Here is a 144,179-nt window from a genome sequence, read left to right as displayed (position 1 = left end):
AAGAGTCCGGGTGCTGAATTGGCCTGCCTGAATTCCAGATCTTTCTCCTATAGAGAACATTTGGCGCATCATTAATCGAAAAATATGTCAAAAACGACCACAAACTCTTCAGCAGCTGGAAACCTATACTAGGCAAGAATGGGTCCAAATTTCAACACCAAAACTCCAGAAACTCATAACCTCGATGCCCAGACGTCTTCAAACTGTTTTGAAAAGAAGAGGAGATGCTACACCATGATAAACATGCCTCCGTCCCAACTATTTGGAGACCTGTAGCAGGCATCAAATTTGAAATGAGCTCATTTTGTGCATAAAATTGTAAAAATTTCTCAGTTTAAACATGTTATCTATGTTCTGTTGTGAATAAAAATATTGGCTCATGTGATTTGAAATTCTTTTAGTTTTCATTTTATTCAAATTTTAAAAAACGTCCCAACATTTCCGGAATTCGGGTTGTACATCTAACACCAACAAATATGTGTTTATGTACAAGTAATATATTATTGTAAATATATGTCATGTGCATTTATATCCATCCTAAAACCCATCAATAAATGATGATATTATATAAATAAATTCAAAAGATAGACATTTAAAAATTACTACAAAAGCATACATAAACATACAGATTATATATATATATATATATATATATATATATATATATATATATATATATATATATATATTTAGCATTTCACTGCTGGTTAAACTCTGTATAATTGTGTATGTGACATACAAATCTTGAATCTAGCTTTAATTAAGTTGCATATATAAATAACATATATATTTATTGACATGTACGGTTGCTACATATAATATCATAGAAAAATCATCATATAGATATTATTAACACATAAACATATTCATGTGTAAATTTTACTTTAATCTCCATCCACCTGGAGAATGTCAAGTCAAGTCACCTTTATTTCTATAGCACTTTGTACAGTCCAGATTGTGTCAAAACCGCTTTACAGCTTTACAGAGAAATTGTCATGTGTGCTCTGTGTCTGTCCTTGGACTTTTATGTTGAAGTGCTTCTCTGCCCCGGTGTTCCTGTCTTCACTTCCTGAGTTTAGTTCCTGTTTCCTTAGTCTGCTTGTTTGTTTCTATAATTATCCTTGTGTGTTCCTATGACAATTGCCCACGCCCCCTTGTTATCTCATTTAGCTTGTCTGTCTGTGTGTATTTAAACAGCTTAGTTTTCACTTGAGTTTGCTGGTCGTTGTTTCATGCTTCCCTGTATTGTTCCCTGGATGTTCCTGGCTCTCTCTGTGAGAATTATGAGTTTTTCTGAGTTTTTGCCTTTTCTTAATTAAAGCTGTGCGTGGAAGTGGATTCTCTCTCTGCCTCATCCCAACGTTACAGAACAACCAGCCAACTATGAATCTAGCAGCACAAATTATATGTCTCCGTCAAGGAGATCAGCCCATCAAGGACTACGTGGCGGATATTTTGTGACTACATGATATTTTTTCGTGGTGGCCTATCTGAGCCACTCAGTTCACTCATCCCTTTGCATGATCCTCACTGGACTCTGGAGTTTTAATTTGATCTGGCACTCAAACTGAGCGGCTCAGTTCGCAGAGGAGGAAAGAGATACTCCTGTGGTAACCTCCATCCCAGAGTTTTGACACGATGTGGCCCCTGTTCCAGAGTCTCGTTCCATCATGGACGCCATTCCAGAGCCTGCTCGCATCAAGCCTGCCAATCCAGAACCTTGTCACGTCTCAGCTGATCTTCCTGAGTAAAGTCTCTCTGTGAGGATTTTATGAGTTTCTCTGAGTTTTTGTCTTTTCTTATAGTTGTGCGTGCAAGAGGATTCTCTCTCTGCCTCATCCCTAAATTACAAAAATTTTGCGTCAATAATGCAAACAAATTTCAGCTCTGCTGTAAAGCAGCTCTAAAAAAAAGTACAATAGCAAACAGTCAATATTTCAGTTGAAGTCAGTTCATTGTTGATGCAGTGATGTCGTCATCCAGCTCAGTTTAGTTCAAATAGTATCTGTGCAATCAATTTGACAACCAGAAATTAAGAAGTAATTAAGAATGTAAATGTGTGAAAATTATATATGCCAATATCACTCTTGATTGGTATTTTGGTTGTGCACAGCTTTTTGCATTTCTTTGATATTAATAAATAATTCCATTAAGTCATTATATCTAATACTCCAATACCCAATCACATACACATCACATACTCCACTGCATATTTCAGTTTGGACAAATGCTGATTCATAATTGTGTAACTACCAATCTTTTGGATGACCCTTCTGGTTCCAGCCTAGATCTTCAAGTTATCTTCAGCCTCAACACTACCCAGACTGTTCATTTCACAGATCAGCCTTTCATGAACGATGACTGTTATTGTCTTTCCACACAGAAACAAACACAACCAGGAGCATAATAGATGAACTGAATCCAAAGCATCGCTTCCACACATCATTCAGGAGATCCGTGTGCTAAACATTAGTTCACACTGAACTGAAACATTTACACAGATTCAGATGTTATGAATGTTTAGTCATGCTGCTCAATCAAATGCTTTTCAGGTGATCGTCTCATCCGCAGGTTAAGTCCTTTACACTCTAATCCTTCACTGTAAAATAAAAAATCAGTAAAATTTACGGTAAAAAAAATGGCCATTAAAAACATTAAATGCCGTAATTCATTAACTGATACAGAATAATGTTAATATACCAACCTATTTAAATACTGGAATCTGTTTTGTTCCGCACGTCTCACGTCTCGTTGACCCCGTAACAGTACCTTTGTAATACACTGATAACCACTAAAAGCAGGTGTTGACGAGAGTCACATGATGAACCAAAGCCTATCCCAAGCAGCTTTTATATATTAACATCTATAGAAGGTGCACAGTGTCATTCACACAAACACTAAACACCATCATGGTAACACACATGAAACTGAAATAATGCAATAAACATCTATTTAACAGCATTAGACGTAACATACAACCCTAATGTACAAAACTGATAAGAAAAAACTAAGAAGAAACTGTTATTTCAACAATAAAAAAATTGAAATGTAACACAGGGATTTCTGGGAATGTCAATTTATGGTTATTCACTGTAAATTATACATTCTTTTTCACTTCCAAAACGGTATATTACCGTAAAATTACATGTAATGTCCAATAGTTTTTTACCGTATATAGTAGGGGAACTGTTTTTTTTTTTCCTTTATATGTTTATTATTGAAATGTTGTTGTATGCATTTGTCAATTTTATATTTATGTATTTGTATTTTCTTAAATGGGTGTGTATAGAGTATTTACAGAGTGTTAACTTTTAGTTTTAGTTACTTTTTCTTATTTGTAAATCGCTTTGGATAAAAGCGTCTGCTAAATGACTAAAAGTAAAAGTAAAGTAACTTACTGTTAAACATTTAACAGGTTTTTACTGTAGCATTTTAACAGTCTTTTACCTTTAAATTCACGGTAATTTTTTACAGCGTTGAGTTACTTACTAATACAACCAAAATCTTCTCCCTTCACTTTAGAGTAGTCTAGTAGGCCTGTCTGTGGTGATTTTATGAAAGTAGTTTCTCGTTCAGAAGTTTTCACATTGTTTTAACTAAAGTTGTTGCATACAAACACAATGAAGCTCTGTATGTGTTGGACTAAACAGACAGCGGCCAAACGTATAGCAGTTAAAGTTCCTCCTGGCCTGAAGATAAATCCTGGATCTCTTTACTGTAGATCCTTTAGGACATGCAGACAGCCTGTGGGACATCTGGAAACATATTCAGCGTGATTGATTGCCAGCTCTCTCAATCGTGGGTCTATTAGTCGCGCTTATCTGTGTTCTCGTGAAGGTAGATTTGTTTTCCCAGTGGGTACAGAGATGAACGACTGCTGAAACACTGGTGCAGACCAGATTGATTGGGAACAAGGGACACATCTCACAGGCAAAGCTTGAAAAACCACAGCACAACAGCTGAGTATGAAGCAGAAACTCACATTTCTTCAAGTACAAAGGCAGCTTATTCACAGTCGACTCCACAGAGAAGAACGGACCTTTTGAAGAGAGTCAACATCTCCTCATCACACCCTGTTCAGATGACAGCTGTGCTACCACATGACTCAGCTGAGTTATCTTACGATCCACAGTGGAAATCTAGAAGATGAAATCCTGAATACGTGCACACCTTATTTATTAACGCATCAATAGCTGCTCATCACCACTAGCCCTAAAATCAACCCTCAAGCAATTCATGCAATTAAACTCTTTTGTTGTGCCTTATAATCAAAAATATTGTATTGTTGTAAAAATATAATTTATTGTAAATTATATTAATAAGCAATGATGTTTCTACTTTGAAATATGTTTTGTAGCAACATTTTGAGGTCAAATGTTATGGTGTTGAAGATCGGTGAAATATGACTTGTTTAGTAGCAAATATCATGTCACCATGTATCAGAGATACTCTTACACTTCAAACATCTGTCATTTTTTCCCCCTTATTGCATCAAAATATTGAGGTTGAAGAGGTCAAGTGTAAACATGGTGTAACATATGTAAACATATGAAATAATGTTAAATACTGTAAGCGAAATGTATATTAAATAATCCGTTGTGTATCTGTGACTTCTTTTCTGCCAATTATATTATGATAAAATGACCAGATTTCTTCAGTGGTGAAAATATCATTGAAATCTATTAATTAAAACACACACACACACACACACACATGCATATACACAACTTTATTTCATTTATTTTGGCCTTGCTCTTATGTTCAAATTTTTTTTTTTTAAAGATTTGACTAGATTTATAATTGATAACATTGACCCCACTTTTTCTTTGTGCTTAGAACATGTTTTATTTGGATTTGCTAATATCCCTTTAAATAAAAGGAAAGAGTACTACATTATACATTTAATTTTAATTTTTGCTAAATTTATATTCATAAGTACAGTAAAACCAATTGTTTATTTTTGGTTCTTGAAAAAGAAATTCAAATTTATGTCAAGACGATTTTTTTAATTTACACAATAAGAAATCAATTACAGTTTTTTACAATCACTTTGCTACTATTTTCAGAACCTTGATTTTCAATGTGGGATCCATAAGTTTGCCGACTATTGCACGCATACTGAAAAGGCACCAGGTATCTATAAAACAACTATACCGTGTGCCTTTCAAAAGAAATGCAGACAGAGAGAAGCAAATGAGGACTGAATATGTTCAGGTAAGTTCAGTTTCAAGATGGCTGTTGTAAAAACATTCCCAAAAATTCTACATTGTACAGTAATCTCTTTCCAGAATGTATTTTTAGAGGGTGATGGAGCTGGATGCTGATGACGACATCACAAATTCATATATTTGGATGAGGCAGGTTTTAATCAGGCCAAGACAAGGAGGAGAGGTCGGAATTTCATTGGCCAGCGGGCAATAGAGGGTGACACGGGAGGGAATTTTCAAACCTCTCCCGTCCCACTCCCACAAAAAAATCCCATCCCATCCCAATCCCATAAAAAAACTGGGGGTTAATCCCATCCTGTCCCAATCCCAGAAGAATGACGCCCATTCCCTCCCACTCCCGTGTTGTTGTTTTTTTTTTTGGCTGGAATCTGTCAGTTACAGTAAAAAATAAAACAGTACAGATCACAGCATGCCCAGCTTAGTTGAATAAAAATCCAAAATGTAATTTATTTTATTGAACTGAAAGTCATCTTAACAATGCACAGTGTGTTTCATGTTGAATTTTATGCAAATCATCCATCCATCCATACACACACACACACACATTATATAACACACATTATAATTTTCACTGAGTTTCTGTTACGATGGAGTCCCACTGTTGCTATGCAAGAACAAGAGAGTGTCCACACATTCTGGACTGAGACTTGTGCGCCTCTCTTCAATTAATCTTCCAGCAACACTGAAGCTCCTCTCTGACGGGGTACTTGTTGATGGGATTGCCAGCAACTTCCTGGCAACTGGCACCAGCCCACCTGACATCTCCTGCCAGAAGTTGAGGAGGGACTGACCGGTCATCTTTGTAGGCTCGTTCATATATTTCAGCACCAACTCACGGCTCCATGACTCGTTAGTGTTACCACGGTCCTCCCTCTCCTCCTCCTGCACACAGCTTGAGAAGAAACTGTGCACCTCTGTGCCTGTGGCCACTAGGTGCGGTGGATCTTCTGAGAAAAAAGAAAGATTGTTATGGTACAATCGAGGCTGCGATATAGGCATAATGCTTTATATAGTGCTAAATACGAGTCTTTTATTGATGGAGGTAATGAGTGTGTGTGTGTGTGTGTGCGCACACTGTGTGGCTTTCCATAAATGAGAGAGAACATTTTGTAGTTATTTTAGAAATTTCCTTAGAGTGCACTGTCTATTCTTAGTACTACACTATGAGTTACCCTGTTGGACACTGGTTCTCTCCTCTATCCCTACTCTTTCTGTGATTCCTGCCAGAGCGTTGATAACCTCTTCATATTCCTCAGCATTGAGAGTTTTTCTCAAGAAACACCTCAGGCTAGGAGAGAGTGCTGTGGCTATCTTGTGGTAGAGGTGGATTTTGAATTTCAGTTCCACTGCCTGGCCTAATACCCTTTTCAGCTAGGAGGAGGAAAAATAAAATTACATTTACACAACTTTGTTATTGGATAATGGCCATCTTCTGTTAGTTACCAGAATGACCAACAAAACAATTAAAATGAGGACTGTATTATATTACCTCTTTAACAATAACACTGTCTCCATCCTGATGCAACAAACCCCTTAGCAGGGTTGCCTTGGTTGGGAGGACCAGATGAAGAGTAGGTGTCTGATCAGTGGAGAGGTGCCTGGTAGCCTCATCAAAAGGTTCCAGAAGGCGGATTATGTCTTCAAGAAGGTCTGGGTCTATGCCGTTGACATAACGGAGTTCATTTCGGTGAAGCAGGACCTCATGCAGCTTACCAGACAGCCGAGCATCCCTTACAGATTGCAGCATTGCAAGTCTGGTATTCCACCGCGTTTCCACAGCTTGCTTAAGTGATCTGTCTAGTGCTTTTTGTAATCTGAAATTCAAGAAAGAGACAGTGTACATGAAGTAAGGTGATAATCTCAGGTCAGTTTGCTGACAGATTAAAATATTTTAGTTTAAAATTGTTTGTTAAAGTTTAACAGCAGAACAGTTGAGTCAAAATAGTTTGCTGAACAAGAAAATGTATTACAGCAGTTGTTTAATGTTGATTTTATGCCAACACTTTACAATTAGGTGTCATTTGTTAACATTAGTATCAGTAATGTATTAACTAACATGAGCAAACAATGAACAATACATTTATTGCACTATTTATTCATCTTTGTTAACATTAATAAAATACAGTCGCTCATTGTTAGTTCATGTTATTTCACAGTGCATTAATGTTAAACAACTTTTGGTTTTAATAATGCATCAGTAAATGTTAAAATTAACATTAAGATTAATAAATGCTGTAGAAGTATTGTTCAGTCTTAGTTCATGTTAACTAAAGTACTTAACTAATGAACCTTATTGTAAAGTGTTACAGATTTTATTTACTACAATTTACAATAAACTGCATAAACTTGTATATAAATACCTGCAAACTACACCAAACAGGCATGACGAGGCTATAAAATATCTTACCCTGCTCTTTTGAAGTGTGTTACCAGAGTCTTCACATCCCGAAACAGGTGGATGACTGGGCGGTGCTGTGGGTTCTCCACGTCCAAATGATCAAATGTGTATTTAAGAATCAGGTTAATGTTATGGCCTGCACAGGACAGTCTAGTGTAATCCTTGAAAGCTGCGACCACATTTGAACCATTGTCGGTCACTACAACAATATCCTTGCTCAAGATGCCAAACTCCTATATGTCAGGATAGAAAAATAAAAATAAAAAACATAAAACATAAAAAAATTAATCCAAACACAAATAAATTGAACATAATGATTACTTTGCAAGTAAATTATTGTTAAAACTTGAACTAGTCAGAACAGTTAACAAGAAATATCAGAGACACTGAATAGAATAGTACCATATTACTTGGACAAGCCAATAAATACAGTATAACGCCATTAAGCATATGTACTACACATATATGTAACACAGGAAGAGACTGGGGTTAAAAGACAGATACCTGAAGGATGGACTCCACAGTCCTTCTGATATTTTCATGGGTTTTGACACCCATAATCTCCCTTGTAGCCAGGACCCGGTTCACCAATTTCCATTCAAGAACATAATGAACTGTAACCGTTATGTAGTCCGTGTTTGTTCTTTCTTCTGCTTTTTTTATGGAATAAATCAAATGTCAATCTTACAGACTTTTAATATAATGTGGTCATCATGGATTCTGATTGATACTAATTGTCTAGTTGCTGGGTTCATCCATCTTCACTTGCATGCGATTGCTGCCAACAACTCTGGCTGGATGTCAACTTAATACAACATTCAGATCACTTTCATAAGCTGGTATAAATCATAATAGAAAGGCAAATAAATTGGGCTTATCCGTAGGCCTGTTCATGGTGTTCACGTATGAATGTCTTACTAAAATGTGCTTACCTAACTGGAGAAATAGTAAAATAAGTAAACAAATATGTAACATCCTAATTCTTTTATCTGTAATGAAAACCACATTTAGTACATACAATTATTATCTTCATAGATTATTTTTATTAAGTTGCAGTAGCAAAAACACACGTAATGAATCATACTGCACAAGTCAAATTTTCAATATGTTCTGTTTATTTACTTAAAACTTGTTTCTGTCGTGATGACACCCTTTCAAAATATTACATACATCTTAAAGGTTTATTAAAACATAAACCAACATGGTAAAAAAAAAAGAATCACTTCTAATGAAAATTGTTAAGTGTAATTGCATTGATTGGTTAGTATTAGAAATAACGAGTCACACTGGTGTTGGGTATGGTCCCATGTCCCTTTGGATATATAAAAACAACACTTATTACATTGAACCTTTACTCACTTTCGTTACTCATTGTGCTCAATTTCATACAACAATAACGGCATTTCTATAGCTTCCAGTTCGTCTGCAATAAAGCAAGCAAACGCCACGTGATCTGCCATGACTGAGGTAGATGCAGCAAACTACGAGAGCCCCGAAGTGTCCGACTTGACGACTCCGTTTTCAACTCCGCCCCTGACTGCAAGCGGCTACTCTCGTTGACCACCGCCTGTAGCCGTGCTTCAAGTCGAACGCACCTATTAATAGTGATTTTGTTTCCCATCCCGTGGGATTCCCGCGGGATTCCTGAAAAAATGTCAGCCTCTAGCGGGCAACCATCCAAGTAACTGGACAACGTGGGGCCAACATTACCATGTGTGCGGCTATATCAGAAGATGGTGTGGTGGGACGCAGACCTCATACTGGACCATATAATGCAGCTCTCCTTGTCACCTTTCTTGATGAGCTCGATCAGGTTTGTAGAGCTGAAGGTGTGACCTATGTCATTGTGTGGGACAATGTCAGGTTCCATCATGCTCATGTGGTGCAAGCATGGTTTCAGGCCCATGCACAATTTACCACCCTGTATTTACCCCCATACTCTCCCTTCCTTAACCCGATTGAGGGATTGTTCTCCGCATGGAGATGGAAGGTTCATGATAGACACCCTCATGAACAAGTCACTCTTCTCCAGGCCATGGATGACGCCTGCAATGACATCACAGCAGACCAGTGTCAGGCCTGGATTGGCCATGCCCGAAGGTTTTTTCCCAGATGTTTGGCTAATGAAAACATCCATTGTGATGTAGATGAGAACCTGTGGCCAAATCCACAACACAGAGTTGATGACAATGTAGAAGTACAGTAATCACTCCTGGTTTGTTTCTTACAGTACAAGCAAGTTGAGGAACACTGCATTTGATGTTTTACAGTACTGTCTTTTCTTTTCTATTTCATAGCTAATTACTGTATTTTTGCTTTGATTCAAATAAACCTGTTGTGATTGTACTGTAGTGTTTTGCATCAATATATTACAAACTTTGTTCAATGATTCCACTGTGTCTGTAGTATTCTCTCTACTGCTGCAGTACTTGTACAGAGATGTATTTACTGTACATGTAGTACCATAATGAAACCTGTATCACCTATTCTGTTCTACTATATTTAATGATTGTATGAACAATGACACAGTGAAACTATCGGTTGCTTGTGTGTGGGTGATCTATAGTTATGTTTCAATGGTATTTCACAGTAAATTTGTTTTTTGAACCAATGATTGTGCAAGATTTCTTTAAATATGTGATGCACAATGCAATGTTTTGAACATTAGACCGTCTGTGTTACAAGAGATAACCGTTTTGTGTCTAGAGTTGTTAAAAATGACATCAAGGTTCTGAAAATAGTAGCAAAGTGATTGTAAAAAAACTGTAAGACTATTTCCATTTGTAAGTCATTTTATATTTGTGTCCCTGCAGCACAAAAGCAGTCATGAGTAACACAGGTATATTTGCAGCAATAGACAACAATACATTGTATGGATCACAATTATACATTTCTCTTTTATGACAAAAATCATTAGGATTCATGTTCCATGAAGATATTTAGTAAATTTCCTACCATAAATATATCAAAATTTAATTTTTGATTAGTAATATGCATTGCTAAGAACTTCATTTGAACAACTTTAAAGGAGATTTTCTCAATATTTAGATTTTTTTGCTCCCTCAGATTCCAGATTTTCAAATAGTTGTATCTCAGACAAATATTGTCCTATCATAACAACCCATACATCAATGGAAATATTATTTATTCAACTCTCAGATGATGCATAAATCTCAATTTAAAAACATTGACGCTTATGCCTGGTTTTGTGCTCCAGGGTCACATTTACACAATGTTTAGCCCAACCCCTGGCTGTATTATTTTTTTGGTTGTGCTTTATGTTTTCATGTGTATTATTGTGGTCCTAACTGTACTTTGACTGTTTATTGAAGTTTAATAAGGAATAAATCGTAAAGCCGCAGCAGTGGTGTGTAGCGCCCCCAGCGGCAGCGCCGGAGAACTGCAGCAGTTTAACTCTTCCTCGCCTGACGCCTGCTGCTTGTGTTCTATCGGCGGAAGATGGCGACCAGAGTCCTTCAGAGCTCCTGCTCAGGCCTTTATCAGGCCAAACACGGACACTTCACCGCTGTTATCAGGTTTGATCAGCCGCTTTCATCTCGATCACGCGTTATAAATGTGCTTTAGCGAAACTATATCTGCACGAGAGTTTCTCCACGCAGTAGATAAAGAGCAGACTAGCACTGCTAGCAGATATATGCAGACACTTTATTAATGTGTTGATTGTGAAGAGACTGCGTCAGCAGCTCCGCTGTTAATGTTTGCTGCGGGAACCAAAGGCGTCCGCACGCGCTGCTCAAGGTCATAACTCATAACTCAGGCGATGGTAAGGACAGTATGGAGTGTTTAGCTTCCGTGCACTGATTAATCAAAGGCTGTAAGAGTTATCGATGTGATTGAATGATGCATGCAGAATATCAGAAACACATGATCAGCTGACATATACAACCTCAGTTACTGACTGTACGGTTCTCTGTGAGTGTGTGTGTGTGTGTGTGTGTGTGAGTGTGAGAGAGAGAGAGAGAGAGAGAGAGAGAGTGTGTGTGTGTGTGTGTGTGTGTGTGTGAGAGAGAGAGAGAGAGAGAGTGTGTGTGTGTGTGTGTGTGAGAGAGAGAGAGAGAGAGAGAGAGAGAGAGAGTGAGTGTGTGTGTGTGTGTGTGTGAGAGAGAGAGTGTGTGTGTGTGTGTGTGTGTGTGTGTGTGAGAGAGAGAGAGAGAGTGTGTGTGTGTGTGTGTGTGTGTGTGAGAGAGAGAGAGAGAGAGAGAGAGTGTGTAGCATATGTGACCCTGGACCACAAAACCAGTCATAAGGGTCAGATTTACCTCATCTGGAAGCTGAATAAATAATATTTCCATTGATGTATGGTTTGTTATGATAGGACAATATTTGTCTGAGATACAACTATCTGAAAATCTGGAATCTGAGGGAGCAAAAAAATCTAAATATTGAGAAAATCTCCTTTAAAGTTGTTCAAATGAAGTTCTTAGCAATGCATATTACTAATCAGAAATGAAGTTCTGATATATTTACAGTAGAAAATGTCTAATTCTAATGATTTTTGTCATAAAAGAGAAATGTATAATTGTGATCCATACAGTGTATTGTTGTCTATTGCTACAGATATACCTGTGTTACTGATGACTGCTTTAGTGCTGCAGGGACAGATATGTGTACTGTATCAGTATAAAAACACAGAGCTGGTGCTGTTTCAGGGGTCTGTCGGCGTCTAATAACCGGAATCGAGAGGACAGCTGGTTCAAATCACTGTTTGTGCGGAAGGTGGACCCGAGGAAAGACGCTCACTCCCATCTGCTAGCCAAGAAAGAGGACAACAACTTATATAAAATCCAGTGTAGGTTCTGGCCTCTGCTGTGAGACGTCTCGGCGCTCGTGTGATGTGTTCATTAACTCTGGTTTATTGCTTGTGTTGCAGTTCACAACGTGAAGCCCGAGTGTCTGGAGGCCTACAACAAACTCTGGTAAGCCCGACTCGAGCCCTGCATGATAGAACCGGCCCGCTTGGTGTTAATTACAGAACCAGCTGGTTTGAACGTCTTCAGAGTCCCTTGAGAGCGAGCTGATGTAATACTGGGGTTCAAAGCAAATGTCCTGCTTTCTATTCCTGTCAGTGATTGGCAGCAGCAGTAGAGCCCTGATGAATCTGGGTCTCGTTCAGTGCTTGTGTGCTTGTGTCCGCAGTGATGAGGTGCTGCCGTCCATCCACAGAGACGGGCATTACCCGTGTGAGCTGGTGGGCACCTGGAACACCTGGTACGGAGAGCAGGACCAAGCTGGTAGGACAGCCTCGCAGAACAAGAGCGTTTCATAGCAGCTGAAATATAAAAGGATATTGCGATATCTTTAATATCTGACCCTGGAGCACAAAACCATTCATAAGGGTCAATTTTTTTAAATTGATATTTCCACATCATCTGAAGCTGAATAAATAATCTCTCCATTGATGTATGGTTTGTTATGATAGGATAATATTTGTCTGAGATACAACTATTAGAAAATCTGGAATCTGAGGGAGCAAAAAAATCTAAATATTGAGAAAATCTCCTTTAAAGTTGTTCAAATGAAGTTCTTAGCAATGCATATTACTAATCAACAATGAAGTTTTGATATATTTACAGTAGGAAATTTACTAAATATCTTCATGGAACATGATCTTAATATCCTAATGATTTTTGTCATAAAAGAGAAATGTATAATTTTGATCCATACGATGTATTGTTGTCTATTGCTACAGATATACCTGTGTTACTCATGACTGCTGCTGTGCTGCAGGGACAGATATGTCTTGAGTTACAACTATACTAGGGCTGGACAATAATTCAATATCAATATATATCACAATATGTTTTTCAGTAACGGTGATTTGATTTTTAAACACATTTCCAATATTTAGATATTCATTAGCATGCATTGATTATTTGTGTCATTTGCCTTCATTGGATAAACATGAGCACTGCATGTTTCAAAATCAAAACACGGCGCCGGGGATTTATATGAATGCATCTCTGAAGGGAACCGACTATTATTAATTATTAGTAGTATTAATTATAATAATGATAATAGTAAAAAAGGTTTTTTTAGCAGCAAATCAGAATATTATAATGATTGGTAGTTTTTTTTTATATATATTCATATCAATATCAGAATTATATTGTATCGTCCAAACTTTAAGAAATAAATCGTGATATAAATTTTGGCCATATCGTCCAGCCCTAAGCTAACTTTGGGAGGGGTAAAATCTCAAAAAGTGCTTTTTCCCATTTTTGAACTGCCACCATGATCATATAATGCAATTAACACCGATTGCTGAAGTCATCAGATTTTACTGACCGAGCTCTCTGTGTAATATTAACATCAGGATGCTGCCATCTTTCGGAAATAATTTTGAACCCCCTGTAATTTGGCAAAAAATCATTTACTTGACCTCATGTCGTTCCAAACTTTTGTCTGTCTAAATTATTTTTAATATTTTAATATATATATGTGTGTGTACATATGTAAGTATATATATATATGTGTATGTATGTATGTATGTATGTACAGTGGTGGCCAAAATTGTTAGAACTCGTGGCATATTTAAGAGGTTTCAGTTGTTTTTGTTGAATTGGCCATTACAATACCCATAAAACCAACTATTGCCAGAACTACTGGTGATGGAAGGAATCTGCTGGAACGTTAATGAATGATGGACTGGTTCCTCAAAGTCCAGACCTCAAGCCCATCCTGCAAATTTGAGGCGAGTTGTAAAATAAACTGGACAGATCTGTTGTACATTGGCTTGAGCTGCAGAAGGCATGGGATAACATTAGTGCTGAAGTCCTCAGGAAATATACTGACACTAGACCAGAGATGTGCTGCTGTGATCACTGCAAAAAGATGGACATCCCAAATATTAACATTAAAAGTGGATAAAAACAGTTTGACTCACTTCATCTGATATGTGTTGTGCTCAGAGCAACCATCTACATGTTTCATGAACATTATGAAATTAAACCATGTTTTGGAGGCAAAAACATGTGAATATTTTCAGATCTGTCAGGTGTTTGAACAGTTTTGGCCACCACTGCGTATTAATGAGATTGTTTATGTTTGATATGAGAATGAGTTGTTTATGTGAGCGCTGATACGCTATAACATGTGCCTCTGGTTCACTATAGTGCACTTGTGGCGATACAGAGGAGGATATCCAGCTCTGACTGAAGTCATGAGCAAACTGAAGAATAACAAGGTCAGTATTACACAGCATATTATGGGTTTATGTTATGAATATACACCAAACATTTCAGTACACTCATATTTACTGTAGTCTGCATGCGAGTATAGCATCTCATAACATCTTGGGATGAAAAAACATGATGAAATAGTTGATTAAGCAGCATTAACAGTGTGATTAATGAAGAATATCAGCCTACAGTCGGTGGGTTTGGAGTAATTAGTGAACAGTATTGGATTACAAAGATTTCTGTTCAGAAAAGTACATAAAATCATTCAGTAAATAAATGAATCACGTTTGTGCCGAACTCTTACAAAGCAAAAACCAAAATTCTCCTTCAATCCATGAACGTTTCTCTTAGTTAATGTACTCTGAAGCGTCTGTCATAGCAAGTCACTGTTACACACTGCGTATCGAGCAGGAGTTCCTGGAGTACCGGCAGGAGAGGGGGAAGATGCTGCTGTCTCGCAGGAACCAGCTGCTGCTGGAGTTCAGCTTCTGGAACGAGCCGGTGCCCCGAGACGGACCCAACATCTACGAGCTGCGCTCCTACCAGCTGAGAGTGAGTCTAAACCACAGCAGTTTGGGAACTTACCGATCTCTCTTAATAATGACACACTCTTCAGATCAGCAGTTTTCTCATGTTGCTTGTCCTTATATTGCCAGCAGAATCAAACTGAATAGGCCATACTGGTCCTACAGGCTTGCTGAAGCTTTTTGAACTGAGTTCAGATTTACAGTTGTTGTTTGTCTTGTTTCTTGCAGCCCGGGACCATGATTGAATGGGGCAACTATTGGTAAGAGCACAAACAATACATAACACAGCTGATTAAACTTGGACATTTGAATTAAATGTATGTTTACTGCTCAAAGCACAGTTGAAACCATTGAAATGAAGTGTTTTACATGCATGCACTGCTGTAATGTGCTGTATTTCATGTTTTCACGCTCATTATTGAATGCAAGACAAGTGTTGTGCCAGAGTTAATTTGCATCTGCAGTCCCTGTGTTATGAACTTTAGGTCCTCATGGGAAATTCCTGAGTGTTCGTGATTTCAGAAGTCATTATAAAGGGATCATGTTTTGTCATGCTTCTGCTGAGAATTATGGGAAATGCAGTTTTGTCTCTTGGTAAATCATCTAAATGAGTAGTATTTTTATTTTGGCAAGATTTGACTTTATTCTTTATCAACCGGACACAAAGTATTTACAAACACAATTTCACTAATATATGATTCACTAATATATCACTTAACTCTTCCAGTAGCTCAGTGCTAGCGATGGAAAGAGCTTCCGAAAGCTTGAATGCAAGTCACTTTAGATTTATGCCAAGTGCATAAATGTTAATTTCTTGATCATTTGATTGCTGGTTGAACTAGGCCTTTCCTCCGTGATGTGTCTCACTCTTGGTGTGCACAGGCCTTTATAAAGCGCTGTGTGATTCTTCATCATTCAGAAGTGTGTGGTGATGATGTACTGTTCCTCAGGGCGAGAGCGATCAGCTACCGGCAGCACAACCGCGAGGCGGTCGGAGGCTTCTTCTCTCAGATTGGAAACCTCTACATGGTGCATCATCTCTGGGGTGAGAATGAACACATGCCACCGGACAGAAACACTTCATCAAGTCACGTTTACTGACTGTCTCAAAGCAGCTTAGCATTAATACACAGGAAAATAATCAGATACGAGACGATCCAGATTCAGCGCTGCTGAAGACAGTAGTGTCCTCCTTCAGATCAGCTTAGTTCTCATCCCACAGTATCAGCGGCATCTCTCGTGTGTCTACAGCGTGTTCATCATTAGATGCTGGGAAGCTCAGCACAGACGGTGGTATATATAGTAAATATCAGGAGTCTTCAGTCAGTTTTTTGAGGCAGAGGAGTCTTCGGGGGATAAGCAGAGCATACACATATTTTCTTTGCAAAAATGACTTAGAAATCAAACAGTAGTTGGCACCTCTGATATATATATATAGTTTTGTCCATGTGTTTCAGCATATAAGGACCTGCAGTCCAGAGAAGACACGAGGAACGCCGCCTGGCAGCACGAGGGCTGGGATGAAGTCGTCTATTACACCGGTAAACACACATCACAGCCACGCCGCTCCAGTTATAATCACTGCCATCAGGAAATGGTCAGAGGTGAACTGTCTAATGTTCTGACCATTTCCTGAAGTCTTTCTCTGGTCTGATCATTTAAGCCATCTTTGTTCATAAGTCGGTGATCTGCATGCATTTACAGTTAGGTCTGTATGTATTTGGACACTGACAGAATTTTGGCTCTGTATGCCACCAGAATAGAATTAAAATGAAACAATCAAGATGAAATTGAAGTGCAGACTTTAAGCGTTAATTCTATTCAAGGGGTTGAACAAAAATATAACATAAAATGCTTCGGAATTACAATAATTTTTATACACAGCCCCCCATTTTGAGGGGCTAAAATGCAATTGGACAAGTAAACAATCATAAATAAAATTAAAAAATGTTAATATTTTGTTGAGAATCCTTTGCAGGCAATGACTGCCTCAAGTCTGAACTCATGGCCATCAGCAGAGACTGGGTTTGTTCTCTGTGATGTTCTCCAGGTCTTTACTGCAGCTGACTTCAGTTGTTGTTTGTTTGTGGCTCTTTCTGTCTTTAGTTTAGTCTTCATCAAGTGAAATGCAGCTCAATCAGGTTCAGATCAGGAGATTGACTCGGCCATTGCAGAATAATCCACTTTTTTACCTTCAGAAACTCCTGGGTTGCTTTTGCTGTATGATTTGGGTCATCGTCCACTTGTTCTATGAAGTGCCTCTGAACCAGCTTTGCTGCATGTGACTGAATCTGAGCAGAGAGTATATCTCGACACACTTCAGAATTGATCCGGCTGCTTCCGTCTCATCTCTAAACAGCAGTAACCCAGAGCCACTGAAGCCATGCAGCTCATGATCACACTGCTCCGTGGTTCTCAGATGATGCTGTGTGCTTCGATCATCAGCTGCTCCAAGCCTTCTCCACACTTCTTTCTTCCAGTCATTCTGGTGCAGGTTGATCTTAACTTCAGTCGTCCAAAGAATGCTTTTCCAGAAGTGCTCTGGCTTTTTTAGATGTTTTTTGGTAAAGACTAATCTATCTTGTGGTGAAGCCTCTGTATTTGCTCTGGTGAAGCCTTCTCTTGATTGTAGACGCGTCTGCCTCCTGGAGAGTGTTCTTCTCTTGGCTGGATGTTGGGAAAGGGTTTTTCTTCACCATGGAGAGGATCCTTAGATCATCCAGCACTGTTGTCCTCCGTGGACGTCCAGGCTGATTCATGTTTCTGAGTTCACCAGTGCGGTCTTGTTGTCTCAGAATGCACCAAACTGTCGACACTCTCTCTGATGGATCGGTTTTGTTTTTGAAGCCTAACAATCCTCAAACTCTCTTGCATGGAAAGATCCTTTGACTTCATGATGTGGTTCACAGCAACAGCTTCCAAATGCAAATGACACACTTAGAATCAACTCCAGACCTTTTATCTGCTTAACTTATGCAGAAATAACGAGGGAATAGCCCACATCTGTCTATCAAACCGCTTTTGAGTAAACTGTCCAATTACTTATGCTCCCTTGAAAAAGGGAGGCGGTACATATTAAAGAGCTGTAACCTTTCCTCCAATTGTGATGAGAATACCCTCAAATTAAAGCTCAGTCTGCACTTTAAGCCCATATTCATTATATAACTGCAACTTGAATGTGTTTTGGTCTGTAGCTAAAATAATAAAAATTGTGCCTGTGTCCAAATATATATGGACCTGACTGTACAGACAAGAGCAGTTTAACATTACTTTTGTGCTCTAAAACAGCATGAAGAGTCAGATTCCGTGTCAGTATTATTTCCATTTTATTATTTATCATCGCTGATGTCTAGTGATGCTGTTATATTTTGACACACAGTTACTCTATTAGTTCACGCCGGTCGTGGTGTTATTTGTTGTTTTCAGTGCCGCTCATCCAGCACATGGAGTCCAGGATAATGATCCCACTCAAAGGGTCTCCGCTCCAGTAATGCATCCATCGCAATCATCACGTCTCGTCCCCCTGAGCTCCAGACCACGACATCGGATACTTCCACTGCCGTGATTAACTCGTGATGCCAACCAACGTCACATACAACTCGTTCTGACCATAGAAATTGTCTAAAAGTTGCACCAGCAAGCCAAATCGAATTTGCAGGAATGAAGGCAGTGACAGTTTTGAGGAAACATATCTGAAATCTGCTGGTTATGTGAATCTGTATATTGCTAGGCTTGGAAAAACAGCCATGAATCTGTTAAAGTTTAGTTGGAATATATAAAGGATATAAAAGAAAGTGCATTGAATTGCCACAAGTGTAGACTATGAACCCTTTTTCGTTTGGTGGGTGATCTGTTTCAAAACAAACAGCATATATGAATGCCTTAGTTAATGCAGAAGTATAAACAAAGAGTTACTGTTCTCCCTGCTGAGAAGGCACTGTGAATGTGCTCGAGTGCTGCAATCTATTCCTGTATTTATTGCATATTTATAAGCTGTAAATATAGACTCCACGTGGCGAGGATTTCATGTTTTTGTAACAGCAGAATCCATCCTACATATTCCGATCAAATCTGTGAAACTGGAGCTGGACGAGCCTCACTGGGGGCAGGTTGTGTGCAAAATTATTTTTTTGTTTAGAAATCTTTATTTGGTTGCTGTATTTTTATTGTGTTTCTACATAGACATGCTTTTTAAATGCCTCTTTTTGTGTTGTGAAATGTCTGCAGTTTCTGGATGAAGCTGCTCACTGACCGACTGATTTAGTTTTGTGTGTGATCGCAGCATGCTCAGTCTACTGTACACTGATCGGACGGGGAATTAACAGCACAAGATGTTCAAATCAATTCAATACTATAATAAATCATAAATAATCATTCTACGACATTGTGTCATATTTACACGGATAAAAGACACACAACAGCTGTTACTTTTTTATTACTTAACCAATATCAAAAATGCTCTTTTCAAATAAGCGTACTGAAGTGGACCGTTGTTAGCTTAAAAATAATCACTATCAAAGCGTAATATAGTGTTCTCTTAAAGTATGACCTCCAAACATGAGTCAAGATTCAATACAGTTAAAACACTAGCCGTACAGAAAACAGATCCTGTCTTCAATATAAACAATTTCATTTCAATAATAAACTCTAAACACACAAACGTTAAAAACTCTGCATTAGGTGAAACTGTAGGAAAGGCACAAAACTAGTGCATGACCAGAGTATGCTGAACTCCAGGATTGCTCCAGCCATCCCTAGATCTTCTCCAGCTCTTTAAGCAGCTCCCCGAAGCTCGTCACGTACCACGAGGACTTCTCCTTCACCTGCTGCCGCACCACGTTCCCTCCGAACCCGATGAAAGCGCTCTGAAAGGGACACGACAGCAGTTCTCAGAGTTTTAATAGCCAGTCAAACCAAAGTAGCAGGTGAAGTACGGTAGCAGACGTCAGACTAGTGACGGGCTGTAAATGGAGTTATAAAGTCTGGTACTGTACTTTTATCTCTTCAGCGGAGAACAACCTACACAACTGTCAGGCCGATTATGAATGTAATTTGGTCTTGACGACAGATCGTGTCCAGTCATACCGGGGGCCTGTTTCTTAAAACAAGTTTAACAAATCAGCCCGGCTTATTTCAGATAGTATGACTTAGGTTTATTTCCGTTAGTCTGGCTTATTGTCACTCGATTTGGTTCAACATGCCCCTGGTCTGTTCCAGTTGGCCTCAGTCACTGTTTGCAGTCAGCAGACAAAAGAAAAAATTTTTGCATAGTGTTTGGTTTCTAAAGATTATAAACTTAGAATTCAAGAACCAGTCGTGTTCACAAAGATTTTTTTTTTTAAAGTTTAATATTTGCGACTGACGCCAACAATTGCATATGCTGTCAAATGTCATTCAGCTTCATGTTGTAATTGTCAAATATTTTTCCTGATTACACATCTTGTGATTTATTTCTGGTCTTTATTTCATAAATTAATATTGCAACGCTGTCTGCACCGTGCTCTTCTGTCACTTGATCTTTTTATTTTTGTACATCAATCTGTTAAATTACTCAGTGTAGGAGATTATGATCCGCACTCATGAAAACCGTTTTCTTTTTACATTCATCGCTGATGGGAAAAGACTGTCTGTAAAATAAAGACTGTAAAATAAAACATTCAACCTAATACCACGACCTAGCTCACTGGGAGGGGAGGTATCCACTAGTGTTGTCACGATACTGGAATTTCTAACTTCGATACGATACCTTGTAAAATATCGATACTCGATACCATTTTCGATACCACGGAGAAAAAAACTGCCACAATATTAAGGGGGTAATTTTTTTAATTTAAAGATAAATGTAACAAGTCGAGAACATGCGGTATATTTTACATGAACAAAAAAATGTCTCAAGGTACTGCATTTGTTAATTTATTTATTAATCTTTTATTAATCTTAGTTAAATGTTAATTGAAACTAACGTTTACTAATACAAGTACTAATTAAAATCCAAAGTTCTATTTGTTGATATTCTCATTTGCTTCATAACCAAAATATTTCCAGATATAGGGCCCTATGAAATCCCTTTTATTTTTCCCCAAATTCCGTTTTAATTTTTCTGGACTTTTTTTTTAATGGTCAAATTAAATGCTATTAATCTAAAAGCATGTCTAATTCATTAAAATCATGAAAATTATACAATTTAACATTTAATTTATTAAAAGTGTAACAAAAATGACACGTTTAGGGCCGTATGAGATGTTTTATTTTTTTCTCACCTTATGTTTTATTATTACCAGATTCTGTGTTTTAGCATGTCTATTATTTGAATGCATACAAACTATTTTTATTTATTCTTACAGTAGCCTTATGAAATGTGTTTTCCCCCTCAGAAATTCTGTGTTGTGTATTTAAATTTTACTGGATATCAGATGAAGGCATAAAACTATTTTAATTCATTTATATTTGAATTAATGAAAATTAAACATTTACATTTTTGGCAAATGAAGGGGATTTACTATTAAAATTAAAATATTTTGTGATTATTTCTTTAAAAAAATTAACAGTAGTAGTAAGTAGTAGTATTATGTACATTCTACTAAATAATAGTAATATAGCCTATTTCTGGCACACGGTCTTTAATAGGCTAAGTTAAACTGAACTTTTATTTTGACGGGTTGCCGTGAATACTTCTAAAGTTCTGTGTGTATGATATGATGCTAGTTTTACTCAAATTAAATGGTAAAATGCTGGTAAAGTGCTTTCAGATCAGTTCTGGAGATATTGTTGATGTATTTATGTCCTCATTGAGACGGCAGACGCTGAAATCACCGCGAGCGCCACATTAGTAAACACAACCGCACGTGCAGCACATTCACACAGAGACGCGCAGAACATGCAGGATTCATATTTAAATCCACTTTTGCAGCTTAATATTTACAGAGACTAGTCCATATCGCGATTTGATTTAAGTGTAATGACCTACTTTTGATTCATTCATCCAAACTTTGACAAATTCCGTGACATTCCGCGTTAAACTGTAAATTCCGTGTTTATGACTGGATTCCGTGGCGTTCTCTGCATCGCGGAGATCATAGATCCCTACAGATAGCGCTCCTGCTGTGTTCTTTAACAACCAGAGCAGTCATCTTTCTATTCACTTCACTTGTGCTATTTAACCAGAGCGAAGGAGACGAGCGCGGTCACGTGTGGTGCTTGTCCACGCGCCTTTGGAGAGAAGTGAAAGTGACAGCTCGGCTAGTATCGGTGTATCGATACTTCGGGAAATTAATATTGGTACCGTTCAGATATTTCAGTATCGATATTTATCGAAATATCGATATTTTTGACAACACTAGTATCCACAGCACATCAGCTGGTCACTGGGGTTCCTCAGGGATCGGTTCTTGGACCCCTCCTCTTCTCCATATACACCACATCACTGGGTCCCATCATACATGCACATGGTTTCTCCTACCATTGCTATGCTGATGACACACTGCTCTCTCTCTCATTTCAACCAGATGACCCAACGGTAGCTGCACGAATCTCAGGCTGCCTGGTGGACATCTCAGCATGGATGAAAGAACATCACCTCCAGCTCAACCTGGAAAAGACTGAGCTTCTTGTCTTCCCTGCCACTCCGACTCTACAGCATGATTTTACCATCCAGTTAGGTTCATCAACAACTACCCCATCAACTTAGGTCAAAAATCTTGGTGTAATCTTTGATGACGAGCTGACCTTCAAAGAGCACATTGCAAAGACTGCTCAATCCTGCAGGTTTGCACTACACAACATCAGAAAGATCAGGCCCTTTCTGACAGAGCATGCTTTATAACTTCTTGTCCAGGCCCTTGTTGTTTCTAGGCTGGACTACTGCAATGCTCTTCTGGCTGGACTTACACCAAACACAATCAAACCTCTACAAATGATTCAGAATGCAGCGGCACGATTGGTCTTCAACGAGCCCAAAAGAGCGCATGTTACACCTCTCTTCATCTCCTTGCACTGGCTACCAGTGGCAGCTCGCATCCAGTTCAAGACACTGATGCTTGCGTACAGAACTACCACAGGCTCAGCACCCTCCTACTTCCACTCACTATTACAAACCTACATCCCCTCCAGAAGTCTGAGATCTGCTAGTGAGCGACGCCTTGTGGTACCATCACAGAGAGGCTCAAAATCACTCTCCAGAACAATTCCTTCACCTTTCCTGGCTGGTGGAATAATCTTCCCACCCCTATCCGGAACGCCGGATCTCTGACAATTTAAGCGACAACTGAAAACTCATCTCTTACATCAATTAAAAAAAAATCTTAAAAAAGGGATCCCTGGGTATTAAGACTTGTATGGCTTAATATAACATAAATGATGTCTCTTAATAAAATGTGTAGTAGAAAACCCATCAAAGATTTAAGTTATTTAAAAAAAAAATCACATAGTTTTATGCATATTTTGAACTATGGGGGGCGCGATTATTCTGATGACGTAAAATGGTTGCACTCGGTGAGCTACTAGCGTTACCTGTTGCTACTCGGAAAATAAAATACTGATGATGACCACAGCTACTGAAAGAGCTTACAGGTGGTAATGGATATAATATAGGTTTAAACCAAATGCTGTACCATCGATTTTTCCCCACACGGAGTCTAATCGCCCCAAATATTGAGGGAAATCAGCGCTGATATTAAGCTATACATGTCTTAATACCCGGGGATCCCCTTAACCTGTCCCTGTCTAGCTAGTATTTAATCTGAACAATGCCTGAAACTTTGTATTGCAAGCACTTCCTGTGTCTATTTGCCTCTTTATAATGAATCGCTTATTGTATTCCTCAATTGTAATTTGCTTGGGATAAAACATCTGCTAAATTAATAAATGTAAATAACAAAAGTTAAGAAAAATAAGCCTAATATAAATATATATAGACTACAGGCTAATTCTTTTTTTTCTTAACTTTTAACTAAAGAATATTTAAATCTACTTCATAACAAATAAGCTATTCTTCATAAGGAATTTTCGTAAGGAATATACATAAAATAATTTCATATTTGTGATTTTTTTTTATTTTTAATTTACAGAGTTTAGTTAGGTTTATATAGTTCTGTGGATGGATAAGTAAAGTACAATGCCTTGAATATTTCTGCAGCGCTTCTGTCGGAGTGCAGTGTTCACAGCGCCATTGGGAGCATTCACGTTTGCTGTAGACTAATAGAAGGACCATTTGAATACACAAATACTATAGCATTTTAAAGACTTTTGTTTCTGAATAAATGGGCCAGTAATTAGGGATGCGTAATATTGGGTTTTTGCCGCTATCCGATATGCCGATATTTTTCGACTCTTTTTGGCAGATAGCTGATGCCGATATATTTCCTTTAGAGTTTTTAACTTACTTTACTTTTATTTTTAGTCATTTAGCAGATGCTTTTGTCCAAAGCGACTTACAAATAAGAAAAAGTAACTAAAACTAAAAGGTACAACTCTATAAATACTATATACCCACATATTTAAGAAAATAAAGAAATTAAATAAAATTGACATGCATATAACAACATTTCAATAATAAACATAAGAACTTATTTGTTAGAATTAAATAAATGAAATAAAGCTATTTTATAATGAGTGCATTGAAGCTTTGAAAATAACTATAAATAAACTACATATAAATCGCTGCATTTTCCCCCAGAAAGATGCAGTGGTAACCTTAACATTGTATTTTATGATAACATTTGTAGATGGTCTAAAGCAAAAGAGTTGTAGAAATTCAGAAAATCTTTTAGAGCTCATAACTTGTTTAAAAAATATAACATATTACACATTCATGAATAAATCAGTATATATAAAATTATTTAATTTAAAAGTGTTTAAAAGTTTGTGATTTTTTATATCCATGTAAGCTATATCTTCTGACCTTTAAATGAAAACATACTCATGATTTTATGTCGTCATTTACTGCTTTATTTACTCAGAAACAGTCTAAATGTTTTGTGTATTTCTTTCATTTTATTAGAAGTAGGCCGACAGCGCCCCCTACGGCATTAAAACTCCTTACTAAGCAGGGCGTTAGGACCCGCTGCATGTGCTATCACTGTTTACTCTATCACACACCTCATTCTGTTCATGCGATCTCAGTTTAAATGAAGCAAAGTGAACGATGCCTGAACGATGTTTGGGTCGCTGCAAGTATGAGCCACACTGCTGACATGATCTAATCACCATCACACCCTGAGCACATGCGAGTTAACCCATTTCTCTCATCAACAAGACATATCGGCATCATTTTTAATATCGGGCCAATTCCGATATCGGTCCGATAATATCATGCATCCCTACACAGCAACAGTGTTAAAATCCTAGTGTTGAGGACTTTTAGAGTAAAGTGTTAAAGTTGTGGTGTTGAATTTTAGAGGACTAACACCAACTAGTGTAAAGAGCACCCTCTGGCCGGAGTAAAAACAGAGAGTCACCCTTATTAACACTGCAGAGTGCTATTAGTCCCATCTGGGACATTTGCTCGTGTGCAAGCCTGACTCATCTGGAATATTTTCACAGGCGCCATTTTCTTTGCGCGAGATGCGGAGCATATGGGGACGGAAAACTGCTCAATTAAGTGTTTAATCTTACTCACAAAATGTGTTTTGTAATATCATATTGTTTTATAATGATATTTAACGTATTTGAGGTGTGCATAAACGACTGTTCCTTTCACTCGCGATGCTGAACAGAGGAGGACGTCGTTTCTTTTCTACAAGGGAAATCCAAAATGCATATCATTGCTCTTTTGTTGGTTTGATTGATTCTATGCTCCTCATTTGTAAGTCGCTTTGGATAAAAGCCTCTGCTAAATAAAATGTAAATGTAGGCTAAACAACAAAACTAAATTGAAAATTTAAAACAAGCTCCAAATCAAATAAATAACACAAATAAAATAAAAATCTCTTTATATAAACAAAATAAGGCTTTGTCTGTGGCTCTTTCCGTTTAAAATGAGAGGCAACCACTGCATTTTAATCATGATCCAAACAAAGATGCTGCATACATGCAACATGAGCAGTTTATAATTAAATTAGATTGTATAATTTCGAAATATGAAGCAAAAACAGAATGGTCTGACTTCAGTTTTGTGAAACTACTGTATATAAACATCTGCATGAAATGAAACCGAAGACGAGCTGAACGAGAGCAGATTCAGTCTCGGCCAGCAGGTGGCGCTTTAAGCGTTTCCATGGTTTCCGCTGTAAACTAAGCAGCTCTGCACTTATGAACTTTAATATGTATTATACAGAGGCAAGATGAAAAGAACAATACCACCTAAACCTTTCTAAAGACAGTAAGTTCCCCTCAGACATACAGGTGCATCTCAAAAAATTTGAATATTGTGAAAACATTTTTGTAACTTATTTCAAAAAGTGAAACTTTCATATATATTTTACATTCATGACATGTAAAGTAAGACATTTCAAAAGTTTTTTTTTGTTTTAATTTTGATGATTAGAGCTTACAGCTCACTTTACATGTCATGAATGTAAAACATATGAAAGTTTCACTTTTTGAAATGAATTACAAAAAAATGCAGTTTTTGACGATATTGAAATAGTTTGAGATGCACCTGTACATTCATATAAACTCCTGCCCCTAACTGAGTCACGATTCCTTTAGTATTTCAACCGATCTGAATCGTCACATATATGAATCGATTTTCAACCGGCTCGTGGTTAATCGTTAAATCCCTAATATATATATATATTATATAGACACAATCTTGTTCTCACCGCAGGAGGACAGGCCTCCAGGTCCGTGGCTCCGTCTCCAATCATCACGATGTTCTGGAAGCCGTACTGCTCCTTCAGCATGCTGATGACCCTGCCCTTCCCGCCAGACTGCGCCGTGGGCTGAGACTCATCGAAGCCGGCGTACTCTCCTGACGGACACAGCACACACGCATCAGTAGCTAGCTAGCACCAGCGGCCCGGGAGCCAGCGGCAGCTCTTACCGTTGAAGAAGAACTTGAGGCGGTTGGCATAGACGTGATGGAGAGGAATGTTGAGCTGGGACGCCACGTGTTCAACGATGCAGCAGAAACCGCCCGAGATGAGGAACACCTTCACGCTACGCTGATGAAGCTTCTCCACCAGCTCCCTGAGCAGACAAACGATCATAATAATCTCCAGAAACATGGATGCAGTGTGTGGTAGTGATGTCGTGTTCAACACCCAGTGAAATGTGTTGTTATCTTGATACAAGCTTCGAAGCGCTGTATCGGAGCTTGATTTGTTTTGCTAAAAGCATGAGATCTATGACGTCCGAAGCTTCATTCACCTGAAAACCATGAGACTGCTTCAGTATCTGATCAAACGAAGCGAACCTCAGTGCCGTTTCCGTTACATTATATTACATTATAATGCGTTAGCATTACGTTTTTAAATCGTAATTTGTACATTAAGCTCAAAAGAACTTTGTCTCCAGACCTTAATCCCATATAAAATCTGTGGAGGGAGCTGAAGCTGCCAAACGTCAGTCTCGAAACCTTCATGACTTGGAGAGGATCTGCTGAGAGGAGTGAGACAAAACCCCTCCTGAGATGTGTGCAGACCTGCTGACCAACCACAGCAAACCTCTGACCGCTGTGAAGGCCAACAAGGGTTTACAGCAAACCTCTGACCGCTGTGAAGGCCAACAAGGGTTTACAGCAAACCTCTGACCGCTGTGAAGGCCAACAAGGGTTTACAGGAAACCTCTGACCGCTGTGAAGGCCAACAAGGGTTTACAGCAAACCTCTGACCGCTGTGAAGGCCAACAAGGGTTTACAGGAAACCTCTGACCGCTGTGAAGGCCAACAAGGGTTTACAGGAAACCTCTGACCGCTGTGAAGGCCAACAAGGGTTTACAGGAAACCTCTGACCGCTGTGAAGGCCAACAAGGGTTTACAGCAAACCTCTGACCGCTGTGAAGGCCAACAAGGGTTTACAGGAAACCTCTGACCGCTGTGAAGGCCAACAAGGGTTTACAGGAAACCTCTGACCGCTGTGAAGGCCAACAAGGGTTTACAGGAAACCTCTGACCGCTGTGAAGGCCAACAAGGGTTTACAGGAAACCTCTGACCGCTGTGAAGGCCAACAAGGGTTTACAGCAAACCTCTGACCGCTGTGAAGGCCAACAAGGGTTTACAGCAAACCTCTGACCGCTGTGAAGGCCAACAAGGGTTTACAGGAAACCTCTGACCGCTGTGAAGGCCAACAAGGGTTTACAGGAAACCTCTGACCGCTGTGAAGGCCAACAAGGGTTTACAGGAAACCTCTGACCGCTGTGAAGGCCAACAAGGGTTTACAGGAAACCTCTGACCGCTGTGAAGGCCAACAAGGGTTTACAGCAAACCTCTGACCGCTGTGAAGGCCAACAAGGGTTTACAGGAAACCTCTGACCGCTGTGAAGGCCAACAAGGGTTTACAGGAAACCTCTGACCGCTGTGAAGGCCAACAAGGGTTCTGCCACCAAGTGCTAAGTCATGTTTTGTGAAGGAGTCAAATACTTTGACTCATTAAAATGCAAATCAGTTTATAACTTTTTTGAAATGCGTTTTTCAAGATTTTTTTCTTGTTATTCTGTCTTTCACTGTTCAAATAAACCTACCATTAAAATTATAGACTGATCATTTCTTTCTCAGTGGGCAAACATACAAAATCAGCAGAGGATCAAACATTTATTTTCTCCACTGTGTGTATATATATACATAGTATGGTGTGTAAAGATAATATAATGTATAGTATGCATAGTGTATATAGTTTATAGCAGAATATAGTGTAAATAGTGTATCTAGTTTAGCGTGTTGTAGTCTAGTATGTAATGGTTATACAGTGTATTGTATGCATAATGTATATAGTTTAAAGTGTGTGTGTATATATATATATAGTGAGTGAGTGAGTGAGTGTGTGAGTGTGAGTGTGAGTGTGTGTGAGTGTGTGTGTGAGTGAGTGAGTGTGTGTGTGTGTTGTGTGAGTGTGTGTGTGTGAGTGTGTGTGTGTGTGTTGTGTGAGTGTGTGTGTGTGTGTTGTGTGTGGGTTTGTGTGTGTGTGGGTTTGTGTGAGTTGTGTGAGTGTGTGTGTGTGTGTGTGAGTGAGTGAGTGAGTGAGTGAGTGAGTGTGTGTGAGTGTGTGTGTGTGAGTGAGTGTTGTGTGAGTGTGTGTGGGTTTGTGTGAGTGTGTGTGTGTGAGTGAGTGAGTGTTGTGTGTGGGTTTGTGTGTGTGTGTGTGTGTGAGTTGTGTGAGTGTGTGAGTGTGTGTGTGAGTGAGTGTGTGTGTGAGTGAGTGAGTGTGTGTGTGTTGTGTGAGTGTGTTGTGTGTGGGTTTGTGTGTGTGTGTGTGTGTGTGTGTGTGTGTGTGTGTGTGTGTGTGTGTGTGTGTGAGTGAGTGAGTGAGTGAGTGAGTGTTGTGTGTGTGAGTGTGAGTGTGTGTGAGTGTGTGAGTGAGTGAGTGTGTGTGTGTTGTGTGAGTGTGTGTGTGTGTGTGTTTGTGTGTGTGTGGGTTTGTGTGAGTTGTGTGAGTGTGTGTGTGAGTGAGTGAGTGAGTGTTGTGTGAGTGTGTGTGTGTGTGGGTTTGTGTGAGTGTGTGTGTGTGGGTTTGTGTGTGTGTGTGTGTGTGAGTTGTGTGAGTGTGTGTGAGTGTGTGTGTGTGAGTGTGTGTGTGTGTGTGTGTGTGTGTGTGTGTGAGTGAGTGAGTGAGTGAGTGAGTGAGTGAGTGAGTGAGTGAGTGAGTGAGTGAGTGAGTGAGTGAGTGAGTGAGTGAGTGAGTGTGTGAGTGAGTGAGTGTGTGAGTGTGTGAGCGATGTGTGAGTGTGTTGGGTGTGGGTTTGTATTCATCAATTCTATATCAATGCGCTGCTTTAATTGATTAAGCTGACTTGTAACTACCTGTGCATTAAACAGTTGTAATGCACACCTGTCAGCCAATCAGAATCCAGTATTCTGACAGACCATGGAATAAAGTACAGTGTATATGGTGTATTGCAGTGTATATTATACACATGTATATATGTACAGTGTGTGGTGTGTATATCGTATTAGTATTGCTGTACATCAATGGCACCCTATGATCAGAGTTTTTAATTTCTGTATGTGTATAGTTACTTTGGCAGTACTGTCCGTGTAAAACAATCAAGACAACAATCAACAACTGAACAGTATTTCCTGAAGTGAGGATGTTTACCAACTTACCTAATACCTGGCGTCAGCTGAGGCGGGTGGTCAGTGATCAGTTTGTTGACTTGCTCCCTTGAGCACTTGATGATGGACAGACGCTCACTCAGAGCTGTCTGGAATGAGACGGAGCCGCCCATGGCCCTCCGGGTCCTGCGGGCCAGAAAACACAGCGCATTTATGTATTTACTCATCTCACCTGCACTAAAACACATTCAGTGTTCCTCAAAATCAATTAAAACTGTCAGATACAAACTCAGAATATTATACAAACCTGCAATAGTTCAATAAGACAAATATCATTTATGTATTTAATCCCATTTTATTAACCGATGTCTTTGCTGCTGAGCTTCGATGATCCAATTCATCCATACTAATAAGGAAAAATGACACAGGTTTCATGTTAGTTATTGCTGAATAGTGTTGATCTTTCTTCTCCTGCGTCATATTCTTCATGTGATTAGTTTGAGCGGCGCCCTCTACTGTACAGACCTGAATCTACATCTCCTTCAGTCTGAGCCGGATTCACTTCACTTTTGGTGTGAAAGGGCTTTTACGTTTGTACAAGAAGAACTTTTTATATTAAAAACAAACAAGCAAGCCCTGCTCAGATTTAAAAATAACTCAACAGTAACGTAACACATTACTTTCTATAAAAAGTAACTAAGTAACACAATTAGTTACTTTTTTAGGGAGTAACGCAATATTGTAATACATTACTTTTAAAAGTAACTTTCCCCAACACTGCACACTGATGTGCTCTCAGACTGCATACTGTGAGTGTGTGTGTGTACACTAGTTAGGCTGTGAGAGTGTGTGTGCACTAGTTAGGCTGTGAGAGTGTGTGTGCACTAGTTAGGCTGTGAGCGTGTGTGTAGTGTGAGAGTGGATGTACACTAGTTAGGCTGTGAGCTGGTTTACTGACATCTCCGTGACCGCGTCCCCGACGCCGCAGAACTTCGCGAGCTCGTCGATGCCCTCCTCGCGGATCACGGTGCTGTCGACGTCAAAGCAGACTGCGTCCGCGCGCCGAAAGAGCTCTTGAGTCTGCGCCGCGGTCGTCATGGTGATCACTGCGCGACAGGAAACAGTCAGGCGTGAGAAAGAACGCGACACAGACCTCAGCGAGAGAACACGACGCTCATTTACATCAGAGTCTAGCGCCGCGGTGATGCGTGATTAAATGCATTCATTCATCTGAACAAACAGAGAGTTATTGCATCAGCCTCCGGCGGGGTGAAGCAGAAAACACTTTAAACTACTCACAAGAGCACCTCTACACAGATTTAAACTACTCACAAGAGTCATACGGTTCAGATAATATTCGCTCACTTTCCAAAGCAGTAAATGCAGAAGACAGGCCGGTTTCTGAGCTGTTAGCTGAATGCAGGAGCGGAAGAGGAGTCTTTCAGCAGCAGCAGGAATCTGCCATTCATCGCGTGTCTGAGCCAGCCAATCACAGCACAGCCTCTCACTCTCTGAGCGCTCTGATTGGTCAGGAGCTTCACAGGAAACACGACTCACGCGAGTGTACTTTATTATATTGAACGCGTCCAGGACATGATTAAAACATGCATCTTACAAAATAAGATCACAACATACCGGCATTAGCACTGCTTCAGGAGAGATGCCATAATATCAGCATGTATATATATATATTATATTATATTTAGCAGACTTACAAATGAGGACAATGGAAGCATTCAACATCAAAAGAGCAATCATTTAAAATAATATATAATAACAAGTCTCAGTTAGCTTAATGCAGTACACGTAGAAAGGTGTTTTTTATGTTTTATTATTATATTATAAAAAAGAACACAGAATAGAAAAAGATTAGAGCAGCCAGTGTTAGTTGTTTTTGTTGTTGTTTTTAAGAAAACAAGCAGTTAGTAAAGGAATAGAGTGCAAGCCTGAAAGTTTTGTTTTTAATATAATATAATGAGAGTAAAGAGTGCTAGAGTTTGAGGGGCAACTAAAGATGGAACAGATGGTTTTTAGCTGATTGTTGAAGATGGATTCTAAGCACTTTTAACTAAACATAAAAGATTAATGCATTTAAAAATACTCAAGACTTTATACTAAATGAAAACTACTCGTCCTTGTCTTTTGTTCTTGTCTAATTTCTATTCAGTGTCCAGTAGGAGAGGGTGGAAGGCACATCAGATATGGGTTTATGAAGGAGGCATCCGGCCGCAGCAGACGTGCATCCTGTCTCAGATCCATCAGATCTGCTGTGACACTACACATGCATTCATCATTAAACTACAGACCTCAGCTCACCCAACATGACCGGTTATGGAAAAGGGTCTTGTGCAATATTGTTGTTACCACCAGCACTGGTTTCATTGTCTTCACAAAGAAACACATACCATTATAATGACTTACAACCGAGATAGTTTGCAAGTTTATACTTGGATTCAGAATTCATATCTTGCCATTCAGATCTCTCACAATTCAAATGTTTCTTCCAATAATTACAAGTTAACATCCAAGTTTATATCATGTAAATGTAAGTTTATATCTCACAATTATTAGTTTATCTTTTTATTTAACTACATGGAAATAAGCTAAGTTAGAAACTTTAACAGCCATTCAAATGAAAACGTCTCGTATGTAACCTTGGTTCCCTGAGTAGGGAACGAGACCTAAGCCGTCGCTATGGGAACACCTTCAGTGTGACAAATGTCTGAAGCCCTTATACCATCAAACCATTTTATTGGCCACTCTTCCCGCCGCCCCGAGAATACGTCACGCATGTTCCTATCAGTGTGCTACACACGATTTCATCAGGTTTCTAAGTACAAAGGAAGCACTTGTTGAAGGTATGGGAACGGCCGGCATCACAGCGTCTCGTTCCCTATTCGGGGAACCAAGGTTACATATGGAACCGAGACGTTCCCTTTCATAGGTTCACTTCAACGCTGCGAAGCCATCGCTATGGGAACGATATACCATAACACATTCCCTTAGCTGGAAGATTGAGGAAAGCATCTGCTCAAGCAGATAAGACCTGGGAGCCAGGAGCCATCCTCACGTCAAGACTGTAGGACTTGAGAAAAGTGCTTGGAGAGGAACATCCTACCATCTTCCAATGAAGAGCCCATAAAAAGAGCCTGAGAAGAAGCCATTCCTCTTGTTGAATGGGTGCGTACACCTAGAGGCGAAGCCATTCACACACCTCATGCCACAGAGATAGCCTCCACTACCCAATGAGTAGGCTTGCTGTGATAGTCATGTTGACTGTGTTACCGGTGTTGAGCCACAACACAACACAGTTGTGTCACTTGTCCACCACGGCACCGTCCCCCACCATCATTTTGATTTTGTATAGTAATAAAAATCATTTAATTAGAGAACATACACTACAATTAAAAACTGAATGTGGCTGCTCAATGCCGTGTACTGAATGACAGTCACATCACAGATCAGGAGCAGGAGTCAAATTTCATGTATTACGTGAGGAGAGTGAGTTGAGCAGACTGACAAGACGATGGTGAAAGATACAGTTTTGAACCAAAATGCAAAAGCGCCTGTTTTAGAAATATCTTGGATTTTGAAACGCCTGTTGACTTTTGCCATTTATCTAAGGTGATTTTTGATTTTTTTTTTTTTAAACATTCCGATCTTATTTATTTGGTTCCACCGTGTTTGCTGGTTTTCAGGGGGTTTTTATATTTAAACTTTGTGTAAGTTATTTGTTATTTTATATTACGCCACTGGACTGTGCGGTAGACCTAGATCTTCAATGCCCTCACCAGGCAAAGACTAAGAAATCACACATCACTATCAGACCTGGCACCAGCAGGGGAGAAAGCCTCCAAAACCACCTATTGGAAGCGAAATGGAGTCAAAGCAACCTTAGGACTGTATTTAGGTCTTGGTCGCAGTAAGACTTTAACCAGCCCCGGGGGCAAAGTCCAAACAAGAAGGGCTGATAGAAGGAGCCTGCAGATCCCCAACACTCTTAAGAGAGGATAGAGCCACCAAAGGAACCGTCTTAATGGTCAAAAGCTTCTGACACAGACTTCAACGACTCAAATGGATGGCCTGCCATACCTTTCAAGATGGTCGATAAATCCCATGAAGGAATTCGTGCCGGGTGGAAAGGCCTAAGTCACCTCAACCCCTGCATGAAATGGGAAACCAGAGGGTGACATCCAACAGAAACACCTCCCATGGGCACATACTACCACATAAAACTTAAGAGTGGCAGGGTCTGCCCCCTTGGTTCTGCAGAAACTCCAGTATTGAATCTACAAGGCAATGAACTGGATCTAGGTCCCGTTGCCTACACCAAGAGGCAAAAAGCTTACACTTAAGAGCATACAGGCGCTTCATGGAGGGGGCCCTAGAGTTAGGAAAGTGTCAGTAACCTCCGCCCAGAGACCAGAACACATTAACGCACACCGATAATCTCCATAAATCTAGACAGGGATGCCAAATCATACCCTGAGCCTGAGTCAGCAGGTCGTGTCAGAGGGGAACCTCCCAAGAAGGGCCGGCTAGCAGACTGACCAGGTCTGAGGAGCACATCTGAGTGGGCCAGAATGGAGCCACCAACCGCAGATGTTCCCCTCTGTCCGCCCGTACTCTGAACAGATCCAAAGGAGGACACGTCTCACTAACCTGCCACGTAGTCCTCCTTGGCGATTCAGGTACGAGTCCACAGTCGTGTTGTCCGTCCTGACTAAAATGTGACGACTCCTCAGATAGGAATTTTTGGCTCTTGATCCATCACTGGAATGGGCTCATGTGGAGCAGGCCCAACTGAGCCACAGGGGACACTGCTGCCAACAATCGGCAGCATAAACCTTACGTGGGCTAGACGGCCCATCCTGATCGACTCAGACAGGTCCGTAAGGACTGAATGCGTGCAGGAGACAGACGTACCTGCATCATGCGAGAATTCCAAGTCCACACCCAAGAAGGTCGTTTGCTGACATGGCAGCAGAACACTCTTTTGCAGGTTTATGCATAATCCTAGGCTCTTCAAATGATTGCGCACCCAGTCTCGATGCGTTATCGCCAGATCTTGTGAGCTAATATCAGCCAATCATCCAGGTAGTTCAAAATCCATAAGTCCTGGAACCGCAACAGGGCCAGAGCCGTATCCATACACTTTGTGAACGTTCGGGGAGCCAGAGCCAGTCCGAACAGAAGAACACAGTATTAGCAAGCTTTGCCCTCGAAAGGGAACCTGAGGAACTTCCTGTGTCCCTGGACGATCTGGATGTGGAAGTATGCATCCTTTAGTTCGATAGTCACAAACCAATGAGACCAAATTGATTTTAAAGTGCCCCTATTATTGGTAATGAAAGGTTCATATTTTGGGAGTCCCCAACAACAGGTTGACATGCATGGTCAAAAAACACTTTAATTGTCTTATAATATGCATTTATTTTGACTTTACTTGCTCAACGATTCATTTTTCCAAACCCCTCCATTGCGTGACACTAATCTGCGGTGATTGGTCCGATTGATCTCATGTTCATTTCATCTTGAATGTAATGCCTGATAAGGCAGTGTTTGTGAGCACAGTGCTGCTTTGTGTACAGCGTTACCGGGGAAACAATGTTTACAACTCTAAAAGCAGCACCTAGTGGCAAAGAATGAATTTGCATTTTCATTCAGACCAACACGAAAAGACCAACAAGTGGGCGGCAATATGCTAATGTTTCATGTTGACGTCAACATGAAACGGCTTGGGATTCATTTTAAAAACGACTCGTTTCAATGATTCAGTCGACTCTTTCATTTGAGAGACTAACTTTATACACGGTCCACTTTCAGATTTAAATCTTTTCAGGATGTTTTTATTCACCTAGAGCTGTGTTACACACTGCATGAAAGCTAATTTTCAAAAATCCATAATAGGGTCACTTTAACATCAGCATCTTGACTTTGCTTACTCTGGACTTAGGTTGCCTAAATTTTGTGCTCAAAATCGGACGTAAACCACCATCCGTCTTGAGCAGAATAACTGCTTTAGATGCCTGATTCCATCTGAGTGGGGGTATTTCTTCTATGGCCCCTTTCTCTAGGAGTGACAAAATCTTCTGACTCTATCCTGATGCCTCCCAAGGACGCACCGTCGTGGGAAGAATCCTGCTGAAACGAGGCGGCCCTTTCCAGAATTGGATGGTGTAACCATGTCGAATGGTATATACACTATAAAAAAATTTGACAGTAAATTCACAGTAAATTACAGGCTACTAGTCGTATTACTTTCACAGTAAATTACTGTAAACTAGTTAAATTACTTTCACAGTAAGTTACTGTTATTTTTACAGTAAATAATTGTGAAATGACAGCTGTATACTGTTACTTCCCAGTAGTTATTCCATACTGTGATTTAACAGTATGCTCCTGTAGAATTACTGTATTTAGCTGTGAAGTCACAGTTAATGCCGTCAGATTACTGCAGTTTAGCGGTATTCTGCTGTAGAATTACACTGTGAACTGTAATAGTAATGCAACTCAGTAGCCAGTATTGTGTTTTTAATTTACTATAAAATATATTGATCATTAAAAACTTTTAATTAAAAATTTGCTTTTAATTTATTATAAAACACTGTTATTTTTACACTTTATCTGTTAACCCATTCAATAACCTATAACACTGGAAAGATATGTTCAATTTAAATAAACACAAAAACAATCAATTGCACATTTATTTAGCAGTTTAATAAATTCTGTCTAAACTTTCCAGCAAAGAGGTTCAGACGGTCATGCTTCTCTCCACTGAACCAGGTCACACTATAGGACATATTCAGTGATCATCTTACTGCATGACTAGCTTAACACAAAGCCATAGTTGAGTTTGTCCATTTTGGCATTGGAACATTGCTTACACACTAGAATGACATCTATTCAAAGTCAGTGAGTTTCCTGATCAGTGTACAGACTTGCTGGTTGATATGCCGTCTCTGGATTGATGCCCAAGAAGTACCTATAAACAAAAAGGCAGAGAGGAAAGCTGTTAGTTTATTTCAGGTTGGATGAAAAAGGTGTCAGTTCCCAATCACCACATTCAGTGGGTCACTGCTGTTGCAGTACAGACCAAAAGGTTACAGAACAAGGTGATATTAACCCTAACCATTTAAATAACAGCAGCTTAAAAACATTTCCATCACAAACACACAGTCAAGAACAGTCCTGCAACAAAGTAGAGGTGTGTGATTTATCCAGTCAGAGCATTTGCACACAACTGTGTACATCACTTTATATGTACTGTTTGCAGAGGATGGAGCATCCTTTTTAAAACAGCTTCCTCTTTGGTCTCCAGCACAGCTTTGAGGGGGAGAAGGGGGTCGTCACCTCTTGGCTGCTGTGGTCCTGCGTGGCTCACAAAATCCCAACACATACAAATATTCCTTGTTTAACCCACCAAATAAAAAACAAGCCCTCAAGTACAATGGTATGTAGAAATTACCTTTGGTAAATGTCTTTGTTGTTGCTGTTTGATTAATATTAAGAAAGAGCTGTCACTAAGTTCAAGTTCAAGTTCAAGTCAGCTTTATTGTCAATTCTTCCACATGTACAGCACATACATACAGAGAATTGAAATTGCATTACTCTCAGACCCTTGGTGCATACAGTTAACATTAAACACGTTCAGATACAGATAAATACAGTTTAAACATATGTACATACAACTATACAATTATACAAATGAGGATATTGTAGAAAAAAATAAGAATTAGATCGATAAAGTGGCATAAGGCGCATGTCAGATAGAGTGCAAAACCAGTTAAATAAACAACACTGTGTAGATATATTTGTAGTGCAAAAGAGCTTATCAGTCTGAGGACATTGTAGAAAATAAAAACAAGAGAGATAGATAAAGTGCATAAGGCACATGGCAGAATAGGTGGAGTGCAAACCAGTTGAATGTACAAAAACAAAAACAAAACTGTGCAGATGTTTTGTTTTGTTATGAGTGTAGTGCAAGAAGAGCTTATCAGTCTGTTAAAGTGACAAGTCGAAGTGACTGTTCGGATAGTTTTTGTCAGACTATCCGAAGAGGTAATTTGCAGTCAATGTTGGATGGGTAGTGATCAGCCAATGCTGCACAAGTGACAGGTGCCGGTCACAGTTTGTTGGTCGGTGGGGGGGGGGTGTCACAGAGTCAGAGTTCCTAGTGTGTTGCTGTGTTAAATGGGGGTGAAAGAGTGGAGGGGGGGCAAGGACGGGAGGGAGTTCAGCTTCCTGACAGCCTGATGTATGAAGCTGTCCTTCAGTCTGCTGGTCCTCGCCTGGAGACTCCGCAGTTTCCTCCCTGATGGCAGCAGACTGAAGAAGCTGTGTGTCGGGTGGGTGGGATCGCCTGCAATGTGGAGGGCTTTGCGGGTGAGACGGGTGCTGTAGATGTCCTGGAGGGAGGGGAGAGAGACACCAACGATCTTCTCAGCTGCTCTCACTATGCGCTGAAGTGACTTGCGGCAGGATGCGTTGCAAGCGCCATACCACACAGTGATGCAGCTAGTTAGGATGCTCTCGATGGTGCTTCTGTAGAAGGTGCACATGATGGGGGCAGGGGCTCTAGCTCTTCTCAGTTTGCGGAGGAAGTAGAGACGCTGCTGTGCTTTCTTGGCCAGTGCTAAAGTGTTGTTAGTCCAGGAGAGGTCCTCTGTGATGTGCACACCCAGGAACTTGGTGCTGCTCACTCTCTCCACAGTCGCACCGTTGATGGTCAGAGGGGCATGCTGAGTGTGTACTCTCCTGAAGTCAACAACAATCTCCTTCGTCTTCTCCACATTCAGAGAGAGATTGTTGTCACTGCACCACCCGGCCAGGCGGCTCACCTCGCTCCTGTAGTTTGTCTCATCTCTGTTGCTAATGAGACCCACCACAGTTGTGTCATCCGCAAACTTAATGAAAATGTTGGAGTTGTGTGATGGTGTGCAGTCGTGGGTCAGCAGAGTGAAGAGGATTGAGAGAAGGCACTGATCTCGTGTCCTCTGGCTCTTAAATGTTTAAACTGGCAAAGCTTACATGAGTTTAGTTTAAACACAGATATCAGCGTGTGCTGTTCAGGTCTCAGCACCCGGGGGATGACGGAATAAATGCATACTGCACTCACACTGAACAAGACTGAATGCTTTGACACTTTTTTTCTCTCTCTCATCGCTGTTGTTGTAATGTACTGGGAAGCCAGAATGTGCATCCATTAACAGAAGCATACATTAGCCGAACCCTGTTTGTTTTACGTGTTATTTATAACAAACCATATTACAGATGCGTTGAACCGTGGTCCCGAACCGTGCCACCCCTAATTTCAACACTTACTGCTGAATCCGTTGGACTCGGATGACTCCGTCAGAGACAGCGCGTGGAGGCGGGATGGAATTCACAGTAGTTTCCTGTAACTGCTCCGCCTACATTATTTCCACAGTAAAATTCCCAAATACAGTATTATACTGTAAAGTGATAATGTAATTTACTGTGAAATATTACAGTTGCATGCTGTGAAATCCCGGACATTTTTTACAGTGTACAGTGCCTTGTGAATGTATTCATAGCCCTTCATTTTTTTTCACGTTTTATGTTGCTGCCTTATGTTAAACTGCTTTAAATTACTTTTTTTCCACATCAATCTACACTCCATACACTATAATGGTAAAGAAAAGGTTTTTAACATCTTTGCAAATTTATTAAAAATAAAATACTTAAGTGATTCCATTGCATAAGTACTCATACCCTTATCTGGGACAGTTGGAATCTAGCTCAGGAGCAATCATATTGCTTCTAGGTGTTACTAGACTTTGAGTGAAGGTAGCCTGTGGCAAATTCAGTTGAATGGGTCTGATTTGGAAAGACACACGTCTTAATAAAAGGTCCAGCAGCTGATAATGCATATCAGAGCAAACACCAAGCCCTGGGATCAAAAGAACAGTCTGTAGAGCTGGAGAAGAGTTCAGAAAAAAAATTCTGCTTCATTTAGGGTTCACAGAAGCATGTAGTCTCAGTTACCCTTAATGGAAGAAGTTTGAAACAACCAGGATTCTTCTAGGAGCTGGCCTCCTGGACAAACTGAGCAACTGATGGAGAAGGGCTTTGGTTAGACTGGTGACCAAGAAGCTGATGGTGACTCTAGTTGAGCTCCATGATCGTATGTGGAGATATAGTTGAGCTCCATGATCGTATGTGGAGATATAGGATAAATCTACAGAAGGACAAACACCACTGCAACACTCCACCGATCTGTGCTTTAAGCTGGTGTGGCCAAACTCAATCCTCTCTTCAATCCGCATGAACACACACTTAGAATTTACATAAAAGCACCTGAAGGACCCTCAGACACTGAGAAACAAGATTCTCTGCTCTGATGAACCTCTAAGCATCATGTTTGAAGGAAACCAGATCTGCTCATCACCTGCAGAGTACCATCCCAAAAGTAAAGTCTGCTGGAATCAGTCTCATGCTGTGGGGCTGTTTTTCAGCGGCAGGGACTCATCAGAATAGAAGAAAAGCTCAGTGCACTAAAATATAGAGATAGCCTTAATGACAACCCAGTCCAGAGCATTCAGAACCTCAGACTGGGCAGAAGGTTCACCTTCCAACAGGACAGTGACCCTAAGCACAAAACAAGAGTGGCTTATACACAACTCTGTGGATGTCTTTGAGTGGCCCAGCCACAGCCTGAGCTTGAACCCAATCAGATATTTCTGGAGAAACCTGAAAATGTGCTTCTGCCCCATCTAACCTGACAGAGCTTGAGAGCTGAAGAGGTGAGGAGAAGAACTGCCAAATGTTGATGAGCAAAGCCTGTCGCATTACTCAAAAAAGACTTGAGGCTGTAAAGGTACTTCAGCTAAATATTTAATTAAGGCTATGAATACTTATGCAATGTTCGTATTTGAGTTTTTTATTTTTAATAAATTTACGAAGTTTACAATTCTGTTTTTGCTTCGTCAATGTGGTGTATGGAGTGTAGATTGATGTGGGGGGAAAAAGTCATTTAAAGCAGTTTAACATAAGGCAGCAACATCACAAAACGTGAAAAAAATGAAGGGGTATGAATACATTCGCAAGGCACTGTAGTATCCACTGCGAGATCTCAGGCAGGCGTTCCCACGTGGCCAGACAGTCTGCCAGGGGCCTTAACCGTTCTAATTTTGGAACCGGATGAACTGCAGGTGCCGATTCATCCTCTGATCACCGAGAGCTGCTGGTGTCTGTGAAAACAGAAGAGCATGTGGAGTGACCACACTTAATGAACTCTGTTATAGACTGATCTTCCTGCATAGGGCCCGAAGCACATGAGTGGCAGGAACCTCTAAAACAGGAAACTGCCCAGTTGCCTGATGAGGCCGGCCCACCACATGGACAGTGGGGGCGTTGAACGCAGTCATAAACGGGCCATGCGTGTTTGACCCGAGGGATTTTTCGTGAACTCTCTAGACGTGCATGGGATGAGCTGGTGAAAAACAGCAGAATACTGCTTCACTGCCCAAAATTTTTCACAAAAGTAGTAAGCAGGCATGTAGCAATCCTGCCCGGTTTGAACGGCAGCAGGGGTGTGACTTCCAAGCTGGAGCAAGATGTGCTGCGAGAGTCTCTTCCACGAGAAGTCAGCGGCAGAAGCATTAGTAATGCTCACACAAACGCCTGCTTCCAAGATCTCCAAACCTCTTGCTGGAGGTCTTTGATGAATGGGAGAGGCTTATGGGGCTGGGTTGTGCACGGCTAGTCAAAAATCTGTCATCCAGTTTCAACTTTAACTTGTTAATAGGGTTGATTGTGCTCCTCTCGTGTTAATTAGGTTAATTATCTGAACGTGCTCCTCCTGAACTTTGTTAATAAAACATCAAGATGGGAAAGTGTGTTTCTCCTGTCTGCTTGGAGAGAGAGAAGTGCAGAAATCTCCCCAGAATCAGAGGCCGCTGTAGACAGCACATCGCCATCGGATGGTTCACAACCAAAAGAAATGGAGTTACGAGCTTCCAGCGTAGGCTGCAAATCATCATCATGCAAAGACAACCGGATCCGTGTATTCTTCTAATGTGTGAACGCAGCCCAGAGAGCGTGAAAGAAAGAAACTCATCTCACTTCCCATGCTCTGGCTGCAAGCATCACCCCAAGTGTCCATCTCGTGCGGCGCCTCGGCAACCATAGAAATGGACTGGCAGGGGTTAGACGCAAGTCCTTTCCTCAGAAAGAGAAGAGCCTCAAGGCTATCACCGTGTCAACACTCCCCGTGAAGCACCGCTGGAGCATGCTGAAGCCCAACACTACAAGCACCTGTCATGAGTGTCTCCTCCTGCGGTGAACCAAACATGGATCGATGCATTTCGCTCATCCTGTCTGCTTCAAAGCAGTGGAAACTGCTCTAAATAATAATAATAATAATAATAATAATAATAATAATATAGCAAACAAAACACCTTCCCTATTAGCAACAGATGTTTGCTTCCTGGAAGAAATCTGATGAAATCGTGAAGCATGCTGTTATGGGCATACGTGATGTATTTTTACTGTAAAATGTTGAAACATTGTTGCAGCTTTTAATCTTTAATATAAATTTAGGGACATCCTTTTGGAGTTGTTTGACAGTCAGTATTTTTCTTTTTATGAAACATGAGCATCTTTTTTAATTCTGTAAATGCACTCCGCTTGTCTAATCCATGCGTGTCCTCTTCCCATTCTTTTGCTGGATATTTCTCACCTATAGTTTCTTTTATCTGCACTCTTTCCTGGACTTTTTTTTACCCATTGGATAGCATGGCTTCACACATGGCTCTACGATTTATGTCTTTATTATCAAAACACAGATACTGCGCCTGTCATCCAAACATCACATAGCATGGGGGAACTTTATTCAGTGTTATTTGTCAAATGCTTTTTGTTGCTCAGTGCACAGCGAGTCATTCACGTGCTTCGATGGCTTATCGATTATCACGAGCGATTCAAAGTTTACTTCAGGATGTCAGTGGCTTGGTTTGATGCTTTGCTAGCGATACTAGAAACACATTAAAAAGAATCACCATGCGTTCGCTTGTACGGTGGCTCTGAACATGATTGACACGTGAGGTCGTATTTATTTGTTAACGTGTGAAGATCTCGGACAAACATTTTCTGGATGAGGAGCCGGTGTTCTGTCGATTTTTCCTACCTTATCAGATTTTCCTACCGTAGCGCAAAATTACAGCTATATCTATCGATCCATCCTCATCAAAAAATCCTACTGCGGGTTTCTGCTTCGCGCCTGTGACTACGTGAAATAATTAAGTGTAACTTTGCTGTAGATTCTTATTAGGCAATGATGTAGTCTATTTACACTGCCAAGAACATAATCAGATTGTGCTGCTATAGAATAAACGGGTAGGATGATTTTTGTTTTTAAATCTATAGTTCCTGGACAGATGTTACAAACTCACCCTAAAATCAGATGATAATATAAATTTGAATTTTATTGAATATAAATTTGAAAGATTAGTTATTGAGATTATGTATAATAACGCAGAACAATATGAAAAAGATGAAAAAGTCATGAATTCATTTTAAAGTTTAAAATCATACACCACAGAGGCACATAATACAAAATATGAAAAACAACAGCTATTATTAATAGGAATATGAACTAAATAAGACCACATAGTGCTGCAGAATGATTCGATTCAAGTCATACAGGGAAATACTCTCATAAACTCTTAATTAATTAATTTGTTCCCCACACATTTTTTACACAAACACATTTAGGCTATTCTTTTTGAATTTGCAACATTCAAAATGTGCCCATCTATTGCAGCTCTCACACTGTACCTGAAAATAAAATTGATGAATATATTAGTAAATTTGTATATCTAAAATATAAAAATATATAAAACTTATATTAAATATTAATATATAAAAGTATACATATTTCAAACTTTGCAATTAATATGATTTGTTTTTCATTTAAAGAGCAAAACATTTTTTTAAAAGGACAATTAATTACACACACTGAAAACAACAACAACAACAACAAAAACAGTAGTTTCATGTTGTTTGTATACCATTTCAATCATGCTTTTGTTAGGATCGTTTTCCAGCATGCTGCAAACCACACAGTACTCCTCCGCATTATCTATAAACAAATTTAACATTAAATTGTTACATATGAATTAATTGGGCGATCATATCATAATGCACCATGTCAATATACACATCATGAAAAATACAATCTCAGATGTGTTCTAAAATGAAAATAAATCACTCTTGCATTACTTTCTGCCACTTTCAACTTATTTTCTACAGCTCAGCACACACACACACACACACACAACCATCACCACTGCCTTCACTCAGATGAGAGGCAGCATGCAGTGATCTCCTGCTCTCACACCATCAGGTGTTATCAGTGGTCTCTCTGAGCCCATCCTAATGCCATCCAATCTGATCATGCCACATTAACGACACTCAGATTTAAGATGTTCTTCTTAAAGACCCCAGGGCCCGTATTCATGAAGGATCTCAGTGCTAAGAGATGCTCCTAGTAACACAATTCTAAGAAAATTCTTAGAAATGTAGGTGTTTCCTCTTAAAATTAAAGAAAAGATCCTAGTAAAGACAAAAGTAATTCAGAAAGCATCTTAACCCTTAAAAGAGGTCTCAAGGTCAAACTTGTTAGGAGTACGGACGAGGACTTTTAAGAGGCTGAAGAGTTTCTTTAACAGCGGAGAAAATGAACGAAACATGAAGAGAGAGAAGAGATGTGCTGCAGACCATGCATGAGAGTGAGTTAATAAGACACTACACATCAGACCGTGCAGGGATCGTGTTTGTGATGATCTTATTAGAGACATGCTAACATCTCAGACACCGCGCAGATATGCCATAGCGCCAGAGATGGACGTCATCACCACATTAACATATCTGCCAACTATACAGCAGCGATGATTTCAAGAATATTATAGTTTAGAATTGTTTAATTAGTTTTTATTTTAATATCGTTTTCAAATTTCAGTTTAGTTTTAATTCGTTTCATTAATGGTTTGGTTAGTTTTAGTTTAGTTTTTATTTTGTGAACATTTCTATTTAGTTTTTATATATTTTTGTTTTAGTTTTAGTAATTATAGTTTAACAGAGTTAACGGAACACTGCCAGTGTAGACCAAACCAAGATATTTAATTTGAGCAAAGTTGAATGTTTGCAGTTTACTTTAACACGTGTGCAAAACTCTTAATAATGAAAATAAAATCATTATTTACAATTAAAACAAAAAAATATGTAACATATGTATAGAATTTATTAATTCATGTTCATATTCATTCATATTGTAATCTTGTTTAATATGCCAGTAGTTTACAAACAACAAGCTAATCAAGGTTTCCAGAGTTAGACAGTATCAGGCAATTCCTAAGAGCTGAATTCTGCAGGACAATGGCCCTCCAGTGCTGGATTTGAGGAAACATGCCCTGCATCCCAATGTGCATACTATCCACCCTCTCTGCCCTAAATAGTAGGCCTATTAAAAATGATTCATATCAAATAGAATTTAGCATGGACAGTGTGCACACTGGGACGCAGGCATGTTCTTTGCTATCGTCATTGAAACTGTATTTTTGTCCATCTGTGTTTAATGCATTGGATGTTTTGCACACTCCTGTATGTCCGTCTCTCCCTCTATGAACGAGGCTGCTTTCTCTCCTGCCTCATTACTTCGGTTTCTCTCTTGGAGCGGTTCGTCTGAGCAGGTGAGAAAGCAGCAATCGCACTCGGGTGCGCACCAAACAAGAGCACCGAGACCTCCTGAAGAGGCTTTCAAATAGTGATGGGAAGTTCGGATCATTTTACCGACTCGGACCTTTGAGTCTCGTTCAGCAAAATGAACGAATCTTTTTTCGAGTCATTTCGTTCATTTTAGCAAAATATAATTCAAATGTTACGTGTTACTTTCCAAACACATCTACTACTTATGCAAACGTTTATCACACTACAAACAATACAAAACTATGCTATAAGAAACAGAAAATATTGCTTAATTGTTTACCTGGGTCTTTAGTCTATGATTAGCGCACCACCTCTTATCTGACAAGTGTTCGGGTTTGAGTCGTTCGTTCATCACGTGACAGCCCCATACGCTTAACCAATGCAGCGTGAGCCGGAAAGAGAATTGATTAGTTCTTGTATATCGAGTCTCGGGTTTGAGTCGTTCGTTCATCACGTGACAGCCCCATACGCTTAACCAATGCAGCCTGAGCCGGAAAGAGAATTGATTAGTTCTTCTATATCGAGTCTCGGGTTTGAGTCGTTCGTTCTTTTGTCACGTGATGAACGAACGACTCAAACCCGAGAATGCTGTGCAATGCGCATGCGCGACTGAACGAATCACTCCCCGAGACGACTCGTTCTTCTCGAGTCACATTAAAGATTCGTTCAAAATGAACGAATCGTTCAAGAACGACCCATCACTACTTTCAAACGAACCCTGGAGCGGTCGCGATCCGACCTTAAACAGACCCAACCGCAAGAAGAACTGCGCATTTTTGGACTAAACCAGCTGCCGTAGTCAGCTGCGCGGTGCATTATGGGACGAGGAAGTGCTTGTTGACAGTTTGCAGTTTAGCATGGCAGGTCGCGGACAAACTCGGGGTTGTGAGCATATATATCTATGGTTGTGAGGAGGTGCGGAGCCTCGAAATAGCAGTGTGCTGTCTGCTGCATTTTACTCCTGTCTTTGTTTACTTCCGGGAGCACCGCAGGAATTTCCCCGCACGCTCTTTCTGACCAATCGAAAAGCAGTTTAGGGAACGCGTTCAGACACGTCTAGCCAACCAGTGAAGCGGATGTGGTCACGTGACTGCATTAGGTTTGTTTCAGCTGGCTCGGACCACAGCAAACAGTGTGGTGTGAAAAGGAACCAAAACGGCTAAAAAATAGCTAAGGTACAATGTATAATTGTGTGCCTTTGGTCCGGACCAACTGAACCGAACTACAGATGTGAAAGCACCTCAGAATCGCTAGAAACACAGGCCCAGGCCCCAGCTGCCAGGGGCCGGAGAGCGCTTGCACTAGCAGCTACTGGCCTGTTTTCTACTCCTGAAGAACAGCCTGCTGGCTCACAGGGGCCTTCATCATGTTTATCATTTCAGACTCCATTCAGGTGAAGAGTTCAACTGGAAAACTCATTTCAGCATTTATTATTTGGTAACCACTAAAACAAAAACAGCTACAATCATACATTTATTTCTAAAATATGCGCTATATCATGAGTGCATTATTTCTCCTAAACCTAATATTGCATCATTATGCCTGTCTGAATAAATCTAATTTGGTCAACAATGTCTGGAACTGAGTGAAAGCTTTTGTCAGTGTTTCTGATTCAAAATGACTTCATGAAGCAAGTAACACGAGTGAAAGCTACTTTTCAGCGTACTTTGTGTGAATATGGTCTCTATTCACACGATCAATGTCATCTGATTAATTTCAGAGTCATCTGTCAATCTCAGTCCCTCTGATATCATCTTATTTGTGCTCAGACCGTGCGTATCATCAGCCGTAGACACAGATAGACCCAGATAACTACACTATCTGGACACAAGTATTGGGACACCTGTTAATGACTGAATCCAGGGGGTTCAAGCAGACCCATTGCCACAGGTGTGTAAAATCAGTCATTTATAAACACCGGATGTGACCAAACATGTCATTCTGAAGAGCTCGGTCAATTCAAGTGAGGTACTGTGATCAGATGCTAGCTTTGCAAGAAGTCCGTTTATTAAACTGGAAGCGTTTAGGAACAGCAGAAACTCAGCCATGAAGCTGAAGACCACAAAATCCCAGAGCGGGTCACCAAATGAGGTGCATGGAGTGTACAAGTCTCCAGCGCTCTGCTGATTTCAGATCGGAAGAGCTCCAAACTGCCACGGGCATTAATAGCACAAAAACTGTGCGGCAGAGCTTCATGGAATGGGTTTCCATAGCCGAGCATCTGCATGAAGCCTCACATCAAGTACAATGTTAAGAGTGGGATGGCGTGAGTAAAGCAGACAGATACTGGACTCTGGAGCAGTGGAAACCTGCTCTGTGAGGTGACCAATCACACTCCAGTTACCTGCCTGACTGTACTGTGCCGGGAGTTTGGTGTGGAAGAACACAGATCTAACACCTTTGGGATGAACTGGACTGGAGAATGAGAGCCAGGTCTTCTTGTCCGACATCAGAGCCTGATCTCTCAAATACTCTACTGGATGAAGGAGCAAAACATCCACAGAAACACTGCAAAATCTCATGTAAAGCCTTCGCAGAAGAGTGGAAGCTGTTTTAGCTGCAAAATGGGGACCGACTCCATATAAATGGCAGTGTATTTAGAATGCAATGTCCCTGCTGGTGTAATGGTCAGGGGTTCCATTACTTCTGTCCATTTCATGTTTAGAAACACGAGGTTATAGTTTCTCAGTAGGTTTTAGGTTGTCTTTCAGCATATCACATTACATTGACAATCACACTGATGACTATTAAATTAAAATATCGTTTTACTTCAAATACACAACATACAAACATAGAAATATAAATGCTTGACACTCTAAAATCTGATTGAGACTAAAACAGCAGCAATGAAGCTCCAAACACATCATCAGTTCAGCTTGGCCCTCAGTTTCTCCAGCGTCTTCTGCAAAACAAAGAGGCACATAACACATCTCATGAGGTCCATATCGGTTTAAAACACAAGGATCGTGCTCAGTTATAATTCAGCCCACAAGCAAAGAAATAAAGATCCTGATGAGGCACATATGAGGTGTGTGTGAAACCTAAATCAGATGTCTCGGCCTTGAGCTGCAGTAATTTGCCAATTCCTGTATGACAGTTCACCTGAGGGAAATCAGTCACTTTGAAGGGATTTGTGCAGACATCTGGACTATTTCACCTGAGGAATCTTCCTGTGTAAGGGTCAGTGTAACCAAACCATCAGAAAGAGGTTTTGCATGAAGTTTATTCTGGTAATTCGTGAGACTCGTGGAGTCATGAGATCTTGAGCATCATGTGTTATGGTGTCTGTGCGTTTCTCCGATGTCCTGCTCACACATCTCACCCTCTGGAAGTCTCTGGCCTTCTCCCGGTTCTTGGCGTACAATTCCTGACGGCTCCGCATCTCCTTCTTCTGTTTGACTTCCTCTAACTGATTGTACAATCTGGAAGAAAGTTCAGCCATAAACCTTTCAATCCAAAGCCAGAACTACACAGCAATCTGTTTCATGAGATGCCATAGATATCCCATCATTCCATCTGCTCTGCTCTGCAGCTGATTGGTCAAACACGGAGCAGTAGCATCACTGTAATGCTCACTCACTCACCTGTGTGTGCGGTGGTACATCTCTGCCTCCTCACAGCGCCTGTGCTCCTCAGAGCAGATCCGCACCTCAGCCACGCTCTTCAGTCCGTCAGCTGTAAGCAGTATGTGTGTGTGAGACGTGTGTATTCAGCTTGGCAGAGTGACATTCGTCATCTACAATACGTTACATTTTCTAAATTAATTCACATTTTGAAGGAATAGGTTTAATGAACTAATTAATTAATAGGCTCAATGACTAATTAGGAGTGATTTTCCAGCAGGTTCTACTAGCAGGCTTAGTTTTTTTGCATTTATTTTATAATTAAATATTCAAACTTTAACTCAAAGCATTGTTTATAGAACGTAAAATGCATTCATGCCACCGCTAATCTGCATTAAACTGTAAATGCATCTAAATGCCAATTCAGATGCAGTTCAGTGCTACTTCTGCAGTGCAAAGATGGATTTTGTTTACAGGGCTGTTAAATCAAATGAAATCAATGCAGTGTCCGTAACTAAATTTACAGACTAAATTAGATTTCAACATAAGATGCATAAATCTAATAAGGTTAGCAGAAAGTCTAAATCAGCACAAAAACAAACAAAATATTGTCTGAAAGCAAAATAGTGTAGATGGATACACACTCATGGTTTGGCAATCTGACTGCCATCAACACGTTACCTGTGTGTGGTTTGGGATCTGTGCGTCTCGTGGCTCTGGACACTCTCTGGACCGGTGTGGTTTGTCCAGGCTCACTGTGTCTGGCTCTGATCTGTGCGGCTCTGAGCGCTGATCTGTGTGCGAGACGATCCCGCCGGCGCCGACACTGCTGAGTAGAGGAGCTCTGAAACTCCAGCAGCATCACTGAAACACACACAGAGTCACGTGACGCTCACACTACACTAACACACCTGCATGAGTCCAGCAGCGGCTTCACACACCAGCACGAGGGAACGGAGCCTCCGGCTGCTCTGATTGGCTGTCGTCCTCCACCGTACGGCTCTGTGATTGGCCCTACGGGAGACAGCACTTGTTAGCTCTGAATGACACACATGCAGCAGCTGCACAGACAGAGCCTCACCTCACAGCCCTCAGATTCCTCTTCTCGTGCAGCACTTCCTGTGTGTGGCGTCTGTGTGAAGCTGAGCTCAGGATCCTGTAGTGTCGACTCTGGCAGACTGATGAAGGAGATGGTGGACTCCTCCAGAATGCCCTTCACGTCACCCGCCGCCTGACCGGAGACACAACCACAGTGAATGACCGGCCCAGACTCACGTGACCCTCATCAAATAAACCCAGGATGACCGGACTCGTGTCTCTGACTGGAGACTCTTAGTGTTTTGGACCATTCAGACAACAATGGAAATCATCCTCGTGTCACTGCAAACCTGTATGCTATATCTTTATGCAAGAAAAACACTGGCATCCAAACAACACTGGTCCCCATTAACTGTCATTGTATGGATATAATAATAAAAAAAATAGTTTAACTGCTCTCACTTAATCCCATCAGACAACCTTTGCATTTACACAGATGTTTCTGCTGGAGTCTTCTGTGCTCATGTAAACACAGGTGTGGTTCTGAGAGGTGTTTAAACCGTGAGTGTGAGAGAACTGAAGATGAGAAAACTGATGACATTGCACCACATGTGAATGGTGCCGTCTTATAGTGTGTATTGCATAATTAATAGCAATGCATTAAACTGATAAGATCAACAGTATATGGACACCCCAGTCTAAGATTAGTCCTCACAGATATTGCTGGAATAATCAACCCCATGAATTAAAGGGGAAAATAAAAGCTTACTCATCCTAATGTTTTTCCAAACCTTCAAAACTTTCATCTCAAGCAGATATTATGAAAACTGAGGTCTCTGTCCCTCCACTGGAAGTCCATTCCACCAAAACTTTGACGCTTCTGAATGTTCATAAAAAATAAAGTGACCCACTTCCAAGTCTTCTGTAAAGACAATTTATGATGAATAGATTTGATTGTGTTTAGAGCTCATCAAATATGGTAAACAGAAACTCAAATGTGTGTGAGATGAGCAAGAATACAACTGGCTCTCGCACGTTCAGTTTATCAGATCTGAAGCCATGTTTTAGTGTAATGGACATCTGTAGTGTGAATGAACCCATTAACGCTACACCATACAGAGATACACAGTCTATAGCACAGAAAGCTCTGTAGTCTATTGATATGCTATTGATTTATCCAGCTTATCAGATCAATTAAAGTTTCAAATCAACAGCCTTCGTATCAGTACAGTTTATCTAGGTGCGTGTCTATTTATTCCAAAGGGGTAATATGAGGTTTAGGGCTGTCCCAAAAAATAAAAATAAAATTCAAATGCAAAACGTTGCATTTGAATTGTAGGTGTGCGTCAGGCAGCCTAATCAGTGGCGCACGAGATGCGATGACGATGTAGGTGGGTGTCACTGCATTTTAATATTTTTAGCTTATCCAGTTGAACCCACTGGATACGTTGTTCATTCAAAATACTGTGGAAAAACAGAAAGGCGGAGATGTTTACGTCAAAACTGGAACCAAGCCGTTCACACAGAACGCATATTTATCACATTTTCTAGAGGGACATCCATCACCGTTGCACTCACGTCTCGCAAAAGAGTCGGATATTTAGAAAGCCATTAAAAATTATAGCAAGTTCAACTTTGAAAAAACCTGTTTCAAAACTTTATGGTGGGACGGGTCTCTCCTCATTCCACTGCATCTCATGTTTTTAAATGAAAAAAGTAACGTTACTCTTATTAAACTGTGTATATACTTGATGCTTTGTTTCTAATTGCTTAAGCAATTTAATTATATATGGTTAAACATTATTTTAAACATTATGCACATTTTTCAAAGATAGTGGTGTTATTACTAATCCACGCTTCAAAGCATAAAATATTTTTGCTCGATGCGCACTCTTGTGGCCTCAGGAGAGAAGACAAGCTTTTTTTCCTCTAACTGAAATTATGCCTTAAATTCGAATATAATTCTAATTTTGATAATATTTAGGTACAAAATTTGAATTTAGTTTTCAGCCATTTTGACAGCCCTTAAACGTTGCTAAAAAGAACATTATTTTGTGTATTTGTGTAATGCAATGCGTTTATGCGGTTTAAGGTAAATAAAATCACATTATATTCCACATGCTGTACATTATTGTTGCTCCTCTATGCTCCATCTTTCTGAAACATGCTGATTTTTACAAAGCTCATCGTTCTGAGAAGCGAGGCGTGCTCTGATTGGCCAGCTATCAGGTGCGTTGTGATTGGCCGAATACCTCAAGCGTGAGACGGAAACGTTACCCCCTCACCGTATTGTGATGCTGTGTCCCGGCGCGACGAGACAAAAACAATAAAACCCATTATAAACGAGGCATTTGTTGCATCCAGTGGGGACATAATTACTGATTATAATGACTTCTACTGTGTTTTTACTCTTTACCATGTCTGCATTTGTGATCGGAGAAACAACAAACAACAAGCACTACTCTACGCTGCTCAAAACTCGTGTTTGAATAGTCAGTGGCAGAAACATACTTACAGGCTGAGAGTCAGAAGCACCAGACTGTCCTCACAAAGCTGGAATTGCCCCACTTTATAGAAACAGTCTTTGAGCACAGCTGGCATTGTAGACTACTCTCTCAGGATCAGGACATAGTCCTCTGTAAAATGTGCTGCACACACTCCAGTATTTGGGTTGAACTGTTCTGGAACAGTGTTGTAAACACAACTTAACCACTGATTTCTAGTTGTGTCCTCTTTTGGAAGCCTGAACAAAGTACTTTCACAACGAAACACAGCGTCTCCAGGACATGGTGCCGGAGGCAGCAACAGCACTACAGCCAGAATAAAAATCACAGCCGCTTTCTTTGCGTATACATTTGGACGCTGTTATGAAAATCTCCCCACACCGTGACGTAGATGTGGAGTGTGTTTGAATGAGCCGTTTTAGGAGGGCATGGATGAGTCTTAACTTTTATAAAGAATATCTCTTTGGTTTTGAGACTTTAATCTTTGCAACTTCAGGGATCTTATCTATGCATGAACAGCTTGTAACTCTCCAAAGAGAAAGGAAAACTTGAAATCGCATCACATGACCCTTTAAACTACAGAAAAAGGTCTTAAACCTGCACACTGACTGTGATATAGTGTTGAATAGTTACATGTGATATGCAGGATCATTACAGAAGCACTGTGTTGGCATGGTGAGGTGTTTGATAGGGTGAGACTATACCTGTGCTCGTTCTAAGAGCTCAGTCAGTGCGTTTCCAGCTGACAGGTGTGAGGTCACTTCCTGTGAGGGTAGCTGGGGTGTGAGGTCAGGGGAGCGTGGCATGAGGCTCACATCTGCGGCAGTGAGAGGAGCCACAGTGTCTGTGTCACAGAGGGACTCGTGGGTAAGAGACAGCGCATCCGCGGATATCTGCAGCTCTGACTGCGACTGAAGTGGTGTGTCGGCTCTCAGATGCTGCAGGAACAGAAGGGACTGATCTGTGGACTCCAGCCAGTCATGTGTGCCACACGGTTCTGCTTCCAGCGGGACACAGAGAGCCGTGGAGCACTCTGCGGTCTCATTGGTGGTGACATCAGAGGGCAGAGGAAGAAACAAGTCTGATGCATCATCTACCACAAAGAAAACATACATCAGCTCCACCAACACTAGAACTAACAGTTTTTACATTTAGTCATTTAGCTTCTATCCAAAGCGACTTACAAATGAGGACAATAGAAGTTTATTTAATCAATTTACTAAAATCAACACTCAAAAACTGAGATGGATATTATTTGTAAATCACACACACACACGACCATTTAACTCATTGTTGCACTAAAAATGGTAGCCATTATCACTCGTTTACATGACAGGAATAATTTAATTAAATTAGACATCACTGATAGGTTAAGACAAAATATAATATAATGCATGTTTAGCAAAATGTGCCTCTTTAGAGTTATTTTTTCTAGTGGACTACCAAGTTTACAGTCATTGAATGTCTTTCCTGAGGTAAATCTGATAGTTTACAAGCCATTGTGTTTTACGGTCTTTTTAATATCTTTCTGCATTTGAAACTGACCGATAGATTACATTACTGATTCATGATTGATTAATAAATTGTTCTGTTTCTTCTGATGTCCATTATTTGCTGCTGTAATTAGTAGTGAAGAGGAAGAGATGATTGCGTCACTACAGCCATCTGTCAGCACACAATAAAGAGCAGCAAAACTGCAGTGATTGCTGGATCAAATTAACAGAATTTGAAAGCAGAGGCTTCGTTTGATATCAGAAGAAACCAAATGTATAGTGATTATTGGATGGGAGGCACTACAAATAATGTGTACTGAAGTTATGCATCAACAGAAAATGGTTTAGACAAAGACAGGTTCATTAAAATAGCAAGTGTTATATAGTTAATCTAGCACTAGCATTAATACAGCTGACATGTAGCATATCTATGTTGTGTGCAAATGACAAATGAGTCAAAACGCAACACTGGAGAAGTGCTAATTAAACGTCTCCATTTCAGGCCCTCCAAGTCTATTTCTGAAACTGAACATTCATTTCCAGGACTAATTACTAATAATAACAGTTGGTTTATGGAGAACTGCTCTTTTTTTTTATAAATTAAATCATAGCTAAAGTTTTCCTGTGGATGAAAATCTACCTCAGCTTACGTTCTAAACTAAAGGGAGCCTTTTACATTACTATACAGTAGAATTAACAGAGCCCAAACTTAAATTTAATTCACATTTATTTTTAAATATAATAATCAGCGCTCAACTTAAAATAATAAAAAAAAAAAAATTGTATGCAAATGTTAATTGGACAATGCAGTTTTTAAATTAACTTCTAAATTACAAAATGTATATTTGTTGTTGAAATCTAATCATTTATACAGTGCCTGTCATTGTTTCATAACAAAAACAACTTATTGAAACATACATTAATAATTAAGAGGTAAAATATGAGTATATAGTGTACTATTTTGTGAAATGCTGTTCTCTAGACTTGATTTCTTTAGTGCTCTATGGAGCTGTGGACACTGATGACCAGCCAGAGGTAAAGGACATGCTGCGTGACATTGTTTACAAGCAGTTTTATGGACGTCTTTCTGCGAGTGGAACACTGAGTGATTACATGATGCATGAGATGTTCATTCATGTTTATTTAACTAGTAGTAAAGAGGAAGGGGTGATCGTTTGATCGGAGGTGTTGGTATACAGCGACCGGTCACGCCACAACAGCATTTAATGTTTGAAGTTCCTGAAAAGAATTGACAATTTAAAAGACGAGACTTTGTTTCTTGTTAAAAGTAACAATATATAAAACTGGAAGTTTCCAGTGATGTTTCACTCGTGCAGTGGTTAAAACCATGTTGAACCGAACCGAAAGACCCGTACAGAAGATGTTTGGTACGAATACGTGTACTATTACACTCCTAATAGTTTATATAGTAATTAGGGGTGCCCCCGAATAGTGGACGATTCAATGCTTCGATAGGAGGAGCCTGATTCGACGCCCAGTCTCTCAGTCGAATATTCACAGGGGGTTATGATCATGCCATTTTGGCTATATGAGGGTGCTCAATGTCTGATTTCACACAGAACTACTGGTTTCCTCCCAATAAGTTAATAAACAGCCTATTACGATAATGCTGTAAATAAGAATCTGGAAAGAAAGCAGCTTTAAATAAATATATTAATGTGCGTGAATAAATCCAACCACCCCTATAGATTTAAGCTTGACTTTCCATAATCCGTGTCCGGCAGAGAAGCATCTTGCGGCAGGGATTTAAAACTTTACCTCGACTCAAACTGACACAGGCAGTGAAAGACTGGATTTTTCAAACCGGTATCAGGGTGCATACAAGGTATCTGGTTTATATGTAGGCTATATCGTGCATTCTTCATCTCGTATCAGATGCATTTGGTTGAGTTACGAGGCAGGAAAGCGTTTCATTGTACAGTGATCTCTTCAGTGTGCAGCAGGACAGTTTATTTGCCGTGTTTCTGTGCATTGTTGGTGAAGAACGCATCCACAGGAGTTCATTCAGAGCCGCGCAAACACGATGTATTCGGGGCATTTTGTGCAGACTGTATAAATGAGCGTATTCTATATGAGATAAATGATAAGTTAAGTCCCACTGATTAAAAACCTGCTCTCCGAAGTTTCCTTCTACGGGTCATCTTCAGCGCGAGCAGCTCAAAACAGAAATGCAGAACATTAATAACCATGTCATATACATAACATTATAATGAGAGCACTACTGTAAAAAGTGTTGTGAATTCTTAGGGTTTCGCTGACGTTTAATGTTAACCATCTTTTAATCAAAAGAAAACATTATTTCCCCGCTTGTATCTGCGAGGCGTTCGTTACACATGTTCCCTGTGTGTTAACATCAGTAATTATGACACTGTCCGACCTGACTCTTGGTAATGTATTAATGCCCCTAAACATGAGATTTGCCTATCAGTCGAATATCTGCAAGATTCTAAAATTCCGATTCGACTATGAAAATCCTTAGTCGGGGACACCCCTAATAGTAATATGTAATGCAGGAGTATCTGAGGAACATCTTCACCGCTCTGCCTCATGAGGACTGCATGTTTTTGTGTCATTTACCGTGTGGGGCGTCAGTCAGAGCATCATCTGTTCTCATCTGTGACGCTGACGGCTGGAGCGATGACCGGACCGGACTGATGCTCAGCGCTGTTCCTGCAGCTGAACACACACAAGATCAGTCAGAGAACTGACACCCCCCCTCACCCCCCCGAAGCCTCCATCACCTGTGCTCCGAGTCACTTCCTCTGGCCCATCGGCGAGGACGCTGCTCTGATCAAACACCTGAGACGAACCCATATCTGACGCTTTACCAATCAACCGGCTCAAGGCAGACTCACAGCTGTCAAACTGATCCGATTCTGACTGATCTTCAGCACTCCAGTGTGTGCTTGAGACAGGGCCGGCCCGCTTCTGCCTCATCGACTCGTTTAGGGGTCTGTCCTGATGATGATATGGATTAGCAGGCTTGGTGCCGTGACCCTGCTCGCTCTGTCTGATGGATAACTGATCGGAGAGCTGCTCCAGGATCCGGTTTACGGTCTCGCTCCAGCCCTGACAGGATCCAGCAGAGATTAGCATGGAAAGAGCAACAGAGTCCGGAAGATTAAAAACACACGGTACCTGTGCTCTAGTGCTCTGATCAGCTCGCACTGCATTTCTAGAGGATGAAGAGGAAGAGGAAGAGTCTATGTCTGGATGAGGCTGTAGCGGCTGGAAAACACCTGGAGAAAGAAGAAGACTCTTCAGCACAAAGTATGCTGTGCTTGTATATGTTCTGCTGGTCTCGTGCAGTGTAATTTCGGTCGTCAGCACATGGTGCACTCATTTTTCCGCTTTTATGTGGTCCAAAAAAAAAAAAAAAAAAAAAGAGACCATGCACTAATGAGTCACAACCAAGAGACACCAAAATCTTATGTTAATCATCACCATTTCATTTGTGACTCTCACATGATATTGTAATTTAGCAGATTCACTGCTGCACTTAAAATAAAATGCATTCAAAATCTGAATAAGTGATATCCAGAAAGTCAACAAAGAGTGCTTCCTTTATAGTTCACTGGCGCAGTAAAGCACTTCATTGACACAATATAATGCAATTCTTCCACCAAATATAATACAGTATTCACCTCTTTCGTTCACTTAAATGTTTGGTGTGAAAATTCTATTGTGGCAAGTTGGCTTTATTAGGGGCTTAAGCACTGTTAGCCATCGTCTTCTGCTGGAGTCTACAGCAGCCCACAGAACCGCTTGTGGTAAAGTCTGAACATCGAGCACAGCAAATATGAAGTTTATAACCATCTGTTCAAGGCTGCACATTTTGTGCAAACAGTTTGACCCAAAAAAAACAAAAATAGTCACAAGACTGGCCTTCTTAAATTCACTGCAGCTTACCGATTCAAACATCAGATCATCTTCAGACCATGCCTGCAAAGAAAACCATTGTTGGAGCTGCACATAAATGGAAGACTAAGTACTGATAGCACTGAAATTGCCAATGAATTTAATAGATATTTTATCCAGTATGTGGAAGAGCTTGCTATACGTTTTGAACCTGTACAATTACCTCAAAATGCAATAAATGACACAGCCTCATCCTTTTATATCTCTGAGGTTGATGAAGAGAAGATATTTCAAATTATTAATCAATTGAATAATTCAAGGGCTAAGGATATATTTGGAATGGATACAGTGTTCGTAAAACAAAATGTATATAGTGCTTGTTTGGTAAATTTGATAAATTTAACAATTAGAGAAAGTAAATTCCGCTCAAATTGGAAAACTTCTATTATAACCCCAGTTTTTAAGGCAGGATCAGGTGATGAGGTTCAGAATTATAGACCAATTTCTATACGCCCTGCAATCTCTTACATTTTGGAAGAATTGGTAGCCGAACAACATGATCTACTTCACTCTAAACAGTTTGGTTTTAGGCCCAAGTATTAGACAGAAATGGCAAACTGCTGTCACAGAATTTATTAAGGGAGCTTTAGATAATGTTGTAGGCACAGTGCTTTTAGATCTCAAAGGCATTTGATACTGTGAATCATGAAGTTCTCCTACATAAATTACATGTGTTTAGCTTCTCTCAGCAGGAAATAAATTGGTTTAGATCATATTTAGAATCTCGAGATCAGTGTGTTAAAATAATTCAAGATCAGCTTTACGAAACAATGAAATGGGTCTCCCTCAAGGGTCAAGTTTGGGTCCATTGTTGTTTTCCTTGTCAATGATTTACCAAATTGTTGCAAGCAAACTAAATGTCAGTTATATGCAGATGACAGTCATTTATCAGTATCGGCACAGACTCCACGCTTGGCTGCAGAAATATTACCAAATTAAATGACTGGTGTGTAACATTGGCTGCAAAACAACGGTTTGTCCTTGAACTGCTCAAAAACTGTCTCAATGTGTTTTTCAGTTAGAAGGAAGAAAATTAGTGGTTTACAATTAACATCCATCAAGAGGCAATAGAGACAGTTAATTTTAAATATTAGGTGTTATTTTAGATTCTCATTTGAAATTTGATATGCATGTAAAGAGCTGTGTAGAACAATCAGAACAAATTTGCATTGTTTTTACATGATTAGATGCTATACATCTCTAATAGCAGCAAAGTTATACATGCAATGGTCTTTATGGCTAGAAGCCTATATGTGGAGCATCGGCTGCTTGATATTGTAGCAATGTTATACTGCATTGTCCCTGTTAAATAAACTAATAAAGAAAATAGATTTATGGGTTTTCAACAATTTTGCTTAAAAGAGTCAACAATGTTAATTTTTTTCAATTGGTCACTCCCTGCAGCTCATTTTGTCTGCGTTGTATGATAATTGCTGCTTGCACCTATAAAATGACTATTTAAAACCAACATGTCGGTATGGCTAGCTGATGTAACTGGAGGTCAAAGGTCAGAGGAAGTGTGGTCACCTGAGTGCTCGGTGCTGGACAGAGCTGGTGCTGGACTCTGGGAGTCTCCATCATGCAGTGAAGTCTCCTCCTGGAGCACACTGGACCAGGACTGAGACGCTGAGCTCGTGGTCACCGCACCTGCACACAGCACACCTGAGCGTCTGGGCTTCCTGCACACATCTCATACGCTACATAATCTAGGGCTGGGACAATTTCCAGATCCATTCATTAGAATTTAATGTTTTGCCACCATTTTATTTTTTAGAAATAGAGAAATCGATTTTTGAATAGAAATATTACCAAAGGTTAGAATTAGACAATTTGACTAATGTTGGTGATGATAATAAAGAGAAAAGAGCGATCTGACCGCATGCCTGTGCACGTGATTAACCGCTCACATGTGATGCGCTCATATTGCTAAGCGCCATTAACACAGAATGTGCTTGTGTGTTGATAAAGATGTGGATTAGGAAAAAATGCAAGAAGGTGGGAGTTGAACTTTTAACTTGAGCACTGCGTAGGAATGCATGATATTGGACCGATATCGGAATCGGCCGATAATGACTTTAAAATGTAAATATCTGCATCGGACTGATATGAAAAATGATGCCAATGTGTCTGGCCGATAAGAGGAATACATTAACTCACATGTGCTCAGGGAGTGCTAGTGATTAGATCATATCAGCAGTGTGGCTCATTCTCGAAGCAAAGTTTTCCCTGAATGCTGATTAGATTCACCGTTTTGGATCTGTGCATTTAATCCGTGAACGCATGAACAGAATGTGTTGGGTGTGTGATAGAGTAAACAGTGATAGCACCTGCAGCGGGTCCTAACGCCCTGCTTAGTAAGGAGTTTTAATTCCGTAGGGGGCGCTGTCGGCCTACTTCTAATAAAATGAAAGAAATACACAAAACATTTAGACTGTTTCTGAGTAAATAAAGCAGTAAATGACGACATAAAATCATGAGTACGTTTTGATTTAAAAGGTCAGAAGCTATAGCTTACATGAATATTATTATTTTTTTTAATTCACAAACATGACACTTGTAAATAATTTCATATATACTGATTTATTCATTAATGTGCAATGTTATTTTTTAAACAAATTATGAGCTCTAAAACTCTTTTGCTTTAGACCATCTACAAATGTTATCATAAAATACAATGTTAAGGTTACCACTGCATCTTTCTGGTAAAAAGAAAAATGCAGTGATTAATATATAGTATATTTATAGTTATCTTCAAATCTTCAATGTACTGTCATTATAAAAGAACTATTATTGTTTAATTCTAACAAATAAGTTCTTGTTAAAAGCTAACCAAAATTAAATGATATCAGTATCGGCATCAGCTATCAGCCAAAATTATCAGCAAAAATCCAATATTGTGCATCCCTAGCACTGCATTTTTAGAAAGCCGTTTCATGCATGAGACGCTGCAAGACACGCGAGCACAGTAGACAAACAGGTCCACGTTTACAGAAAAACAATGGAGAAGCAGCGCAATCTAATAAAACTAACTACTGTAACTGCTACTGCATGTCTGATATTTGCTGATCATGGTGACAGACTGAAAGCAGCTGTTGTTTTTACAGAACATTTATAGTTAATAGTCTACTGCGTTTATACCTTCAGTCATTTTGAACTTGACTAAGATTTGAAGCATTTTCCTCCTATTATTTCTGAACATATAAGATAAGTTTGTACAAAATGTAGTTGTAGTTCATGCATCTTTTCTGCAAAGACATTTAACAAGTGATGTGTTTAACATTTACATCATGTTGACAACACGTGTGGTGCACTTGGAATATAGAATTTCTTTAGAGGGTTAATCAAGAAAAACTTACTTGAATCATGTAGTTACATTTTCAAGTTGACTAGTTAAAAATTGATCAAATAAATCGAGAATCGTCAAATGTTCTGAAAAAATTGAGATTTTAATTTTTTGCCATATGGTCTAGACTTACCTGCAGTCCCTCCTGCGTGTCTCAGGGAGGCGCTCAACTCTTTGCTGTATTTGTCTATGATCTGCTGCACAGAGTCTCTCATCTCCTGTGCCTGGTCAGCGGTCATGTGACAGGAACTGGGTCCAGGTGACGGGCCGCACACGTCAGGCTCGAAGCAGAGATGAGACGCATCTGAGAACGAAATGCAGACATGAGCTCTGCTCCAGAAACAGACTGATCCAGATTCATCTTCCAGAACAAACTCTAAATGATCAAACACACCTGACACAGCGTAACTGGGCTCATGCTCACTAGTGGAGTAGCTCCCTGTGGAGACCGTAGTGGACGAGAGATAGTCTGGATCAACAGCACCACAGCGCTAGCAAACAAACAGAGCGGTTTAACACCGTGTACTTGTACAAACACTAAAACACCTCATTTGCTGAGCTCAGTTCAAGTGTAGAGACCTTCATTACTATACACGCGTTACTCACGTGTACATCAGGTGCAAAACACTGTCATCATTGCTCAGACATCCACACACACACACACACACACTCACTCTCACACACACACGCACTCACACACACACACGCACTCACACACACACACACACACGCACTCACACACACGCACTCACACACACACACACACACACGCAAGCGCTCACGCGAACTCACACGCGCACACACTCACACAGCTTCTCTAGCATAATCACTGGTGTGGCGGCATGCTCAGATTTGGCTAGTTTTCATCACTGATCCACACACACCTGTGAACCTCAGATGAGCCGTCAGTGAGGTCATGCGCGTCACATGATCAGATTACCGTCAGTGACACACTGAACACAGTCTTACCTCTCGCTGGTGATTCATGCTGGACGGACCTAAGAGGAGAGCAGGACGAGAAGAGTTTTAGCAGAAATAACCAGAGAAACGGACCATCAAACATACTGGGATTTTACTACAGTATTGATCAACATACAATTGCTTAAAGGAAAAGTGATTCAGATGATAAACACTTCTCTAACAAACACACGGTTTAGTTTTGAAGAGCATGACCGAGCCTCTAGCTCTATTCTGCAGTGGATGTGTGGTTTCTTACTCGCTGAGGCTGTGGAGTCACGCAGGAGCATTTCTCTCCAGGACATGCGGCTGATTCTGCCCGTGACCTGTGACCGTTGACTCGCGCTGTGACCGTCTTCAGAGGAGACGGCGGGCAGAGACACGCTGCTGGACTCGCTCACATCAGTAGACTGCAGCTCTGCAGGAGCCAATCACAGAGCACAGACTGGTCACATGAGGTCAGGCACAATGAATGAAGACATGAGCGGAGCTGGTGTACCTGTGTCCAGACTGATGTTGACCGGAGTGTCCACTTCCTGTATAGCACTGAGTTCATGCTGCTCCATCTGCTGTAAGAAGGCCAAACGGGCAGGAGGACGAGACACGGGTGGCTTTACTCTCCCACGATGCACTGGGGCTGGATCATGTACACAGTCTACAAGATACATCCAGCACCATTAGAGCGAGTGTTGGCTATTGTTGTTTTTTTCTTATTTTTCTTAACCAATATCAATTCTTAATTCAAGATCTTTTTGCCTGTGCTGATTTTTGTTGATGCCTAAACAAAATATCACTAAACTTTATTTCTAACACTCCTGATTTTCAACAATCACAATATGCTTTGTGTTTTGTTACTATTGATTAGTCTCAGCTTTCAAATTCTGTACATGATCACAAATTCAAATAAAAGTGTTTTTGGTGCTCTTTAACACTTTCCACTCTGGGGCTATTTTGGGGAATTCCGCCTGCATTTGGCCTACCCAAATTAAAAAGCTTCCCATACCCACATGCAGAGGTGTATATACAAAAGTTTGGTATCATTTTAAAGGAAACCTTTTGGAATTACATAAAACACTGTTGAAATTGATTACAATTATTGTATATATTGTCTGTGTTATAATAAAAAAAAAAAAAAAAAAAAAAAAAAAAAAAAAAAAAAAAGGCTTTTTTCTTTTTCTTTGTAAACTGAAATTTGAAAGTGTATAACTCAGGCCCTGAGTGCCTCAGCTCCCTGCAAATAATTTTATTTGTTTCCAACACATGTCAGCAAGCACAGGAAAAAGGAAATTTGTTTCGATCATAATCTATGCAAGAGTTATTCTATTCCAACTGTAGGGAAGAATAATACCCTTTTTTATACAATTTCCGCCTACCCAAATTTTAAGTCTCCCCATACCAACATACAGTGGAATAAATGCAATATCTTGGTGTCATTTTAAAGAAAACCCTTTGAAATTACATAAAAAACTGCTGTAAGTGATAAATATTATTATATATGATGTCTGTCCTAAGATGAACCATGTCAACACAAGGCGCTTTTAGTTTTTTTGTTCCTGGCCCTGTGTGCTCTATCAAACTGCAGGTAGTTTTAAATGATACCAGCAGATGGCAGTAAACACTAGCCTAGAGTCTCACCTTTCTAACGATATGCATCTCATCTGGATAGGTCGATCCTTTCATATTTTCCCAAATTTTGGAATGTCATGACCTTCCTTTGTTGTGTTTTGGACAAACATGGCACAGCAAGGTATTACTCATGCACACAACCACAGAAAACGCTGAAAATGGGCTCATTTTGTAGAGGAGAACCTAAGCTAAACGATGATATAGCTTTTTTGGCGATCTGTGCTAACAGCTGCAGCTCACGGAGCAAATATTCAATAATTTCTTTCGTATGTTTACAAAATACTAGTTTATACCTCATGATTCATTCGAAGACTGTTGGATATATGACTTGCACATGTGTGACATATTTGAGCGATATGAAAAATATGACCACCAGGGAATGTACAAAATGGGGGGGGGGGGGGGGGGGGGGGTACACAGTGTAATTTACGTGTAAATAACTTTGTAACAGTAAAATAAATATCAAAGTGATGCATATCTGCATAAAATAGAGATTCTAAGCTTTCAAATGGTACCACATATGGGGTTATTGGTCCAGACAGACCTTTAAAAATTAAAGGCAAACTTTGATTACGTCATTTTGGACCCGGCCGCGGTCCGCAGAGTGGAAGAGGTTAATGTGGCGTAACAAATCTCTTCCTCTTTACTACTAGTTACAGCACCAAACAAATGTAAACAATGTAACATTACATTTACCATGAAAGTCATTCAATGTCCATAACTCTATAGTTAGCTAAAAAAAAAGAAAAAAAAAAGGGGAGCACTTCGATTTAAAAAACAAACAAAAAAAAAAGCACCATTATATTACATACTACCAGTCAAAAGTTTTTGAACAGTAAAGCCGGGCTCACGCTACACAAGTTTTAAAATCCTAACCGATTATGAAATCTGGTAGCAGCACACTCATAAGGAGAATCTTTGCAGATTACCTTCCCTAAAATCTTAAACATGCACACACTAAACGATTTGAAAATTGTGGTGCATCACACACTAAAAGATATTAAGATTATCATACCAGAGGAAGCGCCTCATGATCTCACACAGCAGATCACTGATATTTCAGCGATGGTTACATGTTATAATCGGGGCGGCTCTGATTTGTGTGCGAGCAGATCAGGAGGTGCAAGATTCGATCAGTGAACGCCTTTCATTACCAGATAATCCGCGCCGAACATTGGGACCGACCGAGGTGCTCGACAAGATTTTTGGTCCGATTCTCGGAAGGGGAAAATCGGGGCTAAAAATCCTGTAGTGTGAGCCCGGTTTAAGATTTTTAATATTTTTATTTTTTTTAAGAATTCTCCTCTACTCACCAAGCCTGCATTTATTTGATCCAAAGTACAGTAGAAATTTTGAAACATTTTTACCATTTAAAATAACCGTTTTCTATTTGACCATATTTTAAAATGCAATTTATTCCTGTGATTACAAAGCTGAATTCTCTCATTACTCCAGTCACATGATCCTTCAGAAAACTGTAATATTCTGACTTGCTGCTCAAAAAACATCGTTGAAAACAGCGGAGTATATTTTTTTTCAGGTTTCTTTGAATAGAAAGTTCAGAAGAACAGCATTTACCTGCAATAGAAATCTTTTGTACAACTATACATGTCTTTATCATCACTTTTGATCAATTTAAAGCATCCTTGATAAATAAAAGTATTTCTAGAATCTCATCCTTGTGCACTTGTATTCAACTCAGTTTTTTTTTCAGGGTCTATTGTTTTTAATTATATACATAATATATAGTAAATGAATTCAGTAATACTTTATAATCAATTAATAAGTGATATGCTAACAATGTTTTAATTAATTTACAAGTAATTAGTTAAAGAACTAGTCATTTACAAAACATGACTGTTCATAGAGAAAATATTAACATCACTTATTAATCATATATGTTTCGTAGTTTAAGTTATAAATCATTTACAAGTGATTAGATGAACTAATTTACAAAACATGAGTATACATTCATAAATAAGTAATATGCTAAATACTTACAAATCTGTCATAAGTTAAAAAAAAATAGAATCATAAAATAATTAAACAGATCCTTAATGGTTAAGTTACTAATATAATAATTAATAAATAATCATATATTATTAATCACTTATAAATCATTGAAATGTCAATTGTACAATTATCTCAAACATTATAAATCATTTACAACACTTTCTGCATCTCTAATCTAAAGTGTAAACTACTCATCAGTTGTAAATGTTTTACAAATTGTATGGTTTCCAATTGTGTGTAAGTATATATACACACACACACAACCTGTAACCAGAAGGTTTGTAAAACGTGTGAGTGTGTGTACGTACTCCGTTTACCGTCTGAGAGGACTGGTGTGTGTGTGAGTGTGTGTGAGTGTGTGTGTGTGAGTGTGTGTGTGTGTGAGTGTGTGTATGTGAGTGTGTGTGTGTGAGAGTGTGTGTGTGAGAGTGTGTGTGTGAGAGTGTGTGTGAGTGAGAGTGTGTGTGTGTGAGTGTGTGTGAGTGTGTGTGTGTGAGTGTGTGTGTGTGAGTGTGTGTGTGTGAGTGTGTGTGTGTGAGTGTGTGTGTGAGTGTGAGTGTGTGTGTGAGTGTGAGTGTGTGTGTGTGAGTGTGAGTGTGTGTGAGTGAGAGCGTGTGTGAGTGTGTGTGTGTGTGAGTGTGAGTGTGAGTGTGTATACGTACTCCGTTTACCGTCTGAGAGGACTGGTGTGTGTGTGTGTGTGTGTGTGTGTGTGTGTGAGTGTGTGTGTGTGTGTGTGTGTGAGTGTGAGTGTGTGAGTGTATACGTACTCCGTTTACCGTCTGAGAGGACTGGTGTGTGTGTGTGTGTGTGAGAGAGTGTACGTACTCCGTTTACCGTCTGAGAGGACTGGTGTGTGTGTGTGTGTGTGTGTGTGTGTGTGAGTGTGTATACGTACTCCGTTTACCATCTGAGAGGACTGGTGTGTGAGTGTGTGAGTGTGAGTGTGTGTGTGAGTGTGTGTGTGTGTGTGTGTGTGTGTGTGTGTGTGAGTGTGTGTGAGTGTGTGTGAGTGTGTGTGAGTGTGTGTGAGAGTGTGTGTGAGTGAGAGTGTGTATACGTACTCCGTTTACCGTCTGAGAGGACTGGTGTGTGTGTGTGTGTGTGTGTGTGTGTGAGTGTGTATACGTACTCCGTTTACCGTCTGAGAGGACTGGTGTGTGTGTGTGTGTGTGTGTGTGTGTGTGTGTGTGTGTGTGTGTGAGTGTGTATACGTACTCCGTTTACCATCTGAGAGGACTGGTGTGTGTGTGTGTGAGTGTGTGTGTGTGTGTGAGAGTGTGTATATGTACTCCGTTTACCGTCTGAGAGGACTGGTGTGGTGAGAGTGGCACCGTCCCGGTGGCTGGGTGCTGTCGAGGGTTCGGTGTGGCCGTTAGCTTCCTCAATGGCATTTAGCAAAGTGTTCAAAATCATCCGGTGCGTCTGAACATCACTAGAGCTCGACGCTGGACCCTGCCAGAAGAACAGCTCTTTACAGCAGGCGTCCATGACATGATGCACAGTGTGTACTTAAATACTGATCCAAAAACACACCTTTAGGTTTTCCAAATTAAAATACCCTTTCAAACTTGTGAAAAAAAAAAAAAAAAAAAAAAAAAAAAAAAAAAAGGGTAGTCGAACAGTCGAAAGACCATAAAGTGATTTTGTGCATGTATGTGCGTGTGTAAATGATTTCTTTAAGAAGAGTTAAGACTATTGTATAGTTTTTGTTTCAAACTCATTTACTAGTGGTATTACTCTTTGTGTGGCGCCTGGTGAGAACGAGCATGAAAACAGGGCAGAAACAGACAGCATGAGTGAGTCAGGTGAGGTTTACCTGTCTGTCTGCAGTGATCAGAGCCTGCAGGGTGTCTCTCTGTTTCCTCACAGACTCCATCTCACTCTGAAGCACTGACCCACCGGGCTCAGCGTGACCCTTCCGGCTGCGCAGGAGCTCCAGAACCACAGCGGGGGCAGGAAGAGGAAGCCGGTGCTGGTCTTCCTGCGGTGAGCCTCCAGAGGGGTCTGCAGGGCTGAGAAGAAGCTGCAGAGGAAAGCAAACACTGAGAGGTTTGCACGTAACGAGGAGGGTGCACTACCTGTAGGGCTGTGCAATTCATTTAAATACGGTTTCGATTTAGATTTCAGCCTCCAACGATTATGAAAATACAGTAATCAAGATAAAACGATTGAACCCCATTCTGCTCCGTTTCCAGCGCTGCGGTTTCGTTCCTCCATAAAAGCCCAATTTCACAAGCAAATCAGTAAAAACACGCAATGTGACTTTTGCAAAAAGGGACCTGCTTGATTTAAAGCGGATTAGATTTATTCATGTTTGTAAAAGCGCAAGAGAGAGCTTGCGTTGTTCCTTGGGAGGATTTCTGTGATGCATGTAAACATGTAAAGTCATGTTTTAGCTCAAAGTGCGCACCAAGATGGTAAACATGCAAAATTGTGTCAAAATGCGGTGCTTAGTGATTATTCACATAAACCCTTGTCGGTTATGTAATAAATGAACGTAAAGAGTTAAAATGAAAATGCACGTTTTTTCATTATTGTCAGTTAAATCATTAATCATTTATAATTATTGAATTATTATATTTAATTATTAATAATAATTTGTGTGTTTTGTTTTACTAATATTAGTTACCCTACTGTGCTATTGAGAATTGTGAAATTTCACTGGTCTCTAAAATGTAGATGTCATAGTGACCTTATTTAGAGTAAAATACATATTTGATACATCACTATCTTTAAATAAGTCATTCATATAAAGTTTTGGACATATGGCCCACACATAATCGGGTTAAATAATTTTGATTACAATACTGACCAAATTAACGGTGATTATGATTTCTGCCCTACTAACCTGTGAGGGAGCAGGGCGAGATGGAAGCTGACTAGCAGGTGGTTTTCCTGCACGAAGGGCCTGAGGATCAGTGTTGAGCGCGAGAGGAACAGATGTGCTACCGATGGCATGTCGTAACTTCAGAGTGTGCTGGTATTCCTCCAGCCGTCGACGAGCGTCCTCTACACACTTCTTATGGAGCCTGAGGAGATGAGCAGACGTCTCACACACACACACACACACACACACGATACGCCAGGTGCATTACTGCTGCAGAGTGCTTCAGACGGACCTGTTCTGCTCCAGGAGTCTCTGCTGGTACTGATGGAGTCTCTGCGTGTGCGAGACATCCGGCCTAACCTGCACACACACACACACACACACACACACACAGATGTTTAGTTAGAAAGACACCCAAAGCGGTCACTCCGGTCATCATTTACTCACTACTCCTTTCAAAGAACGTGAATGTCATTATCACAATATTTTCAAAATTTACAAGAAAAAAGGTCAGCATTAATAAAATCAACTTAATGCTTTTCTAAAAGGTTCATTTATTGCTGCACACTGAGAAAATGACTGATCTATGGTTTCAACATACTGCGAGTAAAATAAGTGCTGAACACGTCACCATTTTTCTCAGACCATTTTCACCAGATGTTGGTAGCAACCCAAGTAATCCATACATAGAAAACAAAACAAAATGACTTCAGAAATTAAGTTGTGTGTGAAGCCCAAGACACGCTGCACAATTTTCAGCTGTCCCAAACGAAAGACTGGCATTGTGAAGCAATCGCAGCGATTTCTGATTGGCCACGATTGTTTCACGATGCCAATCTTTAGTCTAGGACAGCCGAAAATCATGCGCCGGGTCTCGAGCTTAATAAAATGGAATGACACGGGGGAAAAACTATTGAACACATGAAGAAAGGGAGGTGCAAATAAGCATGGAAAGCCAAGACACCAGCTGAAATCTATCAGTAATTAGAAAGCAATCCTGCCCCTCGTCAGTGGAAATTAATATTAACTTCAGTCCCAGCACCTACAGAACCAGGATGATGAAACAAGGGTGGACATTTCAGCAAGACAAGAGCTGCGTTTCCATTACATTTCAATTTGCGTAATTTGAAGGGTAAAAGCGTAAATTTTGCAAAAACTCCCATATATTGCAAAAAACTTTTTTCGCATGAGGTGATTTTTCAGGCAATTCAAAAAATGAATATTTACTGAAACTGCAATGGAAACATTTTTCGCATTTACAGGTGACAATGGCGTATGTAAAATGTCGTATGATCATTGTTGTATGTAGCTATATGAATGTACTATAACCTCCAAGAAACGCTTCATACGTGGCCGCTCTGGAGTATAAGGGGCTTTCTCTACCATTAATGCTTAGACAATTTACACTGCACACGTGTGACCGGAATTGATCTCGGCCAATCAAGTCAATGCTTGTTTAAACGAGTCGTGCACGTTTCTGAAACGGTTCTCCGTGCTGATTCTGTAAAAATACATGCATACGCCTCCTTCGATTAAATATAGCCAAAATACCACCAAAATCCATTGCCATGACTTATCACGAGAGAAAAAAAAAAAAAAAAAAAAAAAAAAAAGTTACATTTTAGTCGCATAACATCGGTTAATGGAAATGTCGTGATTTTGCAATAATTTATAAATGTCGATAAAAAAAATAAAAAGTATCGCCAAAGTTTTGTGATATTTAAGCATTTTTCCATAATCTGATATTGGTTTTGTAATATCGGATTCCCCGATAAACACCGCCATCTTGTGGACGTTGAGAATTGCGCGCAGGATCGCAATTGCAGCGCATCTGAGGGGAGACGAGCCAGCAACGGCGTGCAGGTACTTGATTTGCTGTAGTTAGTAAATTATTTAATATTACAGTCATTAATGCACAAATTAGATGTATTACATAAATGCCTGATATGTAGTTTATGCAACTTAGCTCTAAGATATGATAAATAAGATACTCTGTCAAGCCCTGTCCCTATAAAGATAGGCTATAACTTTGCCTGAAATAACACAGCCATGAATTAGCACATGGTGGAAATAAAAGCGCTGAATTTAATTCTCTCTGTGGTCTATTAGTCTCGTGAAGTCGGAGTCACATAGATAATCCGTCGAGTCCTCTCCCAATAAAGACGTAACTTTGCATGAATTAAATAATACAGCCATGAATGATTGCATGTTGGAAAGAAAAGCATTGAATGTAATGCTCTCTCTGTTGTCTATATGCTCATCATTAGTCTCGTGAAGCCGCTTCATATTGCAGTTCACTCAGCGGTTGATGCTCAAGAAATGCTCAGCACGGCCACCGCATGTAACTTTTAACAAGATTCACTTTTTTGAAGCACCCTAAATTGTATTACTATATAACCATTATTTCGTTTATAAACATCTAAATTAATACAACTCTATGGAAATTCTCTGCATCGATCGCAGTTTGAGTAGCCTATAGTTCTGTATAAAGGCACAGATAAACCGCGCTGTCAGCAGCATAATTTAGAGCATGCCAGTTGAGAAATACAATAAAATACAATGCTTGTTATATTCCAATATTCCAGAGAATATTATTCCGTGAATTAACATTATCCAGTGAATTATTCTTCACTCTTTAGCCTATTAAACAGCTTAAAAAACTGTTTTTAAAAGTGAAGTTGATATGACTCCTGTCCTGTATTGATTTTCTCCATTTGAAAACATTAGACTTTCTATGTTCATTTTGCTTCCTGCTAATATTAGTGTTGCTGCTAAAGCTTTTTATAAATAAAATGTTTTTTATTGTTGTAATACGAAGATTAAATTGAACATGACGGGGCTCTAGACTGCGACCAAAATGGTAATTGTTTGCGAGTTAAAATTTGACGTGGTCGCATTTGTAGGAGTGCCAGGTCTGCGCTGCTCCAAAGCGTCTGCTTCATACAGCACGCGCTGCCAGCCGCAGCACATTATAGCAGGAGTCAGATTCCACTGATCACGTGAAGAGCGGTGCTTTCAGCGCGAGCGCTTCAGTAGAGCCTGGTTTATACTCGCCGCGTCAGCACGAGCGCAACGGATGGATTTGTTTTCAAACTAAAGTAAAAGACCGCTTCTTAAACCAGAGAAGGTGAACGTGGTGGTGTTCTTGTAGAAAAAACATGCAAGTCCTGTCAGCTACAGCCAGTTTAGTTTTACTTTTCTTTTTGAGAAGCTTGTTATCTTTGCTGTTTACCTCACGTTACGCTATGGAGGCTTTCCTTAATATAAATATATATTTCCTCAGAGTTTGCTAAACATTCTGTAATATACTAGGTATATAATACAGCATGTGGTGTGTCCTGTGCCATGCCTCCTCTTATTCGTTGTTGTTAATAAATGTTATGTAAGATAGTTTGTCATTGTAATGTATTGTTTTATTGTTGTGCTTTTTAATTAAAAATAACAATGAATCCATCTTTTGTTTTAGTCTTAAAAAGTGAAAGGTGTATAGATATAAACAAAACAGACAATTATCTTTTCTAGTAAAATGTGACACCAAGATCGCAAATTTGAAAGTAGAAAGCGCACGAAAAAAGGAATTCCTGTTCACAAAATATAAATCACAAATAATACAGATGAAAAAGAACGAGTTGAATGTTGAACACTTTCATTACTATATAACTATAAACTATGATAAAAGTTCATCAGCATGCATTGATTAATCAAATGTTCAAATGTGCAAAAACAAAAAACTAATTGCAACCAAATTATGTGCTCGTGCGACCAACTGAGAAAGATAGTCACTAAAGTGAGATCAGTGGGAAGAATGAGTCTAGAGCCCTGCATGAAAGACTGCTAATTCTCAAAACATGTTTTGTTAAGATGACTGAAAGGAGGAAAAACCAAAGTGAAGTATGGACTTACTTCACGCAGTCATTTATTTACTTTATAACAGTAAATAAATATCGGTTCTGCATATCGGTTATCGGGCACATAAACATGCAAATAATTGGTATCGGTAATAAAACAAAAAAATCAATATCGGTCAATCACCAGTTATTACCAACATCTGGTGAACACTTCATGTCAACAGCACCTTTAGAAATATATTTACTGAGAAAAATGGTGATGTGTTCAATACTTATTTCACCCGCTGTATCCTTCATGGTTCACAACTGGTTTGGTCTGAATGAAGGCACCTCTCCAGGCGGTTCAGGAAGTGCTGTGCTCTGCCTCGGAGCAGCTTCCTGCAGTGTCCTGCTGGTCTGTTGAGTGTCTCTCCAGCGCTGCTCCAGCTCACGGCGTTTCTCCTCCAGCTCCTCCAGCAGAGCCAGCTGCTCCTGCTGCCGTCTCCACAGCGCCTCCACCTGCAGAGAAGTCCAGCCAGATCAACAGATTAAAAGAGAAACATACACCATCTATGATCAATAGAGTAAACATATCACTTCAGAATCTGACTGGAGGAGAGACGTTCAAAGCTGTTGTTAAACAGCTGATGAGCAGTTACACGCATGCATGTGTTTCACAACATCTTTGATTGGATGTCATTAAATCAGAACTATCAGTTTTATAAAAAGAATCATTACACACCACTACACTTGTTTCTGATCGGTCATTTAGCTGTCAAACATCTCTCAAATATCTCTGTGCTACCCTGCAGTCTCTCTCTCTTTTCATACAAACACCATTAGAATGCCAAAAAGCGTCCTATGCCTCAAAACCGCTAATAATTATAGTAAAAATGGCCTTCAGTATTACTGTTCTGGTAACATAGGGATTTTAAAAGATGGCAAGAAACTCCAGTTTTCATTTATTGCTAGATATCTTTCTTAACAGAGGTTAAAAGAAAAAAAGTTAGCTGGTTTAAACTCAAATCAATGTAATTATTAATCTGGTGGCCATATATTAAGTGTGATAGAGCACGCTGGTGTCCTCATGAGGTCTGTGTTGTCTGAGCTCAGGTCAAGTGTAGATGCCTTCACAGAGCGCATGTTTCACATGCACTTCAGGAACATTAGAGTCTCATCACAGCTCAGTGTGTTTGTGTGATCCACACAGACAGTGATGTCCTGACTCACGTCGGTCGGCTGGTCCGTGTGTGTGCTCCTCTCGCTCTCTGGCCTCAGATGGAGCCGCTCCTCCGGCAACAGCAGCGTTCCTGCCACCACGGCTTCATCGCTTGCATCAGGAGCTGAGGAACCAGAACAGACAGGAGATCAGCTTAAGAGTCCCTACACAACAATGCAAGGCAGGTGGATTATACAAATATATTAAATTGAAAAAATGAAATGTAATTCACACACTTAAAGGGTCAGTTCAAATAAGAAAAGCTCATGCACTGTAAGATGCCCTTTAGGCTGTTCTGTTTGTTAGGATATTGATGTTGAAACACTAATGTTTCTGCCTTTGAACTGGTATAACATTTCATAGCGGTGTCATCCTTCATAACTATAACCTGTATACTGTAGATAGCCTACAGCACATAATTAACAGACACGTGTGTGTGGAGACATAATGGTATGAACATTTCTTATGATTATAGTGACCAAAATTATCATGTTATCAGTATTATCACGGTATTGTTAAAATGTGCTGGAAATGTTCAAAAAGTACGGACACGTACATCATTTCATCAAGTTTCATATTTAAAATCCTAAAATGGTAAACCTCACATTTCAGCCTTTATATAAAGAAAAGGGTTAAGTCAAAATGATAACTGATTAATAAAGGATTATGGCCTGGTTTCATAGACAGGGCTTAGTTTAAACCAGGATTAAGCCATAGTTTAATTGGGACACAAGTAATTTTTATAAACATGCCTTAGAAAAAAAACATTACTGGAGTGCATCTTAAGACAAAAAGGCACTGATATATTTTAAGATCAGTCAGTGCCAGTTTCTTCCAGTTGAAACCGCTCAGACTTACATTTTAGTCTAGGACTAGGCTTAAGCCTTGACTGTGAAACTGGGGGTGCATGTATTTGATCTGCTCCATAAATAATTCTAGATAGTTTATCTGAATAGTTTAAATGTGTTGAATCCACATAAGCTTGTTTTTCATCAACCGGTCATAAATTACAGCAGGGTCTGTAAATCCGGTCTGTGTTTAGTCCAGACAGAAACTGCACACATACCCCTTTTCCACCAAGGCAGTTCCAGTGCTGGTTCAGAGCCTAGTTTCAAACCGGTTCTTTGTTTTTCGACACCCAAAGCACCAGCTCCGATCCAGGAAAAGCGGTTCGTAAGTAGCACCAAAACATTGCTGGGCTAGAAGGAAGAACCGCTTGCATCAGGAGCTGGGGGCGGGGTTACCGTGACCAACAAGACGAACAGAAACTTGGACCGCCATATTTGAAATAGCAGCTAAACGCGAACACGTTTTGTGTTTGGATGTCGATGTAGGTTCGCAAAGCCATAAACATCAATAGCAACGCAACGTCCGCCATTGCTGATAGTTTGTTTAGGCTTGTCCGGGATAGATCGGCGCTGTGTGGACCATTCGGTGCTCAGGGTGCATCGGGGTGCTGCAGGAGCGACTGGAAAGCAGACTGCTCTTTATGCTTTAGGATCGCTCTCGCGGTGCTTTAGTGTGTTGTGTGCCGATCGATCGATCTGCGTGGCGCTGATGCACCTCGAACAAGCCTGTTGTGCCGCGCTAGTGAACCGAAACATGAAACGTATTCAGTGACGTAACACCTGGCTCTGTATTGGCTCTCTAGCCTGTGGAAAAGCAACCGGTTCTTAAAACGCTCGCCAGTCGAACCAACTAAGAACCTGCTATAGCACTGGCTCTGAACTAGCACCTGGAACTGCTTTGGTGGAAAAGGGGTAACAGACTGAATGTGAACAGAGTCTCTGTAAATCCAGTCTCTGACAGCAGGTGGCGCTGATGGAGCAGCAGAATTACAGATGTTTCTCGTAAAGAACACTACTTTATTAGGTATCACATGGAGCGAAGGTGAAAACAAACTGCCTTTGAATATTTTCTGAAGACAGTCAGAACCTTCAGAGGTGCATTGATATAATTAATTAATTCATATAATCATTTGTATAATTCCCTCAGCACTCGTTTAAAACCTTGCAGCTTTCCGTCATGTTTTCACTCTAAACTACACTACTCTGTGTGCTCTGCTGTTACTGAAAACTCTGCTTTATGCTGGATAGTATTTATTTATCCTGAGTTGTTCAAATCGCCGGTAATCAAATACAGTTTTAATGATAATTAAAATATGAATTTTATGGGGAATTTTTATCATGATTTATCGGCAAACCGGTAATCGTTGCATCCCTGTGTGTGTAAGCGAGTAGTGAAAGCTGGATGTTTACCATCCTCAGTATGTGTTGTGCTGGGCGTCTGCTCCTCCAAACTGCCTCCTGATGCTTTTTCCTGGCTGCTTAAAGATCCCGTCTCAACACTGAAAGCTTCCTCCTGTGACGTCTGCTGACTGGTCCTCTGGTCTCTCTGCCTCCTGATGCGCTCCAGCAGTCTTCTCAGAGCCCGTCTGCCCGGCTCAGCCAGAGGAGATGCTGCCGAAACAGAAGAGACTATCACTGAAGCTTTGATTTTGACTGCCGTACCATCAGGTGACATGGCGCTCTCTGATTGGCTGCCCACCTGGAGTTTCAGCGACCAGGGTCTCGGGCTCCTCCCCTTCAGGTGCACATTCAGGGTCAAGGGTCACATCCAGCTCCTCATCATGACTAGCAGCAGACAGAGGAAGAGGTTCGGGTAGCAGCTGCAGCACCAAGTCACCTTTGACCTCTGGAGAAGATCACATGATCGAGACAATTGAAAAAACAACAACAAATGTCTTGATCACAAACGCTGCAGGACGACTCACTCTAACATTTAATATGTTATTGGTCTATTCATTTCAGTAGGATCTATAGCAATAGTGATGGCACTTATACAGCGGTGGCCAAAATTAGTATGTTCAGCAGCTAAAGAATGGTTTTAAGTCAGTTATTTCTATCTTCTGCTGGAGTGTGTCAGCAGGAAATATCAGTTTATATTTCCAAACATTCATTTAGCCATTAATTGTAATAATCCAGTGAGATGTTTGAGATCTGATCTGATCATCATCATCTGTCTGGAATGACATGAAGAAACAGAACAAACTGAAACAGATTCAATCCAGAAGAACTGCTTCAAGAAACCTCCTGCAAAGCTACAGTGCTGTTAAAAGATTTAGGCTCTTGTGTAAAAATGCTGGAAAATAAGGATGCTGTCATAAATAATGTCATAAATAGACTTTCTAATAATAATAATAATAATAATAATGTTACATGTATATAGCGCTTTACATAGTAAGGGGAGCATCTCCTCGTCCACTAGATAAACCTCTTTATCTTCTATGAACTAAATTAAATCAACATTTGTTGTGAGCATGCTTGGTGTTTAAAGCAGCTTTTGTCCTCGGTGCACTTGAGCAGAGTTTCTCAGGAGCTTTGCAGGAGGTTTCTTGAAGCAGAGACAGTTCTTCTGGATTTAGTCTCAGTTTGTTCTGTTTCTTCATGTCATTCCAGACAGACTGATGATGATCAGATCAGATCTCAAACATCTCACTGGATTATTACTATTAATGGCTAAATGAATGTTTGGAAATATAAACTGATATTACTGACACACTACAGCAGAAGATAGAAATAACTGACTTAAAACCATTTTCAGGCACAGGTGTATCAGTGTGTTGGAGAGGTGGAGTGAGAGAACATACTGCGCTCCTCCGTGTAGACGTCCTGAAAGGCGATCTCGAGCTCCCGCTGCTGCTCGTCTCGCAGCTCCTGCTGTCTGCAGAGCGGCTGGAAGATCTGCGGCGGGACGCTGCTCACCATGTGTCTGCGGCGCATCAGATCAGCCTGCTGCAGACGCTCCAGCTCACAGAGCAGCCGCGCTCGGTCCTGCAGACGCAGTGAGACACACATCAGAGTCCTCAAGCGCTCAGGACTGCCCGGTGAATCAGTCAGAGCTCTACCTGCGTGTGCTGCTCTCTCTGCAGCGCATGGCTTCCTCTCAGCCGCGCTCTCTCCAGCCGCTGCTGCCGGTCACGAGCCTCCTCCTGCTGCAGCTCCTCCAAACGCTGCACCTCCAGCGCTGCGGCCTGCTGAGCGCTCTGCTGAGACACACAACACACCGTTCACATGAGAGCTGCTGCTGGACATAATCCATTCTCAAGACTCTAGCACCGATTCTGAGCTTGTTTTTTCCACACATACGGCACTTGTGTGCGCTAGAGAGAATCGCGACGGCTTCATTGCACAGGATAAGCGCTGTGAGACGCGTGTGCATTGCTTGACAGGGTGTGCTTCCACTCGCTGTTATTTCAGTGGTTTACTGTAGATATGCTTTCACTTCTGCTGTTTGGAATGCAGTACATATTTGATCCACAAACTCACGCACTGACAGACTCTCTCGTGGGTTTTGTTTGTGTTGTCCTGAAGCTCGATCGGGGCTGCGGTTAAATGCACTAGCATCTCCAAATACTTTTATGATTGGAAATTGATGTTAACAGTTTCCAGAACAGGACAAAACATCTGATGTGTGGAAACAGATCTGTGCATTAGTGTGAATGCCGCCTATTAAAGCTGCCGCCGTCTATGATCTCATCAGTAGCCTAATAATCAAACAGCAATAATACTGAGGAAAAAAGAAAAACCCATAACTATGATCGTCTGTAAACTTTCGGATACTTAAAGCACTCTCAGATACTCAAAGTACATTTTATCACTTGTAATTGTCTTTTTTCCACCTTTATTTTATATTTGCTTGTATGTTTTGTAGTAGGGCTGCCACTAACTACGTTTTATTTTGATTAATCTATCGACTAATATTTCGATTAATCTAAACAATTAATTTCCCGCAAAAAAAACAAAAACAATTTTACTTAATATTTTATTAAACCAAATGAAATCCAAATTTCTGTGAAATCCTTTAAAGCAAAAGTGAAGTACAACATAGAGTGCAAGAAGCAAGTGTCCATCTGTTAGTCCAGATCACTGAAATCAGTTCAGTATTATAGTGTGAGAATGACATCATATCCACGTGTTCTAGTCTAATAATAATAACAACATCATCATCAAAAAACACTTTTTAAACGAGTATTTACCAGAAATATTATTTACCAGAACTTATTTAGGTGAAAAATGTAAATGTGCAGTATTTCTGAAAAAACACTTTTTTTTAATATAAAATCAATTAATTGGAGATGCTTTTTATTATTAATTTAAATGGAACAATTAAAATGGAATCCAGAAAATAATGGAAAACAGAATTTGGTACAGATAACACTGTAAAACTCAATTAATTAGACAGGCTTTTTGATTAATAAAATTTAAAAAACTGAATTTGGAAATAAAACTGATTTCATAGGGCCCTATAATTATAATATATATTTTTGTAGTAATAAAAATGGATTTAAGTGAACAATAGCTTTTAAAATGACTTAAAGTACATATATAATAGCAATGATGCAATAATTAGTTCAAATAAAGTATCAAAAGCAAGAAATCATATGGTTTTATTGAACAAAACTGTTAAAATACATAATGTATTATAAACAATAGAGCTAATGTAGATTACGCATCACAACAAAGGCCTGAAGGGGCGCCGACGGCCACATTACTGTTTAATATTGACAAGCACCATTTAATTCAAACGTACACTTAAACTTTAATATCTGTACATGTCTTTAGGACAGAAATGCTATAGTCACTGTAATTAAATGAATATGTGGACATCAAACCGTGTAACTCAGAGTGAGGGGTTGAGCTTTTATTTTGAAATCTCGATGTATTCTCCCGTGTTTGTGTAGATTTATAAATGATTTACCTTACAAATCTGATGAAATGTCGCGCCTTGCGTTCCCAGATGAAGGTTATAATAAACAGAAACTCACAACAGCATGCAGAGATGAGTTTGAGACGCTCCTCATGTAAATGATAACAGTTTCTGTGGAGCTACTGGAGCCGCTGTGAGACGCACGAGCTTAACTACACGCATAGACATAATTAAAGAGCATATACTGTGTTAGAACTGCATCGCATATAATTATTTCATTAAATCATAGCGTTTGTGAATTATCAATTATGCTTAATTATGATTTTTAAATGGGTTTAATATATCATGCAGCCTTGAAAATAGTCTAATAATGTGTTTTATGGATTCTCGTCCGTGAAATGCACCACTTCCGGTATTTTGCCGGTTAGTCGACGCGAGCAAAATGAAGCCGACGATTTTTAAAAATCGACTAGTCGCGACAAATCGACGAATCGCAACAGCCCTATTTTGAAGCTACATTTAGTTGGTTGTTTTGATTTATTATTACTGTGTAATTAATTATAAAGTGGCCTGCTTATGTAATAAAATATATTTTTTTTAAAAGCCACAAAATAAATTTTATATAAAATTAATATGAAAATGTAGCCATGTGCCGTAATATTGAACATTTAGGATGAGACACATGGTGATATGAAATTGAATCGTTCACATAATAATCGTAATCAAACTGAATCATGAAACCAGTGATGATTCCCACCCCTAATTCACATCACAACAATACTGATCAACATAAGAGCAACTCAAAAAGCTTGAGGGGAAATTCAGGAAGTTCAATGTTAATAACACATCAATTTGACTCAATGACAACATAACACTGAAAACCCTGAAATGACCAAAAGCAACCCATCATGCCACAAATGTGGCTAACTGAGCTTACACTGTACTGAAAGTCAGATGGATTCTGATGTATGAGGGAAAATCAGATGAACGGTGTGGGAAGAGTGGATGAGTTCTTACACTCTAGGGGAGTTTTAATAAAACAATTGTTCAAGTGAACATTACTGCTTATAATAATGTATTGCTATTTCGGGGCACATAAATGAAAATAATATCTTCCTTGCATTCACTAGGCATCAAACAGTGTGGAAAACATGGCTAGATTAGATTTAACTTTAAATTAATCCTTGCATTAATGATTTTGAATCTACTTGACTATAAAGGCTGTATGACAAACAAAGATGATTACTCTGAAACTTATTCCCCCTCAATCAGAGGTAATGCTTAACTAAATTGAGAAATATACTGAATATAAAAGCTCAATCACAAGAGTATTTTCTTTCATGTCATAAGCTTCCATCCATGTATCTTTCCATGCATGTACCTGCTGCTCGGTGTCGCTCTCTCGGTCCACAGCAGCTTGCGTCACATGACAGTGAGTGAGAGAGAACCGCTCTGCTGCGGCTGACCTCAGCGGACGAGGCGTCTTCTCCCCGATGCTCTGAGAGAGGAAACACCACAGTCATCACACAGCTCAGTAACAGCTGACTGAGCGGAGGAGAGCAGGCTGTACCTCCACCGGGTCTGGAGGCGGCGGCGGCAGACTGGACACTCTCTCAGCTCTCCTCTTCTCCTCCAGCAGAGCTTTCCTCCGTGCTTCAATGTGCCTGTTACCACAATCAGTTACAGCTTACACATGATTATCACACAGCATGGTAACTGGATCACTTTCAGACATTGATTTTTACACAAGCTACAGGTGCAAGCCCAGAGCATGTGTAGAAATGTGTGCGGACCGGCGCTGCTGCTGCTCCTCCTCGTGTCTGCGGGCGCCGAGCTCTCTCAGAGCCTCCCGATGCCTCTCCTCCGCACGCTCCTGCCTCTCCACACTCCTCTGAGCCAGCGCCTCCAGATCCGGCTCCTACACACAAACAACACCGCTTAAACAACAGTGCACCCCAAAACAGGTCCTCTGCAGTGAATGGGTGCCGTCAGAATGAGTCCAAACAGCTGATAAAAACATCACAATGCACACCACTCTTACATTTGACTGCTGGTTATACTCCGTATAATTGTAAAAAAATCTTGAATCTTGAAACCACTCCAGTCCATCAGTTAACATCTGGAGAAGACAAAAGATGAAGACAATTTTAACTAAAATAAAGAGTCCATAATACATAACGCTTCCTCCAGCGAAAAAGTGCATCTCCGGTTGTCTCTCACATCGAAATCCAGCCACATATTTGTTTAGAGCCGTTTTGTCTTGTAAACGCTGCTTGATCTGTGCAGATTTCTCTCCTGATTCAGACCACTTTTTCACTGTATTTGAGTTAAAAACATCTTAATGCTGGATGTGTTTCAGCTTTAGTCTTCTCCAGATGTTAACTGATGGACTGGAGTGGTGTGGATTATTGTGATGTTTTTATCAGCTGTTTGGACTCTCATTCTGACGGCACCCATTCACTGCAGAGCATCCATTGCTGAGACACTGATGCAGAGACACATTGAAGAAACCTGATGAAACAAACCTGATGAAGAAACACACTCATCCTGATCTGGGATGAACTGAGGATGAGCACATTTTCATCTAATTTTAAAATTTTGGGTGAACTAAAGAAACCGTTCCTCTAAAGGAACTAAAACAGACAGACACTTCAGGTGCATCTAACCCATGCCTGGTATTCACTGGCCGACTCACGTTCTCCCGAGCGCTGCGCTGTCCGTGTCCCACAGACCTCAGGCTGAGCTCGTAGTGTGTGGATAAGGCCTGAAGTTTGAGCGTCTGCTGCTGCTGCCACTCGAGCTGCAGAGAGTCTGCGAGCGTCTGCAGGTGCTGCTGTCTGCGCTCCTGCACCCGTCTGCGCAGCTGCCGCGCGATGTAGCTCTCCTGCTCTCGCACCTGCAACACAGACACAACACGGCTTGACATCCTCAGTCTTATACAGAGAACAGATCATGCAGTCAGTGTACTGCTCTGCCGCATACTTGCACTACCAGTCAAAGGATTTTCAACAGTAAGATACTTAATGTTTTTTTGTTTTGTTTTGTTTAAGAAGTCTCTTCCAGAGCTCTACAGCGAAACCATTTCAGTTGCATTTGCGACTGAAAACTACTACGTGCGATTATGAAAACATTTAGGAGCACCAATGCGACTGACACGATCAGCATATTTGTGTTTGTGCTGAGGGAGCTTTAAAGGTTTCTAACGTACTTGCGTGTTTTTGCAGCATTGAGTAATGCATCACAGACATTCTCTCATTATATGAAAAAAATAAATAAGTGTAGACCGTGTAAATGACAGATTCATTGTGCAGTGTAAGGAGCTTCGTTGATTATAATGGAGTTTATTGAGATCGTGATGAACTAAGATGAGTGGCAGCTTTTAATGATTTTATGAAGGGAGTTTAAAAATGTGATATTGATTTAATACAACAGTTCAGTTTAATAACAGTTCATTAAACACGTAGTTAATATTAAGCGACTTATATTGTCTGACTACAACACTTTTGCCTTATTTTGCTGTATTTTATCAACGAAAATAGTTTCATCAACGAAAATAGAGCCGCTGCGCATCTCCAGCCAAACAGAGCGGTGTTTCGTTTATGAATGAACTGGGTTTTTAAACGAATCTAGTGAGTCAGTGATTCAATTAACCAAATCATGAATAATGTGTCATGAATAATCAATCATTAAAGTATCTTTTCTGTTATTTAAATCATTTAATATTTCTACATTCCAAATTTTATATTTGAAACATTAACCTCAACATGAATTTATTTAATTGCATTTATGCAAACTCTGAGCCTCATTAAACATCTGAAAATACACCTACAAGCCCCTTCTGTGTTCTGTGCCTCCTCTGTAGTACACATTTATTTCTTAAATACTGATTTAATTTGATTGGCATCTTAGTCTACTTGTTTTTATTCTGTTGTTTTGATTAGAAATTATAAAAAGCTTAATATATTTTTTGGAATTTGAAATAAGAGATGACATACTTTTAATAAAGTTAGAAAAATGCCATTACAAAAGGTAAAAATAAAAATTCCCTGTAAATCACTTCGTAATGGGAAGATTAGTCAAGTCAAGTCTGCTTTATTGTCAATTCTTCCACATGTACAGCACATACATACAGAGAACTGAAATTGTGTTACTCTCAGACCCTTGGTGCATACAGTTAACATTTAAGACACTGACAGTAGACGTTCAAATACAGATAATACAGTTTAAACATATGTACATACAACTATACAGATATACAAATGAGGACATTGTAGAAAAAAAAATAGATAAAGATAAATAAAGTGGCATAAGGCACATGGCAGAATAGATAGAGTGCAAACCAGTTAAATAAAACAAAACTGTGCACATATATGTGTAGTGCAAGAAGAGCTTATCAGTCTGTTAAAGTGACAAGAGAATAGTCTTTTATCAGACTATCTGAAGAGGTAGTTTGCAGTCAATGCTGCATGAGTTAGCGATCAGTCCAATGCTGCACAAGTGAGAGGTTCTGGTCACAGTTTTTAAGTTGGGGGGGGCTCATAGTGTCAGAGTTCAGTGTTGCATGGGGTAAAAGAGGGGAGGGGGGGGGGCAAGGACGGGAGGGAGTTCAGCTTCCTGACAGCCTGATGTATGAAGCTGTCCTTCAGTCTGCTGGTCCTCCCTGATGGCAGCAGACTGAAGAAGCTGTGTGTCGGGTGGGTGGGATCACCTGCAATGCGGAGGGCTTTGCGGGTGAGACGGGTGCTGTAAATGTCCTGGAGGGAGGGGAGAGAGACACCAACGATCTTCTCAGCTGCTCTCACTATGCGCTGAAGTGACTTGCGGCAGGATGCGTTGCAAGCGCCATATCACACAGTGATGCAGCTGGTTAGGATGCTCTCGATGGTGCTTCTGTAGAAGGTGCACATGATGGGGGCCGGGGCTCTGGCTCTTCTGAGTTTGTGGAGGAAGTAGAGACGCTGCTGTGCTTTCTTGGCCAGTGCTACAGTGTTGTTAGTCCAGGAGAGGTCCTCAGTGATGTGCACAGCCAGGAACGTGGTGCTGCTCACTCTCTCCACAGTCGCACCGTTGATGGTCAGAGGGGCATGCTGAGTGTGTACTCTCCTGAAGTCAACAACAATCTCCTTCGTCTTCTCCGCATTCAGAGAGAGATTGTTGTCACTGCACCACCCGGCCAGGCGGCTCACCTCGCTGCTGTAGTTTGTCTCATCTCTGTTGCTAATGAGACCCACCACAGTTGTGTCATCCGCAAACTTAATGAAAATGTTGGAGTTGTGTGACGGTGTGCAGTCGTGGGCCAGCAGAGTGAAGAGGAGGGGGCTCAGCACACATCCTTGGGGGGCCCCAGTGTTCAGTGTGATGGTGCTGGATGTGTTACTGCCAACCCGTACTGCCTGAGGTCTCCCGGTCAGGAAGTCCAACAGCCAGTTGCACAGAGAGGTGTTGAGCCCCAGCTGGACCAGTTTGTGAGTGAGCTGTTGAGGGATGATTGTGTTGAATGCTGAACTGAAGTCTATGAACAGCATCCTGACATATGAGTCTTTTTTGTCCAGATGTGTGAGGGCTGGGTGGAGGGCAGTGGCGATGGCATCATCGGTCGAGCGTTTGGACCTATATGCAAACTGGAAGGGGTCCAGGGAGGGGGGGAGGACAGACTTGATGTGGTGCATGACTAGCCGTTCAAAGCACTTCATGAGAATAGGAGTGAGTGCTATTGGACGGTAGTCATTGAAACAGGATGGAGATGACTTCTTCGGGACTGGAATGATGGTGGTAGCTTTGAAGCATGTGGGGACAACGGCCTGATTTAGTGAGATGTTGAAAATGTCTGTGAAGACATCAGTGAGTTCCACTGCACAGTCTCTCAGTACACGCCCAGGAATGTTGTCAGGACCCGGAGCTTTGCATGCATTGATCCTGCTGAGGGATCTCCTCACACTGTCCGGGGACAGCATCATCACCTGGTCGCCGGGAGGAGGTGGAGTCAAAGCGAGAAAAGAAAGGCATTCAGCTCGTTCAGCAGGTGGATGGTGCTGTCACAGGTCTGTGGTGGGGGCTTGTAGTCCGTGATGGTCTGTATCCCCTGCCACAGGCTCAGAGTGTCTCTGCTGTCGCTGAAACGATGAGCTATCCTCCTGGAGTACTGTCTCTTGGCCTCTCTGATGCCGCGGGATAGGTTGGCCCTAGCTGTCTTCAGGCCCTCCTCATCTCCAGCTCTAAAGGCAGCGTTCCAAGCCTTCAGCAGTCTGTAGACTTCCCCTGTCATCCACGGCTTCTGGTTGGCCCTGACAATGAGGGACTTTGTGACTTACCCCTCTTCTGCTTCCTCTCACGCCGCTTGTAGCGCCTCCGCTGTGGGCGAGGTGGAGTAGTGGGGGTCGGTGATGGAGTAGGCCTTCGGAGCAGTCCGAGGTCCCGCAGCTCGTCTGCGTGCGCTGAGTTTAACTCTAAAAATGTGATTCTGCCGACATCGAGCAGAAACTCACTCGACTGTATGCGCGCTTGAAGACAGGCAGACGTGACGAAGATGTACAAAAACATTGTGACTTACAAGACAAAAAAAAACATGAAAACACCGTTCTGTCGGGAGAGAGAGAAGCCGCTGCGTCTGTGAGCGCCGCCATGTTGGATTTTCAACATTAATTTTAAGATTAAGATTAATTAATTTTCCTGCTAAATTAAGATTAATTTTAAGATAAAATGCTCCTAAATTTTTTAGAAATCATTCTAATATGCCGATTTGCTTGCGGTTCAAAAACATTTCTGATTATTACTACAATTATTATAATTAATATTTAACAACTAAAACCGTTGAGTATATTTTTTTCAGGATTCTTTGATCAATCAAGATTCAAAGATCAGCATTTATTTGAAAAAAAGCTTTTGTAACATCATACACAACATTTTTTGGGGAGAAAGACATTTTAGAAATTAATATTTTTTAGTAAGGATGATTTAAAATGATCAAAAGTGATGATAAAGACATTTATAATGTTACAAAAGATTTCCATTTGATTTTCCATTGCGTTGTTCTAATCTTTCTATTCATCAAAAAAAAGCCTAAAAAATTATACTCAGCTGTTTTCAACATAATAATAACAATAATCAGAAATGTTTGTTGAGCAGTAAATCAGTATATTATTATGATTTCTGAAGATCATGTGACACTAAAGACTGCAGTAATGATGCTGAAAATACAGCTGCAGATCACAGAAATACATTACACTTTAACACATATTCACAGAGAAAACTGTTAATTTGAATTCCAAAATTGTACGTCGTTTTTTTTTTACACTACTTTGGATCAAATAAATGACTTCTTCAGAAGAGAAAGATATTAAAACCTTGTTCAAAAACTGTTGACTGGTCGCGTAGGCCAGAGGCTCCCAACCTTTTATTCAGGGGACCCCCATTTTAACATTACATTTCCTATTCCTATTAAAGCAACTGTACTATTTCTTTCAGTCAAGAGTTGAGAGTTATTTCTTCTCTTTGTGTTTTGTTGTTTTTACATTAAAGAATAAAAATTGTCATCTGTCTGCCGTAGTTTTATATTTATACCATCATTTAATCACTCAAAAGCGGTTTTAAACCTGAATGGGTTTCATTCTTCTGCAGAATATAAATGCTATTGTGAAGAATGTGGAAAACCAAACAGTTGCTGGTCCTCAGTGACTTGCATAGTATTTTTTTCCTGCTATTAAATTCAATGTGGACCAGCAACTGTTTGGATACCCACGTTCTTTAAAATATCATCTTTTGTGTTCAGCGCAAGAAAGAAATTAATAGAGGTTTGGGAAACATGTGAGTGAGTAAATAATGACAGAAATTAAATTTTAGGGTGAACTATCCCTTTAATGACAGCAAGGCTCGCTGCGGTCCACATCCAGGGGGCGTGGTTGGCAGGGTTAGGTATAGGCAGGTGGGAGGAGTTAGATCTGGATCCAACCACGCCCCCTGGATCTTGTAGGCTGTATGACAGTCGGCAGCATGTTTAGTACTGTCCTGCACGCATCTACAGACACCTATCCAGTTTTCTCTCGAGTCTGTATGTAAACCTTGTGTGTTTTGACAGTATTAGCGCAAGAGATAAGTTAGTGGAGTAGTCAGGCGCTGTTAGACGGGCTTTTTAGTGCGTGCTTCTGGTGTATGCGCTCAGAAAAAGAATTGATCATTTAAGCAGCAAGGCTTGTGCAAATAATGTAGTTTTGTGATCGGAATAAGTGCAGTGTCCTGTCAGAGTAACTGTACTGCTGTGTGTCGTGTTGTACAGTATATAGAGAACTGTATTTGATGGAATATGTTCTGTAGCACGATACTAGGATATTTCTTCAAAAGCAGATCATGGAGAGATTTTATCGTCATATTGCACACCTATATATATATATATATATATATATATATATATATATATATATATATATAATTTCCCTCAGTAAACCCTTTCAGTGCTTTCCACCATATCTTCAAACTACACTAGCTGCGACTGAGAGACTGTTACTACGGTAAACAAGTGGTTTTAATCATAATACAGAATATTAAACTAACTGTCGGGAATTTCTTCAAACGAGAGCGAGCTTGTACATCTTTAGCGACCCCCAGGTTAGGCTGTATGCGCTCGATTACACATCACTTCACAAACAGCATCAGCAGCGCTTCATGTCTTATAGTCGTATGCGAGTATTCATGAACACTAACTAGAACACTAGATCTTGCTCTCTCGTGTGTCTGAATACAGCAGCAGTGTTAGTGCCAAACAAAGGCGCCTGTTAGGCCTCAGTACCTGCTGCAGACGCAGTCTCCTCCTCCTGTCCTGCTCCTCTCTCAGCAGCTGCGCCTCCTCATTCGGGCTGAGCCTCAACACTTTACCCCTCATCTTCATCCTCATCTTCATCTCACACAGCCTTTCTGTCGATCAGCTTCATGCTTCACACGCGGCTCCATGTCAACAAACTCCAACGGCTCCCTCAGCGCGGCGGCTGCGTCACTTCCGCTCTTTAAAACACCCGCGGAACGGCGCGCGCTGTTGGCTTGAATTATTTATTTGTTCGGGAAACATACAGCAAAAATTCTCACGTCGAGGGAGATAAAGTCTAACTATTCTTACAAATAGAAATGAAAATAACAGAAAGCATTATTTTTCATGCTGAAGGGAGATGAGAATTATCTTACGAGCAGTCGTGATGTTTAAATTACAAAAAATGTTGATGGTTAATTATTGTCATTTATGGTCAAATAATCTGATATGAATAGTTAAAAAACACTTGTATATACAAAATAGATTTTTTTTTAATTCTGTAAAGCTAGTTTCAACTTTGACCTCTGCCAAGCCTCGCGAGATTTGAGCAGCAGCTCTCGTTCGCGCAGCTTCAGAACTCATCGCGAAGAAAGAAAGAAAGAAAGAAAGAAAGAAAGAAAGAAACGCGAGTCACATCTTAGATGTAAGTATGTGGCAGAATATTTAATCTCGGACATGGCTAAATCTGCCAGCTGGTATCCTTCTGTGTCTCTAACCCTGATGTGTTCAGCTCTGGCCGCTATACAGTATATCTCTGTTTATTTAGCCTAAATCTGTTCTGGTTTTTAACATCTTAAATCGCAGAAAGTCTTAAAGTCATGGTATTAAATGCTGCATGCAGGGCTAAAATGAATGTATTTGCCAACACGTGTGTCTTGTTTTCTAATATCGAGAGCTAAACATCCTTAAATCGAGATGCTTGATGCTAAATGAACATGAAGTCTAGTCTTCTGGAAAAGCCCCATGTGCACTGGACATCAAGACCATAATATTTAAAACATCGCTTTACTGCAGTGAGATCAGAACTTATTTCCATATTCTAGGTGTGTGTGTGTGTGTGTCTCTGTGTGTCTCTGTGTGTGTGTGTCTCTGTGTGTGTGTGTCTCTGTGTGTGTGTGTCTCTGTCTGTGTGTGTCTCTGTCTGTGTGTGTCTCTGTCTGTGTGTGTCTCTGTCTGTGTGTGTCTCTGTCTGTGTGTGTCTCTTGTCTGTTTGTGTCTCTGTGTGTGTGTGTGTGTGTGTGTGTGTGTGTGTCTCTTGTCTGTTTGTGTCTCTTGTCTGTTTGTGTCTCTTGTCTGTTTGTGTCTCTGTGTGTGTGTCTCTGTTTATGTCTAATGGTCTTACACTGTGTATGAAATGTGCTATATATAGCCATATATAATCTCTCTCTCTGTGTGTGTGTGTGTGTGTGTGTGTGTCTCTTGTCTGTTTGTGTCTCTTGTCTGTTTGTGTCTCTTGTCTGTTTGTGTCTCTGTGTGTGTGTGTGTGTGTGTGTGTGTGTGTCTCTTGTCTGTTTGTGTCTCTTGTCTGTTTGTGTCTCTTGTCTGTTTGTGTCTCTGTGTGTGTGTCTCTGTTTATGTCTAATGGTCTTACACTGTGTATGAAATGTGCTATATATAGCCATATATAATCTCTCTCTCTGTGTGTGTGTGTGTGTGTGTGCGCAGAGCTGCGGCGGTCAGCATGATGTCTGGGGGTCCGGCGGTGCGCGTCAGCATCGAGTCTCAGTGTGAGCGTCAGGTGCAGGAGGTGTCTCTGGACGGTCTGGAGACGTACGTGCCTCCACTCTCCATGTCTCAGAACCTGGCCAAGCTGGCGCAGCGGATCGACTTCGACCAGAGCTCGGACTCGGAGCAGGACGGGCCGGAGCGGGAGAGCCAGGAGCCGTGGAGCAAGCCGGAGCCGGAGGAGGACGAGGGTGTGTGTGGTGTGTGTGTGGTGTGTGTGTGTGTGTGGTGTGTGTGCAGCTCTGCTCATGGCTCAAGCACTGCTCTCTGCTGACAGGTGCGGTGAAGTTCCAGCCATCGCTGTGGCCGTGGGACTCGGTGCGTAATAACCTGCGCAGCTCTCTGACGGAGATGTGCGTGCTGCACGATGTGCTCAGCGTGCTCAAGGAAAAGAAGTACATGGCGCTCGACCCCGTGTCCCAGGACCCCAGCGTGACCAAGGTGCGCTCTGTCTCCTCGTGGCTAGGGATGTGCCTTATTGACAAAAAATGTCATTTTTTTCCCATACTCGGAATTCTTGCTCTGCAGTTAACCCATCCAACATGCACACACACACAGCAGTGAACACACACACACACACACACAGCAGTGAACACACACACAGCAGTGAACACACACACACAGCAGTGAACACACACACACACAGCAGTGAACACACACACACAGCAGTGAACACACACACACAGCAGTGAACACACACACACACAAAGCAGTGAACACGCACACACACACACCGTGAACACATACACACACAGCAGTGAACACACACCCGGAGCAGTGAACACACACACACACACACACACACAGCAGTGAACACACACCTGGAGCAGTGAACACACACACACACACACACAGCAGTGAACACACACACACAGCAGTGAACACACACACACAGCAGTGAACACACACACACACACACAGCAGTGAACACGCACACACACACAGCAGTGAACACACACACACACACACAGCAGTGAACACACACACACAGCAGTGAACACACACACACACACACACACACACACAGCAGTGAACACACACACACACCGTGAACACACACACACACAGCAGTGAACACACACCCGGAGCAGTGAACACACACACACACACACACACACAGCAGTGAACACACACACACACCGTGAACACACACACACACAGCAGTGAACACACACCCGGAGCAGTGAACACACACACACACACACAGCAGTGAACACACACACACCGTGAACATACACACACACAGCAGTGAACACACACCCGGAGCAGTGAACACACACACACAGCAGTGAACACACACACACACACACACACACACACACAGCAGTGAACACACACACACACACACACACCGTGAACACACACACAGCAGTGAACACACACCCGGAGCAGTGAACACACACACACACACACAGCAGTGAACACACACACACACACACACACACACACACACACAGCAGTGAACACACACACACACACACACACCGTGAACACACACACAGCAGTGAACACACACCCGGAGCAGTGAACACACACACACACACACAGCAGTGAACACACACACACACCGTGAACACACACACACAAAGCAGTGAACACACACCCGGAGCAGTGAACACACACACACACACACACACACAGCAGTGAACACACACACACACACACACAGCAGTGAACACACACACACACACACACAGCAGTGAACACACACACACACCGTGAACACACACACAGCAGTGAACACACACCCGGAGCAGTGAACACACACACACACACACAGCAGTGAACACACACACACACACACACACACAGCAGTGAACACACACACACACACACACACACACAGCAGTGAACACACACCCGGAGCAGTGGGCAGCATTTATGCTGCGGCGCCCGGGGAGCAGTTGGGGGTTCGGTGTCTTGCTCAAGGGCACCTCAGTCGTGGTATTGAGGGTGGAGAGAGCGCTGGACATTCACTCCCCCCACCTACAATCCCTGCCGGCCCGAGACTCGAACCCACAACCTTTGGATTACGAGTCTGACTCTCTAACCATTAGGCCACGACTTCCCCTGAGTGTAGGCCTGTTACCTACTTTTGTTTTTTCTTTAACATCTAAACGTAAGCATTCAAGTAAGAAAAACAAATAGTAAAATGTAAAAATCACTTCAGTGTGTTCATTAAAAATAAATAATTATTAAACCTATAAAAGCAGTTCAGTCAAGCAGCTAGTGATTCCCTCTTTTCTTTTATTGTCTGATTAACATTGAGGCAGACGGCCTGCATATTAAGACACAGCCTATGTTTTTCCCCAAAAGTTCCTCAAACGTTCACTTAAGATATCACAGATTATGTTTGCGTGAATACTTAAATATATTTAGCCTGCTGTAAATCTGCGTGTAGTGTATGGGGATAGAGCAATATCAATATCACATTTCAATCATGCTTATTTTTGAAGAAAAAAACTCTTCGTGTGATATTAACTATATGAAATTATATAAACGCATACATTATCTGCCCCCATATCTTAAATTTTGAATATTCATCAAATTTAAAATAAAAATCCACATTTGAATGCAAAAACGTTGCATTTGTATTAAATACATACACACATGATGCTGTTTTGTTTCTAATTGTTCAAGCAAATTAATTATATATGGTTTATAAACATTATTTTAAACATTATGCACTTTTTTCAAAGATAGCGGTGTTATTTTCTTGCTTTGAAGAACCGTGCATTAGTAATATTTTCCTCTTGTCTCCTCAGGAGAGAAGCCAAAAGCTTTTTCCCCCCTAACTGAAATTATGCCTTTTAAATTCAAATATAATTTGTATATTCATAATATTTAAGGACAAAATTTGAATGTAGTTTTCCAGCCGTTTTGACAGCGCTAGTGTTCAGACCCCGCAGGTGTTCCAGCTGATCAGTAAGAAGAAGTCTCTGGCCACGGCGGCCCAGCTGCTGCTGAAAGGAGCAGAGAAGCTCAACAAGTCTCTGGCTGAGAACCAGGAGCAGCGCAGACAGCGGGACTTCAACTCAGAGCTGCTGCGTCTGCGCTCGCAGTGGAAGCTGCGCAAGCTCGGGGACAAGATCCTGGGGGATCTGAGCTACCGCAGCGCCGGTAATGCAGCGACTCTCTCGCGCGCCGATGTCTGACGCTACAGTACTCAAGTGTTCATGTGTGTTTGGTGCTCTGCAGGGTCTCTGTTCCCCCATCACGGCACGTTTGAGGTCATCAAGAACACAGACCTCGACCTGGATAAGAAAGTCCCTGATGATTACTGTCCGCTCAGCGTGCAGATCCCCAGCGACCTGGAGGGATCGGCGTATATTAAGGTAGCACTCGGTTATAGTTGAGCTCCTGTCAGCACAGGCATCACTGCTGTTTTTCACCAGATGAACCGTGTCTGTGTGTTTCTCCAGGTGTCCATTCAGAAGCAGTCTGCTGATATCGGAGACCTCGGCACAGTCAATCTCTTCAGAAGACCGCCTAAAGCCAAACCCGGTAAAGCCAGCTAGAGAGACTGATGAGAAATGCTGCTTTCAAACAATACTTACCTTCGCAGATATAAGACTAATGGCAGAAAATACAGGCATATATGACCCTGGACCACAAAACCAGTCATAAAGGTCCATTTCCTTAAATAAATAATCTCTCCATTGGTGTATGGTTTGTTATGATAGGACAATATTAGAAAATCTGGAATCTGAGGGAGCAAAAAAATCTAAATATTGAGAAAATCTCCTTTAAAGTTGTTCAAATGAAGTTCTTAGCAATGCATATTATTAATCAGAAATGAAGTTTTTATACATTTACGGTAGGAAATTGACAAAATATCTTCATGGAACATGATCTTAATATCCTAATGATTTTTGTTATAAAAGAGAAATGTATAATTTTGATCCATACAATGTATTGTTGTCTATTGCTACAGATATACCTGTGTTACTGATGACTGCTTTTGTGCTGCAGGGACAGATATGACACATATTATGCTGTGGAATAGATTTGACCCATATATAGAATTTGTATGACTATGAATATCAAAAGTTTTAAATAATTATTAAAAGGGGCATACCACCCACAGTTTGACCCAATCTCATGTTAATCTTGAGTACCTGTAGAGTAGTACTGCATCCTTCATATCTCCGGAGAGTTTAGTTTTATCATGTTTATAAAAGATAGATACAGCTTTATGATTTACGAGCCGAGCTCTTGGGATGAGCACTTGAGCACCGATCGCCAACAAAACACAGACATTTGATGCGTTTCACTTACCGTCTTAAACTTTCTGAAACTTGTACGAAACCGGAAGAGTGTATTTGACACAGAAATAATCCGTTCTACATCCAGATCGTTTTTAGAAAGTTTGGCCATGTTTAGCAAGAGAATACAACTCTTTAACAGTGTAAACAACTCCGCGTGCATGAAAGAGCATTAGACCCCCATTCCTCTTGAATGTGGATGGTTTTCTGTCTCATGGTCTGTGTTCCTCTCTCAGCTTCTCAGATGTGGCATTTAAAGCTGGAAGCGGCTCAGAATGTGCTGCTGTGTAAGGAGATCTTTGCTCAGCTCTCACGTGAAGCTGTTCAGATCAAATCACAGATTCCTCACATCGTCGTCAAGAACCAGATCATCTCACAGCCCTTTCCTGGTACTTACACTCATTCATTCATTCATTCATTCATTCATTGAGCAGACGCTTTTACACAAAGCCACTAGCAATGCACACACTTGTCATATGATCACTGCAATTCTGTTCATTAAAGTCAAGTATTAATGCATTGTGTGAGTAATTAGTATTAACGGAAACACTTGGCAATAAGGTTGCATTAGTTAAAGCTGGTTAATGCATTAACTAACAATCAGCAATACATCTGTATTTGTTCATCTTTGATATTCAGTTTTACTTCATGTTAGCTCAGTTTAATAATGCATTAGTAAATGTTGAAATTAACTAAGATTGTATAAATGCCTTAAAAATATTTTTCACTGTTAGTTCAACTAATGTCAAGAAATGAAGTCTTATTATAACGCTCCATAAAGACAAGATTTATATTATAATTACATATTTTAAGACCTATAGTCATATTAACATGTTCTCATCACCTTCAGTCACGATTTGTGACTCTTAAAGAACATTGTTATTATTATTATTATTATTATTATTAGTGTAACTGTGTGTGTGTGTTCAGGTCTGCAGCTGTCCATCTCTCTCTGTCACTCCACTGGAGAGAAGAAAAGCCAGAGAGCGTCTCCAGACAAGAGCAAGCCAGACGACCACCTGTATGTGTTAGAGCACAACCTCCACCAGCTGATACGAGAGGTACAGGCTCGTCCCCGGAGCGCTCTTCCTCCTGCTCCTCCTCCTCCTCCTCATCTGTGTGTGTGTGTGTGTGTGTGTGTGTGTGTGTGTGTGTGTGTAGTTCCACAAGCAGACGCTGAGCTCGGTGGTGATGCCCCATCCTGCCAGCGCTCCGTTCGGACACAAGCGCTTGCGGCTGGCGGGACCCATGGCCTACGACAAAGCAGAGATCAGCTCCCTGCAGCAGAGCGAGGGACTCCTGGAGAAGATCATCAAACAGGCCAAACACATCTTCCTGAGGAGCAGGTGAGCATCTCAGAAAACAGCAGAATTCAGCATTCATACTGTATTCATGCAGCTCCAAGAGCACCACCTACTTACAGACAGAACCTCACATTTTAGCCTTTAATCTATTTTTAAGAAATAAAGAAAAGGGATGAGTCAGAAATGTAAAGAATTATTTTAATTTAAAATACGCACATTAGCTTTTTGTTCTGAACACAAACAGCAGACGGCTTTATTGAAAATGTAAATTCATCCAGCCACCAGAGCTGCTGAGAAACTAAATGATTCTTTATCCTTTTGACTCATCCCTTTTCTTTATTTCTTAAAAATATTTTAAAGGCTGAAATGTGAGGTTTGTCACTTTATAAAACTCTTTCTATTTGTGAAAACCTGTTTTGAACTGCAAATCATGTTTTTTGCAGTCGTTTTATGGTTTAATATGTTACCATAGACATTGCTCATAAAGTATTTTATTTGTGCGGGTCATAAAAAGCCTTACATTTTGTTTTAAAAATCCAGCAGATAACCCTGTAAATTCTTTATTTATTGTTATAATTTTTATACTGTATGTTTATACTGTTTAATCAGTAAATTGAATTAGAATAATAAGACACAAAGGCAGATGAAATCAACGTCGACACAATCCATCTTAGCACAAAAACAAAACAAAAAAGTGACACTTAAAGATGTAGTGCAGACAGAATAGTAATAATGTATAGTAATGTGTGTATATATATAATGTATAAACGTGTGTTTTATAATTTCCACAGATCAGTTTCCGTCAGGTGTGTATATTATAATATATATTGACCAATAAAGTCTCTTTCTGTCAGGACGGCGCGAACCATTGACAGTCTGGCCAGTCGTATCGAGGACCCTCAGATCCAGGCTCACTGGTCCAACATCAACGATGTGTATGAGTCCAGCGTCAAAGTGCTCATCACCTCGCAGGGATACGAGCAGATCTGCAAGTATGACCTGATAACAGAAACACACACCAGCAGCAGCTCCTGAGAGTACAGGCCTCACACAGCTCTTCACACAGAGCGCAAAACCATCGATCGCCTTCTGCTAATTCACACCTGCACGCTAGCTAGTGCATTTTCCTCAAATATGTATCTCGTATATGGTCTGCTGCTCAATATACAGCATTACATTAAGATAAAGTTTGGTTCTACACCAGAAACACAAACTATCCATAATGCGTATAAGAATACATCTTAAAATATTAATAGAGGTACAATTAACATCAAGCTACATTTGAAAATGTATGTGATTATTAATGTTTTTGCTTAAAACCCACTTTAAATCATCATCCAGTGCTTGTAATAACTTCCAATTGAGATCTAAAGTGGATTTTGATTCTATAATAGGAAGACATGCACTCTGTTATGTTTTATAATGGATTGAACGCAACATGGTTTATCGTTTGTCATAAACATCCTTTATTGTTATAAAAATATCATGAGCTGCATACACACACAGAAAATATATCGTCATAATCATGTCTATTTGCTTTCATATTTCATGTATAGAAAAATATTTCTAATTTTTTCATATGTAAAGGCAGGAGATATGATTGACAGATCTAGAGTGAATGCCTCATAACACTCGTGCTCGTGGAAGAAAACAGGCCGTGCTCTTCAGGTCAATCCAGAGGAGAATTAATAGAAATGATATTCTGTATAAAGAGCACGTGAGAACAAATCTGTTCTCAGATACCAATGATAACGAGAACGCATCCTCTTCTTCTGTGTTTGTTTACACTGGTTTTGGAAACAGCCCCACCGTTCTCACCCTTTTGTGCAACAGCAGCTGCTCCGGTCACGTGATCTTAGCTAAAAAAAAATCGACACGCAGGATAAAAAAAATAAATAAAAATCCTTGCTTTTTCGCGCCACGAATAATCGCGCCTGGTGTGAATGGCCCCATAGCGATCTATTGTTTCAATTTCAAATTACCCAACTCACCCTTAACACTGATTCTCTCTCAAATGTCCTGCTCAGGTCGATCCAGCTGCAGCTGAACATCGGTGTGGAGCAGATCAGGGTTGTGCATCGAGACGGACGCGTCATCACGCTCTCACACCAGGAGCAGGAGCTGCAGGACTTCCTGCTGTCACAGGTGCACAGAGAGACCACTCCACCAGATATTCACACACACACACGTGACAATCCTGACGGAAACATGCTCATCCTCAGTTCATCTGAGATCAGGATGAGTGTGTTTCTTCATCAGGTTTGTAGAAATGTGTCTCTGCATCAGTGTCTCAGCAATGGATGCTCTGCAGTGAATGGGTGCCGTCAGAATGAGAGTCCAAACAGCTGATAAAAACATCTCAATAATCCACACCACTCCAGTCCATCAGTTAACATCTGGAGAAGACTAAAGCTGAAACACATCCAGCATTAAGACGTTTTTAACTCAAATCTATAATCATAATAACTCTTCCTCCAGTGAGAAACTGTTCTGGTGTGAATCAGGAGAGAAATCTGCACAGATCAAGCAGCGTTTACAAGATAAAACCGCTCTAAACTAATATGTGGCTGGATTTTGATGAGAGAGACAACAGGAGATGCACCTTTTCACTGGAGGAAGCGTTATTATGGAATATAGACTCGTATTTCAGTTAAAAACATCTTAATGCTGGATTTGTTTCAGCTTTTGTCTTCTCCAGATGTTAACTGATGGACTGGAGTGGTGTGGATTATTGTGATGTTTTTATCAGCTGTTTGGACTCTCATTCTGACGGCACCCATTCACTGCAGAGCATCCATTGCTGAGACACTGATGCAGAGACACATTTCTACAAACCTGATGAAGAAACACACTCATCCTGATCTCTGATGAACTGAGGATGAGCATGTTTTCAGCTAATCTTCATTTCTGTCTGAACTCTGACTGTCGTGTGTGTGTGTGTGTGTGTGTGTGTGTGTGCAGATGTCGCAGCATCAGGTTCATGCTGTGCAGCAGCTGGCTAAAGTCATGGGCTGGCATGTGTTGAGTTTTGGTAATCACGTGGGCCTCGGCCCCATCGAGAGCATCGGGAACGCCTCCGCCATCACGGTCGCGTCTTCTAACGGAGAATACGCCATCTCAGGTGAGTCCAAACACGCTTTATTACAGCGGTGATCTAACCTCACGGCAGGTCATGGAGATCCATAAACAGTAATGCACGATGAGCCTAAAGGGCAGTACATAGAGCTGGTGTCTGTCTGTCTGCAGTGCGCAACGGTCCAGAGAGCGGCTGCAAGGTGCTGGTTCAGTTCCTGCGCAGTCAAGCCAAAGAGCTGCCCAAGAGCGACGTGGTGCAGGACGGCAAATGGATGCACCTGAGGGGTCCTTACAAGGAGGTGCACTGGGGCCGAATGGAAGGAAGAAACTTTGTTTACAAAATGGAGCTGCTGATGGCGGCCCTGACCCCGTGTCCCTAGAGCCGTCGTGGTCTCACATTAATTTGATGCATCTCTTTACCATTTGCTCACGCTCTTGTCATTTTTCTAAGAAAAGGCCAACGATGGCCAAAACACTTGTTGGAAATAAAACATTTGTACATCCAGCTCTGCATTCTTCCTTTGTTGTGAAAGCACATTTGTGACTCTGGACCCCAAAACCAGTCTTAAGGGTCAATATTTTTTTAATTGAGATTTATGAATCATGAAAGCTTTCCATTGATGTATGGTTTGTTATGATAGGACAATATTTGTCTGAGATACAACTATTAGAAAATCTGGAATCTGAGGGAGCAAAAAAATCTAAATATTGAGAAAATCTCCTTTAAAGTTGTTCAAATGAAGTTCTTAGCAATGCATATTACTAATCAGAAATGAAGTTTTGATATATTTACAGTAGGACATTTACTAAATATCTTCATGGAACATGATCTTAATATCCTAATGATTTTTGGCATAAAAGAGAAATGTATAATTTTGATCCATACAATGTATTGTTGGCTATTGCTACAGATATACCTGTGCTACTCATGACTGCTTTTGTGCTCCAGGGACACTTATGTAGAAACAGAAGAAAGCAATCCTTCTATACACTGGAAAATCTAAAGACTACATTTAATGAGAACAACCAGTGCAGGTAATCATCATTATGCAAAGATATTTATTTTGAACGTTTACAATCTAAAAGTTCAGACCGGTCTTATCCAAAAAATCTGGAAAAAAAACATTAAATATGAATGTTTAAATATGCTATTTGTTAGATATTACTATTTAGCAATCATGACACTGAGCCACATTCAAATCATTTTGTTTTATAAGAGACAGACACTTGTACACTAAATCATATAGCTGAGGGTTTTGCTAGGATTGGTATCTGAACCACAGATGGAACTTTGCCTCTGCATTATCCAATGATTTCTCAAAACATTCATCCTTTAAAAACAACACGCAGAGAACATTCATAAATATTCCACCATCTGGTTCCTGAGAAAACATCCTTTGACCATTTATATGTATTATACACCAGTCAACATTTGAAGTGGATCAAAACCTTTCATCAAAGTCGTCCTAAACCCTAGAACCAAAATGCATTCTTGTCTTTAGGACAAAGTTGATGGACTTTTTTGATCCCCTTCAAATGTTGACTACTATATCTAAATACACGCTACTTGCTACGTGTACTGCATTAGGCTAACTGACACTTGCATTTTATTGCTCTTTTGTTGGGTTTGATTGCTTCTATTGTCCTCATTTGTAAGTCACTTTTGTATATTGAGGAGCAGCGTTCAGAGAGTTGGTTGTTGATGTCTGTCTGATGCTCTGATGAACATGTGGATCTACACTCGTCTGAGGATGTACAGGGAAGCGCTCGTGGCAGATGTGAAGTTCATCACTCATCTGGTCAGTCAGTAATCAGAAACAGAGGCCGTTTGCTGTCTATAAGCCGTTTGTTTCTGTCACAGAGGCTGCAGTTCTGTCTCATTGTGCTCTGTGAAGAATACAAATAGAGGTTCAGTTTCATTTACAAATGAAAAGTAATATTATATTTTATCTCATACACCTTTAAACATTCATATTCTGCCAAACACTCTGATGGATCAAATGGCCGGGGCTGCATTTCCCAAAAGCATCATAAGCCTAAGTACATCGTAGTCCCATTGCCACCAATGGAGCTACGCTCAGCTTAGCCTTACGATGCTTTTGGGAAACGCAGCCCAGAGCCTTTTCTCTTCTCAGTGAGTGTGTGATCTGCATTAATTATAAGCTCTTACCTCATTTAGACACTTAGCATGCAAGTTAAGGACATCTAACATACACTCTTAAAAACAAAGGTGCTTCACGATACCATAAAGTACCTTTTTTATCTAAATGGTTCCATAAAGAACAAAAGGTTCTTTGTGGTGATCTTCAGATTATAAAAAGGTAAGAAATAGATGGTTCTTTAAAAAACCTTTGACTGAATGGTTCTTCGTGGGACCAAAAATGGTTCTTCTATGGCATTCTTGTGAAGTACCCTTTAAGCACCTTCATTTTTAAGAGTACACAGCTGTGCGGCAACGTCTGTGCATTGCAATAAATGTAAATGACAGTCAGTGTAGTTTGGTACCTGGTAAGCATCTCCGTTGTCTCCAGGCCTTTATGAAGTTGTGTAGTTTATTCAAGAGCCACATACACAGCATCAGAAATGCAGCCAGCGTCCCCAACACAATGATGAACACGATAAAGTACTGAATGTCCTCATACAGCACCTCTGAAACATACAGTTCAAACACAGGACAGACTGAATAAAGCATTATGTCAGTGGGTATTTGTGTTTCTGTATCAAAAACTACATGCTCACCAGTTACACTCAACACCATGCACATGTCCTTGCTGTTTCCAGACGGTTCGGTCACAGTGATGGTGTAATAGCCAGAGTCTTGTAGACGTAGGTCGGTTATGGTTAGAGAGCCGTTGGGATGAGTTTGCACTCTTCCTTCGTACATTTGCGTGACGTTTGCAGAGCCACCGAGCATCCAGGCTGCGATGCTTTGCTGTCTGCTTACAGAACTGAACGTCCATCTGATTGCTGGAGTCCCGGTGCATGTGATGTCCACAGAGAAAAGAGTGCTTCCCTGAACCGGTGCCGTGATAGTGCTCCTCGGCACCTGAATGGTAATGGCCTGAGCTTCAGAGAGAGCAAACAGAGGAGAGATTTAGTGGATGTTAAAATACTTTGTCTGATTATATGCAAAAGCAGCATTTATGGAGTATTCTTAACCATTGATGGTTGACCTCAAACTAATAACGACCTAACCCTAACACGATAAGAAAGAGTAGCTATCAACACTGTGACTCTGTAATGCTTTCAAAACATTGCTCTGTTTGTATGATGAGTCGTATGCAAATTTTGGGACAGAAGATGTCTTACTGATGCTAGACAGAGGTTTTTGGGAACCTTGTTAATATTTGGAATTGGAAATCGTAACACCAACATATTACTATAATGTGCTCACGGAAACATCAGTTGTATGGAGGGCCGACAACCATTATGAGAACATCCGTTTAATAATCATGCATTTTAATAAGAGCTAAGTGATGTGACGGGGTGTCCGATCCTGCTGTGAGGCTGAATAACGCAGGGAAGAATTTAGGTGAGGTGACTTGTAGGCCAAGTATGTAACATACTTAGAATCTGTCTAACTTTGTCAAGTTAGAGAGTGCTGTTCATTCAGTCCCTCCACCTACAGTTCCTGCCAGTACTGAGAATCACACCCACAACCTTCAGGTTACAAGTCCCACTCTCAAACCATTACGCCACAAATGCCCCCTCTAATTTAAGTTAGAGACTGAAATAAATAATTAGGGCAGACACAAAATGATCTCTCAGTTTAATGACAGAGCATCAACCTCCTACATTTCGTCATCACAAATTCTCAGTCAAGCAAGCGAGCGCATTCAGACGCTGTTCAAACCATCTTCTGTCGAGATGCTGACTTTCTGTCTTGGGCATCACAGTTAGGGTACTTTTGTAGCTTCAGTCCTGCCACACAAGCAGATTTTTAAGGTGTCATGGAGAGGAGGGGTGTCTGAGTAACAACAGCTAATCACTGGTGTTCCTCAAGGTTCAGTTCTCGCTCCTCTTTTTTTCTCCATTTACACAACCTCACTTGACACGATCATAGAAGCACATGTCTTCTCTTACCACTTACATCACTACTCAACTAGTGTCTACAACACTAACACCATTCAGGACAGCAAGGAATGTGGGGGTTTTGTTTGAAGACTAGCTGAGCTTTTCCACTCACATTTCAACAACGGCCCGGTCATGAAGGTTTGTGCTTTACAGCATCAGGAAAATCAGACCCTTCCTGTCAGAAGTCACGTCACAGCTCCTTGTCCAAGCCCTTGTTATCTCAAGACTGGACTGCTGTAATGCACTACAGCAGGCCTTCCAGTCAATGTAACTAAACCTCTGCAGATGATCCAGAATGTAGCAGTACATCTGGTGTTTAATCAGCCAAAGTGAACCCACATCACACTCCTCCTTATCTCACTCCACTGGCTCCCAGAATCAAATGTAAGGTTTTGATGGTGGCTTTTAGCACTGCCACCGGAACTGCTCCTCAATGCACTACTACACTCGTATGCTCCCTCCCTCCATCTACAGTCATTGAACAAGCAACGTGTCGTTTTTCCTCCACGAGGCACAAATTCACTTTCCATTCCCTTCACTCTCTCTGTTCCTCTCTAGTGGATTAAGCTGCCAGTAACCTCCACCCAAACTGAAACTTCCATCACAACAATCAAGAAACATAACAATCGTTCTCCATTCTTTTGCACTGTTTTGATGTGTTACAAAACAAATTCCCATCAAACATGTTTCTGCATCATTTCCCCCCACATAATCAAGGTGTGAAGATTTGTCCCTCACACTGTGGATGTAGATGGAGTGACCTCTCGATAAGATTCCTTAGGGCAAGAACATAAAAGAATGAAAACATCCAGCAGATGTCCACTCAGTGTCTGTCCTTTCTCAGTAAGTTAATGATTACCCCTCTTTAAACCATGCAGAAACAAGTTGGTGGAGTTAAATACCAAAGATAAAATAAGCAAAAGCATTGCAGTGGAAGCTGCAGGAATGTTTTTCTTTTTACTGGTGAAATGATCCTTTGCTAAGCCCTGCCTTAAAACGCCACTGGCCAATCCCAGTTTAGCAAATATCACTTCGGCACTCCTCATTCCTGTTCCTTTCCAAATAATGCTCTGCTCTGAAACTAGATTTTTAATGCAAATAACTTAGCAAAGAATACCAAGTGACAGGAAAGTTAAAAGTGAGGCAGAAACAGGTTTGGCTGGCCTGACTCATTCAGTCTCCACACCAGAATCCTTCAGTATTCACTTCAACAGTAAGTCACATACGTGGCAGTCTTATAAGTGCTAACCATGTTGAAGTGATATTATGTTCAGGGATTAAGAAAGCATTAAAACAGTGTTATACAGTGTGCTATTGTAGCGCCCTCACCGCCTGATGAGGGGAGATGTGAATAGTTAATAAAACACAGGACACGGAGCTGCTGCTTCACCATCAGAGTCTCTGTAGCACGCCCCCTCCTCAAACAGCGGAACACTTCCCAGGTGCGCCCCCTCCCCAAACACTTCCCAGGCGCGCCCCCTCCCCAAAAACTTCCCAGGCACGCCCCCTCCCCAAAAACTTCCCAGGCGCGCCCCCTCCCCAAACAGCTGAACACTTCCCAGGCGCGCCCCCTCCCCAAACAGCTGAACACTTCCCAGGTGCGCCCCCTCCTCAAACACTTCCCAGGTGCGCCCCCTCTCCAAACAGCTGAACACTTCCCAGGTGCGCCCCCTCCCCAAACAGCTGAACACTTCCCAGGCGCGCCCCCTCCCCAAACAGCTGAACACTTCCCAGGCGCGCCCCCTCCTCAAACAGCTGAACACTTCCCAGGTGCGCCCCCTCCCCAAACAGCTGAACACTTCCCAGGTGCGCCCCCTCCCCAAACACTTCCCAGGCGCGCCCCCTCCCCAAAAACTTCCCAGGCACGCCCCCTCCCCAAAAACTTCCCAGGCGCGCCCCCTCCCCAAACAGCTGAACACTTCCCAGGCGCGCCCCCTCCCCAAACAGCTGAACACTTCCCAGGCGCGCCCCCTCCCCAAACAGCTGAACACTTCCCAGGTGCGCCCCCTCCTCAAACACTTCCCAGGTGCGCCCCCTCCCCAAACAGCTGAACACTTCCCAGGTGCGCCCCCTCCCCAAACAGCTGAACACTTCCCAGGCGCGCCCCCTCCCCAAACAGCTGAACACTTCCCAGGCGCGCCCCCTCCCCAAACAGCTGAACACTTCCCAGGTGCGCCCCCTCCCCAAACAGCTGAACACTTCCCAGGCGCGCCCCCTCCCCAAACAGCTGAACACTTCCCAGGTGCGCCCCCTCTCCAAACAGCTGAACACTTCCCAGGTGCGCCCCCTCCCCAAACAGCTGAACACTTCCCAGGCGCGCCCCCTCCCCAAACAGCTGAACACTTCCCAGGCGCGCCCCCTCCTCAAACAGCTGAACACTTCCCAGGTGCGCCCCCTCCCCAAACAGCTGAACACTTCCCAGGCGCGCCCCCTCCCCAAACAGCTGAACACTTCCCAGGCGCGCCCGCTCCCCAAACAGCTGAACACTTCCCAGGCGCGCCCCCTCCTCAAACACTTCCCAGGCGCGCCCCCTCCCCAAACAGCTGAACACTTCCCAGGCGCGCCCCCTCCCCAAACACTTCCCAGGCGCGCCCCCTCCCCAAACACTTCCCAGGTGCGCCCCCTCCCCAAACAGCTGAACACTTCCCAGGTGCGCCCCCTCCCCAAACAGCTGAACACTTCCCAGGTGCGCCCCCTCCTCAAACAGCTGAACACTTCCCAGGTGCGCCCCCTCCCCAAACAGCTGAACACTTCCCAGGTGCGCCCCCTCCTCAAACAGCTGAACACTTCCCAGGCGCGCCCCCTCCCCAAACACTTCCCAGGTGCGCCCCCTCCCCAAACAGCTGAACACTTCCCAGGTGCGCCCCCTCCCCAAACAGCTGAACACTTCCCAGGTGCGCCCCCTCCCCAAACAGCTGAACACTTCCCAGGCGCGCCCCCTCCTCAAACAGCTGAACACTTCCCAGGCGCGCCCCCTCCCCAAACAGCTGAACACTTCCCAGGTGCGCCCCCTCCCCAAACAGCTGAACACTTCCCAGGCGCGCCCCCTCCCCAAACAGCTGGACACTTCCCAGGCGCGCCCCCTCGCGCCCCCTCCCCAAACAGCTGAACACTTCCCAGGTGCGCCCCCTCCTCAAACAGCTGAACACTTCCCAGGTGCGCCCCCTCCCCAAACAGCTGAACACTTCCCAGGTGCGCCCCCTCCCCAAACAGCTGAACACTTCCCAGGTGCGCCCCCTCCTCAAACAGCTGGACACTTCCCAGGCGCGCCCCCTCCCCAAACAGCTGAACACTTCCCAGGCGCGCCCCCTCCTCAAACAGCTGAACACTTCCCAGGTGCGCCCCCTCCCCAAACAGCTGAACACTTCCCAGGTGCGCCCCCTCCCCAAACAGCTGAACACTTCCCAGGCGCGCCCCCTCCTCAAACAGCTGAACACTTCCCAGGTGCGCCCCCTCCTCAAACAGCTGGACACTTCCCAGGCGCGACCCCTCCCCAAACAGCTGAACACTTCCCAGGTGCGCCCCCTCCCCAAACAGCTGAACACTTCCCAGGCGCGCCCCCTCCTCAAACAGCTGAACACTTCCCAGGTGCGCCCCCTCCCCAAACAGCTGGACACTTCCCAGGCGCGCCCCCTCCCCAAACAGCTGAACACTTCCCAGGCGCGCCCCCTCCTCAAACAGCTGAACACTTCCCAGGTGCGCCCCCTCCTCAAACAGCTGGACACTTCCCAGGCGCGACCCCTCCCCAAACAGCTGAACACTTCCCAGGTGCGCCCCCTCCTCAAACAGCTGGACACTTCCCAGGCGCGCCCCCTCCCCAAACAGCTGAACACTTCCCAGGTGCGCCCCCTCCCCAAACAGCTGAACACTTCCCAGGCGCGACCCCTCCCCAAACAGCTGAACACTTCCCAGGTGCGCCCCCTCCTCAAACAGCTGGACACTTCCCAGGCGCGCCCCCTCCCCAAACAGCTGAACACTTCCCAGGTGCGCCCCCTCCTCAAACAGCTGGACACTTCCCAGGCGCGACCCCTCCCCAAACAGCTGAACACTTCCCAGGTGCGCCCCCTCCTCAAACAGCTGGACACTTCCCAGGCGCGCCCCCTCCCCAAACAGCTGAACACTTCCCAGGTGCGCCCCCTCCCCAAACAGCTGAACACTTCCCAGGCGCGACCCCTCCCCAAACAGCTGAACACTTCCCAGGTGCGCCCCCTCCTCAAACAGCTGGACACTTCCCAGGTGCGCCCCCTCCCCAAACAGCTGAACACTTCCCAGGTGCGCCCCCTCCTCAAACAGCTGGACACTTCCCAGGCGCGCCCCCTCCCCAAACAGCTGAACACTTCCCAGGTGCGCCCCCTCCTCAAACAGCTGGACACTTCCCAGGCGCGCCCCCTCCCCAAACAGCTGAACACTTCCCAGGGAAGAACAATCAAGCAATCAACGAATCATTCAAGGCTGAGCAGGGAACATTAATCGTCACAGATAAGACCCTATAAAGTGCATTCAAAAATACATTCACTTGTTTTAAGTTCAGTGTTACTGTAACATACTTTATTTACATTTTTTTCCTTCGTTTTACACATTTATTTATTAATTATTATTTCCCTTTTTTTTTTTTTTTTTTTTATCACCACACTATTACATTAAAATGCCAAATACTGCAGCACCAATTTCACACAGGATTATAAACTTATTATAGTAATTATAGAGAAATTCTGTTTAATGTCAGTAAGTTTAGTTTGAAAGGATGCATAAACAAATACCTGAACAGTTCAAACAAAAGCATTGTAATCACAGTATTATTGTTCTTAATGTGCATTCATGTGATTACTTTTTCTTTAATCATAATACCTGTGCACAAATGTTTATCTATCTGTGTAAATGAGGACATAACATTGACGTCTGTTGTTTTCTATATAAAGCGATTTATAATGGCTACAGACTAACCCAAATCCTAACACCTAAAACATACTTTTGTCTTGTCCCAAAGGATATCTTTGTAAACTTATACAAACATAAAAGCACACACACACACACACACACACACACACTTACTGTAATGGCAGAGACAGAAGATAAGGAAGAGTATCTGTGTGTTCTGAGACAAACAAATCCATGCGGGCCTCATTAGACCGATTCCTCCATATATCTATATTCAAGTAACATGTGGTTTTGTTTATAGATCAGTCATAACTCTAGACTTTCACCCTGTCCTTCTCTGCTATCCATTCTGTCGCTGCATGCTTCCTTATGCTGCTCTTTATCTTCATCTCCCCTGTTGTTTTCTCTCTCCCTTTCCTTTTCAGTATTTGCTCCCTTTTGCTCTTTTTCCTGTCTGTCTGATCTGCAAATTCAACAAGACGTATTCACTTTCAGGACTGAACTATGATACTGGTCAGACCGGTTTAGCAGCTGGTGACGCACACGCACACACACACACACACACACACACACACACACACGTCTTTCCATGTTTTATGGAGACATTCCATAGCCATAATTGTTTTTATATTTTCTATCTCCCTACACCTAAACCTTCCCCTCACAGAAAACGTTCTGCATTTTTAGTTTAAACAAAAAAAAGAAGATAATTTTGAACTTTATTTTACAGTACTTATGGGTGAAGCTTTAACGCTTACCGGACATGGATCTCAGCCAGAAAAAGAGGAGTATCTTCTTCAGGTGGGAATGAGTTGCTTCTCCCAGTGGAGGGGTTCGAGTATCTCAGGGGCTTGTTCATGAGTGAGGACTGGACACAGCGAGAGATTGAAAGGTAGATTGGTCTGAAAGCCGTCCTGGTGAAGGCAGCATCTAGCCATGATGCCTCCTGGAAGTATTCCAGTGGAGGTGTTCAACTGGGCAGACCCAGGAAGAGCAGGAGGAATTATTATTATTAATGCACTGTCAAACAGTTCCATATATTTTGTATAACATCAAAATGAACTGCTTATTAATGAAGTATGACTGACCCTTCTGGCATTTTGTATAGGTAATTCACCTTTGTCATATATTACTTGTCCTATATGGGTTGTTTTCTTAAGGAGCTGTTTAACTCATAAAAATGTGTCTTGTTGGTGTGGTGTGATGTCAATTTAAGGTTAATGTTTTTCAGTGTATGACAATACTTTTCTCACCATAGTTAGTCTCGCGTAGCCGGACCTGAGACTGACGGCTGAAGGTCTGGAATGTATCGTAGCTTTCATTGGCCAAGGCCCGCCCATGAGGCTATTTGACCGACATGACAAACAACCAATCAAAGTTTGTTTCGTTTAGCGTAAGATTTCGGGGCGTGGAAATGTCGCCACAATAACAAACGGGTGTGTGAAACTCTCGGATGCATTTTAAAGATTCTATGCCGCGAACTTTAAATATTTCACATGCTTTTGAAAATACAGCGTTTAGTTCACCTTGATAAGCGTTTATTGTCACAGTTGTAAACACAACGGCTTTCTTCTTTCGTGAGGGGGTTTGGCGCCACATCTTTGTTTCCTGGCGGACCGAAAATAAACGTAACACTCGCGTCTCCCGGAAATCCGGTTTAATTCAACCAGTCAGATTACGACTTCGACATTCCTGAAGTGTTTCCAGAAGAGTGTTTCATATGCATCAGACGTTTAGCCAACGGTCCATGGGCGTGACATCTGAGGCTTAGACTAGAGGGCTTCACGGGTCCAAAAATTCGTACCCGAACCCGAAGAGACCTGTAAATATGCTGCACAAAACCGACCCGGACCCGTATTTTATTTGAAAGCGGGACCCGGACCTGTGCAGACCCGAGAAATGCCTTTAATGTACTACCCGGACCCGACCATTACTCGAAAGTTGGACCCGAACCCGGCTGGGAAGACACAGACCTGACTGCACCCGATAGGCACATACTGCACAGCAATGCTGCATTACTGCTATTAAGTCAATAAACAATTTGCGAAAAAAATAAATAAAAAAAACCTTAACCGTTAGCCTTCTCCCTGACTGCGATGGCTACAATCCTCCTTGCAAATAAATTTCCATCCATGTTAGGTTGTTTCTCTCTCTTGTCGACGGAGAGAGCCTTCTTAATCCTCTCATTATTCCAGCTTTAAAAGTCTACTTGCTGTTATGGTCGGTGACGGATGACTATGCAACTTTGCAGTTTTATTTTTAATTTTTTTTCATCTCGAGTCAACTTCGACTTTTGTGTTTAACCTACAATAACTTTTTGTTGGTTGTAATAAAGACTTGGAGCAATTGTTTTTTTGCTAAAAAAAAAAAAAAAACCCCGCACAGAACAAGTGCTTTACTTCGTAAAGCGTGTTCGATAACAGGTGCGTCTCTTCAGTTTTGTTTCAGCTTTTGTTTTCTCACATCACTCATGAAGGAATCCATGATCACGGTCTTCTGGCGGCTGAGGTAACACGTGTTTTTTTTATTTTCACCTTATTTAACAAATCAAATCAAATTTGATCGTGTAACACTCCAAAAATACTACCAAAGGAGTGGATAAAGAGACCACAAGGTTCCTGACTGGACCAGATAATTCATTTGGGGCATCAATAGCAGGAGACTCAAAAACACAAACATAATAAATGAATATGGCACTTTTATTCTTAAACAATACTACAATATTAAAACCTCAAAAGGGCAAAGCAGCAGGTTAAGATGGTTAGCACATGTAGGCCTAGACTTCAATCAATAATGTATTTGACAAATCACAAATTACCTCCAATAAATAAACAGTAGACGAGCAGGAAGTATTCAGCAGAGAGATTCAAGACCTTAAAATTAGTTCATGTGCCCGCCAGTTATACACAATTTCATTACACAGCAAACACCAAAAAGGTACACACATCCACAAGTGCATCAGTTAAATCACACACTTAAATACACACCACAACATCACTCAGTATGGGCCAAAACCACTCTGGCTAAGCACATAGCCGTCGTCAATATAAAACAGTATGGAAGATGGCACATGAAAAGATAACCTGCCCTAATACCCCATACACACACACACACGCGCACACATACAAACACCGATACAAAGCAGCACTCACATACAAAATCCCCTGGGAAACAACAACAGACCTCATACATTTATAGAGTTCGTTAGAAATACAGCACAGGTGTTTGTCCCTTTCCCTAATGAGACGCAAGGCAGACACTACGGGCGCCACCACTGTCGCCCCTCCCCTTGCCTAAATGAAGGACTTACAATCGTTCGCTTTTTAAAACCTCGCGTTTCTATTCGCGCCTATTATTGTTTTCTTTTTTCTCGCTCCATTTTCATTTCTCTCTCACTCGGTTTTTCACGAGTTCATCAAACGACAGTGGTAAGTGGTAAGTGGTAAGTTAAGTTGGTATCATTCATCAGTCACGGTGAGTAATGACTTCTCCTGTTATTGTTGTTTGCACTTCATGTCACATGTACAGTTTCTCTCTCTCTGTCAGTGACGAGGGATTCACATGTGATTAATTCTGAAACCTTCTCTGTCAGCCTAACTATTTCCCTGCATTTGAGACGCGCATCCAAACTTTAGTTGAGGACAGTAAGAATGTGAGGGCTGTAGATACGGCTTTGGATGCGACTATCTCAGGGAGTCCTGTACATTGGTAGGGCTGGACCAGAATATTCGAATATTCCTTTGGAGGGATGGCATTCGATTTTTCATTTTGAGATTCGAATATTCGAAAATAAAAATAAAATAAAAATTAACACGTGACATCGATCCCTGCGAAACGGTTCTCATTCGCGCTTTAATGACTAGCCCTTGCAGCAACGCCAACATCGTGATTAAAGAGAAGAAGGACCTGGTCTACATTGAGGTTAGACTAATATTTTATATTAAATTATTAGTAAATAATTTAAATGTAATTTAATATGATGATTTTGCTACACTACTTCATCTCGTGCACAATGCATAATTTGACTAAGAAAATGCTAATTAATAGGTTGTCCGCCTGGCTGAACATCTGCACCAGCAACAGACCGATCGGAATGTGGAAGAGCTGTCTGCAAGCCATAGAGAAGAGGAGACTGCGGCGCCACCACCAAAAAAAAAAAAAAACATCAGGAGATTTTAATGCTGATGGAGTCCGATGACGAAGAGGAAGAAGAACATGGAGACGGCGCAAAAAAAGAGATGGAGCAATATTTAAAAGACGCTACAAAAGTACAGTCGGGCCCGCTTGCATGGTGGAAGCAAAATAGTGACCGCTACCCTAAACTGGCATTTGCAGCCAAACACCTCCTTTGCGTTCCGGCCACTTCAACTCCATCAGAGCGCATTTTTTCAAAAGCTGGCTACATTGTTAATAAGACCCGAAGTTCGCTTTTGCCCGAAAATGTAGACAAGCTCATCTTTCTTGCACACAACTTGAAAAGAGTGTAGCTAAATTGGTAGCTTTTCTAGCTTCAGCTTGCAACCTGATTTTATTTATTTGAAAGTTTGATTTGTAAAATTGTTCGTTTATTGAAATATGAACTAACGTTAGCTTATTTTATTTAGCCCATTACATTTTGTTTTATTGTATAAGGGATTTTTTTTATTTTATTTAAACACTAAATAATGCTACCTTGTCATTTATTTATTACAGTTTGTTGAACTTTGTTAATTTATTTGTTGTTCTTTTATTTAACTAGCATACCTTTTATGGTGTCGATGTTACTCTGCTGCTAATTTCTGATTTAAGAGCGATTTTGTTGGAAAAATGTTAGGCTACCTTATTTTAAAAAATGTGCTGCTAATATCCGATTTGGGGAGTGATTTATTTAAAAGTTTTACTTTGTAAAGAATATTTTGTTTATTTTATTTAGACTATTAAAATGTTTTTATTCTATAAGGGAATTCATTTAATTTTATTTAAACTGTTCGTTAATTAAAATGTGTGATTTTATTGAAAGTATGCTGCTGCCGTGTTCTTTATTTATTACAATTCGTTGAACTTCGTTAATTCATTTTTCGTTCTTTTATTTAAATAGCCTACCCTTTATGGCGCCTTATTGTGCTGCTAATTTGGGAGTTATTTGTTTGTTTGATAAATGTTGGGCTATACCTTATTTAAAGTATTGCTCTAACAGACCTGTTTATAGTGCAGTGTTCGTTCTTAAATAATATAAACCCTGCCCGGGCCGCATGTAGCGCCCGGCTTTCGGCTTGTGCTGTTCTGTCATTTATTAAAGTTTTATTCATTCTGAAAGTGTCGCGACTTGCCTGTATCCACATTACACAAAAATGCGACTTTGCACTCCCTTGCGTCCCCAGCAGTTGGATGAACGGTTCTCGACATAAAAATGCAACAGACAGACACACACAGAGAGATTCCTGCCTTTATTAGAGATAAGAATATATTCAGCCCCCTCCCACCGAAGCTTCGAATATTCGATGTTGATCACTACCGAATACTCGAAGCTCAAAAAATGGTATTGGGACCACCCCTATTGTTCGGTTCTGGTTGAGCCCGTGCAGCAGGGCAGCTGGGTGACTGTGAGGCGGCATAGTCACGGGTCAAAACACCACTCTTCCTTTCCGATCAAAACATCAAACAGGTTCTCCCCACTCAGTGAAGCACCCACTGAGAAACCTGATGAAAGCGTTCTGGTTATTGGCGATTCTATTGTACAGAACGTGAAAATAGAGACACCAGTCACCATAGTCCATTGTTTACCGGGAGCAGAGCGCCTGACATCTTGGCAAATTTAAAAGTGCTGGCTAATGCTAAACATAAATTCAGTAAGATTGTTATTCACATCGGCGCTAATGATGTTCCACTTCGCCAGTCGGAGATCACTGAAAATAATGTTAAAGAGGTGTGTGAACTTGCAAGTACGATGTCAGACACTGTAATATGCTCTGGTCCGCTCCCTGCTTACCGGGGTGATGAGATTCATAGCAGACTGCTGTCACTCAGTGGCTGGATGTCTAAGTGGTGCCTGCAGAATAACAGGTTTTATAGACAATTGGACGAGTTTTTGGGGCAGACCTGACCTGTTGAAAAGAGATGCTCTGTTTGACAGAAACATGGCTAAAACCAGATGAATACATTACTTTAAATGAGTCCACCCCCAAGATCACTGCTATAAAAATGAGCCACATCCAAAAGGTAAAGGGGGAGGTGTTGCTACAGTTTATAGCAATATTCTCAGTATTTCTCGGAGGGCAGGCTTTAAGTATAACTCGTTTGAAGTTATGGTGCTGTGTATAACGTTATCTAGAGAAACACGTGTTAGTGATAAATCCCCTGTGATGTTTGTACTGGCTACTGTATACAGGCCACAGGGCACCACACAGACTTTATTAAAGAATTTGCTGATTTTCTATTTGAGTTAGTGCTGGCTGCAGATAAAGTCTTAATTGTTGGTGATTTTAATATCCATGTCGATAATGAAAGAGATTCGTTGGGATCAGCATTCATAGACATTCTGAACTCTATTGGGGTTAGACAACACGTTTCAGGACCTACTCATTGTCGAAATCATACTCTAGATGTAATACTGTCACATGGAATTGATGTTAGTGGTGTTGAAATTCTGCAGCAAAGCGATGATATCTCAGATCATTATCTAGTCTTGTGTAAACTCCATATAGCTAAAACTGTAAATTCTACTCCTTGTTACAAGTATGGTAGAACCATTACTACCACAAAAGACTGCTTTGTAAGTAATCTTCCTGATTTATCTCAATTCCTCAGCATATCCAATAGCTCAGAAAAACAAACATAACCCCTGCTATTTATTCAATAAAAAACAGTCACTAAATTAACGAAAAATAAAGCATCAACAGGTGTTGGCATTTCCCAAAAGCACAGCAGTAATTCAAATTTGTGTCCTCATAAACCACATAAACATGCACACACACACACACACACACACACACACACACACACACACACACACACACACACACACACACACAGTTATAACGGACATGCGAGTTTCAACAACAACTTTCCGCCAATCACATTCCTCGTCTTAAGACGCAACAAGTGTAGCACTGGAGACGGGTTGAATGCAGAGATGTGATTGGTGGACAGTAGTGAGTTGGCGCATGCGCAGCTGGACTCTTCTGACGGTCAGTAGCGCTTATTTCTGCACTTTAATATATTTGTGAATATTGCGAGTCCTAATCTGTGTTTAATGTTTCCTCGTGTTCTCGATGGTGTTTGAAGAACTTTAGTTCTGTCACTTTATTATTCGTCAATATGTTACGCACACCGACTTATGCTTTACTTTATTGATATTTAGCTCGTGTTAATGTTATTAAGAATGATCTGTTGTGTCATGCTCTCGAGTAGAAGAGACCGGGGTAAGTTGTCATTTTTCACTACAGTTAATTATTATCACGGTGTTTTTTATTTTAGAAAGTCGTCTTTTGCTTACACAAGACACACAAAAACAAGAACCTTATGAATATGTAACAATGTTGTAATGTGATATATTTGTGTGTGAGCGAGTACTCACTTTAATAATTCACTCTAGTTCCTGTTTCATCTTAGTGTGCACTATACAGCCTTCACTACAAATACAGGACAGGTCAGAGCATGCTTGGCCAATCACAATCAGCTGTTTAATCCACTGCACGTCATCATTTACCCTCACTAACTGAACCTTGGGTATTTTTCATTTTGGGGTGAACCATCCATTTAATCCTCATTTTAACTGCTTTATGTCCCGACTAATGTCTACAACAACAGCAGAAACCAGTTAAAGGGATAGTTCAGCCCAAATCAAACTTCTGCCATCGTTTACTCATCCTTGTGTCAGACTTGCATTCGTCTTCAAACACGATGAAAGTATTTTTAATGAAAGCGATTGTGAAGCAGGCCGAGTGAAACACAGCCAAACATTTGGGTAGTGAATCTCAATGGAGGGAAGCCTTAGGGTTCATTAAAAATAACTCTTTTGAAGACGAACAAGAGCAAAAAAAAAGTTTTTTTGGGTGAGCTATCCCAAATCAAGGCCTGGAACAAACAAGCCAACTGTTCAACAACCAAACATACATTTGAAAAAAACTAATGTGTAAACCTTTATGAATGATTGATGGGCAGCCCATCCGCTGTTTCTGAATATAAACCACTCACATCTTTATAAAGGATGGCCATCTGCACATCTGTTTGCAGGGCAGGCCTCCAGCTGTTTGTCCGGCGATGGATGATCTGGAGGAGGACCTGACGTGTTCGGTGTGCTTCGGGCTGTTCTCGGACCCGAGAGTGCTGCCCTGCTCGCACACCTTCTGCAGGAGCTGTCTGGAGAGCGTGCTGCAGGCCTCCGTCAGCTTCTCCATCTGGCGCCCGCTGCGTCTCCCGCTCAAGTGCCCCAGCTGCCGGAGCGTGACGGAGCTGCCCACCAACGGCCTGGACGCGCTGCCGGTCAACGTCTGCCTGCGGGCCATCGTGGAGAAGTACCAGAGCGACGGCCACCCCCGCTCCCCGGCCTGCCCCGAGCACCCGCGCCAGCCGCTCAACGTCTACTGCGTCCAGGTGCAGTGACCACCGGCACGCTCTGCCTCGTCCCACACATATTGAGAATACGTCCCATGTTTTCATCAGTCCCTTGGTTTATAGGTCAAATTAAGGGGAGACACTGCAGGCAAACACACTGTTTTCATGCACCTGTCAAGTTTGAGATTTTGGGCATTTTGTTTTTTCATAAGTTTTCTTCTCAGACTAGTGGAAAGAAAACATCCAAAACACACTTCTAAATGTTTCTTTTATAGCACTTTATCTGTTTGTGTCAATATTCTTCAATTACAGTACATATTTTTAAAGGCCATTTTCTCAAAACGAGATTTTTCTCCTACACGGAGCCATAAATCTCCTCTTCAGTAGCACTTTACATGTTTATTCCTGTTCCTAAAGGTTTTTACAGAGCGATGTGTTCACATATCTGACCCTGCAGCACAAAAGCAGTCATGAGTAACACAGGTATATCTGTAGCAATAGACAACAATACATTGTATGGATCAAAATTATACATTTCTCTTTTATGACAAAAATCATTAGGATATTAAGATCATGTTCCATAAAGATATTTAGTAAATTTACATCAAAATTTCTGATTAGTAATATGCATTGCTAAGAACTTCATTTGAACAACTTTAAAGGAGATTTTCTCAATATTTAGATTTTTTTGCTCCCTCAGATTCCAGATTTTCTAATAGTTGTGTCTCAGACAAATATTGTCCGATCATAACAAACCATTCATCAATTGAATTTAAAAAATTTGATGCTTATGACTGGTTTTGTGCTCCAGGGTCACATATAACAGCTTTAGGTTATGTTTTAGTGTTGGTAACATGTCCCACACAAACTGTTGTTTGGTTTGTTTGGTGGTGGTCACTCTGTGTCCAGGACCGCAAGCTCATCTGTGGCTTCTGCCTGACCGTGGGCCAGCACCGGGGCCACGCCATCGATGACCTCCAGTCAGCCTTCGAGAAGGAGCGCGGGGCCCAGGGCCGGCTGACGGAGGGGCTGAGGGGCCAGCGCTGGGAGGAGCTGTGTGGTCTGGCCGAGCGCCTGCAGCAGGAGAAGGTCCGGAGCCAGGCTCTGCTTCAGAGCGACCGCGAGGTCGTGTCACGCTTCTTCCAGGGCCTTGACCTCATGCTGGCCCAGAAGGAGGAGCAGTTCACCGAGGCTCTGGACCGGGCGAGCGTCCTGCTGGCCCACGCTTACGAGCCGCTCATCCGGCAGGTAATAATAATAATGTTTCATTTATATAGCGCCTCTCCCAATCTCAAGGACACTTCACACTGACAATAGCAAATAAACAATCACTTCATACATTAACGGACAATAGACATTTGCCAAGAACATAACAGTTTAAGAAAAAACATTGTGACCAGTAGTATTGGTTGAACAGATATACAAACCAAAAATGATTCAGACACCAGATATTTTTGTACTATGGGTGCAGCACACTATAGTTCATTTATGTCAGTGAGGAGAGCAAAATAAACTAAACTGTGGCATATTATACCTGAAAATTCTTCATACTGTGGACTACCACTAAAATATGGGATTAAAAAGTATTCAATCACTTTGACCTGACCATGTTTTGTTACATACCTTTCTATCAGTTATCTGACATGATCAAGATGAATTTGTTCTGATAAAATGAAACTCTTGAGTTCTTGTCATATTTTATTACCATTTCCTAAACTATAGCAAATAAACTGTGATAATGTGAGAAATGCTGAAGGTGTCTGAATGCATCTTGGTTTGACTGTAGGCTTTGAGTTAAGTTCCTGCAGTGTGGTTATTGTCCAGAGACAGGGGCAAGGCGTTCCAAAGTTTAGGATCCATAACCAGGGTTCCCACGGGTCATGGACTTTCTGGAATATCATGGAATTTTAAAAGGTTTATTCCAGACATTGAAAGTCAGGAAATTTGATATTTTTTTGTCCAGGTCATGGACTATCAGGGACTTTTGTTTGCCACCTCCATCCAGTACTCGAGCGCTGTGTTCTGTGTGAAGACAGTGACTCTGACACGCTCGTGCGAGCCCTGAATTGAGTTTCTCGCTGCGTATTTCTTTAGGCTGAATGGGAAAATGCATACAAAAGTATAAAAATACCCGTCTCTATATTGAATTTTTACAGTGGAGTACATGCATCCTTTCGACTGCCATTTTTGGTTTTATTTAAAGCATCTTCTCTTCTGTGCTTGCACACAAACTGCACTGCAGTCAATTTCCCAAATGCCATTTGTTTGTAAATATTCCCTTATTATAATAATTAGTATGTAAATGGCCATTAACAGAGGCCAGAGACGCCGAAGACGGATGCAAGAGAAATGAGCATATCAGGCAGAGCAAGATCACTGTTCATGATGCACACAATATAGGAATCCTATTGCATTTTATATGAATGTGTTTCTGAGGGACTGTCTATTGTCCCTGTCAAATAAAGAATTAAAACTTTTCTGTATCTAACTTGAATTTCATTTTCTATCTTTGTGCTATATATTTAATTTTTGCTACTGCAATTTGTTTGACCTTTATATTATTTAGGCCAGTGGTTTTTGCTGTGGTATTAAAATTGAAATCAAGATTTGTAAAATTGTATTGGTATCTAAAATATTGGTGTCATAAGTTTATTTATTAGAATACAAGGTGACAGATAAAACAGCAACTATTTTATTTATTTGTGGCAAGGCTAGTGAAAATATAAACGGGGCAAGTAATTTGAACCACTGAAAAAATCCTTAGCATTGAGCCCTGGGCTATTTTATTCCCTTCCCGCTCATCAGCTGGCAAGCACTTGAATTTCATAATACGAGAGGACACAGGTAAAATAGAATAGGAGTGACACGAGCAGACCATTCAGTGCAAGTTCACATTCTCACAGCAGCATTTTGAATATATTGCAGATGGGAGATGGTAGTCCAAAAAATATAAAAATAAATAGATAAAAAAGATCTTTACAGTAATCGAGGCGAGATGTGATAAATGCATAATGATTCAGCATGTTTTAGGCTGACGATAATATAAGCATCTAGGTTCAGTGACGAGTCAAGAATGACACGAAGTTTTTGACGTTGGCAGATGGAATAATTGATGCATCTTCAAGGTGTTTTGTTGCAGGTGGGGGACTGACAAGTAAGATTTCTGTTTTTGTCAAGTTCAAACAGAGAATTGGAGTTGAGCCGGGTCTTTAACTCGTTGATGCAGTCAGATGAACAGAATCAGGTCGGTAAGCAGTGTATATCTGAATACCGTCGACATAGCAGTGGTACTGAAAACCCTGAGAGAATAATCTGTCTGAGGGGCATGATGAAAATAACTAATAGAGGGACAGAGGGAGATTTATAGTTATGCATGGTGATGTAGTATCGTCTGTTTGGCTCCTGAGATGCCAATATGTGAAAGGCGCATGAGTAATAGTTTATGACAGACAGCATCCAAAGCTGAGCTGAGATCGAGTAATACGAGTATGGAAAGATTGCCCGGGTCACCAGAAAGGGGTTTGTTTATAACCCTTACTATAGCAGTTTCAGTACAGTGTTGAGAGCAAAAACCTGACTGAAATATATCAAAATGATCATTGAGAGCCAGAAATGACTGCAGTTGAGTGGTGACAACCTTTTCTGTGATTTTTCAACAAACTGTAGGTTTTGAGATTGGGCCAGTTGGGTCCAGATTTGGCTCCTAAGAATAGCAGTAACAGCAGCAGGTTTGAGTGAAGCTGGAACAGTGGCAAAGATAAGAGACATGTTTACAAGATGTGAAATTGAAGCAGAAATGACAGAGGTTCAGTGTTTCAAAAGGAATGTTGGTGCAGGGTCAACCAGGCATGAAGAAGAATTGGATTTCTGTATTATTTCACTAATTAAGTTGGGGTTAGTCGAGGAGAAGTTTGGATAGGCCGAGCTTGCTCACTAGTAGAAGTGGTCAGTTCAGCACCAAATGTCCCACCATAAAGCATCCAGCTTATCCTAAAAAAGCAGAGCACAAGTCATCAGATTCTCGTTGACAGGTGAAGGACATGCAGGAGGAGCACAGCGAGCTGATGTCGCTCAGCTCCAGCGTGGAGAGTGAGGAGTGTCCGCTGGCGTATCTGGAGACGGTGCATCAGCTGAGGGAGCGCGTGAACGCTCTGATCCAGACACCGCTGCCCGAGGTCCCCAGCCTTCACCTAGCTCCGCGAGCGGAGCGCTTCTTCGAGGAGCACTGGTCTGACGTGACCATCAGAGGTCTGAGAGACGCTCCTGTTCCTCAAATCTCATGCCATACACACAGCTGCTCGAAGGCCGGTGCTCAGGCTGCTGATGGAGCTCGGCTCCGGCGTCTTCCTTCACCTCCAGCAGTCGTGCTGCTGCTGCTGCTCATGCTGGTCCTCACAGCACTGTGTTTACATTCAGTGTGTGGAAGCGCTCTGGGGCTTCCTGGTCTCTTTCATGCAGTGGAAAATGTTTCAAGTGAACTCACCCAGCCGCTCCATGAGATGGGGACGTTCTTCTGCTGTCTGCTACAGAACATCAACACCAAATTAAACGCGTTTATTTCAAGTTTTGGAGAAAACACCTACCAGCATCTGCTCCGCTTTCTCAAAACACTGCACTAGTGTTCAGTGCTGGAGATGATGCAGATATTCAGCCGGTGAAACACGAGCTGAAGGCATTTCTGGGTCAAACGGGTTTGTTTGCTCATTCAAGAATGAGACCGATTATGTACAAACACTGCAGTTCATCTTTGATAATGCTCATCATTTACAGGGGGCCTGGCATGCCTGTGCTATTGTAACATTCACGTACATATGCTAAAGTTGTGTGCACAAAAACATCAATAACACCTAACATCATTGGATAAGGAAAAAGCATTGCGTGAGTGTTTTGAAAACATCCATAAATATAAAACCATTATTTATAGACAAAGCATTATGAAGCTTTGTGATGCAGTTGCAGTCTGATCTAATACAGATAACATCAATTTTAACAACAGTTGCTTCGTGAACATTGCATTAAATTGCGCATGGATTACAAAACACTCATGTAATCGTCATCAGGATCCATGTCTGACCCCTTTAACATCTGCCGTTCAGACAACCAGTGTTTTTCAGTTCTGAAGAATGTGTTATTTTAAATCATGTGGTTTATAAAAGTCTGTTACTAAAAATGAGTCTAAAACTGCAGTACAAATTAACTATTACCCATGATGCCATCTTCCCACTGCTCCACAGATGGCACTGCAGACATTGACTGCGTCCGAAACTGCATACTCGAGTAGGTCATTTCTGAATAAATCATTGAAAAGAGTACATACTATATAGTATGAATGTTATCTGGATGTACTGCATTCACTTCAGAATCTCACTGGAAGTAGCAGGTCTTCCAAGTACTTTCTGCCTGCTCTTTTAGGAGTACTGTGAATTCAGACAAGCTTCTTCCTGTTTCTCACCTACTATATAGTAGTGATTTCAGATGCAGTCATTGGGCTTGTAGATATATGGACCAAACTGACTAGATGAGCACAATATCAGATGTCTCAATTAATCTTTTGGGACCTACTTTTCATCTTAATTGTAAGAACTTTATATGTCTGTCTAATTGTTTCTACTACAAATGATTACTGAAACACTATTTGCACTTATACTTACTGAATAAATCCTTTTGCTCTTTCAGATTCATTTCATTGAACAGTTTTAGAGCTGAAGATGAATAAAGCTCTCAGAAACAGCACTGTTCTGGACCAATGCTTTCTTCTGGCTGTTCATCACGTAAACTCAAACGAGAGGCTGAACATTATTGTGCTTTAGTTTAGACAGAAGTATAACAAAACTCAAAACGCCAAATTTAATGTTTATTTAAAATACTCAACTGCAGTGCAGTAAAAGCATGATAATATTCCATGTGTTACTATGTAGTATAAAACATTTAAAACAATAAAAGAGAACGAGCACAGAATGAATGAGACGTATAAGAGGTTTAGAGACGGCGAGAGAAGTGAGGAACAGACAAACCGTCAGAACAAACGAGTGATTGACAGTATTTGCCCTCTTCATGCCGTCTCGATCTCACGCAGGACGATGGTTTTGGGGTTGATGGCCACGTTCTTCGTGGTGTTGTGTGTCTTATAGATGCCGATGAGACGGTCGGCCATCTCAAACATGTTGTTCCTCAGGGAGATGATGATGAACTGAGCGTTCTTGGTTTGCTCCTGCAATAATGTGGGAAAGTTCAGCAAACGTTAGAATTAGGGGCAAAAACAGAAAAGCATTGTACTGATTTCCTCTATAACTGACGCTAGTTTTCATGAACTTAACATCAGCAATGACTCCCCTGTAAATTTGGTGTACTCTTCAGGATTAAACTGAACTGAGTTTTGTCTGGGTTTATGTAGGGATGAACATTTAAGAAACACTGGAGTTCATTAAAATTAAGCTCATTAAAAGTGACCGGACTATGTAAATAGATGTAGAATTTAAATCACTAACGTTAAATGACCGCTGCAGTGGTTTCAAAACAACATTTAAATGATGAAAATATATTATTTTGCTCACCCACGAAGAGAGAGTTACACTGACAAAAATACATTTATACAAGAATGTTAAAGTTCAAGTAAACATATCACACAATTGTATATTATTTACTGTTTATCATAACTAAATTGAAAAAGTGAAGGGGGCCTAAAGGCACTGTAGTTTCTGTTAAACTTAAATTTAACATCTTAAATGTCCTTGTGTTCCTCACATAAAGCTATTAATTGGCTTGAGGAGACTGCACAAAATTGTTAAGGATGTTTTATGTTTTTTTCACTCTGTGTGCCCTTAACCGTCACAACCATGTGTAAAGCACAATAGCGTTCATGACGGCAATAAAGGTCAGTAGGTGGGGAATACAGGCAAAACATCAGGAAACACTGGCATGACCACTACATGCTAGAGCTGGGAGATATAGCAAAAAATAAAATAAAAAGTATGGACTATATAATGTTTCATTTTGTTTGGGATCAATAATTTATATTTTTATACATTTTTTTTTTTTAAACGAGCTATAGAAAAAAAACAAAGTTTCAATTCAATCACTGTATTTTTAGATTAACCCAATTGGAGACAAACAAACAAAAATTTATAAAATTAATATTTTGTTTAATACAATTTAAATTGACACAGTATGTCACTTCACTTCAAAAAGAGTCCAGAAAAATTAATAGTGAAAAAATAAAAGTGATTTCATAGGGCCCTACATTTTATCGACCAGGCCTACTAAATGCTAATGCATTTACGCTGACTAACAGATTTCCACTAGTATATTTAATTGAGTATTGAATAATAAAGGGTAGGCCACCCGTACCCTGGCTGCGGTGACATCCCATAAGACATCTAATGCTGAGCAACAGTTCTGTGTTCACTATAGAGAAGATGCCTGGTCACGTCATGCTAGTGTTAAGAGCCCAACCACAGGAAAGGAGGCAGGCGAGTGTACTTACGTATATGTAGCAGGCCACGATGGAGACGTTCTTGAAGTCGAGGGCAGCATCGATCTCGTCCATGAAGTAGAGCGGCGTGGGCTTGAAGTGATGCAGCGCAAACACCAGCGCCAGAGAGCTGAGCGTCTTCTCTCCTCCTGACAGGTTATAGATCTTCTTCCAGCTCTTCTTAGGAGGACGCACACTGGGAACGCACAGAAAACACAAAGCTGTCACGAGGACCATACACTGCTCTGCTGCAATCATCCCCTCAACGCCTCACAAAAACAAGACTTGTGCTTGAACTGCTTTAAAGAGTCTGGTAGTGTGTGATAGTCATTCAGTGGACGACGGATGCCTAGATTTTCTCTGTAAACATCTGCAAACCTAGTGCAGGGCTCTATTAAAATCACTTTCATTTGTTGTTTTTTTCCATTTTAATAATTTTTCTAGACTTCGAGAAAAAAAAAATAGCATGTCTAATTAATTGAAACCATAAAACTTACACAATTTAACAGATTTATTAAAAGTTTAACAAATGACTTTTCTCTCAAATTATTATTTTTTTTACCAAATTCTGTTTTCCAATAATTTTCTAGATCCAATTTTAATGGCTACATACATAAATTTGTATTAATTAAAAGCATCTCTAATGAATTTATGAAATAATTTTTAAGTTTATTCAAACTTTAACGGGTTGCTGTGAAGCCCTTTCAGTTTCTGTTTGTACATGTGACGATAGTATTTTCATGAAGTGACCGTTCTAGAGATTGTTCATGTGTTCATATAAAGAGGATGCAATCACCATAAGCACGAGGCGTGCCTCATTATATGTAGTAAACAAAATCACATATTTACACTCTCTGAATCGTTCCCTATCCCCTATATAGTGCACTACTTGTCATTCACCGTACAGGAAACACCAATCCTGTGAACAAGTGACCAATCTCAGCCGCAGCTACAGAGTAAGGGGGCGGGCGCTTCAGATTCTAGAGAGCATTATGTTGGTCAGAAGATTTAATGAGAAGCTGAAGTACGAGGTGACGCAAGAAACATCGTTGATCAGTTTTGGCGGAACTGCAAGTAAGTAAGTAAGTAAGTAAATTTTATTTATATAGCACATTTAAACATAGCAAAGCTATCCAAAGTGCTTAACAATGTAACAGAAATTAAAATGAAAAAAGAAAACAAAAAAGGAGCAAACAAGACAACCAATAAAACATCAATAAAATTGAAATTAAAATGCTAAGGAAAAAAGATATGTTTTCAATCTTGATTTAAAACTGGTAATGGAAGGTGCAAGGCGGCATTCTAGAGGTAACTGGTTCCATAGACGAGGGGCATTAACTGAAAAGGCTCTGTCACCCTTGGTTTTCAAACGGGAGCGAGGGACAGATAAAAGAGCCCTGTCAGTGGATCTTAAACGTCTGGTAGTTGACAAAGGGATAAGAAGAACTTTAAGATAAGACGGAGCTTGATTGTTAAGAGCTTTAAAAACAAACAGCAGAATCTTAAACTGAACTCTAAAATGGACAGGAAGCCAGTGTAGTGAAGCCAAAATTGGAGTGATGTGGTCATATTTCTTTGCCCCAGTCAGCAGCCTTGCAGCTGCATTTTGTACCAACTGGAGGCGTGAAAGCGATGACTGAGGAAGACCTGAGTACAGAGAATTACAGTAATCTAGACGTGAGGTAATAAAAGCATGAATAACCTTCTCCAAATCTTGAAAAGACAAAAATGATTTAAGTTTGGAAATGACCCGTAATTGATAAAAACTGCTCCTAACGACCGAATTAATTTGTTTGGATAAACATAATTCTGAGTCTATAATAACACCCAGGTTTCTAACTTGTGAGGAAATGGAGGGGAAATGGTTGCCCAGCTCCTCAATGATACTCATTCTCGTTTTTTGGGGACCAAAAACAATAATTTCTGTTTTATTCTCATTTAGTTGGAGAAAGTTATTTGACAACCATAATTTAATATCTGAGATACATTCCAGCAGTGGTTGAATGGACTCACCAACTTTTAGTGGGAGGTACAACTGTGTATCATCAGCATACAGATGAAAAGAAACATTGTGCTTTCTGATAATATCCCCCAGAGGGCGCATATATAGGTTAAAAAGAAGTGGTCCCAAAATAGAGCCCTGGGGTACTCCAGTAATAATTGGGGCAGATGATGAGGAGAATTTGCCTAGCTCTACAGAAAAAGACCTGTCTTTAAGATAAGAGTTGAACCATTGTAAAGCTGTACCCCTGATACCGATCAGATGTTCTAACCGCCCAATAAGAACATTATGATCCACGGTATCAAAGGCAGCTGTAAGATCGAGTAGAATCAGTACTGCATTTTTACCAGCATCAACTGCAACCAAAATATCATTGAACACTTTAAGCAAAGCAGACTCTGTACTGTGATAAGCAGTGAAACCAGATTGAAAAGGTTCAAATAAATTAGCAGTATTTAAGAATGTGATCAACTGTGATTGGACAACTTTTTCTAAAAGTTTTGACAAAAAGGATAATTTCGAAACAGGCCGAAAATTATTAAAACAACCTTCATCCAAACCTTGCCTCTTAAGCAACGGCTGAACAACCGCATGCTTAAAACAATTAGGAACCACACCAGTATCCAAAGATGAGTTAACCAACGCTTGGATGCTGGGTCCAATTACTGGAAAGGCTGCTTTTATGATCTCAGGAGGAACAACATCTAGTGAAGAGTTAGTAGTCTTCATTTTGTTAACGAGATCAGAGAGTTCAGTTAAAGAGACATGTTGAAAATTACAAAATAAAAATGGACTAGTAGGCAAATTTAAAGACAGGTCTGAGAGCTGTGAAATAAAAGATAAGCGAATGTTACTCACTTTATCAACAAAAAATGTCAGAAATTTCTCACAGAGCCCTGCTGACAGTTCCCTAGAATACTGGGAATTTGGATTAATAACTGAATTTATCGTGGAGAATAAAATCTTAGGTCTATGACAGTGTGCCGAAATCAGCTCCGAAAAATATTTTGATCTGGCTGATTTAGCAGCGCTCTGAAACTTAACCAGACACTCTTTAAAAATCTCAAGAGACACAGTCAGCCGATCATGCTTCCATCTCCTCTCTGCTTTACGGCACGCCTGTCTAAGAGAGCGAGCGTTGTCATCCAACCAGATACAGATTTTATCTTATTCAAATGCAAGCTTTGAATGCTTATATCTTCTAAATGAGAATTGTCACTGTTTCGGAGCGCAGTGGCTTATAGATAACCTTAAGACTAACATATTAATACTAACACCCAAAAAACGTTTAATTGATTTCACAGGGACTTTAACATTCACAGACACTAGTCCACACAATGTTTTGATTTAAGTGTGCTGGCCTACTTTTGATTTATTCATCCAAAACTTGCAAATTCCGTGACATTCCTCGTTATACAGTAAATTCAGTCATTATCATTTATGACGGGATTCCACGATTCCATCGGTTTTCCACATCACGGAAATCATAGCGTCCTACTAGTGCTTTAAAACGTGTTCAGATGTTAAAATCTGTGTATTGCAGCATTAACAGACGGCTGACCTGCAGAGACACACACCTGAACATGATGCCCTCGGAGAAGGGATCCAGACTGTCCACCAGCTCCAGCTCGGCGTCTCCTCCTAGTGTGAGCATCTGGTAGTTCTCCTTCAGTTTGTTGGTGATGATGTTGAATCCAGCCATGAACTCGTGCAGCCTCTGCTTGCGCAGGTCCTCACAGCCTCTCTTGAAGGAGTCTCTCTGTGTGGTGATGTTATCGAGCTCCGCCACCCGCTGCAGATACAGCTCCTCCTGCACACACACACACACACGCACGCAGTCAGTGCGCTGACGCACTCATTCATCAGCTGACCACACCGAGTGAACCTCTGGTACCTTCTTCTTGAACTCTGCGATGGCTCCCAGGTTGGGCTTCATGTTGGAGCAGCGGTCCTCCAGCAGAGCGATCTCGTTCTTGATGACATCTGGATTGCCGATGTCTTCCAGCTGCTCTGGGTTCAGTGCAGGCAGCTCTTCTTCTGGAGCTCCATCGATGGGGTGCAGCGACAGCCTGCTGGCCTAAAACACACAGGACTGTAAACACACAGAGAGAAGACGAAAGCGCACAGGCCAGTACAGGCTAATTTAAATAACACACACACACACACACACCACCCCTTAGGCGAGCAAATCAAGGTCGGTCTGGCTCAGGAAGAAGAGCCTGACAGCACATGGCACAGGAATTAAACCTAAAGCCATGCGCTAGGGCTGGGGAATTTGAGGTTTTATCCATTCAGTCAGTACTGTCTGTTTGCAGATGTGACGCAGTACCTCTTTCTCCCAGTGTTTGATCTTGTTGTGGCACTCAGCGATGGCCGTGTCGATGTGCTCCACCTTCAGCCGCACGCTCAGAGACTCCTTCTGCAGCATGTGCTCCTGCTCCTGCACAGCCTTGATCTCCTGCAGCACTCCTCGATGCTGCTCCTGAACCTCCGGCAGAGCTTCCTACACAAACACACACTCAGAAATCAGCACCAAGTGTCTTCACGTGTTCACCATCTGAGAGAGAGGACGAGACAGAAGCACCTCAGCCTGCTGGTACCCCTGCATGATCTCTCCTGCCTCCTCCTCCAGCTTCTTCAGCTGCTCCGTCAGCTCCTCCATCAGCTTCTGATTCTCACACATCTCTGTCTCCAGCTGAGCCACGCTGTCCTCAGACTTCTTCAGATTGCTGTCATGTCAGAGCACAACATTCACTTTAGAAACCAACCAACTGGCTCTCTACAAAGCTACAAAGCCCACTCACTCGGTACTTCCGCCTACCTCAACCGTGACCTTTTCAACGCCATTGCGTATTACGTGACGTCATGAACGCGCATCACAGAACAGAGCAAGGCGAGCATTTGTGCTTATAAAACTTTAACTTTTTTTTTTTTTTTTTTGAAATGACCGATCGTTTCGCTAGATAACACCCTTATTCATCGTCTGGTATCGTTTAAAGCCCTTTGAAGCTGCACTGAAACTGTCATTTGGACCTTGAACCGTTTGGGTCCCAATGAAGTCCATTATATGGAGAAATGTTTTCATCAAAAACCTTAATTTCTTTTCGACTGAAGAAAGACATGGACATCTTGGATGACACGGGGGTGAGTAAATTATCAGCAAAAGTTTTTTTAAAAGTGAACTAATCCTTTAAAAGCACAATCTAATTGAGTGGGTTGAAATCAATGTCTTTGATCAGCTGGTTTACTGTAGAGAAATGGTTTAAGGTTAAGGATGTCATTTCTGCTTTCAAACAGAGGACAGTTTTTTGTTTGATTTAGAATATAATTTTTTTTTTGATCAGCCTAAATGCCTATAACTGGCCAGGTGGTGCAAAGAGTTGGTGTGCGCCTTTGCACAGCAGAGCAGGAACCGTGACCTTTGCAAAATAGATATCAAATAACAAAATACATTTCTGGTAATGTGAACACTATCACTGGAGTGAACTCAGTTCCTTTGAAGGGAACAAAAGCTAAACTTGTGTGTGTGACATAACATATACAGTATAGTATGCAGTGCTGCTTTAAAGCACTTTTCAGTGGTCTCATATTTATTGGAAGGCCTTACAAACAACTGTTTTATGTCCAGTTGGTGCAACTGACCCTGGACTTTAAAGTGGAATCACTTTTTTAGATCTGACAGTGTCTGAAGTTAAAATAAAAAAAAATAGTATTAATATTGGCTGTTGTGATAACTGACCGTCCAGCTGTCTTGATGGCCACCTGGGCTTTGGTGATGGCTGAGGAGCACTCGTCCAGCTGTGTGTTGATCTGGTCCAGTTTGTCCTGCTGGGCCTTCAGCTTATGGCTGTTGATGTCCACGATGAGCGTGTGCAGCCTCTTCACCTCCGCCTCCACCTTTCCTGCTTTAGTGGACGCTGCCTCAAAGTCTTCATAAAAAAAACAAACAAATCAAGAGACGCACAGATCAACCGACCAACACACGAGACCGTGAAGCTTTTTGTCCTAGTGTCCAAAGTTGAGTAGAATGCCTTCTGTTTTCAGAAGACAGTCATACAGATATGGAATGACAGGACTGTGAGTGACTGATGACAGATGCTGTACAAACGCACCTTTCCTGTAGACCTCCAGGCTCTTCTCCATCTGTTTCTGCTTGGCTTTATCAGGAGCAGCGGAGATGACGTTGGCCTCTAGATCTTTGATCTGAGTCTTGAGATGAAGCTCCTGCTCTGTCAGGCTCTGTAACGCACATCACTGGTTAACAGACGGCAGGGCTCACACGTTCACGCTGATGTTCAGCTGAGGTTTGGCTGTCTGACCTGGATGGTGGCCGTGTATTTCTCCAGCGTATTCTTCATGTCTCTTAGCTCACGTCGGGCTTTGTGCACCTTCTCCTCCAGCTGATGTTTCCTCTGCTGCCAGTCCTGCAGCTGCGTCAGCTCTTTGTTCAAATCGCTCTCCATTTTATCCAGCTATGCAAGTAGAAAATGTAAGTTTTCTTTGTCGAAAACCAGAACTGAAAATGTTTATTTAGTAATAAAATAATGGATCAAATTGAAAAATAAAGAGTCTAATAAGAACAGTCTTGTAAAAAATTAAATTGCTCATAACAGTTTTAAAAGTGCTATTGTACAAGCAGCGTCTGGAAACACGTCCTGCTGTGCTCCATTGAAGAAGAGCCACATGAGGGTGAGTTATCATCTGATCTGACCTGCTCCTGAGTGACATCAGCGCTGACCGAGGCACCCATCCTGCCCTTCATCACTCGTCCTCCTCCTCCAGTCATGGTACCTGAGGATGAAAGCGAGAGGGAGCTCATTGCGGTCATCCAGACATACACGTATAGAGCCACTTGACTCCACAACGCAGGAAAAATGCAGACAATACAGTCGGAAAAATGGAATTCGTATAACTCTACACTACAACCTGCCAAAATAAAAGTTTGGTTTAACTTGAAGAAATTATAACAGAGATATTACTAACTGCACAGTAAAATGTACTTCTCAGTGTTGTTAAAACAACAATAATAAAACATTTAGATTTAATTGCATTTTAAAATAATTTAATATTTTATGCCTTCATTTAATTAACAGTTTCTGATCATGAATTTGTATTAAATCCAAAAATATTAAAACCGACAACACCGAACTGCTGAAAATTTGTTAATCTTTTTTTAATTAATTGTTGAATTAGATGTTATTTTTGATTACTAATATTTAATTTAACCATTAAAACTGAATTTAGTAAAAGCTAATGATTTACGAGTGCTCTAGAGACGGGAGTAAACAGACCGGCCTGCTCGATGATCTGGCCCTGCAGCGTGACCACCCTCCAGCGCTTGTTCTTCTGGAAGGCCACCCGCGTGGCCTGCTCCAGGTCTTTAGCCACCAGCGTGTCCCTCAGGGCGAAGTAGAACGCTGGCCGCACGCTCTCGTCCTTCACATGCACCATGTCAAACAGACGAGGGATGTTCTCCGGAGTGGAGATGGAGCCCATGCTCTGCTGCCACACTTTCATCTGAACAACAGCACCAAACACCATCAGCACTGGACTCCAGCTCTGAAATCAGGTCTAGCAAGCAATGTCCTTTCCTCACCTTGTCTAGGCCGATGAATGTGGCCACACCGATGTTCTGGGCCTTCAGGAACGTGACGCATTTCTGCGCCGTGTCAATGGAGTCCACTAAGATATTATCCAGCGAGCCGCAGCTGGAGGAGATGGCGATGTCGTATTTCTCGTTGATCGCTCCCAGATCACCCTGTTGAGACAACGACAGGAACATGACCCTGTTTATCTACACAGAAAGGGTGCTTCTCAGGAGTCATGAGCGAGAATACACAGATGTATCCTTTGCAGAAGAGTTATCGACTAAATGTGACGCATGTATAAATCAAAGTGATGATGTTACTGATCATTTCCTTGTGTCGTGCATGCTGCGTATTACTGATATTAATTATATGGCTCGGCGTTATCGTCCGGGCAGAACTATTGTTCCAGCCACCAAAGACAGATTCACAAATAACCTGTCTGATTGTACCCATAAATACACATGAACTAGACAAAATGACTAGCAACATGGGCACTATCTTCTCTAATACATTAGAAGCTGTTGCCCCCCTCAAATTGAAAAAGGTTAGAGAAAAACGTACTGCGCCATGGTACAACAGTTATACCCATTCTCTCAAGAAAGAAACTCGTATTCTTGAGTACAAATGGAGAAAAACTAACTTGGATGTTTTTAGAACTGCGTGGAAAAACAGTCTGTCCAGCTATAGACAGGCTCTAAAAGCTGCCAGGGTAGAGCATATCCGCAAACTCATAGATAATAACCAAAACAATCCAAGGTTCTTATTTAGCACAGTGGCTAGACTAACTAATAAACAGACACCACCCGATCTAAATATTCCCTCACAGTTTAATAGTCATGACTTTATGAATTTCTTTACTGATAAAATAGATCACATCAGAAATACAATATCAAATGTAGATTCTACTGCGTCTAGTATTTCAGCTTCATTCATCGCACCCAAAGAAAAACTGCAGTGCTTTACAACTATAGGACAGGAAGAGCTAAATAAACTTATTAGTGCAATTGTTACCTGTAGCAGAAGAACCGCTTCTCAATATTATTAACTCATCGTTATCTTTAGGTCACGTCCCAAAACCATTCAAGCTGGCGGTTATTAAGCCTCTTATTAAGAAACCACAACTAGATTCTAATGAACTGGCAAATTACAGACCCATTTCAAATCTCCCGTTTGTGTCTAAAAGTTTAGAAAAAGTTGTGTCTGCTCAATTGTGCTCCTTCTTGCAAAAAAAAAAGATCTCTATGAAGAATTTGAGTCAGGTTTCAGGCCTCACCATAGCACAGAAACTGCACTTGTTAAAATTACAAATGACTTGCTTCTTGCTTCAGATCAAGGCTGCATCTCATTGCTAGTATTACTTGATCTTAGTGCTGCGTTCGACACTATAGACCATGATATACTCATAGATCGATTACAAAACTATACTGGTATTCAAGGGCAGGCTTTAAGATGGTTTAGATCCTACCGGTCCGATCGCTACCACTTTGTTCATTTAAATGGGGAGTCATCTCAATTATCACCCGTAAAGTATGGAGTACCACAAGGATCTGTCCTAGGTCCTCTGCTATTTTCAATATACATGTTGCCTCTTGGTAATATTATTAGAAAATACGGGATTAGTTTTCATTGTTATGCTGATGATACTCAACTATATATCTCAACAAGACCAGATGAAACTTCTCAACTAAGATAATAGATTGTGTTAAAAATGTAAAAGATTGGATGACCAATAATTTCCTCCTATTAAATTCAGATAAGACAGAGATATTACTTATTGGACCAAAAAAAAAAAACAGTACACAGAATCTCTTGGATTACAATCTACAACTAGACGGATGCACTGTCACGTCCTCTAAAGTCAAAAATCTGGGTGTTATTTTAGACAGCAACTTGTCCTTTAAAAATCATATTTCCCATGTTACAAAAACAGCATTCTTCCATCTTAGAAACATTGCCAAGCTTCGAAACATGCTCCCTGTTTCTGATGCAGAAAAGCTAGTTGATGCATTCATGACCTCTAGACTGGACTATTGTAATGCACTGCTAGCTGCTTGTCCTGCATCTTCAATAAACAAGCTACAGATCGTCCAAAATATAGCTGCTAGAGTCTTTAACCAGGTCAAGAAAATATGATCATATTACCCCAATTTTACAGTCTCTGCACTGGCTACCTATTAAATTCCGTATCATTTACAAAATAGTATTACTTGCCTATAAGGCCCTAAATGGTTTAGCTCCTGCGTATCTAACTTGTCTTCTACCACGCTATAATCCAACCCGCTCCCTAAGGTCACAAAACTCTGGACTTTTGGTAGTACCTAGGATAGCAAAGTCCACTAAAGGAGGTAGAGCTTTTTCACATTTGGCTCCCAAACTCTGGAATAGCCTTCCTGATAACGTTCGGGGTTCAGACACACTCTCTCTGTTTAAATCTAGATTAAAGACACATCTCTTTAGCCAAGCATTCACATAATGCATTTTATAATCTTGTACTGCAGTTATATCTGATCAAATGTACATTATTATTATTCTTTAGCTTGGGTTGAACAAATCATTTTTGCTTAGATGGAACAGCAGCTACGCTAATTATGTCTCTATTTGTTTCTCTGTTGATTAACATCCTGTGGTAACTAGGAATGACAGAAGCTTCAGTCTGGATCCAACCCTTAAATGATCTGAGATGACCGAACACCTGAGAAAAGATGATGCCAACCCCTCAGAGGACCTCAGAGGATGCCAACGCTCAGACAACATACACAATTACCAAACTTTGCCATAAGTTAAATATATTAAGGTTCTGCTATATATAAATATATTGTGGAAACTTAATTTCCTGTAGAGCTGCTTTGCAACGACTAGCGAAAAAGCGCTACACAAATAAACTTGAATTGAATTATATGTTTTGACAGTGCCTTTAATTTTGATGTATAACGTGTACTTTTCAGCAGTTGCAATTACGTTTATTTACATCTCTTGATTTTAATGGCTTGTTTTTAATTTTTAAATTAATGCCTCTTATATTGGTTAACAGAGAATAGAGAATGACTTTAATGTAGGTCTGTAGTTAATTCGTTTTGATGTGTTGTTTACACAGTATGTTTGTAGTTTATGCCTGCAGGGGTTAATATGCAACATTAACATTTCAAACTGCTTCACTGTGGTGTAAAATTCATAGTTAAATAACCCAGACCTTTTACAAACTTTTATCATAATTTGCTTTAGTAAAAATGGTGTTCTTGCAACAGTTTATTAATTATTATTATTGTTTACATGTGCAAGACACAAATGTATGCCAAATTACAACAACTGTAGTAGGACAGTTGCAGAATTATTTCAAAGCACAAGAAAATTAAACATTGTATTACTACACAACAAATAAAAAGCAGGTAATAACTGGGAATAATGCATTGTTAACCCTCTCCCCGCCAAACACGGAATTTTCCAGGTTTCTGTGTTTTCACTGTTATATGCTTGGGAGCGCTATGATGCATCTCCTGAATGAGTCTAGAATCACTCGATCAAAAACACAGACCAGGAAGACACAGAAACCAGCGATCTCATATGCAAGCATATGCATATGAAAAATACTGCGATCAATACTAACTGCATATAAATAAAAACTGCCTAATGTTACAGAATTAAATGTGGATCCAGAAAGTGGTAAAGGCCTGTGCAAGCTTTGAGATACTGATGGAAGCCATCTACTGCATCTTTGCTTTGACAATTGTATCGAATGTGATCCAGATGGAGTATTTGATAAAAATGCGATTAAATCAGCCTTTTGCTCAAAATGTTGCTTTTATGAAACCACATATAAGTGTTGATTAAAAAACAAACAAACAAAAAAAAACAATGCTTGAAGCTAGAATAAAACCTTTTTTGTTTGAAAGTAGAGGATCTGATCTTCATTGTGATGTATTGCATGTTCAGATATTCATACAATATATTCTGGGTATTCAAAATATTGGTATTTTGTGGAGGTTGAAAGTATTACAATATAAATAATTATCTGTAATGTTCAATAATCCTGACGTGCAAGCTAAATCTAGTGGTGTAGAGTCATCATTAATTGATGAAGGGAGCGAGGCTATATCATTTCACTTGATTCAATTCCTCTGTCCTTGCGTCCTTCCCTTGCATCCTGAAGGGCTGGAGCTAAGACGCAAGGAAAGGAAGCGAGGATGCACAAATAAGAACTGAGAAGCACCCAGAGACTCTCTAGCCGAGGTGAAGGTGAGGGACGTACCAGCCGTCCCAGGATGCCCGGGATCTTGCCCGAGCGTTTCTGCTGCATGAGGGCATCCAAAACTTTGTTGCGGCTGCGGTTGGTGGACAGAGAGCTCTTGGCTTCAGCCACCTTCTGTCTCATGTCTCCAACCTGCAGCCGCTTCTGCTGGTCCTGCTCCGAGATCTGCTCCAGCTCCTGCTCGTCCTGCAGCACAAGCACATCATCTCACAACCAAAGCCACAAACAGTGTTCTCCTAGGGTTCGGTCAAGGATTTGACACAAATCTGATAATCGTACACCGCCCTTCAAGAGTTTGGGATCAGCAAGATTTTTTAAACGGAGTCTCTTCTGCTCATCAAGACTGTATTTATTTGATCAAAAAGACAGAAAAAACGAATATTGTGAAATATTATTGCACTTTATAGTATTGATTTCATGATCCTTCAGAAATCATTCTAATATGCTGATTTCTATAGCAATGATTTGTATATCAATATATCAGTGTTGAAACTATTGTGCTGCTTAATATTTTTTGTAACCTGTGATACTTTTTTCTTTGATGAATAAAGTTAAAAAGAGCATTTATTCAAAATATAAATCTTTTCTAACAGTCTTTACCACCACTCATCACCTTTCTGAATACAAGTATTAATTTCTTAAAAAGAAAAAGAATAATGATTTACTGACAAACTTTTGAATATTATATATTGTATTGTACTTTTGTATATTGTAACACAAAATTTCCATTTTGAATAAGCACTGTTGTTTTTGACATTTAAAAGAATCCTGAAGAAAGTATCACAGGTCCCAAAAATATTAAGCAGCAATGACTGTTTCCAACACTCATAATAAATCAGTATATTATTATGATTTCTGAAGATCATGTGACACTGAAGACTGGAGTAATGATGCTGAAAATACAGCTGCAGATCACAGAAATACATTACAGTATAAAGTACATTAAAATAGAAAACTTATTAAAAATGCAATATTTCACAAAATTACATGTTTTTTCTGTATTTTTGATAAAATAAATTATTATGCCGCCTTGATGTGCATAAGAAACATCTTTAAAAAAAAAAAAAAAAAAACATTAAAAAGCTTACTGATCCCAAACGAACAGGGTCTTCACACAGACCTTCTTGAGCTGCTCCTCACACTGAGGTATCTTGGCGCTGAGGTCTTTGATGGTGGCTCTCCTCTCTCTCAGCGTGTCCACAGCCTCCTGCAGAGCGGTTTTGGCCTGGTTGAGCTGGCTCACAGCCGTGTTGTGCTGACTCAGGTAAATATCCAGCTCCGACTGTGCCACGTCCATCCGGGAGCGCGTCTCGTTCACCGTCTTACTCAGCTCCAGCAGCTCCTGCTCTCTCTTCTGCAGAAGACCACACACAAGCAGCAAAGATTGAGTAGGAGCGATATTCTACAGAAAAACTCACCACTCAAAACTGCATTGCTAAGAGAAAGTCACATTTTGTTATTACACTTATTACAAATAATGGAAAAGACTTGTATACAAACGTATACTGATACGATACAAGTGTAAATATGTAGTTTACAAGCATATTTTAGTTCTCTTATTCCACAACAAATCATTTAAATTTAACGTAATTCAGAACACAACAGGAATTAAGAAACAAATTATAAATTACAAAGATTCATTATAAACATTTATTACACACAGAAAGCCTAAACAAATTTAAAGTAGTTACTACCAAATAAATACATACATAAATACACAAAATAAAAATCAAAACAAAAATTGTTGTTGCGTAGATAAACTATAACTGGTAAACATTGATCTTACATCTCAAGATCAATCTTTCAGTCGGAGCTGTTTTCTGTTGATGAACTTCATTCATTATATTTGTACTGAACCTGTTGTCTACATTATTTGTGTTTGAATACATCCACCGGTTAAATGTTTATATTTCAAAAACTGAAGTAGTGTTAAGGGTTTGTATAACTCCGCTTTTAAGTGTTGATAAAATTTGATTCATTAATTAAATAAAAATAATTTTAAATTTCAGTTTGCGGCCAAATGCATCATGCATTTTTGGTTTTGACCCAGAATTTTCATTTTGATGCATTACCAATTTAAAGTGAAATGAGCAGCGTGTGGGAAATGTGCTATACTCACGGGCCTCTTGCAGCCAGCACAAACTGAAAACATTTTTGCGTGTTTGGTATTGATGGCATTCTCACAGCTTGCCATCAGCTGGCGTCACACACTAGACATGATCTCACCTCTTTATCTTCCTGCAGGCCACTGGTCTCCTCCTTCAGGCTCTCCATCACCTGAGCCAGCTTCTGCTCCTCCACCAGCCTCTTCTTCTCCAGCTCCTCCTTCTGAGCAGATGCCTCGGTGATGATCTTCTCACTGCTCGCGGGAACACTCCTCACCTCCTCCAGCTGCACAGAACACAAGCGCTCATGGAAATCTACAGTCAAGAGGCTACAGAACTGCTCATCATCTGGAGATCAGGACACCTCACCTTCTCCTTGTCTTTCTGGAGCTGTTTCTGCAGTTTCTTGGTTTTGCTCTTGGTGTGTTTGAGTTTCTCGCGCACCTCCACATCCTGCAGGTCCAGCTGGGTAAATTTCTCCTTCTGGCTCTCTATGAACTTGGTCAGCTTGGTCAGTTTCCTTTCGAGGAAAAAAAAAGCACAACACCCCTTAACTACCCCTTTAGACATCTATCAAAACACGACTGTCCGAGCAGTAGATGTCACTCAAGCATTATTCATGTTTTTAGAGGGATGAAAAGGTCTCTCTCACTTCTCCACGCCCTTCAGCTCCTCGTTCTTGGTCTTCATTTCTTCTGCCAGCTGGCTGCTTTTGTCACTCAGTTCCTTTGTGTCCTCCTGAATCTGCTGTTTCTCAGCTTCTTTGGCTGACGCACGCTTCTGTAGATCATGCCTGCAGAAACACAAACGTTACTTCACAAATGTGGCTTCTGATCCAAGATGGCGGCGCGGTCAGACGCAGCGGCTGCTCCGGGTCCCAAAGACGGTGCTTTTATGTCTTTTAATGTCGTCTGTTCATCTCCAAATAGTGTCAAATTACCGCTAACTCACAAGGAAATCACGCCAAAACACATATGATCGCCAAAGCCTTTTGGATATTGGCAACGCGTACAAACACCAACTCTCGCCGGCAGCTACTGAGAAGCTACGAGGCCTTTGTTTACTGCTGGAGCCAGACCTCGAGGCCGTGGCCTCGCCTACTGACGCTACCCGCACAAGGCAGCATCGGAAGCAGTGTGAGAGAGGACGGAAGCGTGGTAAGCGGTATACAAGCTAGGCTAAGGGCTAACCCCACAAGACCGGCTCTTCCATCACGTTCGCTCTCTGGAAAACAAACTGGACTTAATTCAACTCAGTTGAAGGGATTGTTGTGTGTGTGTTTTCACCGAAACATGGCTAAACGACAACATCCCGGACTCCGCCATTCAGCAGCACGGGCTAACCAGCTACCGAGCGGACAGAGATTCATCACTGTCTGGTAAGACCCGCGGAGGTGTCTTGTGTGTGTATATCAACAAAGACTGGTGTAACAATGCTGCGGTATTATCAAAACACTGTTCATCGCTGGTGGAGTTTATGTTTGTGAAGAGTCGACCGTTCTATCTGCCGCGGGAGTTCACGGTCATTATTATTGCCGCGGTTTACATCCCCGGTTTACTTGAACTAGGGATGTAACGATTACCGGTTTGACGATAAATCATGATAAAATTCCCCACGGTTAGTATTACCGTTTCATATTTTAATTATCATTAAAACCGTATTCGATTACCACGATCTGAACAACTCAGGATAAATAAATACTGTCCAGCATAAAGCAGAGTGTAACAGTGTCACGAGCGCACGGCAGCAGAGTTTCATTCTGAGTGAAGACAGGACGGAAAAGCTGGGAGGTGCTGAGGGAATTATACAAATGAATATATCAGTGAATTAATTATATGAATGTACCTCTGAAGGATCTGACTGTCTTCAGAAACGATTCGATGGCATTTTGTTTTCATCTCAGCTCCATGTAATACCTAAAGGAAGTGTTCTTAAACACAATACTGCTTTGTTCGCGGAGTTCACGGGAATCAGCTGTAATTCAGCTTTTCCATAGAAAGCGCCGCCTGCTGTCAGAGACTGGATTTACAGACACTTATTTACATTCAGTCTGTGTGCAGTTTCTGTCTGGCCAAAAAACGCACCAAATTTGCATGTCCTGCTGTAAATATTAACCGGTTGATGAAAAACAAGCTTATGTGGATTCTACACATTTAAACAATTCAGATAAGCTATATAGAATTATTTATGGAGCAGATAAGTGGATAGAGAGTTGGACTTGTAACCTGACGGTTGTGGTTTTGATTCTCAGGTCCGGCAGGGATTGTAGGTGGGGGAGTGAATAACCAACACTCTCTCCACCTTCAATACCACGACTGAGGTGAGACCCTTGAGCAAGGCACCGAACCCCCAACTGCTCCCCGGGCGCCGCAGCATTAGCTGCCCACTGCTCCGGGTGTATGTTCACTACTGAGTGTACACTTGGATGGGTTAAATGCAGAGCACTAATTCAGAGTATGGGTCACTATACTTGACCACACACCACTTCCCCCCTCCCCTTCCCCTTATTAATCAATTATCATTTTCACTTAACTCTTTTCTTTAAAGGCTGAAATGTGAGGTTTACCTTTATATGAAACTTTTTCAAAGCTTTATTTGAACATTTACATTATTTATTTGAACATGCTATTAAACTGTTGTCAGTCAAGTTGTCATTTAAAATCCAGACCTCATTGGTAATGTTATTGTTTTAGTGATTATGCAAACAAAGTCATTTTATTTGTTGTTTGTTGATTTTTAAGTATAAAACTTGGTGAAGTGATTTATGTATCGGTACTTTTTGAACATCTCCAGCACATTTTAACAATACCGTGATAATACTGATAACCGTGATAATTTTGGTCACTATAATCGTGATGAGAAATTTTCATACCGTTACATCCCTAACTTGAACATGACTTGACTTGACTCTGAATAACAAAGCCTTCCACATCTCTGATGGAGCAACACCCCAATGCCATTACTGAGGAACTAATTCACTGCACACAGCATGAAATCATTGAGTTTGACCATGAAGAAATCAAATCAACAGCATACACTCACTGTGAAACTGTTACTAATCACATGAAATCAGTTTCAACAATCTTTACACCGACTCGTTCAGGAACGAAATGAGTCTCTCTGCTGAATCGGGACACTGAATCATTCACTGACAGTGAGAGAGATGCTTTGCAGAAGTAACGGCTCAAAACACAGCCGTAGATCTTGTGTTATATGCTCAACGCTCCTGGTTCAGTATGAATCTACTGGACAGTCTAGGTAATTACTGGGAAACAACTTTCTAGAGCACATCTGTCTTTGCACATGTGATCCAAAACATCCGACTGTATTTATAGACTAAGCATTTGTGTCAAAACTGAAGTACGCTCTGAACTGAAGCGGTGTGTCAGTCGGAGTTGTTCACAGGTGTGCATGTGTCTTACACGTAGAACTGGCAGAGCAGGTTCCTCTTCTTAAAGATGTCGTTCTCTAAGGTGAGGAACTCCACGGCTTTATTCTTCTCTCCCTCCAGAGCGCTCTTCTCCTTCTCCACCAGCTTCACTCGATTCAGCTGCACACAAACACACACACTGCAACTGACACAGTTCAAGAACCACAGCAAAAATCACAGTTTACCTACAGGGTGATTAGATATGAACATTTTTGGTCAGAATCAATCAGTGCCCCAGTGATCATGTCCTCCTCCAGCCTGTACTATACTGGCTGCTGTAAATCACAATGAGCTTCCTGATCTTTCCAATATCACGATGATCCTCACGCAAGCAAAGGCATGAGCGAGGTCCAGTCTCAGCACAGAGGGACCCAGGGTTCAATCTCACCACCCTATCCATTAAATCATACATTCATGAAACTGTTTCCAGGCTTGAAAACTAAAATTGACACCAAATAAGTTTAAGAATTTCTCTTAAATTCTAAAATTAAATTTGAGTTAAAAAAAAAAAAAAAAAAAAAAAAAAATCATCAACAGGACAAAACCATTTTCTCGGCGGAGGAGAAATATTGAAATCCAATCAAATGTTTGACAGACAGTGAGCTCTGATGGTAAATGTGTCCCTGTGTTCCCTGCATCATGAGTAATTCACTTATTTTTAGAGCCAAAGTAGATAAGGTAATTACTGCGAGATCCTTGCCTGTGTGAAGCAGCTCAGTAGGGCTGGGCGATTTTTCATTTATAGATTAATTCAAATTTAATGTTTTGCCAATCCTCATTAAAATCCTCACAAAAGATATTCAGTCAAGATCAGTGAATGATTTTCTTTTGTTCTTTGATCAACATTAATGACGTTTATTAGGCTGCTGTCTCTTTAACACCAAATGCATGTGGATCTTGAATACTGTTACACATGCATTTTCTTTCTCATCTGTTTACGTTCACTTAAGACAAAAAAACGGCTGTGTTTATGATGATATATTGACGTATTTTGTTCATATTGGTAGGTAAAAGAGAAAGTGAAGTCCATTCTGGGTGGGACCAACCACTTCTGCAGTGGAAATGAAATGAACGGAGCGGATCGAGAACAGACACATGCTGGGAACCCGCTGTTCTCTGAGCTCGTGATTTAAATTAGTTTCCATATCGACCCAGCCTTACTACTCATGAAGATTAATGCTGCATCAGGATCTGATGGTGGCACGTTCAGTGGGGTTTTGTTGTACCTTCTCTCCGCGCTGCTCGTTCAGGAGCTCCACCCGCCGGCACAGGACATCGATGGGCTCTTTGAGACGGCAGGAGCCGATGATGTCCTCCAGGTACTCCAGCATGCCCTCATCGTGCTCTGTCTGTCCTTTGGGCTTCATCATGGCAATCTGCTCCACCTCGCCCTGACAAAGACATGACACAACAGCACTTTCACACACCGAGTCTGACGCACCTCTCAGGCCTGAGTAGTGAGATGTTCAACAGTCACTACATGTCACCTGTCAACTGCTAAAGATTCTGCTATTCTGTTGCAAAAGCAAATAAACGGAGTAATGCAAAAAAATAGATATAAATTAACCATTTTAACCATGCACAAACCATTATTGCACTGCAAATAACCATTAACCAGTATTTCCCATTAATTACCTATCTGACAACCCAACATAGTTCATATGACAATTAGTGCTGGGCAATGAATAATCGCATCCAATATAAATGTTTGTTTATATAATGTGTTTGTGTACTGTGTATATTTATTAAGTACATATAAATACACACACATATACAGTATATATTCTGAAAATATTTACATGTACATTTATATCAGTGCTTCCCATACATAAGCTTCACCTGGGTGGCCTGCCCGGGAAGATAAAATTCAAATTGAATTTCTGTGCTTTCTGACCTCATTTGGAGACTGCTGAATGCACCTTTTCAAATTGTTTCATGGTGCTTGCTTGTTGTATTAAAAAAAAAAAAAAAAAAAAATTGTAATGTTTGCAATATACATTATTGCCATTTAAAATAAAGTGATCCTAAACCAAGTACAGCGCGTGTTTTCTGTGCCGTGCGGTCAGTGAACTAACTGAAATAACTGGTTAGCAGCAAATGTTACATCATGACCATGCTTTTGGATTCATGCCATTCGATCATTTAAACGGCTTTGTGTTCCGTTTTGCCGGTTGGTCACGAATGTAACTTAATCATATTTATTATTTCCTTTCCCTAATCCTCACCCTCTTAATTCCACAGGTTTATTTTATTTTCATTCACTTTTAATCATTGTTTTCGCATCTCTTACTGTGGTAAACATGCGGGGGGAAATGAAAGATTTCGCGGCCATGAATTAAGAATTTGGTTCGACTTAAACGGATAGTTTACCCAAAAATGAAAATTCTGTCATTAAAT

The 144,179-nt window shown here is 41.0% G+C and overlaps 7 protein-coding genes and 1 long non-coding RNA gene across 18 annotated transcripts in view; 3 read left to right on the top strand and 5 right to left on the bottom strand.

Moving 5' to 3' along the window:
• Positions 1-11,021: 11,021 nt before the first annotated feature.
• nipsnap2 (nipsnap homolog 2) lies at positions 11,022-21,017 on the top strand. Of its 2 annotated transcripts, none has more exons than XM_079387031.1 (10): positions 11,022-11,162; positions 12,297-12,436; positions 12,518-12,563; positions 12,784-12,878; positions 14,760-14,830; positions 15,237-15,377; positions 15,581-15,612; positions 16,303-16,397; positions 16,810-16,893; positions 18,779-21,017. In XM_079387031.1, the coding sequence occupies exons 1-10, from the start codon at positions 11,086-11,088 to the stop codon at positions 18,841-18,843; spliced, it is 846 nt and encodes a 281-aa protein (XP_079243157.1). In that variant the 5' UTR covers positions 11,022-11,085; the 3' UTR covers positions 18,844-21,017. The 2 variants fall into 2 exon arrangements, with proteins under 2 accessions (XP_079243157.1, XP_079243156.1); XM_079387030.1 differs by having other exon boundaries at positions 11,069-11,162; positions 12,243-12,436.
• Positions 19,732-32,003, bottom strand: psph (phosphoserine phosphatase). 5 transcript variants are annotated; one of them, XM_079387034.1, is made up of 7 exons: positions 31,830-31,975; positions 31,456-31,603; positions 30,805-30,903; positions 30,549-30,683; positions 27,333-27,478; positions 27,112-27,260; positions 19,732-20,217 (listed from the first exon to the last, which is right to left on the bottom strand). In XM_079387034.1, the coding sequence occupies exons 3-7, from the start codon at positions 30,831-30,833 to the stop codon at positions 20,107-20,109; spliced, it is 570 nt and encodes a 189-aa protein (XP_079243160.1). In that variant the 5' UTR covers positions 30,834-30,903; positions 31,456-31,603; positions 31,830-31,975; the 3' UTR covers positions 19,732-20,106. The 5 variants fall into 5 exon arrangements, with proteins under 5 accessions (XP_079243160.1, XP_079243161.1, XP_079243159.1 ...); XM_079387035.1 differs by having other exon boundaries at positions 31,863-31,975; XM_079387033.1 differs by lacking the exon at positions 30,805-30,903 and having other exon boundaries at positions 31,863-32,003.
• An 11,130-nt stretch (positions 32,004-43,133) lies between these two features.
• LOC306851000 lies at positions 43,134-46,807 on the bottom strand. Its single transcript, XR_013782464.1, has 3 exons — positions 46,507-46,807; positions 44,531-44,601; positions 43,134-44,297 (listed from the first exon to the last, which is right to left on the bottom strand). It is a non-coding gene; the product is annotated as an uncharacterized lncRNA (long non-coding RNA).
• Positions 46,808-48,973: 2,166 nt separating this feature from the next.
• On the bottom strand, positions 48,974-89,301 carry cep295 (centrosomal protein 295). 4 transcript variants are annotated; one of them, XM_079386997.1, is made up of 31 exons: positions 89,070-89,301; positions 82,983-83,183; positions 82,081-82,205; positions 81,858-81,951; positions 81,669-81,785; positions 78,486-78,623; positions 78,228-78,411; positions 77,126-77,272; positions 76,837-77,037; positions 74,590-74,702; positions 73,711-73,878; positions 69,825-69,892; positions 69,554-69,734; positions 68,522-68,728; positions 67,995-68,157; positions 63,563-63,718; positions 63,323-63,481; positions 63,076-63,104; positions 62,501-62,597; positions 62,240-62,410; positions 60,291-60,410; positions 57,984-58,084; positions 57,587-57,914; positions 57,423-57,521; positions 54,036-54,424; positions 50,871-51,020; positions 50,731-50,803; positions 50,471-50,653; positions 49,811-49,901; positions 49,549-49,648; positions 48,974-49,128 (listed from the first exon to the last, which is right to left on the bottom strand). In XM_079386997.1, the coding sequence occupies exons 1-31, from the start codon at positions 89,178-89,180 to the stop codon at positions 49,093-49,095; spliced, it is 4,500 nt and encodes a 1,499-aa protein (XP_079243123.1). In that variant the 5' UTR covers positions 89,181-89,301; the 3' UTR covers positions 48,974-49,092. The 4 variants fall into 4 exon arrangements, with proteins under 4 accessions (XP_079243123.1, XP_079243125.1, XP_079243122.1 ...); XM_079386999.1 differs by having other exon boundaries at positions 68,004-68,157; XM_079386996.1 differs by having other exon boundaries at positions 78,486-78,626; positions 89,070-89,272.
• Positions 89,291-100,384, top strand: med17 (mediator complex subunit 17). 3 transcript variants are annotated; one of them, XM_079387000.1, is made up of 13 exons: positions 89,291-89,727; positions 90,750-91,000; positions 91,087-91,250; positions 93,710-93,929; positions 94,008-94,144; positions 94,232-94,313; positions 95,311-95,463; positions 96,005-96,135; positions 96,236-96,420; positions 97,233-97,370; positions 98,406-98,523; positions 99,340-99,499; positions 99,625-100,384. In XM_079387000.1, exons 2-13 carry the CDS (start codon positions 90,766-90,768, stop codon positions 99,831-99,833), a joined length of 1,932 nt encoding a protein of 643 aa, XP_079243126.1. In that variant the 5' UTR covers positions 89,291-89,727; positions 90,750-90,765; the 3' UTR covers positions 99,834-100,384. The 3 variants fall into 3 exon arrangements, 2 of the variants coding, with proteins under 2 accessions (XP_079243126.1, XP_079243127.1); XR_013782463.1 differs by having other exon boundaries at positions 89,623-89,727; positions 99,077-99,499; positions 99,625-99,957; XM_079387001.1 differs by having other exon boundaries at positions 89,623-89,727; positions 93,719-93,929; positions 99,625-100,380.
• A 100-nt stretch (positions 100,385-100,484) lies between these two features.
• Positions 100,485-108,921, bottom strand: LOC306850996 (V-set and transmembrane domain-containing protein 5-like). The gene is made up of 4 exons (XM_079386995.1): positions 108,580-108,921; positions 102,193-102,519; positions 101,959-102,102; positions 100,485-101,340 (listed from the first exon to the last, which is right to left on the bottom strand). The coding sequence occupies exons 1-4, from the start codon at positions 108,650-108,652 to the stop codon at positions 101,309-101,311; spliced, it is 576 nt and encodes a 191-aa protein (XP_079243121.1). The 5' UTR covers positions 108,653-108,921; the 3' UTR covers positions 100,485-101,308.
• A 6,597-nt stretch (positions 108,922-115,518) lies between these two features.
• Positions 115,519-122,672, top strand: LOC306850995 (tripartite motif-containing protein 59-like). The gene is made up of 4 exons (XM_079386994.1): positions 115,519-115,571; positions 116,620-116,979; positions 117,850-118,188; positions 120,972-122,672. Exons 1-4 carry the CDS (start codon positions 115,548-115,550, stop codon positions 121,557-121,559), a joined length of 1,311 nt encoding a protein of 436 aa, XP_079243120.1. The 5' UTR covers positions 115,519-115,547; the 3' UTR covers positions 121,560-122,672.
• Positions 122,673-122,781: 109 nt separating this feature from the next.
• The window catches only part of LOC306850994 (structural maintenance of chromosomes protein 4-like), a 34,804-nt gene continuing 13,406 nt past the window's right edge, over positions 122,782-144,179 (bottom strand). Inside the window, exons 6-24 of the mRNA XM_079386993.1 lie at positions 143,009-143,173; positions 141,775-141,902; positions 139,005-139,145; positions 138,722-138,872; positions 138,474-138,638; positions 137,368-137,601; positions 136,248-136,433; positions 132,010-132,171; positions 131,705-131,930; positions 131,125-131,204; positions 130,733-130,885; positions 130,526-130,652; positions 130,153-130,342; positions 128,998-129,142; positions 128,743-128,916; positions 128,308-128,490; positions 127,991-128,223; positions 124,424-124,607; positions 122,782-123,151 (exon numbers count right to left, since the gene is read on the bottom strand). Coding sequence (XP_079243119.1) covers positions 122,993-123,151; positions 124,424-124,607; positions 127,991-128,223; positions 128,308-128,490; positions 128,743-128,916; positions 128,998-129,142; positions 130,153-130,342; positions 130,526-130,652; positions 130,733-130,885; positions 131,125-131,204; positions 131,705-131,930; positions 132,010-132,171; positions 136,248-136,433; positions 137,368-137,601; positions 138,474-138,638; positions 138,722-138,872; positions 139,005-139,145; positions 141,775-141,902; positions 143,009-143,173 — 3,186 coding nt within the window. The 3' untranslated portion in view covers positions 122,782-122,992. The remainder of the gene's footprint in view (positions 123,152-124,423; positions 124,608-127,990; positions 128,224-128,307; positions 128,491-128,742; positions 128,917-128,997; positions 129,143-130,152; positions 130,343-130,525; positions 130,653-130,732; positions 130,886-131,124; positions 131,205-131,704; positions 131,931-132,009; positions 132,172-136,247; positions 136,434-137,367; positions 137,602-138,473; positions 138,639-138,721; positions 138,873-139,004; positions 139,146-141,774; positions 141,903-143,008; positions 143,174-144,179) is intronic.

The sequence above is a fragment of the Barbus barbus genome, assembly GCF_936440315.1.
Source record: "Barbus barbus genome assembly, chromosome: 31".
NCBI lineage: Eukaryota > Metazoa > Chordata > Actinopteri > Cypriniformes > Cyprinidae > Barbus > Barbus barbus.
Note: the sequence above shows the minus strand (reverse complement) of the source record. Positions and strands in the feature narration are given on the sequence as shown.

Coding starts and splice junctions, on each gene's coding strand:
- nipsnap2 (XM_079387030.1), top strand. CDS start 11,086: ATGGCGACCAGAGTCCTTCAGAGCTCCTGCTCAGGCCTTTATCAGGCC. Junction 12,437..12,517: donor CAACTTATATAAAATCCAGT/GTAGGTTCTGGC, acceptor CTTGTGTTGCAG/TTCACAACGTGAAGCCCGAG. Junction 15,613..16,302: donor ATTGAATGGGGCAACTATTG/GTAAGAGCACAA, acceptor ACTGTTCCTCAG/GGCGAGAGCGATCAGCTACC.
- LOC306850995 (XM_079386994.1), top strand. CDS start 115,548: ATGCGCAGCTGGACTCTTCTGACG. Junction 115,572..116,619: donor GCAGCTGGACTCTTCTGACG/GTCAGTAGCGCT, acceptor ATCTGTTTGCAG/GGCAGGCCTCCAGCTGTTTG. Junction 116,980..117,849: donor TCAACGTCTACTGCGTCCAG/GTGCAGTGACCA, acceptor CTCTGTGTCCAG/GACCGCAAGCTCATCTGTGG.
- cep295 (XM_079386996.1), bottom strand. CDS start 89,180: ATGAAGATGAGGATGAAGATGAGGGGTAAAGTGTTGAGGCTCAGCCCG. Junction 77,038..77,125: donor CCTGGTCGCTGAAACTCCAG/GTGGGCAGCCAA, acceptor CTGTTTCGGCAG/CATCTCCTCTGGCTGAGCCG. Junction 49,902..50,470: donor AGATCCCAAACCACACACAG/GTAACGTGTTGA, acceptor TACTGCTTACAG/CTGACGGACTGAAGAGCGTG.
- med17 (XM_079387000.1), top strand. CDS start 90,766: ATGATGTCTGGGGGTCCGGCGGTGCGCGTCAGCATCGAGTCTCAGTGT. Junction 91,251..93,709: donor AGGACCCCAGCGTGACCAAG/GTGCGCTCTGTC, acceptor GCTAGTGTTCAG/ACCCCGCAGGTGTTCCAGCT. Junction 94,145..94,231: donor AGGGATCGGCGTATATTAAG/GTAGCACTCGGT, acceptor GTGTTTCTCCAG/GTGTCCATTCAGAAGCAGTC.
- psph (XM_079387033.1), bottom strand. Junction 27,479..30,548: donor CAGCTGACGCCAGGTATTAG/GTAAGTTGGTAA, acceptor TTGTCTGCTCAG/GGAGCTGGTGGAGAAGCTTC. Junction 20,218..27,111: donor TGGAGGCCTGTCCTCCTGCG/GTGAGAACAAGA, acceptor TGTCCCTTTCAG/AGCGCTTTCATCGGGTTCGG.
- LOC306850996 (XM_079386995.1), bottom strand. CDS start 108,652: ATGAGGCCCGCATGGATTTGTTTGTCTCAGAACACACAGATACTCTTC. Junction 102,520..108,579: donor CTTCTGTCTCTGCCATTACA/GTAAGTGTGTGT, acceptor CTCTCTCTGAAG/CTCAGGCCATTACCATTCAG. Junction 101,341..101,958: donor ACAACGGAGATGCTTACCAG/GTACCAAACTAC, acceptor TATTCTTCACAG/AGCACAATGAGACAGAACTG.